At 52.2% G+C, this 116,689-nt stretch overlaps 3 protein-coding genes and 1 long non-coding RNA gene across 19 annotated transcripts; 2 read left to right on the forward strand and 2 right to left on the reverse strand.

Moving 5' to 3' along the window:
• The first annotated feature begins 16,188 nt into the window (after window positions 1–16,188).
• Window positions 16,189–66,994, forward strand: COL16A1 (collagen type XVI alpha 1 chain). 11 transcript variants are annotated; one of them, XM_074376978.1, is made up of 73 exons: window positions 16,194–16,555; window positions 18,140–18,246; window positions 20,166–20,240; window positions 20,346–20,463; window positions 21,286–21,409; window positions 21,740–22,006; window positions 22,592–22,672; window positions 22,839–22,964; window positions 23,753–23,806; window positions 24,105–24,131; window positions 24,686–24,721; window positions 25,717–25,743; window positions 26,273–26,305; window positions 26,770–26,832; window positions 27,112–27,153; window positions 27,278–27,322; window positions 27,425–27,460; window positions 27,838–27,900; window positions 28,261–28,305; window positions 28,389–28,484; window positions 28,661–28,699; window positions 29,284–29,328; window positions 29,468–29,503; window positions 29,986–30,096; window positions 30,501–30,536; window positions 30,762–30,797; window positions 30,873–30,983; window positions 31,339–31,383; window positions 33,245–33,280; window positions 33,529–33,573; window positions 33,858–33,989; window positions 34,720–34,755; window positions 34,953–35,060; window positions 35,371–35,493; window positions 35,599–35,652; window positions 35,869–35,910; window positions 36,231–36,266; window positions 36,352–36,405; window positions 36,588–36,656; window positions 39,340–39,393; window positions 39,485–39,511; window positions 40,223–40,282; window positions 40,460–40,507; window positions 40,636–40,689; window positions 44,178–44,231; window positions 44,447–44,479; window positions 46,522–46,638; window positions 46,724–46,765; window positions 46,856–46,942; window positions 47,718–47,762; window positions 48,629–48,673; window positions 50,412–50,465; window positions 50,962–51,015; window positions 51,553–51,606; window positions 53,189–53,233; window positions 53,344–53,397; window positions 53,703–53,738; window positions 54,060–54,122; window positions 56,509–56,580; window positions 56,749–56,802; window positions 57,435–57,479; window positions 57,656–57,700; window positions 58,017–58,070; window positions 58,510–58,563; window positions 60,595–60,645; window positions 60,965–61,054; window positions 62,518–62,553; window positions 63,134–63,178; window positions 64,114–64,302; window positions 64,670–64,736; window positions 65,468–65,644; window positions 65,823–65,900; window positions 66,651–66,994. In XM_074376978.1, exons 2-73 carry the CDS (start codon window positions 18,174–18,176, stop codon window positions 66,851–66,853), a joined length of 4,911 nt encoding a protein of 1,636 aa, XP_074233079.1. In that variant the 5' UTR covers window positions 16,194–16,555; window positions 18,140–18,173; the 3' UTR covers window positions 66,854–66,994. The 11 variants fall into 11 exon arrangements, 10 of the variants coding, with proteins under 10 accessions (XP_074233087.1, XP_074233085.1, XP_074233082.1 ...); XR_012511358.1 differs by lacking the exon at window positions 64,670–64,736 and having other exon boundaries at window positions 16,190–16,555; window positions 66,651–66,712; XM_074376981.1 differs by lacking the exon at window positions 48,629–48,673 and having other exon boundaries at window positions 16,193–16,555.
• LOC123616066 (uncharacterized) lies at window positions 66,922–73,407 on the reverse strand. Its single transcript, XR_006723920.2, has 2 exons — window positions 73,112–73,407; window positions 66,922–67,833 (listed from the first exon to the last, which is right to left on the reverse strand). It is a non-coding gene; the product is annotated as an uncharacterized LOC123616066 (long non-coding RNA).
• Window positions 73,408–73,464: 57 nt separating this feature from the next.
• Window positions 73,465–90,299, forward strand: PEF1 (penta-EF-hand domain containing 1). The gene is made up of 5 exons (XM_010952185.3): window positions 73,465–73,600; window positions 82,076–82,391; window positions 86,633–86,788; window positions 87,282–87,425; window positions 89,309–90,299. Exons 1-5 carry the CDS (start codon window positions 73,577–73,579, stop codon window positions 89,536–89,538), a joined length of 870 nt encoding a protein of 289 aa, XP_010950487.1. The 5' UTR covers window positions 73,465–73,576; the 3' UTR covers window positions 89,539–90,299.
• Window positions 90,300–91,919: 1,620 nt separating this feature from the next.
• On the reverse strand, window positions 91,920–101,817 carry HCRTR1 (hypocretin receptor 1). Of its 6 annotated transcripts, none has more exons than XM_074376991.1 (9): window positions 100,614–101,562; window positions 100,353–100,412; window positions 99,076–99,413; window positions 98,709–98,887; window positions 97,320–97,563; window positions 96,827–96,942; window positions 95,107–95,333; window positions 93,920–94,041; window positions 91,920–93,253 (listed from the first exon to the last, which is right to left on the reverse strand). In XM_074376991.1, exons 3-9 carry the CDS (start codon window positions 99,380–99,382, stop codon window positions 93,063–93,065), a joined length of 1,386 nt encoding a protein of 461 aa, XP_074233092.1. In that variant the 5' UTR covers window positions 99,383–99,413; window positions 100,353–100,412; window positions 100,614–101,562; the 3' UTR covers window positions 91,920–93,062. The 6 variants fall into 6 exon arrangements, with proteins under 6 accessions (XP_074233092.1, XP_074233093.1, XP_074233094.1 ...); XM_074376992.1 differs by having other exon boundaries at window positions 100,347–100,412; XM_074376993.1 differs by lacking the exons at window positions 100,353–100,412; window positions 100,614–101,562 and adding an exon at window positions 101,571–101,817.
• Between the last annotated feature and the right edge of the window lie 14,872 nt (window positions 101,818–116,689).

Genomic DNA, 116,689 nt, shown 5'->3' on the forward strand with positions numbered 1-116,689 from the left:
GGAGAGGTTCCAATAAGGGTTTTGGCATTTCAGACTAGTGGGGAGCCAAGAAGTGTGTTGGGCAGGGGGTGGTATGATCAGATTTAGCAGGATTGCTCTGGGTGGATGGGAGTGGTTATTGAAGAGTGAGGGATGCAGAGAGATCAGTGAGGAGACCACCCATACAAAGGAAACTTTAATTAGGGGGTTGCTATGTAAGGGGCATGGAATCTACATGTATGCAGCAGTGGAATTGTCAGCCCCTGGTATGGATGGTAAGGGAAGGAGCCAAGGATGACTTTTGGGCTTCCATCTTCTGCACCTGAATGGATGACTATGCCATTGAATCCAAAGGCCATGAAGAGGACCAGCTTTGGAGGGGGACAATCATAACTTTCACCTTGAGCGTGTTAACCTTGCAATACCTTGGAGATAGTCAAGAGGGAATTTCAAGTAGGAAGCAGGGGGTTAGATATATAGGACTAGAAGTCAGGAGAAGGGCTGGGCTAGAGTCCCTGGCATGGCCAGAAGCCGTATTGGAGCAGGTGGTAGAGTGACTGGGAGGTGAGGAAATTCAGACAGGATAGACAGTTCTTGAAGTAGAGCTATGAAAAGAGGGAGAGAAAGCTCAGGGCCCACTATTGGCTCTGAAGGTGAATTAGCTGGAGAGGATGATGGAATGTTTCCAAGAATGGAGAGGCTGTCCTTTCCCCTTCCCCAAGATCCTACATAATGACAGACCAAAAATAACCAGCCCTACCATCCTGGGAGGCAGGGTCCTGAGACCTGGTAATGGATATCATCACAAAGATTGATTCTATTCATTTGTTGGGCTGCAGGCCAGCCACGGTTCCTGAAAGGGGGTGGGGGAGGTTGGGGTGGGCATTCAACAAAACCTTCCCTCCAAGATCTTCTGGGAGGAGGGAAATCTGGACTCCATGGGGAGCTCCCAGGTGCAAGACAAAGAAACAGACCTGGTGTCCTGGGCTTTCTGCAGCCCCTGTCCCTGTTCCTTTTGACCAGGCAGGAGCATGAGTGAGCTCTCCCCACAAGCCTGTGCTCCCCACTGGGCCTGCTCCAGGCTGGTATGTCCCCATCCCCTGCGGTGGCACAGCACAGCCTCAGCCATCAATCCAGGCATCCCTAGAGTCAACTGAGAAAGTCAATATTTAATTTGGGCAACATGTTAATGCCATCGATCGTCGACCCCCCCACTCCACTTCCTCAAGCTCATTTGTCACTTCCCACCCATGGTGGAGTCGGGGGTGGGGCAGTACAGGAACCCAGCAGAGGCAGAGCTCAGCCTGGGGTCAGCTGGAGAAAACTAGCCTGCATGTAGAGGCCTTGCTCTGAGCCACAGAGCTTCCCATTCCCCCTAAGAATCACTGATCTACTTCGTCTGAGTTTCCTGAGCCCTGTCTTCTGCTAGGAAAACAGGAAGGGAGATCCCTATTCCTCCCAGGCAGGGACTGAGTCTAATTCCCTGCAGGGTTCAAACTGGCCTGCAGGTGTGGTTGCGGGTTGAGCAATGGAAGGAAGGACAGAAACTGAAGTAGCCACTGTGGGAGAAAAGTAAGGGCAAGTCCTGAGACGCAGAGGCCCATGGCTGTGCTGGCTCAAGCTTCTAGGACCCTTTCCAGTTGCCCAGCACTGTGCCCATGTGATGCTGTGGAATCCACATGGGGACTTTTGAGATGAGGGTCCATGTCTAGGCCCCAGAGAAGGGCTTGGGGGAGCATTGAACTTAGAGGCCTAGAGCCTAGCTGGGCAGTGAAAGAGGTGGTAGGGAAGGCAGGGCTCACCTCAAGCTCCACCGTTTGTTCTTGTCAGCTCTGTGGATCCAGATATGGGCAGGTAGGCTATGCTCCTTGGCGTTCTTCACCATCCCAGCCCAGCCCACCCACCCTCAGGAAGGGAGTGACGTTTGCTTTAGAGGCCAGCCTTGTGCTCAAACCACAACTCCGTCCTCACCTTGCTGAGCGACCTTGGGCAAGTTAAATAACCTCTCTGAGCCTTAGATTCTCCTTCTGAGAATCTCTCAGGGCCTTGATCACTTTTTATAGTTTCCAGAAGGTCAGGGATGGGTAGGGACAAGCCTTGGTGACCCACGGGAATATTACCAGCACTGAGCAGCTGTCACACCAGGTATAGCCTTGAGAAGCTGCCCACATGCTAATATGGGGCTGCTCATCCTCAGCTAGGCCTGGGCCACTGTAGCAACCTTGGTGTTTCTTGCAATCCTGAGCTCAAGAGCTAAGACCACATCACCAAGGGGACAGTTGGCCAGGCATGCTATCTAGCACTGGGTGACCCAATAGGCAGACAGTCCAGCTTGGGGCACCTGCAAGGTGGCAGCAACCCATGAACACACACATAAATAGGAAGAAATACTGCTTCAATGAACTTAGCCAGAGTTTTGAAATTGAAAAACCCCAAAAGAAGATGTTTTCATTTTAGCAAACATGTAAGTATTATGCTTCATGGGTTGCTATTATGAATTATGTATGGGGAACACTAGAGCATGCAAATGTCTTAGTGTAGCCCAGAGGACTCTCATCCTGAGCTGCCCAGAGATTCCTTAGCGGCCCAAATGACCCAATCAGAGCCACTCAGTCAAGGCTTGAGCCAGGAGAGCTTGACTTGGTCATTTATTCAGTAAACATTATCTGATGCCAACTCATGCCAGGCCCTGACAATGTAAAAATGAGGAAGACATAGTCTCTAAGAAGCATTCCAAGGAGGAGGGAAGCAGGGGGAAGGGACAAATTTTGTTTCCTCTGCCCAAAACCTTCCAGGGGCCTCCCATTGTTCTTAGAATTAAGTTAAGGCTCCTCATTGTGGCCCAAGAGGCGGGGCCTGATCTGGTCCCTGCCCACCACTCTGACTGAGTCTCCTACCCTTCTCCTCATGGAGAGAGCTCTAGCTACATGGCCTCCTTTGTGCTTCTTGAACACATTTCATGGTTTCTCTCACCCCAGGGCCTTTGCATATGCTGTACCTGCCACTTGAAAAGCTCTTCCCTGGTTATCTGCTTTGCTATCTCCTCATCTTTTGATTAAATCTCTAATGCCACCTCCTCAGAAATGCCTTCCTTGCATATGCCTTGCCCTTCTGAACCATTTTTTATCATATCACCCTAATCCTGCCACAGTACTGCTTCTCCCAATGCAAAATTATAGCATGTATTTCCTGTTTATTGTCTGTCTCCCCCACCAGACTGGAAGCCCCTGAAAGCAGAACAGGGTGATACTCACTGATATACATACCACTGCCGGGCACATGATATGAACGTAATGGGTAATGTTGAATGGATGAATGAATGAATGTGGAGTTTAAGGTTCCCATAGGACATTGAGAAGCAAGTATCCAGGAAGCAGTTAAAGCTCTGGCCCTTGGTGCCCCACCACAGGCTGACTGTTTCTGCATCTAGATCTGAGGCTGGAGAGAGGGTGTTGCACAAGCAGGCCTGGGAAGGCGAGACCCCCGGGGGACACCAGCTTCGGGGCATGCATATTGCAGTAGGCTCTTTCCTTGCATATTAACTTGCTGCTGGCCTGGCAGCTCCAGCTGCTGCTGAATTGTTCACTGTCAGGGTCTATGGTTGATTGGGGATGAAGGCCACATCCACTTGTGTATGAGCGTGTCATGTGCAGCTATTTAGGCAGGAGCTTGCTCCCAGGTGGCCCCTGGGTGCTACCATGTGCAGCTGCCTATCCCGGCAGGCTCTGCTCTTAGCTGGCCTGCAGTGCACACAGGTGATTTGTATTTTATATGCCATCATTTCCAAGCTCAACTGAGAGAAGGAAGGGCCCTTAGACACCATGGAGTTCCACTGCCCCCATTGTGCAGAGAGGAAAACTGAGGCCCACAGAGGGAAAATGTTGCTTGAGGTCCCACCAGGAGTCCATTGTGGTGGCGGGTGGTGATCAGGGCTAAAGCTCAGTGAACAGTGAACACTTATGGAGAACCTATCGTGTACGTGGCACTGGGCACTGGACATCACACACAGAAACCCACAGTCCAGAAAATGGGTCTTGGGGAAGAGGGAGCCAGACCTGGACATGAGTAATACGGCCTGGAGCAGGAGGGAATCTCCTCTGTCTTTGTCGGGAGGTGTCAGGGAAGGCTAAAGAAGGCAACACTTGCGCTGAACTTGGAAGACAGATTGAAAGCTCAGCAGGCAGGGAAGGGGGAAAGGGCACCACAGGCGGAGGACACCACGTAAGCAAAGGCACAGAGGCATGGAAAAACCTGGCTCATCTGGAGAACAGCAAAACGTGTGGTTTGGGTGGAGAGGAGAGTGTGAGGAGGATGGGCTGTGGAGCTGGGGCCCGTGAAAGGGGCCAGGTTCTGAGCACGGTTGGCCTTGTGAGACACGGGAGGGATTTGGATTCTGTTTCTAGGGCTGCCTACAAGTCACGGGAGCAGACTTGCGCTTTAGAAAGATTTCCGTAGTTACTGAGGAAAAATGAATTCAACAGATACATTTTGAGTTACTTCCTATATGCCAGGCACCACGCTGGGGCCTGAGGATTCGATTCTGAATGAGGCACACCCAGTCTCAGCTGAGCAGTGGCATACAACAGACAGCTGGAGCAGGTGGGACTCTTGGCACACAAACTCAAGAAATACCCTATTTCTGTATTCTCATTAAATCAGCTCCAGTCTGGCTCTCACTCTAAGCCCTTTCCCACAAGTTGGCAGAAAATTCAATCTCAACCATCCCAGAGGTCCCCTGCCACTTTCTCCATAAGCCTGTGCAAGGACCTGCCATCCCACTTGGGCCTAAGTCTGGAGTCCTGATCCTGAGTACACTGGTTACACAGAATTAGATACCTGTCGTGCTAGTCCACGAGGTCCCCTGAGGTTCAACAACTCAGCTTTTCCTGTGTCACCTGGAGGCACTGAGACTAGTACCCCAGTGCCTGGGCTCCAGCCTCCCTAGGTGTTCCACCCCCCTCCTCCCTACAGCTACCATCATGTGTCAGGGGAGGGGCTACTGGACACTGATCCCCACCATTCACATGACCCCCAATGCTGGCCCTTCTAGCTGCGCTCTCTCCTTTCTCTGCCCACATTGGCTGCCCTCCTCTCCCCATCCCTTGGGAACACCTAGCAAGTCACTTCCAGAAGGTTAGCTTTTTCAAAAGTCAGGATGAGCCATCAGACTTCAAGCAGCTTTTGTGTTCAGCCCCGTACAAGTTCCCTGAGGCTAGAAAAATCAAAGGGCTCAGATTTCAGCTTGGAACTGGGAGGGGAGCAAAATAATTAACATCTTAATAAATTATCCTGTCACAAAAGTGGATAGGTCATGAGAGATCCAGGCACTGGGTCCTGTGGGAATTTAGACAAGGAGCACCCAAGTCATGTCAGAAGGTCAGGAAAAGCCTTCCAAAGAGGGGAAGTTTTTGCCAGAAGGGGTCCTGAAGACAGCAAGGAAAAGTGTCCCAGGAAGAGGAAACAAGAAGTATAAAGTCCTCAAGGTGAGAGCCAACAGGGGTGTGTGAGGAACTGACAATTGCCCTGTGAGAATAGCTAAGACAGAAGGAGGTGGGACTGGGTGGCAAAGAGCCTCCTAAGTCCCAACCCAAAGTATGGAGTTCATCTGGCCACAAGAAGCCACTGAAAGATTTTAATCAAGGAAGTGACCCGAGCAGATTTCTGGTTTAAAAACACTTTATTGGCTAGTAGTAGAAGAATGAAAGGGGATAGGGTAAGATTGGAGGCCAGGAAAGCAGTTGGCAGGAGCTGCAGGGATCCAGGCAAAAGATGGTGGCTGCCTGGATCCCTGGAGGTGGTGATGATGGACAGAAGAGGGCATTACCCATATATAATTATGAGGAAGAAGGGACAGGACTTGGGGAGACAGGACACATCTTCGAATGAATATCTGGGGTGAATCCCTGAGATGGAGCAGAGCAGGATGGTGGCGTGAAGGCCAAGGAAAGGAAGGATTCGGGGTGCAATGGACCCTTCCCCCCACCCCATCTCTGCATCTTGCTATTCCCAAACTTCCCACTAGATGGAGGGCTGGTGCTGGGAGACCGGCTCCGCCTCCCATCCTCTGTCCCTCACCCTCAGTGCGAAGGCCTCCACTTGAGCCTCTCCATACCCGGAGTCCCTGAACTCGCCAAGAAGGCGTATGTATTTGGGGCTATCAGCTGTCCCCACTCCCCTGGACTGTCCCCTCAGTCTTTAGGGCCCAGTAGTAGGGCCATCAGGCCAGAGACCTCTGCCTCAGGTGCCTCTGCACCCAGCTCTGTGCCCGCGTGTACCGGGGTGTTTCCGTGCTCGGGCTGTCTCCACCATTTCAGCCTCCAAGACTGCCGGCTCCCACAGATACGTCTCCCCGTCAATGGCGCCATTGTTTCCCACGACGCTCTCCTTCTCCCCGACCCCCGCTGGGGGAGGAAGCCCCCATCCCTTTCACTTCTGTCCCCGCCCCCAAAGGTAGGCCCAGCTCGAGCCCCAGAATGTTAGAGGCCCGGAGTCCAGGCCTCTCTGGACTTTTGGGACAGGATACAAGATAGTTTCCGGGCGGAGTCAGATAGGAGGCGGGGCCTAGGGCGGAGTCAGGAAAGCCACAGTGGGTGTGGCCCAAGGCCGACTAGGGGCGTGGCCGATGGCGGGGTGTATTCCGGGTCTCCCGAACCTGGAAGCATCTCCTCTCAACCCCAGCACTCTCCCCACCTACCCCGCGCACCAACCACTGTGGTCGCCCGGGAGCCCCGCCCGCTCTGGCCCCAAGTCCAATAGCCAGACGGACGGACCGACCGTCGGGAGGATCCTGGCCCCACTTAACAGAGGTCGTTTTTCGGGAGGCCGCTCCCAGCTGCCTGGAGCTGCCAGGCATCGCGGAGCGGGACGGAGAAGGAAGGACGCATTTTCTGGGCCTGCACCTCCCCCCAGCTTCAAGTGTTTCCATTCTTTTCTAGCTAGACGGCTGGAGGGCCTGGGGCTTAAACCCCGAGCGGGAGAAGTTGTTCAGGCGCCTGCACCCCCACGAGGCCCCCCTCCCCTACCCCTCTGCGCGCAGGCCTGGAGCCTGCTCTAAAAATAGACCAAGACGCGGGAACGTGCCTACCCAGGAGGGGCTCTGGGAGGCCTGAGTCACCCTGCCGGGAGGGCCTTCCCATCTCAGGAGCCCAGGCGGTCTTGACGGTTGGACATTACGCCGGCTGGGCATCACTCCGATTCTGTTGGCCCCATTCTGCGCGCTCTTGGCTGCGCCGTGTCCCCCTCCCAGGCACGGGGAGCGGGCCAGGCTATGGAGGCCCAGGCCGGGTGAGCGGTAGCAGCGCCACAGCCGGGAAGGATTAGGAGTTCCTGGTCCTGATTTATTTAGCTGTTATTGTCGTCTGGCGGCAACCCCCAACCCCCCACCAGCCTGTGGAACAGTCACGTCTACACCTACCCTTCTCTCCCACCCAGGCCCACGGAGATGTTGTAGGTTTCTGGGTGGGGACCTGCACTAAGAACAGCAAAAAGTACCAAGTTGGATCTTAGCGTCTCTAGAATGAGCATCCCCATTCAACAGATGAGAAAACTAAGTCCTAGAGAGAGGAAGGGGCCTATCACACAGCAGGTTGTGCTGTAATAGCCCTAGATTCCACTTCCAGCTCTGACTTTAAGCAAGCCACTTCTTCGAGCCCATTTCCTTACTGTTACAGTGTTTAAGTTGGGGATGACACCCATTCACCTGCAAAATGGGAATGATGATAGATACTTAGGATTGTTCTGATGATTAAAATCATTTTTTAAAAAGCAGCAGTGACATGGTGGGTGTTACACACATGAGGGTTCCATCCCAGCTTAGCAAGTTAGTAATCATCTCTGGCACCTATTTTTCTCCACTTCTGGATGTGCAGGGGAGGATTAATGGCTGTGGTGAGCTCCCTGCCTGGAGGGGCTCAGCCATGGGGGTGGGGGCATGGTCACAGGGGCTCTTAGGTTAATGTGGAACACCTGGGCCAGAGTAGGGGGAGGAGGGGCAGCATCCCGGCTTTGCATGGGTTTGGCTCACCTCAGCCTGTTCCTGGTTCTGAAGAGGGGGCATGTTTGGGTCATTACAGGTTTAAGAATCTCAGACTTGGGGAATGGAAGGGGCTTAGAGTCCCTCAGATCAGCTATTCCTTGTCGCCAGAGGACAGGGGCCCTCCTAGAGCCAAATAGTGCATCAGGGCTGACCCTAGCCCTGGACCCAGGTCCGCAGTCCCAGGCTCTTTAACCCCACCTTCCAATTACCTGTCCTCTTTCCTCCAATCACCAGGATCAAGCCTTTTCTGAATGGTCAAGGCTGACAATACTCCAACTGGTTTTATTTCTTTTCATATTATTTGCTCTTTAGGCCACTTCATGGGAAAAAAAAATGTCTGCTATCTGTTGGAAATATCACTGATCTTACAAAGCTACATGAAATCAGCTATGTAAATAGGGAGGGGGCAGGGGGTACTGTCAGAGATGAGCATGGGTGTAAGGAGTAGGGCAAGAGTCCCTGGTGAATTAGTAGCCTTCCTCAATAACAATAATGCCAACAGTTAACATTTTTCAGCGTTTACTATGGGCTTGGCTTGATTTCGTGTATGATCTCATTTAATGCTCCCAACAATTCCATATGATTAGGCGTTATCATTATCAGCCCATTTTACTGATATGGAAACTAAGGGCTCAGAGAGGTGAAAGAATTTGCCTAGGAGAACAAAGCCAGGAAGTAGCAGAGCCCAGATCAAACCCTTTCTGAGCTTAGAGTGTATTTTCTGCCTTGGTGAAAAAGTTGGGTTTTCACCCTTAATTTTCCCTTACCCTGCCCATTCCCTCCAGCTCCCTTTTTAGCTAGGTTGTCAGGCCTCCCCAGCCCAGCCCTGGGCACTACTGGGAGGAGGTGGGGCTGGGCAGCAGCCAAAGTTTATCTCCACCCAGAGATTCCAGGATTCAAAGAATTTATGGGTCCAACTGTCTGAGGCTCTTGCATGCAAAAACAGAACCTGGGAGTCCCTAGATGCTCCCCTCCCCACACGCCTCACCCAGGAGACTCTTCCACTTGCCCTCCACAGAGGGGAATTTGTCCTTGGAAGGAGCTGAGCCCCCTCTTTCATTCAGACACCAAGTATTTATAAAGTACCTAGTCTCTGTCATAGGCTCTGAGGATAAAATAGCAAAAGCAGCTCTTTCTAAGGCTTATAGTCTAGCAGGGCACAAAGATGCGGAAATAGATCAAAGAGTGTAATTGATTACACCCCTCCCTCTTCAGAGCTTCTGCTCAGATCTACTCTTTCTGGGAGACTGTTCCCAGTTGCCTTCTCCAGCCCCTATTGGGAAGGAAGGTGAAGACGGTCTCAGAGCTAAACATGTGAGGGACCGGAGGAGAGCGAAGGCAGCCAACAGATTGTGTTTGCTTTGATGGTAAGGATACACACTCTCATTGTTTGTACGGAATAGCTGATATCTATTGAGTTCCAGAAACTGTGCTCAGCACTTGAAATGTGTCATCTCAGATAACTTTCCCGGCATCCTTGTGAGCTGTGGACAACTCCATTTTACTGACAAGGAAACTACAGCTGTCTCCAAGAAGTGAAGGGATTTGTCTAAAGTCTCACAGCTAGTAAGTGGTAGAGGTGGGGTTTGAACCCAATTATTCTGGGGCTGGAGCCCCTACCCTTAACCACTATGCTGAGTTCTTGTTTGACTTTTTAGGTGAAGAAACTAAGGCCCAGAGAGGGCTGCAGATTGGCTAAAGGCCACACAGCACAGCAAGACTGTGAGTTGAGTTGGTTGGTAGCCAAAAAGATGCTTGGGTAAGGGTATACAAACTACCCCGCAGGGCCTTGGGAGGCCAACAGTTGCCTCAAAAGGGGTTATCAGGGATGGGGCAGGGCCTAGAGGCTGGGGACCAGGTCTGTCTGGAGGTCTTCAGTGCTTCCCCTGCTCCAGGCCTTGTGCTATGGGGCAAAGGACCCTTGGAATGCTTGGAAGATATGGGCTATATCCCACCATCCCTCCCTCCGTGTGTTTGTTTTGAGATGTCATCTCTGTGCCCTGCTTTGTACATGCCGGGGGAGATGGCTGGCAGACAGGAGAAAAGGCAGGTTTTTAGTCCTTTGCTTAGTCTTTCGCCCTCTAGGAGCTTCCGGCCTGTCTAGGGGAGGAGGGAGTTGCCTATGTTGGGGATCATTATTCTGGCGCTGGCGAGCATATGAGCATATTTACTAGGTGCTGGGACCATAAGAGGGCCCTTCCCTTTGCCATTCTCACCTTTAATCCTTCCGGCAAACCCTAAGTGACACATATTGCTGTATTTCTGCTTTTCTGAGGAAGAGGCTAAGTGATACTACCAAGTTAGAGAGTCAGGATTTGAACCCAAATACCGGTGATCCAATTCCATGCTCTACTGCTCTACTGCTCTCAAATGTGGTCCCCAGGCCCGCAGCACCAGCATCACCTGGGAACTTGTTCGAAAAGCCAACTACTGATTCAGAAACTCTCGGGGTGGGGCCTGACAATGTGTTTTACAAGTCATCCAAGTGTCAGAACTTCTTCTCTCTTGCTTTATAGCACCTGGTGGGGGGCTCGGGGGGAAGGTGATCTGGCTAAGGTCATAGGCCCTGGAGTCAGGCAGAGCTGAGTTCAAATTTCTGCTCCACTGCTTCCCAGCATTATGACCTTGAGGTTAAATCTTGAATCCTTACCTTTCTAGCCTGTGAAGTGGAGGTGATAACGGTGACTTACCTCCTAGAATCGTTGCTGGGTGAAATGACAGAGTCGATCCCACTGAACAGATGAAGAAAAAAATGGCAGCTCAGAGAGGGAAAAGGACTTGCCCAGGCCCCTGCTGTGTGGGCTCCTTTCCAGAGACAACTCTGCCCTGTGGGTCTGTCCCAGAATGACCAGTTCATATCCCGCTCCATCCTTGCCAGCTGTGTAACCTTGAGCTGATTACTCATGCTCTCTCTGCCTGCCTCCTCATGCTTGGAATGGGGATCATAACAGTGCCTGGGCCTCCTGCTGTTGTTCTCAGACTAAAATGATTTTCTCCATGTGTGGTGCCGGCCAGCCCTTCAATAAATGTTAGCTGCCGCTATTAAACACAGAGGCAGGATCCAACTCTGGTATCTTCCAACGGCCCCCACACCTGATCAGAGCGTAATTAAGAGTTTAAAGGAGGTCAGAGAGCGTGGGAATTCTGAGGAGCAATCTTTCCTTTGGGGGAGAGCATTTGGAACCGGATAATTCTGTATTGTGAGGAATAATTCCGTATTGTATTCTGTATCATGCAGCGTATGGTAATTCCGTACTGCACATCTTAGGATGGTTAGCAGCTTCTCCAGACTCTACCCTCTAGATGCTAGAAGGTCCCCTCACCCTAAGTTGTGATAATCAAAAATGTCTCCCGACATTGCCAGATGTCTCCTGGGGAGCAAAGTTGCCCCAGTTCGGAACTACGGAAAGAGAGTAATGGGATAAGGTGATTTTAGATGCTTTAACACACCAGGCGGGTCAACATGGGATCCTCCAGTTTAGCTCATGGTACGGTGGGGAGGCTGGGGCCCAGGGTCACACAGTTGGTAGAGGTAAGACTGGAATCCAGGGCTCTTGTGCATGTCACCTCTGCCCAAGTTCCTCAGAACAGGTGGGCAGAACCCAGGGGACAACCAAGCTGGGGCCCAGGATGCCTGGAGTGTTCCCCCTTCCTCCCCCAGTGTCTACCTGCCTGGCAGCTGCCACATCCACAGCAATGCCTATCAGAGTCTGGGCTTATAGCTCCAGAAGCTCCAGGTTGGCCAAACCAAGCAGGTGCCATGAGCAGTAAGACACCCTGCTTGAGTATCTAGAGATGTTGCCAGAGCCAAAGTTGCCAGGGCTGGGAGCATCAGTGTGGACTTGCCACGGCCCTGCAGGGAAGGCGGGCATCAGCAGAGTGGAGCACTAGCCCGCCTGGAGGGACCATAAAGCTGCCACCAGAGGAGAAAGATGGTTCCCCCTGTCACAGGGATGCAGATATCTGTGAAGACATGGAGATGTGGTGACAGGGCTGGTTGAGGGGAGGGAGGGAGGGAAAACAGGAGACAGGGTTGGAGAGTCAGAGACACAGAGCCAGAAACAGAGACACTGTGGAGAGAGATAGAGACAGGGTGAAGAGATGTGGAGAATACAGAAGCTCTGATAAAGAGAGATAGGAGATGGGGGACAAAAAGATGCAGAAGATGTAAGAAACAGACCAGAGACACAGAGAGAGATGTAGCGTATGAGAAGCAGATCTAAAAATAGAGGGAAACAGGAGGGTTAGAAACAGAGACAAAGATGAGAGAGAGCTGGAGAGGGGGCCGGAGTCACTGAGAGGGAGGGAAGAAAGCTAGAGAACCAGATGCAGAGAAAAGAGGGATTCACTAAGGGAGACAAGCCAGAGTCACAAGGAGACATGACAGAGACAGCCAGAGAAACCCGAGGAGGCAAAGGGAGACCTTGGTCCTCTGACCTCAGTCTCTCCTCTGTGACCTGGAAGCTGCACACGTGTGTGTGTGTGTGTGTGTGTGTCTTTGCACACATGTACATTTGTGTCTGTGCTCGTGTGTCATACCTCCAGTTGGGGCATGTCTGGGTCTGAGTGCTTGGACAGTGCTCCTGGGCATCTGTCCACTAATCCATCACTGGGGGCCTATGAGGCACCAGGCTCTGCTGCAGGACAGTGGGTCCTAGTGGAAAAGGCCCCTCATGGAGATGCTTGCTTATTAGTAGAGAAAGACAGTTCATGAACAAGTATCAGAGCCATGCAGAGATTTAAAACAGAGTCACGTGCTAGACAATAACTTGGGGCTCTGTTAGCTCTGGTGGCCAGGGAAGGCCACTCTGAGGAGGTGACTTATGAGGTGAGACCTGGATGTCAAAGAGCCAGCCCAGCAAAGATCAGGGACAAATCCTTCAAGCCCCAGGGGAAAACCAACTTGGTGAGTTCAGGACTGAGTAAGGAGGCTGGTGGGGCCACAGCTTCTGGGGTGAGGGGACTGGACAGGAAGGCAGAGGCCAGATCATGATGGACTTGGTAAGGCCGAGGGAAAGATTTGGGGTCTTCCTAGGAGAAACGAACACTGGAAGATTGAACAGGAAAGTGAAACCACAGGTTTGGAAAGGTCTTGCTGGCTGCTGAGTAGGAAGGAGAGGATTGGGAGGTTCCTGCAACAGTCCAAGCAAAAGAGGTGGCCTGGGTGAGACTGAGGAGAAGTGGGTGGGTGTGGGCTGTGTTGTGGCCATAGACTCAACAGGATAGTGTGGATGGTGGGGGAAAGGAAGGAGCCAAGGATGACTCCTGTGTTTTTTGCCTGAACATTGGAATGAATTATGGTGGTGTTTACCAGAATGAGGAAGACGGGGAGATACAGCTCAGTGGGGAATAATCAAGAGGTCGGTTTTGGCTGTGTGTGATAGGTGTGTGCGTGTATGTGTGTGCCCCTGTGTGCACATATGCCAGGGCCCAGGTGTGCACTTGTGCATAGGGTTCGGACTGCCTCTGCTTGGCTATATGGGGCTCCTGGGCCTGACCTGGGACCCGGCCCTGTCTTGGCTCTTGGCTTCCCCCAACCCCTGGTGCTGCCCCTGCCAGCTGGGGATTCCCCCATGGCCATCTGGAACAACAGGGTGGGCGGGCCCTTGGCGCCACCGACATCTGGTCCCACAACCCCAGGCCCAGGAGGCCTCGTAGCCCCACCCGGCAGCAGCAGGCAGGCTCCAGGGCAGCTGGTGGCTATTAGCAGCGTTGATTACCTCGTGGAGATGCCATCTGGGGTGAGGGCACTGAGCCCAGCCCCACGGGATACCCTGCTTGCTGGCACGCAGGGCTTTCTGGGGCTGAATGCATGTAAATGTGTCAGCATCGCTGCACGCGTGTGCACGGATATGCATCCGTGTGTGTGTGTGCATCTGAGTGGGGGTTTCTGCAGGAGCCGAGTCTGTGTGGCCGCCTATGACTGTGCACACGTGTGTATGTGCTGTAGGTTTGCAGGTTTCTCTGCATATATGAAAAATTATGCCTGTGGGCATGTGTGTGATTCTATGTGTATGTTTGTGCACACACATCTGCTTGTTCATGTGTCTCTGTGTATTTCCAAGTATATGTGGTGCCATATGTATGTATTCTGAGAATTATGCACCTGTGTTTAAGTATGTCCCGGGATAGATTTCTGTGGCTTCACCTGTGCTCACACGTGTGACTCTGTGTTTATGTGGAGGAGTATCTCGTGTGTACATGTGTCTGTATGAACATAAGTGGGTGCATGTGGAGTCTACACACATGTTGTGAGAGAACATATTTAACTGCACGCTTCTGGATGGGTGCATAAATGTGTCAGGGGAGGGAGGGGCACAGGCACATTTATAGACTGTGTCTGCGAGCATGTATCCAGGCATAGGGTGTACCCTGGGCATGGCTGTTCTTGTGAGCATCCTTGGGGTGCTGTGGGAAAGTATCTGGACTCCCCCTTCTTAGATCCCCCCAGCTCTGGCTGCCCTGGGTCCAGCCATTCCCTCCTGCCTGGGAGGGTCTGGGATATGAATGGGGAAAGGGTAGGAGTTGCCCAGAATGGCACAGTGGTTAAGAGTATGTGCTGAGGGGATGAAGGAGACCTAATTACCTCCCCCAACAAAAAAAATTAAGGATGTATGCTGAGTCCAGGATTAGCTTGTGTGGATCCCTGTCCCACCATTCACCAACCATGTGATCTTGGGCAAGCTGAGTTGTTCTTGTGCTCTAGGTATCCCCATCTGTAGAATGAGGATAAGCACAGAATTCTCCCAGGGCTGTTGTGAGGATGACAGGAGCTAGCCTATGTGAAGTTCTTAGCACAGAGCCTGACCTATGTGTGTTGCCTGTTCATTCCCAAGTGCCCACCACTGGGGCAGTACCCTATGGGCTGGCCAAGCCTGTGCCTGCCCACTCCTGGGCCAAAGCTCCCAGAAAGCCCCACCCCTCCACTTCCCACCTGCTGAGCTCAGCACTTCCCAGGCTCCACCACTGTCGTAGCCACATCTGGGCCGGCTCCACGCAGGGACCACAGTGGCGTGCCTCTGTGGCCAGGGTTGGGGTTTCCGCTGACTCAGCACCTCTGGTTCTCCAGGGGGGAAATCCCAGGTCTGGCCCCGCCCCCTGCTCGGGTTAGATGGGGCCACAGGGGTATGGCTCCACCATGTTGCTTCTCCAGGAAGCCCCACTCCCACCAATCAGCCCTCCAGTTGCTCCCCCCATACCCATCCCTACCACTCATGGGCCTCTTGAACCTACTCTGTAGTTCCTCATTCTTGGGGCCCAGAAATTTCTTTGCTGCCTCCAGGAGGAGCCCCTTGGGAGGGTCACCTTGATCACCCCCTGCCTCTGGACAGAACGGGATACATTACCTACTCCCTTCTCCTCAGAAGTCCAACCTTTCATCCAACCTCAACTCCTCTCACTTCCTTGGATCCTGAGTATCAACTAAATCCCAGCCTCACCTCCTCACCCCGTCCCCACCTCCTGCCCCTGTTCACAAAATAATGATAATAGTGAATATTCATTGAGCTCCTTTTGTGCCAGACCCGTGGTGAGTGCTTTTTACAGATTCTAGCTGGTTTCCTGCTCACAATAACCCTGTGAAGTATACGTGATCCTTATCCCATCTTACAGATGAGAAAGTGGAGTCATAGTTAACTAGTAAGTTCAAAATCACGAAGAGCAGAGAACAGGGATACGAGCCCTTCTAACCTCATGGAATAAGAGGAATAAAGGGACCTGATGGGTTCCACTTGTCTGGGAATGGGGCCAGAGCAAAAGGGGTTAATTTAGCACCCCTCCCTCCACTCCTAGAGTGGGGTTCCCTCCCCCTAGTCAGATGGTCAGAAAACAGACTGGGAATGTTAGGCTGAGAAGCTGGAAAAAGCTGACCAAGAAGGCTTGGGCAGCAGCCACGTCACGGGTCCCGAGGAACTGGGGAGGAGGGTCTCCAGCCCACCCTCCCCGCCAGCCTGCTGGAGGCCCAGCCAGGGAAAGGGAAGAGAGTGGCAGAGGGGAGGCCCTTCAAGCTCCAGGCCTAGCTCTTAAAGGGCCGGACTCCCCGCCCACCCGCCGCCTGCTGCCAAAGCCCCCTTGCAGGGCAGCTCCGGGCACGCAAGGTCCTGCCTCGCTCGCTTCGTTCGCTCGCTCACCTGGCGGGGATGTGGAAGGGGCGGGCCTAGGAGCGCAGCCAGGCCAGGAGAGGGGCTGGGCATCCCGCCGCCTCTGCCACCGCTGGAGCCCCCTCCCGGCCCTCTCTCCCGCCTCCTGCCTGGCGGGCGGGTCCAGCTGTGTTCCATTAGCGGCCCTGGCAAGTCCCCAGCCCCCTGGAACCGCCCCCTCTTCCCCCACCCGGAGTGGCCCGCAGTCCCCGGCAGGCACACGCGCGCGCCGGGTAGCATTCAGCCCCCAAAGCTCGGGACCAGGAAAAGTGGGGACCCGAGGCCGGCTAGAAGTGATCGAGGACCTCCCAGCCGGCTTGAGGAACACAGGCCCTGCTTTCCGTGGTTGGCTGCGCTGGGCTGCCTGGATTACTCAGTGAGGTGGGGGGGATCCCCAGCCACGGTAAGTGGAGGTGGAGGGGGTTGCCTCTGGGCTCTGGACTGCAGGGCTCCTTCTGCCTCTTACTTGCTGTGTGACCTGAGGCAAGTGGCATCCCCTCTCTGGACCTCAGTCCTCTTCTCTCTAGTGGGATGACCTATAAACTCCATCCCAGTTCTGACTCTCCCAGCCCCTAAATCTATGCCTTTGTATTGGGATGGGATCATCTCCTTGGAAGCTGCTCTCCTTCCATGCCTTTAGCTCCCTGCTCTGGCTGGAGCTAGAGGAGTGGAAGCCAGCGGTCTGGAGCAGGAAGGGGACACGAGTGAGCACATCGATGTTCACGCCTCCACATGCATTCACATGCCTCTCACAGTTGGCAGCCCTTCCACTGACTGGCAGGAGGGGGAGGCCAGGATAGGGTCTGAGAGACAGGATGTGCCTACCACCAGGATGGGGGATGAATAGGGTGGGGGAACAGTTCTGCCCCAGGAAGGAGATTGGGGTCCTATCTCCAAATATACTGAGGTGAGGGGTTCTTCCTGCTCTCACCCCCTATCCAGAACTGAGGGAGGGAAAGAGAATTCCATTATAGCTGGAGGGAATGAGGTCAGACTTGCATAAGAACTTCCCAACAAGAGGGCCTACAGAAGGGTTAGTCATAGGCTGGCCGTGTGCACATACATATTTGCAAGCTGGTGTGTCTGGGTGTACTGGTGAGCATGTGTCTCTGCAAGCATGCCTGTGTGCAGGTAGGACTGTATGCACAGGCTAGCACAAATGGGTCTGTGTGTATACGTGTCTGTGTATCTGTGTGTATCATGCTGACACATGCATGACTGTGCTCTTGAACTGCCTGTCTCCGGGGAGGCCAGATGATGTATGGCTCTGCTGGCTGCTTGCTGAGTCCACATTGATTTAACTGGGCCCATCCATCAGGGTTTAATAAAACTAAAAGACGAGCATCCATCAGCAGGGGAGGCTGGCAACAAGGTCCTGAGCCGGGTGACCTGCTCTCCCGCCCACTGCACCCATGGGGGAAGTTTCCTGGGCTCACACACAACCCTGTGATGCCTGCCAGGAGATTTAGCCTAGTCGTCGGCCCCTGACCTTGTCAGCGCCAGACAGGGCTACCTGGCTGACTTGGGTGCAGCTACCCAGATACAAGATTAGCATATACCAATAGTACACAGTTTGATAAAATATTGAAATACTCCAGTGTATTGGCAAATAGCTTCTGCCTCAACCACCTCGCTATCCCAAGTGACCTGGCCCTCTAGGACCCTCTAGATCTCTCCTCAATCCAGCAACTATCTGCTGGCAGAGCCAGATGCTGCCTGGACATGGTTTCAGTGCTCCAGCCAGTATTCAGCTCCGACTGCTCAGTGTCCGTGCCATACCGGTGGTTAAATATTTTGAATATCACCCCAGCCCAAAACCTAGCCCAAGGCCTGTGGTTGGGCATCTGAGAGGGACTGATGCCTGGCCAGACCTCCTGCCACCCTAGTCCCAGTGCCTGGGCCCCCAGGGCTGGCTGCTGCTTGCCCATATGTGGAATTGTGCTCTGTGAGCACAGGAATCCACTTTCCTGGTCTCTATGGTTTTCAGGTGCTGTGGCTGTGGCCGACCTCTCTGGACCGGGATGTGGGCATCGTGGGCTCCTGGCTTGTGGCTGCTCAGTCTCTGGGTCACCTGCAGCCATGGGGCAGACCCAGGTGAGATGACACGTGAGGATCAGAATGCCATAGGCCTGCCACTGGCTCCTTGAAGTGCGGGGTTGTATGCACATATGTGACTGTGGGCCTGGGTCATCTGGGCATTTATAGGATAATCTGGGGGCTGGGCTTGGGGTGGCCTGAGTTGCTTGCCCACATAAGCCTGTGTGAAGTGAGCTAGAGAGTGTGTATTTTTGTCCACCTGTGTGTGTGTCTCTGGGCCTCTCTGTGTTTACATCTCAGAGTTACTCTGTGCATCTGTACATACTCCTGGGTCTCTGTGTGTGAGAAGTACCCCTCTCCCTCATACATAAACCCAACCTGTGCCCCAAGAGCTGGTGGGGACAGCATGGTGGAGCTAGTATGGTGAAGGAGGAGCAGATTGCTTTCCCTGCAGAGGGAAGCTGCATCCCCAGACAGGCCAGGCCTCTCCAGTCCTTTCCATGCTGGAGAATCCATCCTCCAGCCCACGTGCTCCTCCTCCTCCACAGCGATCTTGGATAAAGGGCCCGTCTCAGGGCCCAGACGCTGGATGGAACAAAGGGTGTAGCTTTCCAGGGCCCAAAGCCAGAGGAAGTTGACCGGGCAACTTGCCCTGCCCTGCTGGGTGCCCTCTGGCCGCCTTGCTGAGCAGAAATAGAACTCCTAGAACCCAAATCCAGCCAAAGGAGGCAGAAAACCCAAGATGCAGATGTGAAGGGTACATGTGACTACCTGTGGGTAGTGTGTGCACATATGTGTCTTTATATGTGAGCACATGAGTCTTACTCTCCTCTCCCTCACCGGGTCCCCTTGGGGTTGGGGCAGAAAATTTCAACATCTGTAAGGAATTTGGGCCTATTGCCAAGGGATGAGTCACCCATTGCTGCTGCTGATGCTAAAGACAGTGATGGTTTTCTGGTCAGACCTGGGGGAGGAAGATTCCAGTGGGGTCAGTGGACCGAGAGATCCAGGATTCCTTCTTCCGGCCAGATATCCAGGAGTCCAGTGCTCAGCTTCTAGGAGCTATATTCATTGTCTTGTCCCAGCTGCCCCATCTACATTGATGAAAAGGCCTCTTTGAATCTAGCCTCTATCTCTCCTGTTGTAGCAATCAGCCCTAGAGAAGAGGAAGGCCTGTGGCTGCCTACTTGTCCTTTTGGGGTTTTAGAGACCTGAATTAAGCTATCCCCTTCTCCAGGAGACTTTACCCCCTTAAGATACCCTGTCTGGAGACCCAAGACTCTAATGGTTTCCTCGAGCTTGTGTTCCACTGAGACCCTCAGTCTCTTCTCACTGTTTCATCAGGAGATTATCCAGGTGAAAAGTCAATCTGTTGACTCACACTTGTGTCTGTCTTGCTTGTCTGCTTTGGCTGCGGGAAGTAGAGCCCCACCCATTGCTGACAACACGTGTACCAGCAGCACTTGGCATCCCTGGTGGCACGGGCATCTACAACTGCACATGCACTTGTATATAACACAGTGTGCATGGTCCTGACTTTTCCTTGCCCCTGAAGTGCTCCTCTGTCCCCCACTTGGGTATATGTCATGGAAGGAGCACATGTAAATACATAGTTCCCCACCCCATCTGTAGGGCTGCCCAGAGTTTCTTTCATTCTCTTGCTAGCCTGGTCCCTGACTTGGGGTCTTCGGAGATTTGGGTTCTAGGAGTTCTGATTCCTGCTCTGCTGCAAACTCACTTAGTAGCCTTGGGCCAGGCCTCAGTCTTCCCATGTATGTACTAGGGTGCCTGCCCTCTCCCCATTCCTAGGGTAGCCAGGGTCAGAAGGCAGAGGTGAGAGCAGTCGCAAGGCAGAGCCTAGCTAAAGATGCAGAGTAGGGAACATGAACTTGCTCCATCCCAGGTTCCCCAAGAGCCCGGCTGTGCAGCCCCCTCAGCCTGAGCCCACCAGATGCCCATTGCCAATTCTCTTCCAGGGGAGCAGTGCCTACCTTCACAGCAAGAAGGACTCAAGTTGGAATACAGAAGTGACTTATCGACCAACGTGACAGGTGAGTGTCCATCTCATCCTGTTGTCCCCTCTCCACCATCTTCTTGGGGTGGCCTGAACCCCCCACCTGCCCAGCTGAGCTCTTCATCTGCTGTCTCCCCCGAAGGCTTCAATCTCATCCGCCGACTCAGCCTCATGAAGACATCTGCCATCAAGAAGATTCGAAACCACAGGGGGCCTCTCATCCTGCGGCTGGGCGCGGTCTCAGTCACCCAGCCCACGCGGTAAAGGCCCCAGTGTGACTGCTGGGAATCCAGACTGAGGGCAACCACATTCCCCAGCAGCTCTGGATTTGGGCCCTCAGCCCAGGGGCAGCTGTGGGTCATTTTACCCCACTCCTTGCCAGGAGTCAGCCTGATCTCCACTCTTGGGCCTTGCAGGGTGGGCAGGAGGAGGAGACTGGCAGGCCCACCCTCTGTCCTCTCCTCATCTGGTTAGCAGTGGGGGAGGACAGGTCTGCAATTTATGGGCACCTTGAGGACCCCAGGATTGAGGTGGGAAATTGCAAGGGGCGTGTGTGTGTGCATGTTTGTGCATGTGTGGGTGTGTGTGCACGCGCCCATGTATGTGAAGTCCAAACTCCCACCAGTCCCTGGGTGGTCTGGCCCCTGCTTCCCTCTCCAGCCTCATCTTCCAAAATGTTCCTCTTTCTTTCTTGCTGCTCTAGTCATGCTGAACCCTTTCATCTTTTTTTTCAGTATCTCTTCTCCTAGCCCAAGCCCAGTTATTCCCTCCAAGGCATCCTGGAGTCCTTGGAAGCACTTACCACAATCATAATGAAATAGGGGAACAGTCATTCTGAGGATTCTTTGTTTGTAGTTTTACCTCCCCCCAACCCATTAGACTTGAAGCCTCTACGAGAGGTCCCTTCTTTGTGTTTTCACCACTGACCACCCCCCCATAGCCAGACCCACACTTGGCACATTGTAGGCCCTCAGTAAGTGTCTGTAGAATGTGTGGATGAGTATACGGATGTGTCAGTGTGGAGCTGTGTACCTGTGGTCTCTTACCTAAGCCTCAGGGCACCCTCCCTGCTCTCCCCCCAGACGCGTATTCCCTCAGGGCCTCCCCAGTGAGTTTGCCCTGGTGCTGACGCTATTGCTGAAGAAACACACCCATCAGAACACGTGGTATTTGTTTCAAGTGACGGATGGCGATGGGTACCCACAGGTGAGTCCGACCCCCCATTCCACCCCTCTTGCTCTTGGGGAGTCAAGCAGTCCCAGTTCAGCCCAACTTCTGCCCCTGCTTTTGATTTCTGGGGCCTCCCTACACCATCCCAGTGCCCACCCTTGAGGCCACCCCCACCCCACCAGCACCTATTCCATTTTTTTTTAGGATGTATTGCTCTGTGACCCTAGCCAGCTTTTCCCCCCTTTCTGGGCCTCAGTTTCCCTTCCTGTGAAACGAGCTCGAGGGCCCTTAACTTTGTCATGTTGTGGCTCAGTGGGGGAGGGAGGCTCTGACTCCCTGCCCTGTGCCTTTCCCAATTTCACACAGATTTCTCTGGAAGTCAACAGCCAAGAGCGGAGCCTGGAGCTCCGGGCCCGGGGCCAGGATGGCGACTTTGTGTCCTGCATCTTCTCAGTGCCCCAGCTCTTCGACCTGCATTGGCACAAGCTGATGCTGAGCGTGGCCGGACGTGTGGCATCCGTGCATGTGGACTGCACATCAGCCTCCTCCCGGCCTCTGGGGCCCTGGCGACCTGTGCAGCCTGTGGGCCACGTCTTCATGGGCTTGGATGCTGAGCAGGGCAAACCTGTCTCTGTGAGTGCTAGGTTGGGCATGGACTCCTTCTGGGAGCCTGGGTGAGCTCCCTGGAACCTATCTGTCCAGGTCCTTCCTTTGTTCTCATGGTTTCCCATGGACCTCCTGAACATATTAATGTGGCATTCAAGGCCTTTCATGATCTGGTCCCTATAAATGTCTGCATCACCATCTTCTGCTTCATCTCTCCACGCAGTTTTGCTCTGGTTAATTCCATCCCAGCCATCCACCTCCCCTAATGCTTTCACAGCTCTAGCCTTTGCCTCTGCTGCTACTTGCACCTGGAATACTTTTCCTTGCACACCTACCTGCTAAAAATCTACTGGTCCTCAAGGCCCAGCTTGAATGGTACCTCCTCTTCCCCTCTTCCTCTGGGCCAAGGCGAGCATTCCTCCCTCCTCTCCGTTTTCCTTGCACGTGTAGTTTTGTTTTGCTTTTTGTGACAGCTATATTCTTGATGGTCTCTCAGGCCAGACTGGAAAGCCTCTGAGGGCAAACTCTGGGGTGGAGCCATCTCTGTGCCTCACTGGGGGCCAAGACAGAGCTACTTACTAAAATGAAGTGACCCTTGTGTGTCCCCTACAGTTTGACCTTCAGCAGGCACACATCTACTGTGACCCGGAGCTTGTGCTGGAGGAGGGCTGCTGTGAGATTTTACCAGGAGGGGTGAGTGGCCCAGCCCCAGCACAGCCAGGAGGGTTAGGGCACCGCCCAGGGACACAGTGTGCTGGGAATGGTGAATTAGGAAGCCTAAACTTAGGATGAGTGGGTGAAGGTCAGGGATGGAGTCTGCTTTCTGTACTGACCTCAGCCCTTCCCCTACACTGGTCAGTGTTCCCCAGAGACCTCCAAGGCCCGCCGGGACACCCAGAACAATGAGCTCATCGAGATCAGTCCGCAGACTGAGGGCAAGGTCTACACCCGCTGCTTCTGCCTAGAGGAGCCGCAAAACAGCAAGGTGGGTGGGCAGGATAGACAGACATGGACACAGGTACAAGTGTGATGTGCCTTCCCTGACCTGGCTACCCCCAGGGTCAGTTGGCCGTGTGCCCAGGGGCAGAGAGGGCACTGGAAGCCCTGCCTGTCTGTGTCCCACCCCTATTGGATTCAGGGAGGCAGAGACAGCCCACTGCATGCCCTGTGCCTGCCTGCCTGCTGGCATTGAGAGTTGTGCCTGTCTAGTTCTGGCACTACAGAGACCCTCACTGGTACCATCCCAGACCCTTCTGGTGAGAGAAGGACCAGGCTGTCACCCAAAGACAATTTCTCCAGGACAGGGATACTTGGGGTCAGAGGCCAGGTTACACTGCTTGCTGTGGGGCTCACTCACCTCCAGGGCTCAGCCCCGGCCAATACCAGGCTGGTTCCACACCCAGCACCATGGCCAGCTGCCCTGCCAGCTCCCAGGTTCCTTAGGGGTGGCAGGGAAACCCAGTTCCTCCCTTAGCCCCACCCCCTGGCCAGGCAGCTCCCTGCCCACAGGCATCATGCCCAGCCTTTGGCTGCAGGAACACAGGATCCCATTGATTCGTGATCTTGTTTTCTCCGACATCACGTGGGTGGAAGGAGAAGGAGGGGTGCCTCTGGGGATGCCAGAGTCCTGAGCAGGCTCTTGATGCCCTGGAAGCTGCCAGATATCAGACTGAGGGGTTCCTGGGGTCCATGCCCTGGCCTGGGGGCCCCTTTCTAGTATGGGCCCCAAAACTGCCCCCTCCTCAAGATTTCCCCCTTATTCTGTCTGCTCAGGTGGATGCCCAGCTGACAGGAAGAATCAGCCAGAAGGCAGAAAGGAGAACAAAGGTAGAGACAGTGGGTGGGCAGAGGAGGCCACAGTGTCCTCAGTCTGCCCTCCACGTCCTCTGTAAACCCTTTGAGTAAGAGACTCTCCGCCCACGCTCTTCCCACCTGCCCCCACTCCTGGACAGAGCTTAGGGTATGTAGGTGCCAGTTCCAGGAAGGCAGGATGAATGGCGGCGAGACAGACAGTACCTGGCACTGTCTAGGGCACCCACTCCTGATGGTTCTTGGGTAGGGGTATTGGAAGCACTGCTTTGTCCCCTCTGTTCCCCGCCCATTCTCTTGCCCTCCCTCTTCCCAGGCCCACCAGGAGACAGCAGCCGATGAGGTAAGCCTCCTATCTAGACTGGCAAAAAGAGCTTAGTTGGAAAGGTGCCAGCATGAGCCCTTTGGATAAGGCTTTGGGCACTGGAGCCCGAGCATGGGGGTGTGGGATGACCACACAGCTCCCAGCATTCCTTGGGGGCCTTATGCTGGGCCCTGCCTGCCCACTGCTTCTTCTCAGGAAGGGGGTGTTTAACCTTGGACACTCCTGCTGAGCTGGCAGCAAATGGCTGTGGGTATCCTAGAGTGAGCCTAGGCCTTGGCCATGGACCCCAGATTCTGGGCCTCACTCTGCTCCAACATGCTGTGTGACCCAGGCCCACTGCTATTCCTCTCTGGGCTTCAGTTTTCTCATCTGAGAAATAGCTTGGCTCTGGGTTGGTGGGAGTTGAAGGGCGAGGCCTATTTGATAAGATGTCTACCTTTGTGCTCCCTTGACTCCTCCCAAGACACCTGTGATGTTCTTGTGCTTGGTGTGTGTATGGGGTAGGGAATGGGGTGGAGAGGGCTGCTCCTGGGGTCTCAGACCTGACCTTTCGGCTGATCCTTCCCTTTCAGTGCCCACCCTGTGTCCAGGGTACCCAGGAGAGCAACGTAAGTGCATAGGGGTGTGTTGGGTGGGAGCTGGGCGTGGGCGTTGCCTAGAGGTTGGCTTGGCAGTTTCCTGGTTAAGGACAAGGGGATCTTTGTGCCCTTTTACACTCTCTCCTTGCCCATCACCCCATCCCTGCCAATCCAGGGCCACGTGGAAGGCAGCCTTATGCCCTGCAATCTGGGCAATGTATTGGGATCCAGGGTGGAATGGTGACGGGGTGGTGGCAGCAGAATCGGGGCCTTGATTACACTCCCCACAAGGACTCAGGCCTGCTCTTCTTGGAAGATTTCCTGTGTCATCTTGGAGACAGAGAAGGTGAAGGACTGGCTCAGGGAGACACAGCCCAGTATTGGCTCCCAAAACCACATGTTGGCTCAGGGCCTCCCCTCCAATCCTTCTCTAGCTGGGCCTGACCCATCTTCCCTCTGGGGGGCCAGAAGGACAAGGGAAAGGGGCTCAGTGTGAGCCCAGATGGTATCCACCTGTGTCTTTTCCGTGGGCAGTATGAGTCACCACTTTCCCATAGCCTGACATTCTGAGTTGACACGCCGCATTGATCCAGAGAGGGCACAGCCCCCACTCCCCTCAGCTCTAAGCCCCTGGCCTGGGGGAACATTAGGAAGTACCCTCTTTGCTGCCTGCCCCTCTTTCCTCCACCAAATTCAGTACTCCACCAAATCCGGTAAGGCTGATGGTCCCCAGATGTTCAGGAGTTGCCATGGCAACCGAGCAGCCATATTATCCTAGCAACTAGGGGGTGGAGCTAGCCAAAGTCAGGTTAGAGAAGGTAGGTCAGACCCCTCTGGAAGCCTGACAGCATTAGGGCATAAAATCAGCATGTTTGTTGGCCTGGGAAGCAGAGCAGGAGCTGGGATTCAGGCGGTTGGTCCAGCCACCATGCTGTGTGACCCTGGCTAAATTGCTTGCCCTCTCTGGGCCCCTGGTCTCCTCTCCTTCCTGACATGATTACATCCTCTCTCCTCTGTCCCCTCAGGTCACAATTGGCCCCTCTGGCCCCCAGGTGAGTCCCAGATGGAGAACAGGACACTCCTGCCCTCTTCAGTGGTGCTAGCCCATCTCACAGCATGTGGCCCCTTGGCTGTGTCTTTATATAAGGGCTCCCCAAGCCTGCAAAGGTGTGGGGTGATTAGATGTGCATGTGTGTTGGAGACAGTAGGTGGTTGTGTGTATATAAGGATGTTAAGAACTGCCCTTTTCTGAGGGTCCACTGTGTATCGGGCCCTGGGTCACCCATGTGCACTCTGACCTTCCTGAACCCCCTCAGGCATCTTGTGGGGTGGGTACTACCATTTTACTTCAGGGAAAACCGAGGCCCAGCTGTACGCACATGTGCGACTGGTGTGTCAGTGATTGTGTGTGTGTGAGGCTATGGGCATTTCTGGACATGTTTGTATGTGTGCAACCCACACTGGTGGGGGTGAACCCGTATACCCATGGGTGCAAATGTGAGTGTGCCTGTGAGTATATGACGTAATTCTCGGGGCCACCTTCCTCTGCGTGCTAAGTGGCTCTGAACACTTTACCTGCAGGGTTATATTTCTTCCTCACCACAGTCCCTTGAGGTAGGTGCTAACATGAATCCCATTTTATTGATGAAGACACTGAGGCTCAGAGAGGTCACATGACTGGCCCTGAGTCACATGCTAATAAGCGGTGGAGGTAGGATTTGAATTCAGGCAGTCTGACACTCACCATCACGGGTTTCTGCCACTCCACACGTGTGTGTCCACACACATGTGTCCTGTGCCCCTGGGTGTGCTGCGTGTGAGCTAGCATGCTTGGGTAGGGGTGTGGGGGAAGAGATACCTTGTGCGTGAGACTATAGATTTGCCAAATATAGCCTTTTGGGGTGGGAGGGACACTCAGATGAATGCATATGGAATCCATATGCTGTGTGTGAGGTGGGGGTTGAGGAGGGCTGTGCCCATGTGTGGTGGATGCGTGGAGAGGACCAGACTGGGGAGAGCTTCCTCTAGGCTCTTATGTCCCCTTCTGGTCCCAGCCCTTGTTTTACTCTCATCCACAGGGAGTGAAAGGTGAGCGCGGCCTGCCTGGTCCATCAGGACCCAAGGGAGAGAAGGGAGCCCGGGTAAGTGCCTCGGCCACGGCCACAGCAGGACCTTCCCAGCTGTGCCCTGGGGTTGGGCTGGGCTGTGAGCCATCATCCTATCATCTCAGCTAGAAACCTGCAGCCTGGCCCAAATGGGAGATGAGGGCCAGGGTCTCTCCTGGGGTTACTGTGTAGAAACCTCTATTTTCTAGGGGGACCTGGGACTGTGGGGTTCCTGTGCCCATCCTTCTCAAAACAGGTCTAGGTGACTCCCCTAGGAGGCTGCCCTGATCCCTTGCTCCCTACCCCTACCTCTAGGGCAATGACTGTGTTCGAATCTCCCCGGATGCTCCGCTTCAGGTAAGATCTGGAGGAGGGGGCTACTTTAGGGCCAATATGGAGCCAGCCTCTAGGGAAGGGGCTGTGCCCTCAGAAGCCTGTGGGGTGACCCAGGCCCCTCTCAACACCTTATCTCCCTGCTCAGTGCTCAGAAGGCCCGAAGGGAGAGAAGGGGGAGTCAGGAGCCTTGGTGAGCATGGGATCAGGGACAGGGTGGGGCTGTGGAGTCCTGGCCCAGCCTCCCCCCACCTCCTCTTTCCTCACCTCTCTTTTGTGTCCTTCCTGATCTCAGGGACCCTCAGGACTCCCAGGCTCCACAGGCCAGAAGGTAATGGGCCTGGATTTTGAAGGGTGGGTGCCAGGGAGGTCTGCGAATCCTGCAGACATGAGGAGGGAGGTGTCCAAAGTCAATCTAGAGGATAGTGTCATTGGGCCCAGAGTTGGCAGGGCCCTCCAGACCTCTCAGTCATCTTGCCTTGTCCAAATTCCCACCAGACCTGGAGGGAAAAGCCACAGACTCTCCGAGTGAGTGGCCTGGCTGGTTTGGAAGTTCTTTCTGTTGCCTACCCTACTCTGAAGCCATTCAGTCTCTGGGGAGGCTGAGACCACAGGTCCAGAAAGCAGTCATCCCTCCCCAGATGGAGCTGTCCTGGTTCTTCCAGCCCCTTCCCTTACCCCTAACCACTTTGACTCTTCCTTCTTCAGGGCCAGAAAGGCGAGAAGGGAGATGGAGGCATCAAGGGCTCGCCGGGAAAGCCAGGCCGAGATGTATGGTGCTCAGGACCCTTCCCCATCATAACCCCCACATCCCTCAGCACGTAGTCTTGAAATGCAGAAATATAACCATCAGAATCCTACCCACTACCCTGCTCAGAGAGGAGAACAGAGACCCAAGGAGGGGAGGGCTGTGTCCTAGGAGGGGCCTCCTGATTCCCAGCCTAAGAGATCTGACCTCTAATGCCCCTGAGGTTCACATCTGATGAACCTGGGGGCACTGGGCGGAGTCTGGCTTTGGGGCGGGGCAGTGAGGGCAAGCAACTGGGTATTTACATGGCCCAGCAGGACTTCTGCCCCAGGGAAGTGCCAGGCAGGCCTTGGCCGTCCTTACACCCTGCCCCCCATCCACAGGGCCGGCCAGGAGAAATCTGTGTCATAGGGCCCAAAGGGCAGAAGGTGAGTTGTGGCCGTTTGAGGGGTAGAGTGGGTGGTGGGGCTGAGGCGGCTGCTCTCTCACACCCACTTTATGTTTGTGCCAGGGAGACCCTGGCTTTGTTGGGCCTGAGGGGCTGGCAGGAGAGCCTGGGCCCCCTGGCCTCCCTGGGCCCCCAGGGATAGGACTTCCTGGGACCCCGGTGAGTACCCCAGCCCCTCTGCCATCCTTCCCTCAGAGACCCTTCTCCTGCCTGGCCAGGAGTGGGGAGGTAAGGCTCAGTCCTGGGGGTCCTGGTTGGGGGAAAGGACCAGTATGGATCTCACTGGAATGCAACGGCCCTGGGAAGCCCCTGCCTGACCCTGTTTCTTTCCTCAGGGGAACCCGGGTGGCCCACCAGGCCCCAAGGGAGACAAGGTAAGCACATACAGAAGCAGGGACATGTGCAGGAGCTCCTGCTGGGTGGGAGGAGAGATGAGAATGGGGACAGGGGCGGCTGGGGTGGGGAAGGGACAATGGGGCTGGGCTCCTCGTGGGCAGTGTCCCCATCCCAGTGCTTGCTGACGAGGGAGGCTTGGCCTGGGTTCCAGGCATTGGGATGGGCAGGCCCAAGTCTGGTAATGACCACAGTGATCTTCACTGGAGGGCCTGGCCTAAGCTCATTTTAGGGCCTTGTGCCTTAAAGAGCAGAAAGCCCTAGAAATGTCTGTCCACTGTGGCTTCAGTAGGGTCACCTAGATCACCCCGCAACGTGCTGCATTGGGGAAGGGGCACACAGAGGCCTCATTTTCCCCCTTGCTTTGCAACCAGAAGGACTTGATTTAGGTAGGGAGAAGGACAGGCAACAGGAAGGGAATGTTTGTTGACAAAATAGACCAAGAGGAGATGGGAGGTTTGGCAGGATTGTCCTGCCATCCAGAGAGGGGACTGGATGGGGAAGGGGTGGATGGGCTGAGGTCAAGGCCACAAACCTCCCCCTTAACCCTTTCTTCTGACCACAGGGCAGCTCCGGGGTGCCGGGAAAGGAAGGTCCTGGCGGGAAGCCTGTGAGTGACCCCAGGCCAGTGAGGGAGGGAGGGCACTGCCCACCATGACCAGGTCTGCACTACCAAGGCCACCAGAGGGAGGGCCTCGGTCCTCAGGTCCTCTCTGCCTGGGCAGTAATGCTCACTACTTCTCCAACAGGGGAAGCCAGGGGTGCCGGGGCTGAAGGGAGAGAAGGTGAGTCCCAGACCTGGTTGCCCGAGAGTGGGGTGGGAGCGCGAGCCTCTCTCTGAAGGTGACACTGAGCATCAAGGGTGCTGGGCTCTGGGACACCCTCCTCCACCTTTTTTTTCCTGTGGCATGCGTGTGTGATTACTAAATAAAGAGCCTGGCTTGGGAGTTACACAGCTGAGTTCAGATCCCATCTTGGCCATGCACATGAACGTGGCAAGTAAATGAACTTCTCTCTTGGCTCAAGTTTCACATCTCTAAATGGGGCACAACGATTTGTTATGGCTCGTCATGAGGATGTAGTTTTGTGATGTCCAGGAATCATAAGTTGAATGAATGAGTCTGTTGAACAGAAAGTCCCTCCAGTGTTCCTGCTGTCCACTTTGATGTTGGGAGAAGAGCCCTGGCCCACCCCATGTCTAGAGCTCCTTGTCTGACCCAGGGCCTCAGCCCTAACTTGTCCACTCACAGTCTCTCCCTTCTGCTAGGGTGACCCCTGTGAAGTGTGCCCAACACTGCCTAAAGGGTTCCAGAACTTTGTGGGGCTCCCTGGAAAGCCAGGGCCCAAGGGAGAACCAGGTGATCCTGCACCAGCTAGGGTGAGTGCCCTGGGTGGCCATTCTGGGACTCCACAAAAAACCTGGGGTGTGTAATCATGGAGAGGAGTTGGGCCGAGGTGCTGGGAACTTCTCATGGCCATAGAGACGTTGTGGGCAGAGAGTCTAGGCTCTTAGCTCAGGGGTGTCTGGGACTGAACCATAGAGTTTAGGGTTGGGCTAGAAGGTCACCTCAGGTCTCCATGGCAACCAACCAGGGTCCTTGAGCCAAGGCTTAAGATGCCTTTTGGGCGAGTTGGGGTAGAGCCAATGCTTATAGTGAGTGAGGCTGTGCCCTTCTCCTGGGATTGGGTGTTAGTTGGGGTGGAGGAAAGGAGTAAGCAGGGCTGGATTTGGGTCTTAGCCTGGACTCAGAACCCCACTCCCTCATAGACCATTTCTTTCAGGATGGCCTGGGAACTATTGGACAAAAAGGTGATCGGGTATGTATAGGCATTTTCCGGTGGGGTGTCAGCCTGGCCTCATTTCCTCCATCTGTTATAAGGTTTGATGAGCCGTGGCCCTGGGGTGCTGACCTTGAACCCCCTGGCACCCCTGGGTATTTGAAGGGTTTGTGGTGTGTGACATTGCTGTCCTCATATATGGCTAGGAAGTTTGGGGTGCCCCAACATACTCAGTCTCAGCCTATAAACCTTTTCTTCCTGCAGGGAGACCCCGGCATCCAAGGCCTCAAAGGAGAGAAGGTGAGGGACCCCATCCTCTGGCTGCCCCCGTCTGACTCGTGGGAGCCTTTCTGATCCCTTCTCTTCCTTCCCCAGGGGGAGCCCTGCTTGTCCTGCAGCTCAGCTGTAGCGGCCCAGCATCTTGGGCCTTCTACAGGAGCCAAAGGAGACGTGGGCCCTCCTGGTCTCGGTTTGCCTGGCCTTCCGGTGAGTGACTGCTTCCTCCTAGCCAGGACAGGCCAGGCCAGCCCATCCTTGTCACACTGGTGGCCTCCCTGACTCCCTAAGCCCAGAGTCTCAAAGCAGAGACCAAGAGGGAGGCCTGGAGGCAGGTGTCCCAGGTCTATAGCCTGGTCTCTCCCTCTACCCCTGTGCTAACCCAGGACTCCCTCTTAGAATCTCTGCGTGCCCAGCTGTATAACAGAAGTAACTGTCCAGTGACCTGCAGGCTTGTAGGATTCGTTATTCCGAGCTGGCCTTTCTCGGTGGACACTGGGACCCGTGGAGTCTTGGAGGAATGGGAGTTGGGGGATGCTGTGACTGTGACTTGCTTGTTTTTCAGGGGAAAGTTGGGGCTCCAGGGCCAACAGGGCTGAAAGGAGAGAAGGTGAGACCTGATTAGATGTCAGGGACACAGGGACTTCTTGGCAGGGAGGCAAGGGAGGGGAGCCGCTGGGTGGGGGATAGGGACAATATAGACAAGAGATAAAACTGTAAATCCACAGAGAAGTAAATTCATCAGTGTTTTGCAGACTGGAGTCAAAGAATTTATTTCTGAGGGCCCGCATGTTCTCCAAGAGAGTTCCTTAGTGTTGTACTTTTAATTTACTGATAATCCAAAACAATTATGGACATTCGAGACCACCTTATAATAAAATAATAGCCTTTACACTTCTTTACCACTTACTCTGTGCCAAGAAGCATTCTAAGGGCTTGTACATGTGTTGACTTGTTTCCTCCTCCCAAAACTTTATGGTCTAGGTCCTCCATTACTCCCATTTTATGGAAGAAAAAGAGGTCCAGAAGGCCAAGTAAATTGCCCAAAGTCACACGGGTGTTTGGGTGCAGACCTAGGATTTGAGCCCAGCGAGTCTGATTCCAGAGTCTGTCATCGTCGCTACTCCGATGGGTCACTCAATTTCAGTGCCCGTGTGAACGTTTATATTTGCGTCTGCGTTGGAGACAAATGACAACATCGAACTTATAACACAGTCTTACTCAAATGAGGGGTTCTATGGGTGTACGAGTGTTCAAGTGTGAGAAACACAGGGATGTATGTTCAGACTCAGCTCTACCAGCTCTACACCTGTCATTTCTCAAATGGAGCTTTGCACTCCCACCCATACCTGCTTCCTCTTCCGGTCTTCCCCAGCTGCATAAATGGCATATACCCAGCTCCTCAAACCTCCTCAGACCCGAAACCCAGCAGCATCCTTGATTCCTCCCATCCCCACATCACCCACATCATCTCCTCCATCTGAAAGCTCTGCCACCGCATCTCTCAATTCCCCCCACTTTGCTCACCTCCATGACCGCCATTTCGTCTGGGTCCCCATCATCTTTCACCTGGATGGTGGCAGCAGCTGCCTACCTGGCCACTGCTGCTCTCAGACTTGTCATCCAGTAGCTAATGTGGCTTTGTGTGTGTCGGAGGGGAACTCAGGTTACATTGTTTCCCTGCTCAAAATCCTCCCATGACTCGACTTTGTATGGAAGGCCTGCTGTGCCTCACATGACCCTGAATGCCTGGTCGTGCCTGCCCCTGCAGGTTCATCTGGCCCTCCTCTCCCCTTTCCTGCGCTTCTGATGTGCTGCCCTCCTTCCTTCCCGGAACATGTCAAGAATGTTCCCACCTCTTAGATTTTGTACTTGTGGCTCCCACTGTCTAGAACGTTTTTCCTCTCTACCTCCCCCCAGTCTTTCATTGACTGACTTTAGTCTCGTCTTTCTGATAACTGTGGTTAACCCTTCTCCGACCGTCCTGTCTAAAACAGCCTCCCCTGCCTTCTTTGTCTGATCACCCTGTTTCTTTCTTTCACAGCACTCATTGCTTTTCACAGTTACTATTATTTAAAGGTTCTTGGTGTCCCCACAAGGGTGTAAGCTCCACAGGCATGTTTGTCTGCACTGTTCACCACTACATACCGGCACCTCGCCCAGTGCGCAGCACTTCCGGGGGTCCAGCCAATGGCTGTCGGAGAAATGAACTCCTGATCTTTGTGTGCTGGGCCAGGGCAAAGGGTGGGGCTGGGATTCCGCAAAGTGAGGCTGGGAGCAGAAGCAGGCTGGCTACAGACTCTCCAAGAGACCTTGAGGAAATTCCTTTCCCTCTCTGGGTCTCAGTTTCCCTAGCCAGGAGATGAGGAGGGTAGACAGGGGGTCCCAAGTTGCTATTCTGGTAGTTTGGGAGTGACCTAGCATCTATATGTTTCCCAACTTTGACCCTGTGTTCTCTGCTTTGCTCTCAGGGTAATTTTGGGGAGGCAGGGCCAGCCGGCAGTCCGGTAGGTGTGCTTTGGATGGCAACAGCTCTGGGGAGGAGGACAAGGTGGGAGGTGGGGAGATGATAGGCCTGGGCAGCATGGCCCAGGCAGCTGCTGGGCATCACACATGGCTTCTTTTGGGGGGTGGGTAATTACATATATTGACTTACTTATTTAAATGGGGATTGAACTCAGGACCTCGTGCATGCTAAGCGCCTACTCTACCACTGAGCTATACCTGCCCCCCAACATGGCTTCGTATCACACAGGGGCCTCCAGGACCAGTGGGACCCACAGGCATCAAAGGGGAGAAGGTGAGTCTGAAGACATTCCCCGCACTGCAGCCAGGGCCAGCTTCCTAAACACGCGCTCATCTTCCTCTACTTCAGATCCTCCAAGGCTCCCCACTGCCTGAGGGTAACATCTGATTTCTCAGCAGGAATTTCAAGACCCCTGAGGCCTTGGCCCCCACCTTCCTTTCTTACCAGTTTTCCAACAATCTCTTTTGAGATATCCCTTGCCCAGCAGACGTGCTACATCAGGCCTGGCCACACTCCCCAGCCCGAGTCCCCCAGCCTTGTGTGTCCTTGCTTGGCAGGGGGAGCCTTGTGAGGCATGCCTCACCCTGTCTGAGCGTCAGGATGAGGACAGCCACGTGGTGGCCTTGCCTGGGCCTCCTGGAGAGAAAGGGGAGCCTGGGCCTCCAGGCTTTGGGCTGCCAGGAAAACAGGTGAGTTCTGGGGCCTGTGGAGGAGGGACGTAGGCAGGGCTTGAGAGGGGTGGGCTGCCTGGGTCTCCCAGCTCCCTGCGAAGTGGGGAGTAGGTGGGAGTGTGTGGAGGGGCCGGGGCCTCTGTCCCCAGAGGGCGCTGGCCTGACAGGCCCCTGCCCTTCATCCTGGGACGCAGCGTGCAGAAAGAGCACCACCTGGGACCACACAAACCTGAGCTCAAAGTCCAGCTCTGCCTTTTAGTGGCACTTTGACTTGGGCAAGTCACTTTCCATGTCTGTGCCTCTGTTTCCTGCACACAGTGTTGTTGTAAAGCCTGGGACAAGCATTTAGGAAGTGAGCATCACCACCCTGGTGACTGCTGTTATCACTGCCCGGCTCACAGCAGCGAACACTGACAGAGTGTATACTGTGGCTTACGCACTGCCTCACACACATCAGCTCGTCTCATCTCACAAGAACCCTACTGAGTAGAAGCCTATGCCCTTTTTTATCATCCCCATTTGGCAGATGAGGAAACTGAGGCACAGAGAGGTTAAGTAACTTGCCAGGCTCACTTAGGCAGGGAGTCTGGCTCAAGACTTCTCTTAATTGACCCAGCATTGCTTCACTAGAATGAGAGCAGAGGCTTTGGTCTGTTTGGTATACTGTACAGTCCCAGGTCTCACACAGAGCCAGACACTGGGCAGTGTCTAGTATGAGTGAGTGGGTGCTGGAATGTTTTCTCCTCAGGGCAAGGCTGGAGAGCGTGGACTGAAGGGGCAGAAGGTGAGAGAATTCAGTGGGCACCACCTCCTCGCAGATGCCCTCCCTGCCTCTTATTCCTGATTGCCCAGTGCCCACTCTCTACTCCCTGCCCAGCTCCCAGCCCCAGTGAAGGGCTCTTTGAGGGCCTACAGGTCCCAGGAGGGCACCGTGCTCCCAGCTGGGTCACCTCTGCCCTCCTTGAACCCTACTCCTTACAGGGTGATGCTGGGAATCCTGGAGATCCTGGAACACCAGGCACCATAGGGCAGCCGGGACTGTCGGGAGAGCCTGGGGTTCGCGGCCCTGCAGGGCCAAAAGGAGAAAAGGTCAGGCAAACGGGGTAGGGTGCAGTTTGTTGCATGTGCAAAAAGAGATCAAGCTGAGAGCTAACGAGGGGAAGGACTTTGGGGTCAGGCTGTGAGCCTTCCCCTACGGGATGCCAGAATCCCTGGGTGGAGGAGCGATTCTGGGAGAGCTAGGAGTGTCGGGGGCCTGTTTTGAGATCCCAGGCTGAGGTGGGGGCAGCGGAGGGGCAGAGCTCTCCAAAGGGCACTAGGATCTGCTTTTTGATGTCTCCTCTGGGCCTGGCCACCAGCCCTGGCTCACTAGCTCTTGGCTGTGCCCGGCTCTCACCAGGGTGATGGCTGCACTGCCTGCCCCAGCCTGCAGGGGGCGTTGACCAACATGGCGGGATTGCCTGGGAAGCCAGGCCCGAAAGGAGACCCGGGGCCAGAAGGTGTTGGCCGGCCTGGTAAACCGGTGAGTTCTGGCTACCTGCCCTCTCGTCCTTCCCTCCCTGGGCTTTCCTTCTCTCCCTCCTTCCCCCTTTCCCTGCAGGATCCATGGGTCACCTGTGTCTTTTAGGGCCAGCCTGGTCTACCAGGAGTTCAAGGGCCCCCAGGACTGAAAGGCCTACAGGTATGTGTGGATGTGGGGTCCTGAGCTACAGCTGTGTGGGTGAGTATGTGTAGGGGGAGATACACTGGGGCAGTGGGCCTGGAGTGGAGGAGGATCAGCTGCAGAGTAGGGAGAAGGTAGAGATGGAGGAGGTCAAGGAGGAGGAGCTGGGGCAGAGGCAGGGATGAAGGGTGAGTGGGGCGTCTCAAGCTCAGGCTTGTCTTTCTGCCTCTTCAGGGAGAGCCTGGGCCTCCAGGAGTGGGAGTCCAGGGGCCCCAGGTGAGTCTCCAGCCTTACCTTTGCCTTCTTGCCTCCCAGCACTTCCATAAGCCAGCAGCTCACTCCAGTCTGCCACCAGATGCTCAGGGCACAGCTCTGGGATAAGGAATTGGGCAGCAGCCCTGGCCTGCCGATGCTTCTGTCTGGGACTTTGGTTTTGACCCCCTGCCCCTCTCTGACCCTTAGTGCCTCCTTGTGGAGCTCTCCTGAGTTTGGGCTGGCAGATTCCCCACCCCAGGCCAGGTCTGCCGGTGGGGCAGTTTGGCTTGGGCAGGTTGGCTTGGACAGCTTTGGCCCAGTCTGCCTTTTCTGACTTGCAGGGGGAGCCTGGAGTCCAGGGTCTGCCTGGCATTCAGGTACGTCTGCCCTGGGCCTGGAGGAAATTGGCAGGGGAAGGGACCACTCCAGGACAGAGGTAACTAACTGTGCTTCCATCTGCAGGGGCTTCGGGGACCTCGGGGACCACCTGGCCCTGCTGGAGAGAAGGGTGCCAAGGTGAGCCTCTGCCTCCTTGGGCACTAGGCTTGCCATGCTTCGCAGTGTCCTGGCCGTGGGCACAGGGGATGTGGGAACTGAGTGATGCCTGTCAGGGGGCTGCCCAAGGCCTAGTCTCACTTGCTGGATAGTAGCTAGCTTCAAATTCTGCCCCCACAACCTTTGTACCCTCTCTTCCACAGGGATCTCCAGGGGTGAAAGGAGCCACTGGACCTGTGGGACCTCCTGGCGCCAGTGTCTCTGGGCCTCCGGTAGGCGCCCTCTCTGTGCTCCACACTGGGGACATTGCTGGGACCAAGGACGTTGCCTCTGGGAAGAGGGCATGGGCCTGACCCTGCCAGTCCCAGCAGCATTGGGGATGGGAGGAGAGCAGCCTCAACCTAGCCCAGCCTTGGAGAAGGAAGACCACACTGTTTCGAAGGAGCACCTGAATAATGACAATATTGAACACCACCATTTTTTGAGCAGTGACGGTGCCAAGGCCCTGTGCTAAGCTCCAAACAGAGTCACTTAATCCTCACAATAGCTCTGTAAGGTAACAGCTAGTTTTATACCAATTTTGCAGATGAGGAAACTGAAGGTCAGAGAGTGAGGAGACAGAGCCAGGACTTGAACCCAAGTCCGTCTGACTCAGAGCCCATGAGTTCACTCCCCCAACCCCACCACAAACCTTGGAGTTATTCAGGATCATCCAAAACAGAGCTGCCCAGCAGATCTTTGTGATGATGGCAAATGTTCTATTCTGCCCTGCCTGAGATGTAGCCACCAGCCCCATGCCTCTACTGAGCGCTCAAAATGTAGCTAGTGTGACTGAAGAACTAAAATTTACATCTCATTCAATTTTAATTATTTTATTATTCTTTAATTTAAAAAAACTGGAGGGGGAAGAGGCAATTAGGTTTATTTATTTTTGATGGAGGTACTGGGGATCGAACATAGGACCTCATGCATGCTAAGCACGCACTCTACCACTGAGCTATTATACCCTCCCCCACTCAATTTTGATTATTTTAAATTTAAGTAGCCACACATGGCTATTGGCTACCATACTGGGCAGCACAGATATATCTAGGTCAGCAGTACTTCCTACCTCATTCCCCTCAAGGACCTCCCTTTATTACTGTCTCACCAATCACTCCCATGTTTTGAAAGATGTGTCTGTGGAACAAATTGCATAGATTAAGTAATAATAAATGTGTTGCCTTATTTTTATTCATCAAAGACCTGTATAATAGTCAGCTTCGACTCCACATGAACTCACTAGAATTTTACAAGATTATATAATTCTAGCCTCAACCAAAGAAATGCTACCTTTCAGCCAGCCTGTTCCATGCCAGGTCTTGGGCAAATGTATAATTTTCCTTAGGCTTTTGATGATGTTGAAAATAGCCCAGTGAACCGTATCTTTTCTATCTTTATGGTTCCCTAGAGAAATTCCAATCCCAGTTTGGGGATCACTGATGGATTCCTCCTGAGCGTGTGCGGAAGCCCAGAGGGGCCAGTCTCACCCAGGTGCCTGCAGTCAGTCTGTTTTGCCTAGCAGAACTGGGTAGTCAGGGTCCCCGCCTGTCCCAGGGAGCCCCCGATAAAAGCAGAGGTAAAGATGAAGGTGGCCCTGGTTCTTAAGGAGCTTCGAGTCCCACGTGGGAAGGTGGCATGACCTGCAGGACAACAGCCATCAAAATGCCCTGTGTGGCTGGCTGACCTCTCCAGACTGTCATCCCTCAGGCTGAATCCCATCCAGGAGACTTCCTAGTCCTGAACCCACACTCACTAGTTGTGTGACCCTAAGTGTTGCAGAAAAATGTGTTACAGCTCAGTGGAACAGCTCAGTGTTACAGCTCGGTTGTGACAGCAACTTGGATCCAGGTGAGAGACCAAGCAGCACTTGGAGAGTTGGAGAGCTCAGGTTTATTATGCCAGCAGGCCCAGAGGAGTTAACACTCCAAGATCTAGACTCTGTCTGTAGGTTTACACAGGCTTTTATAGGCTACCAGTTTACACTTTGCAACATCATATGCAATTAAGGTATAACAAAAGTTGAGTAATTAGGAACAAGCTTTGTAGAAATGGACCAATCAGGAGGAATAGAAATAACCAATCAGGAGTGAGGAGAATGGACCAATCAGGAGTGAGAGAAATAACCAATCAGAAGTGAGCTCCACGCAAATGAAGTACTACAAACAGACCAATCAGAAGTTAGGGAAATGGACCAATCAGGAGTGAAGGAAATAACCAATCAGGAGTGAGCTCAGGGAACCAATAGTATTTTAGGGATAAGTTTCACTTTCCCAGAAGTAAGCTGTATCAGAGGCAAAAAGTAAGATAAAGCCTCTGGGCCAGGGAACCCAGGTGCTGGCAGGAGAGTAGTGGCCCTGCCTGGGGGTCCTGCTGGTCTTTTTTATGGGGCTTCCCACCTCATAAGCAAGTGACAGTCTCTCAGTGTCTTCAATTCCTTGTTGACAAATCAGGGCTGAAATTCCCACCCCCTCCTTGAGTTAATGAGAGTACTTTTATGGTGGGGAGACTGTGGATCAAGCACTAAAGGGAGACAGGAGAGAGCAGACCTAGGTGCTGCTGTGCTGTTGGGTCCATAACAAAAATCTCTGTAAGCCTCCACTTCCTCACCTGTGAAATGGGACAATACTGTCCTGCAGGGAGGGCTTGGGGTGGGGATTCCATCCAGTGCTCTCTGACAGGCCATTGGCCCAGGGTCTGACACCCAGAAGGTGCTCAGGAAACGCCAGTCTTCCTCCTCCTTTCTCCCCTTCTTGTCTCTTGTGCCTACAGTCTCCTCCTCTAGAACGTGGGCACAGGGGCGCGGGTTCCAGGGGAACCCGGTGCTGCTCCTGTTTGTCCTCATCCCCTGTAGAGGGGCCAGATGGCTGGCTGATGTCCAGCCTCACCCACTGACCCTGGGATCTCTCCCTTCAGGGCCCTGATGGGCAGCAAGGACAGATGGGACTTCCAGGAGCCAGAGGGATGCCGGTGAGTACCGAGTCTCGGGGCAGCAGGAAGCCATAGCTGCCCCTGCTGCCACACTCCTGTCTACTCACCTCCTGGTGTTTCTTCCCTGCAGGGTGAAAAGGGGTCGCAGGGAGAGAAGGTAAGTCCCAGGGACCTATGACCAATACTCTAAGGAAATTAGCAGCCCCTAGAGCCCCACCTGGGTCCACTCGGTTGTGTCCCTGGGCTGGAGGATGGGTGTTGAGGAGTCATCCTGGTCTCCTTGCCACCCACCAGCTCCCTGGTTCAAGGTTCCAGGAGCCCCAAACACTTCCCACTTCACCTGGTTGCTGGCCCTGCTGGCCCAGGGCTCAACCAGAATCCCAAGATACCCCTGGGGGACAGCTTCATTTTCAGATGGGTGCTGTATCACAGGACAGGGAAAGGACCTGAGTTCGGAAGGATGAGTGAGAGGACAGGGAGGTGAATGACAAGGAGAGAAGGGCACAGCAGTCAGGCTGGGCCAAGGGGAATGGGGCTGAGTTCCCGTGTATCAGCGGACAATGGTGAAGCTAAAAATGCAGTAATAGCAGGAGCTGTTGTTTGCCGAGTCATGCAGCAGGAACTCTGTATACATTCATCCATTCGTCCTCATGACAGTCTTTGCGTTTGGTATTATTTCCATTTTACAGACAAGGAGACTGAGGTTCAGAAAGGTCAAACAGATTGCCCGAGGGCACAGTAATAGAGGCAGATTCTGGATTGAAACCCTGCCCCCTCCATCTCTAGAGCCTGCTCTGCCTCCCAACTGTCGCTTTCCAGAGGGTCCTCCATCCTTGCCCTTTTCTGATAAAGGCCCTTGTCTTTTCAGGGCGAGCCAGGGGAGTGCTCCTGCCCTTCCCGAGGGGACCTTGTCTTCTCTGGCATGCCGGTAAGTGGTGCCAAGAGCCTTCCCCCCACCTGGGGGAAGAGGCCTGGCTTCCTGCCTCGTGCCCAAGGTGCCTGGGCCCCTGCGCCCCGGCCAGCTGCCTCCCCATGCAGCCCTGCGCTTGGTGTGGACGTTGCCTATAACCTCTCCCCTTCTTTTGCGACCCCCACTCCCACCCAGGGTGCTCCGGGACTTTGGATGGGCAGCTCCTCGCAGCCGGGCCCGCAGGTGTGTGTCGCTTGTCTCCTCTGTCTCTCTTGCCTGCCAGCGCCCCATGGCTTGCCCATCCTGACACCAGGCCCCCAGCGATGGGGCAGAGCTCTCTTCTGGGTCTGATGATTTCTTCTCTCCCTCAGGGTCCTCCGGGTGTTCCCGGACCACCAGGCCCCCCTGGGATGCCTGGACTGCAGGTAAAGAGGGAGAAGAGAAAGAGGAGTTTGGGAGGGGGCAGGGCAGCAGGGCGCATGCTCCGAGCTGGATCCCACGTGTGCTGCTCCCCTGTCCCAATGCATACACGTGTCATTTCTCGCTCCTTGTGCTCCTGCTTCCCAGAGTCGTGTGGAGGGCTCACTGGTCCCTGAGGGCAGGCTCTGTGTACTCCCAGCCCTTTTTCAAGGAGTGCCCTGTTGTGTGTAGCCAAGCTCAGGCCTTGGTCATCCGTCAGGAACCCAGAATCTGGGTCAGTTAACAATCCTTGACACGGGTACAGAGCTCACCATTTTGGAGCACATTCAATATTCATTTGTGCAACAAATATTTTTGCATACCCGCTATTTTCTTTCTTTTTTTTTTAAATACCCGCTATTTTCTAAGCACTGTTTTAGGTGCTGTTAAGATGGCAGTGGACAGAAAGAAAAACCCCTAGGAGCTTGCACTCTAGTAGGAGGGACAGAAAATAAACAAGAGAAATAAATAAAATACAGTGTGTTAGAAAGTGATTTGTGCTGCATGAAAGTTAAAGCAGGGAGTGTGGATAGAAAATGGGAAGAGCCCAGGGGAGATATTTGAGAACAAAGCTGAAAAGAAGGGGGCATTTGAATCAAGACTTAAAGGGAAACAAGGAAAAAAAGGGGGAAGAAAAAAGAAAAAGAGAAAGACTTGAAAGAAATGAGGAGTAGGCCTGTGAGGGAGAGGATTCCTGACAGACCATGCAGCATGTGCAAAGGCCCAGAGGTCGGAATGTGCCTGCCATTTCAGGGAATAGGAAGGAGGCCAGGGTGTGTGGTGAGAGCAGTAGGAGTTGAGATCTGAGTGGCATTGTGATTAGAGTGTGCGTTCACAGCCAGGCAGCCTGACTTTGATTCCCAGATCTTCTGTGTGTTAGCTTTGTAATGCTGGGTAAGTTACTTACCCTCTCTGTGTCTCAGTTACTTCATCTGTTAAGTGGAGATAAGTACAGCACCTACCTCATGGGGCTTTTGTGAGTATTAAGCATTAATGCATGCTAAATGTACAGAGCCCTGCCTAGCCCACAGTAAATAAATGCTCAGAAGGCATTAGCCATCATTATGGATGACAACTTCTGTTATGATTTTTACATCCATTCTCTCTCACTCACCTGAGCCTTACATCAGCTCCAACAGAAGGCAGTGTTAGCCTTAAGTCACAGCTGGGCAAACCGAGGCTCTGGGAGGTGAAGTATCTTGTCTGAGGTCATCAACTAGGAATTGGCGGCACTGGACTGGGGCTTCCCGCGCAGAGCATTTTCTAATGCTCTCTGCTGCCATGCAGGGCAGCTCCCCCATGTTTGCATGCCAGGCCACACTTCCCAGAGGCCCTGGGAGGCACAGACAGTGGCTTCTGTGTATCTGGCTCCCAGCTTCTGAAAGAGTGATTTTCACCTGAAGAGGCAGAGCAGAATCACATGGAAGCTTTTTACAAACTACTCCCCACAGCCCCAACAATTTTATATCCACCCCCGACCCAGGCAAAGAATCTGCTCTGGTGGGCCCCCATTGCTGATGGGAGCCTCTGTCGGGATCCCCATTCTCTCCGTATTGTCAGGAGCTCAGAACTAGAGCCAACTCTAGGTCCCCTACCGGCCAGCCACACCTTTACCAAGTGTCTTGGCTTCCGGCTGCAGTGCCAGGAGACGGGAATCAGTCTGCAGGGGGCTTGCCATTTGCTTGGGGAAGCGCGAGGGTCATTTCAAAGTGACCCACTGACAAGCGCATGCTGATGTCCTGTGAACCCTGCCAAGACATGCTGGGGGAACGTGGCAGAAAAGAGTGACTGCCACCGAGCCCGGTCCCAGGCACCAGAGTCCTCATCTGGTGTCAGTGCTGGAGACTAAGCCGAGGCTGCTGCTCGCGGGCACCTGCCCCTCATCTGGCAGTCTCTTTGCAGTCCTTTCAAGAAGGCGAGGGCCCAGCAGCTCCTCTCTGCAGGTGCAGGAACAGGCTCAGGATAGACAGCATCCAGAGCCTCAGAAATATAATCTCAAGTAATCCCCGTCCACTTCTCAGAAGAGCAGCTGAGGCACAGAGGTTTAAGAAATGTGCAGTTCTATAGCTAAGAATAGATGGTGCACAGGCACCGCTTCACTTCTACAGTAGGACAGGTGGGAGAACAGCTCTGGGAGGGCGGGAAAAGAAAATCACAGAGTATCAGGCTTGAACTAACACCCGGGAGCAGGAGAGTGGAGCAGGGGGTGACTGATCATTTAGGGGCATAATTATAATGAACACGGTCAAGGTGTTTTCCTTGTGCCAGGAGCTGTTCTAAGCGCTTTACCTTATTAACTCATTGAGGACGTGGAATGAGCAGGGCTAGGTGATGGCACGTGGGGTGCAGGAGGGGCTGGGGGAAGCTGACTCCAGGTCTGACTCAGGCCTGCTGCAGCCTGGCCTGAAATCAGGTGGGCTGCTGGGGGAGGTGGCATGTTCAGTTGCTGAGAGCTGGGACTTGAAGAGAGGCCAGCTCTTGGATCAGGCCAAGGAAATCCTGTGTGCAGTGAGCAGCGGTGCGTTCACTCAGCGCGCACTTAATGCACACCTCCTCCAGGTTGGGCACTGGGGATTTAAAACCAAGCATATTCCCTGCCTCCACGGAGTATTTAATACACTAATTGGCATTGTGAGTCTGTCCGGGGAATGGAGTCTGGCTGGCAGCATTTAACATGAGCATCCCTCGTGCCAGGCTCTGTACTAAGCACCATACAGCCATGATCTCCTTTAAGCCTTACCATAAACTCTCCCTGTTTCACAGAAAAGGAAACTGAGGCACAGAAATTTTTTCCCCCAAGTAACCTGCCAAAAGCTATACAGGTAGTCAGTCAGGATTTGCCCCTAGATGGGGCTTTCTGGCGTCCACCCTGCTGTGGGCATGAGTGTTCTGGGGACTGTCATTTGAGGAATGCTCCTGAGAGACTGGGTGAGAGAGGGGTTGGAACCAGGTACCACTTCCCTTCTACAGTAGAACGGGTAGGAGTATCTGAATCTCACCTCTGTGCCTTGCTCATTCTGTGACCTTTAGCAAGTTACATACCTCTCTGAGTTCTTCATCTTGTTTTTAAGGTGGAGCTAACAAACACCTCTCCAAGAAAACTGTGATGATTAAATGAGAAGATATATGAGAACGTAGTGAGAAAATATAGGAAAAGTACTTAGCAGAGAAAGAAACAGTCGTTATCTCCTATATAGAAGACCCTCTGCCCCTAACGTGTAGGGGAAGAACTCATTTGGACTGATTTTGGGGGTCACTCCTCTGGGCCTGTTCAGCTCCCTCTACAAACGGTCTGGAGGCTTTTGAGCTAAGAATAGACATCAGCCTTGTGCCAGTCAGGGCTCTCGGCGCTGCAGGATGATGGGGAGAGGCAGTAGGGATGCTGAGAATGAATCAGGGTGACCTGCAGGCCAGAGAGAGGTGTCCACTCACTAGTGTCTTTTCTTGGCTGCAGGGAGTGCCTGGGAACCATGGTTTGCCAGGACAGCCTGGATTAACTGCAGAGCTGGTAGGTATCCGCCAACTCTGTCCGGCACCTCCCGTGCTCTTCCCAGGGCTGACCTTGCCACACCAGCGCCCAGCTGCAGTGGGGCCCCTCTTCCTCTTCTGAGGCGGGGAGAAGCTTGGATGCCATGTGTGTGGCTTCCCAAGGCTCCACCCGGCGCCTTCAGTCTCTGCCCCCCTCCCCTCACCCGTCTGAGCCTTCATGTCTGTGTCTTGCAGGGATCCTTGCCCATTGAACAGCACCTCCTTAAGGTAAGAGAGTAAGAGAGGGGGAGTAGGCATTGGCAGGGGTTTCCCTAAGGGGATGATTGTAGTAAGCACTCAGCTGCGTGGCACCGCGCAGAGAGAGCTGCAGATGGAGCGGCTGGTGGGGGATGTGCGTGCCAGGCATCTGTCTATGAGGGATTAGCGCGGTGCCGGCTCAGAGCAGACCCTCAGTCAGTGTTTGCTGAATGAGTGTTTGAAGGAATCCTGCGAAGGTGCCTACGTGGCCATGGTGCTCTTGGCAATTGTAACCAGGACACCTGCACACAGCAGCAGCCAGTGAGGCCCTGCATCCACCCCCTGCCCCCCATCACCCTGGGGCAGGGCAGGAAGGGTGAAGGTGCACTTGTAGGGTTGTCAAGCAGGGACCTGTGAAGGTTATTACTATGATAAGACTGGATAGGAGCCCGGAAGAAGTCTTCAGCTGTCCTCTGGTCAATCTAGAAAGAATCCAGGGAGGAGATGGGATTTAAGAGGCAATTCTAGCGGTGCAAGAAAGGGGACTTGGGGCCTGGTGGGAGAGTCAGCCTGTGCCAGGGTCTGTGCATAGCATCAAGGCCACACCCGAGGGCTGGCTTGCCTTCCCAAGCTGGGCAACCACGGGTGACACAGCCCTTCCTTGCTCATTCGCCTCTAGAAATGAGACCAGGAACCTTCTCTCCTCCGGCCCAGCATCCTTAGGGGTCCCTCCCACACCTTGGCCCCCAGATACCCCATCCTGGTCACCCCCTTCTAGCACTGGCTGGTCAGTGCCCTGGACCTCCCATGACTGCAGTGGTCCTGGTCAGGACAGAGCATGGGGACTGCCCATCCTGCCCCTGCTCTGAGGTCAGATTAACCTCCTGGCAACAGTTACAGGTTGGATCACAGCTGGGTTGTGGCAACAAATCCCAGCTCTCCCCAGGCTTCTGGCAAGCCAGGGTTCCCCAAGACCTGGCCCTGGAGGGTGATTGTGAGACTCCAAATGCAGGACTGGACGTTCTCTGTGCAACATTTCATCTGATGGCCTCTTAATCAAGTGCTCCATGGGGAGCCCCTCTACAGGAACTGAGTGTGATCTGGAGAAGGGGTCAGATGGTGCCCCAGGGGGTGCTGACCACCCCAGGCACCCACAGCCCAGAGGAAGCTGGGCCTGTGGACAGAGTGCCAGTTCTGCCCTCATACAGACCAAGGCCCAATCCAGGGCCCCACTTACCTTAGACAGGTCATGCTGTCTCTTTGAGCCTCATCTCCAGAATGCTTACAAGATGACCTGCCTCATTGCACTGTCAAGACTGAAGGTGATAATGGACTAAGGCCTGTTACCATGGCTGGCATCATGGGTGCTGAGTAAATGACAACCATTATCACTGGCCTTTGCTTTGAAGAGTGTCTAGGGGCCTGTGGACACCCGGCCAGGCTCCCAGGTCCTCTGAAATTCTAGTCTAGTTTTCGTGAGTAGGTTTCATTTTGCGGGGAAGAGGACTCAGCTTCCATCAAACTCTCAGAGATGTCTGTAGCCCAAAGAGGTTAAAACCTCCAGGAAGATTCAGGCCCGGCAAACTGGGGCGCCTGTGACAGCTGGGATCTGCTGGGGAGTCAGGGGCAAGCCCCGTCCCAGAGGGTGTCCGCGAAGGGCCTGGCTCCTCCTGCAGCTGTTCCCTTTGGTGCCTTGGGCAGAGGAGCTGGTGTCTGGAGCTGGGCTTTTCAGTCTAAATCCTCGTGGCATGTCCTCACAGTGGGTGCAGGTTGCAGGAACAGCCGGGACAGATGGTCCCTCCGTGGGCCCCTCCGCCTCCTCTCACACTCCTGTCTGGGAAGTGGCTTTGGCTTGGCCCTACCAGAGCTTCTTCCTGGAGGAAACTCAAAGCCAGCTTTGGGTCCCCTGAGGATGCAGCAAAGCTGCAGCAGGGATGTGGCTGGGGAGGAAGAGAGCAGGTGGGTGGACAGCCAGCAGGGTGCCCCAGGCTGAGTTCCGAGTGGGGTCCCCCATCCAGCCCATCCTGGCCTTCTCTGCCCCAGGCCCCATTGCCTCCCATTTTTCTCATCAGAGCATCTGTGGGGACTGTGTCCAAAGGCAGAAGGCCCACCCTGTGGCTCTCCGAGAAAGTGGAGAGAAGGGAGACCAGGGCATCCCCGGCGTGCCAGGCCTCGACAGCTGTGCCCGGGTAGGAGGCTGGGCTCAGGGTGGCCTTGGTGGGGGGAGAGCTCCTGGCTGCCCCCGCTGACGGGGCCTCTGGCTGTCCTCCACAGTGCTTCATGGAGCGGGAGCGCCCAAGAGCTGAGGAGGCCCGGGTGAGTGGACCTCCGTCTTCTCTTCAGCTCCTGCCCTGCGACCCTGGGGCTGCTCACACCCTCACGCTGACCATCCCCATCCCGCTCTAGGGGGACAACAGCGAGGGAGACCCGGGCTGTGCAGGGAGCCCTGGCCTGCCTGGCCCTCCGGGACTGCCTGGCCAGAGAGGAGAAGAGGTAAGAGCAGGGCCCTCGCCCCAAGGCACTGGGTCTCCACTCAAGTGGCCCTCAGTTCCTAAGGGCAGTTTCATTCCTGCCAAATGTCCTCTTGGGCCCTCTCGTGGCTCCCTGTCTCTCTTGGGAGTCCTTCAGGGACCTTCAGGGCCTTTAGGTCACCCGGCGCACCTCACTGCTCTGGCTTCATCTGCTCTCCGGGCACACGGGCTTCCTCGCAGCTCTGCTCCCCCGGCCTCTCTTCCTCCCCACGCCTAGCTGCTTCCTCGGCCTGCGGCTCTTCTCCAGGGCCCGCTCCTTCACCCCTTCAGCCCTTTGCTCAAATATCACCTTCTCTGGGAGACACTGCCTGATCACTGTCTCTAAAATGGAACCCCCACACCAATCCTAGAACCCAGTCCCCCTTTCTGCCTCACACTTATCACGCTGAGACATACTGGGAACACGCCACGGATGTCTGCTGACGACGTGCCAGCCCCCGTTCTATTCCTTCTCCATCTCCCTCTCTCGAATGTAAGCACCATGAGGCAGGGAGTTTAATGTTCTGTTTATTGCTGTGTCCTCAGCACCTGGACTAGTGCCCGGTACTTAATAGCTGATTGATAAATATTTGCCGGATGATTGAATGAACCGAATGAAAGGTTTAACGTCAGCGTTGACACCCTGCTCTGACGGCCTGCTGACTCTGGCTGTGGCGGGCTGGGTGGAGAGCTGTGGAGACGCCGGGGCGCTGTGGCATCTGGGCCTCTGCAGTGATTTCCCTTGGCTTCCTTTGCAGGGTCCACCTGGCATGAGGGGCTCCCCGGGTCCTCCAGGCCCTATTGTAAGTATCTGTGGTTTCCTGGCCCACCTGAGAGGCTCTCAAAGGGTTGTAAATCCCAGATACCATTCTGCTGCCTTGTCTCCAGGAAGCTGGGCAGGACAGAAAGAGGGAGCTTCCACTGCCTCTCCTTTCCCTTGTCAGAGCATCTGCAGGGACTGTGGCCTCCTGCCACCCAATCCCCCCCCCCCACCACCAAAACTGCTCCGCCCTGCTCTGCCTGTGGTCCTGCTTCGAGGAGGCCCTGGGGTGCATCCTGGTTTCCCCAGCCCCATCCCTGCTGTGTTTACCACAGTTGCTCACCATCTGGGCAGCCAGGAAAGCGCGCAGTGATCTTCAGACAGGGGCCAGGGGCTGAGATGGAGCTCTGTAGGGCCTTCTCTAGGACAAGCCTCCAAAGCCAGCCTAGGGGCGTCTACCCTGGAGTTCTCTGTGGTGCTGATATGACAGGACCATAGATGTGACTAGGAGAGCCTGGAGGAACTGTAAATGCTTTCTTTGGAGGAAAAACAAAAAAGGCTGGTGGGAGCCATCTTAGAACCAGGGAGCCCCTGACCTGGGGGCCCACGGAGGTCAGGCAGCAGGCATGACGGGCTTCTGCCCCGGCAAGGGGATTCGCTCAGACTCGGGAAGACTTGGGCAGGGCTGCTTGCCGCTGGGGGCTGTTTCCGTCTCTGCTGATGGCGGAGCCACTCTTCTGGAACCGAGGCGAGGAGCAGATGTCTTCTGGGCCAAGACTTGCGATGAGTCTCTTTTCCAGCTGCCTTGAAAATATTCCCATGACCTCCTCTCCCCGTGACCCTCCACTCCAGACTGTGTCCCAGGGTTAATGTGCTTGTGAGATGTGACCTGCCTGTTTCTCCCACCAGGGCCCCCCAGGTTTTCCTGGTGCTGTTGGCTCCCCCGGATTGCCTGTAAGAACTTAGCGCTGCTCGACCTCCCCTTCCCCCGCCAGCCAGGTCTCTGTGGCTTTTGCTTGTCTCCCTTCCTGTCTTGCCCTGGCCTCCCTCCTCCATGTTTGTCCTTGTCCCCCTGCAGGCTGGGTAGCTAACGACACGGGTTCCCTGAGGTCCCAGCAGCTTGGATGGCATCCCAGTCTCTGACTTCTTTCCATTTTCCCTTCTCCCTCTTCTCCTGCTTTCTCTCTCTCATCTTCTCTCTTCTCCCCCCTTCCGTTTCCCTTTTTCTCTCCCACAATCACACATCACTCCCCCTAAATCCTCCGGAGCTATTTTACCTTCTTATTTTAAGCTGGTGCCTCCAGGGGCCTCTCCATCCCTCCCTTCTCACTTCTGCCTCCTGTTTCTCCCACCTTTGGTGTTGACTGAAGATTTGCTGAAAGTAGTTCTTGGGGCCCTGCCAGGCACCTGGCACAGAGCCCGGCAGAGATGCCAAAGCTTTAGGGCTTCACACTGCAGTCTGGCACGGGTTCGCCACCCTGCTGCTTGGCAGGGCTGTCCAGAGGCACCCCAGGGCTTTCAAGGCGGCCATGCTTGCAACCTTTCCCATCATCCTTGAGGAAACTTCCTCCTCTTCCTTTCCTCTTCTTTGGCTCTGGTCCCAATTCTTCTCCAAGGCGGGGCATGTGATGCCAGCCAGTAGGGTTTCTGGGTGTCATGGGGCCCTGCCCCTCGGTGCCCAGTGTCTTGGCCGCCTCCTTCTGCCAGGTGTCGTTAATTGCTCTGCCTTCATCATCATCATAAGTATGTTTAAATCATCCCCATCCTCACTGTTGCTCCCTCCTGGGTCATGGAAACTAACCTCCTGTTTGTCAGATTTCGTGTTGCTGGGGCCTGGCTCCTCTCCTCCCAGGCCTGGTGATGGAGGCTCAGGGAGCAGGGCCCCTCCTTGTCACAGCTCCATCTGTCCCCACGTCCTCATCCTGGCCGGACCTTGTCTGTTTCTGCTTGCTTGGGTGAAGGGGCCATCTGTCCGTCTAGCCATCTGTCTTGTGTTGTGGAAAAGGTTTGGGCGCCGTCTTTTGAGGGTGTGAGGGAAAAGGGGCAGACAAGGCCCCTTAATGGTGTGGTGCATCTACAAAGGCCAGGGTGAGGAGTGAGGGATGGGGGCTCTGGCCCTGATTGGAATGCATATCCCTTCTCACCTAAAAAGTGGCAAGGACTGCTCTGGAGGGAGCCTTCCCATGTCCCTCCCCTGCATCCCTAAAAGAAGGTGATTTTTGGCTGGGGTGGGGGGCTTGGACAGGTAAGTGTTGGGTATCAGGTGATACTTTTTGGTGGGGAGCATCACTCGGGGAACACCTCTCCTGACAGTCGCCCCTCAGGGGAGCACGTGTCACCCTCCTAAAAGGTGCACCCCAGACAGTGACCACAGGGCACACCAATGGCAGTCACCTGAGAGTGAGAGGTACCTTCTGAGAGTCACCCACCTGGGTGGGTATATCTCTGTGATGACCTGTCTTCGGGGATACTCCTGAGAGGCACCCATATATGGGAATTTATTCCTCTGATAGTTTGTTACCCTTCTGGGCACCCCCTCCTACAGTCACTCTGCTGGGGACACTACGGGGCCACCAGCAACCCTCCACCTTTGCCTGGAATGGGAACAGAGGGCTGCAGGGCAGGGGGAAGGCGTCAGGGGCTGGGTGGGTTCTGCCCTCCCCTGCAGTTTCTCATGATTTTTCTCTCCAAGGGTCTTCAAGGAGAGCGAGGCCTCAGGGGCCTGACCGGAGAGAAGGGGGAACCGGTAAGGGAGGCAGCAGGGGATGGAGAGAGATGCAGGGCCCTGGGGAGACAGAGGATGGGCCCCCAGGAAAGCCTGCTGAGTGGAAAATGGGAGGTGGACTCATCCTTTTGAAACTCTTTGCCCTTCAGCCCTGATTCCCTCAGTCTTCACAACCCATCAGGGTCACAGGTGTGCCTCGACTCCCTATAAGGGGCAAACACCCCGATCCTGGGGGCTTTCTCTCTCCCATTCAGCATGCCCCTCCTACTTCGCCCACCCCGGTCCTCATCATCCCCTGCCCTGGTCCTCCTCCTCTGGCTCAGCTCCCAGGGTCCAGGCCTGTAGTGGCAGTCATGACCAAGGGAAGCTGGGCCTGGGGGAAGTGGCCCAAGGTGGTGGCTGTACTGGGGCAGGCGGGCACCTGCTCCAGATGGTCTGGCCTTGGCTGCCCTCATGCCCAGGGAGGGGGACAGAAGTGTTGGGGGGGCTGGTCCATTATGTCTCCCTTTCTCTGCAGGGTCCTCCAGGGCAACCTGGCTACCCAGGTGCCATGGGCCCCCCGGGACTGCCTGTGAGTAAGGGGACCTTGGGTCTGAGGGTACCAGAACCATGGGGGTGGTATCAGCACAGGCTCAGGCTTGGGCATCCTCAATGGGCTCCCTCCTTTGCAAGCATTTCAGCAGGCGTCTCTGCCAGGCTGTCTGTACAGAGTCCCCACCATCATAAGCCCACTTGGTAGTGGAGCCTGGCCTACTTCTCTGCTTTGAGGGGCTCACTGTAGTCACTGTTCATCAAGGGCCAGACTCTCAGAGTACCCTGAGCAGCCCAGACTTGGGAGTAGACTGGGATCTGCCTCCTGGGGGGGCAGAGAAGAGTTGAGGAGACAGTGCAGAGGCGCCTGTTAGGTCGACATGACACCCCCCTTCCACTGAATGGCTTGGAGGCCGATGCCCACCCCTTGGTCCCCCACCCCCAGCTCCCACGGTCGTCCTAGGCGCCATCTGCTTCTAAGCGCCAGTCTGTGTACCAGCTGCAGCCTCCACCCCTCACGTCAGCGCCTTGCCACCTCCCCACAGGGCTAATTCACGCTCTCTTTGCTGCTTGTCAGGGCATCAAGGGGGAGCGCGGCCACTTGGGTTCCCCGGGAGAGAAGGGAGAATCGGTGAGTGCAGCTCCCTCCGCGGGGGCGGGAGGAAGGGCTTCAAATGACTGGTCCCTGCCCACCGCCTCCGCCTCCGCCTCCCTTGGAGAGCTTCCCAGCCGCAAGCGAAGGGGGAGACATGACCCCGACTTCCCGGCCCCCCTGAGCCGCTCCAGCTGCATCTCAAGCAGGCAGTGCTGCTGCCGGCTGGCTGCTGTGGGAGCGGGGCAGAAGGAAGCCGCTGGGAGAATCCTGGAGAAGGCAGAGGGGGGCCAGAGTCACCTGGAGGAGGACACCTCAACCCTCCATGGCTGTAGGCCTGAGTGCCAGACCCAGGACTCTGGACTCTACTGGGCTTCCTGACCCCTGCAGCCCAGAGCCACGCCTCACAAAACAAATGTGCCAGGCCCATGCTGAGCACCGGAGATGGGATGGTCATCAGATGAGGACACTGAGGCTCATGAAGTGACATGGCTCACCCAGGGTCATGCAGCTAGTTAATGAGTTAGGGCAGAGCCTGGACTTGAACCCAAGTTTGTCTGTGACAGACCTCCCAAACCTTTGTTTTACCTTCTCTCTTACACAAGCCAACGAGGCCTCCTGGGAGGGAGCAAGCCAAGCCCTACGGTGCAGTTATTCAGTAATAGCTCTTTCTCATGGGCCTTCTGGGTGCCAGGCTCTGTTCTGACGGTGCCTTGGTGGATAAAACAGGCCGTTGTGCCCCTGACCCTCATGGAGCTCACATTCTAGTGGGACAGGCAGTTAACAGATGAATAAACAGATACGTATAAATTATAAGAGATAGGACCAGCGGAGAAAATCAAGCAGGGTAAGAAACTGGAGCCATGAACAGGATGCATTAGAGAGGGAGGCCTCTGAAGAGGTGGTGTCTGAGCTGAGCCCTGAATGGAATTTCCAGGGTGGGAGTCAGGGGAGGACACATAGTTCTCTGTGCTGGGGAATCCCAGAGGGAGAGGCCGTGGGTGGGGACACCTCAGGAACAGATTCGAACCATCTAATGATTTGGTAAAGTTTCATCAGGCCTAGAAAGGCTGGGGGAATGGTGGACACTCTAGCTAGGGAGGTAGAGGGGACAGTCGTGCAAAGGCCCAGGGGTCTGGATGTATAGAGTTCAGGGAACCGCAGTCTGGCCAAGCAAGACAGAAGATGAGAAAGGGGAGAGGAAAAAAGAAAGAAAGGGGAGAGGGAAGTGAAGCAGGAAAGGGTGGTTCATATCAGATCACAGGATGCCTCAAAACCCAGCATGGGTGGAAAGTGTGTTTCATTCAGCTGACAGTGGGGAGCCATGGAAGATTTTGGAGCAAAAAAGTATTATAATCAGAGCTGTGTTGAAGAAGAGAAGATGGCAGCCAGTTGCTGGCTGGATTGGAGAGTCAAGAGGTGGCAGGACTAGTTAAGAGGCTGGTTCAGTAGCTCAGGCAAGAGAAGGGAAGCCTGAACAGACCAGGGAGAGGAGTCCCAGGGCTCAGAGGGCCTCCCACCACATCCCCTGCCTCTGCTCTGCACCCTGTCCCCTGCCCCATCCCCTGATCTCCCACCTCCCCCAGTCACAGTGACATATTCTGCTCCTTTGTGTCACCAGGGCCCACCTGGTTCTGAAGGCCTCCCAGGGCCCCCAGGCCCAGCGGTGAGTGAGGAAGGGGACAGGGAGATTTGGATGTGGGGATCCCTGGTCCTGCCCTAGGATCTTAGGGCAGGAAGACTGGGTTCCAGATGCATTGCTTTCTGTGGTGACAGGGTCCCCGAGGAGAGCGAGGACCCCAAGGGAACGTTGGTGAGAAAGGCGACCAGGTGAGTGGTGACGGGAACTTGGCTGGGTTTCCTGACCACGGTGGATGGCTGGGGGGAGGCAGGGAAGGGGCTGGGTCCTCTCCCTGTTGGTCACCCTCATATATGGAGGATGACCAGCTCAAGCCTCCCAGCCCCCACCCATCCTTGACTGTAACCTCCCACCTCATGCCCAGAGCCCCACTGCCAGCCATCTTGGGCAGAGTGAAGGACAAGTCCCCATGACTTGAAGCAGCCTCACCTTGTCACTCTTTTCCACCTGGGCAGCCAGGTGGCACAGCAGACTGTCCCTTCCTTTCTTCCCTTAGGGATTTCAAGGCCAGCCAGGCTTTCCAGGCCCACCGGTGAGTGAGTACACGAAGCCAGCTCTGTCCAATGTCATCCCATCTGAGAGGGGCAGGCCTGGCCAGGGCGAGGGTGGGCCTGGGCACGGGAGGAACGGCCTGGGTGGCCAGGCCTGATTCCAGGAGCCAGGACCTGGAGAGCAGGGCCTCCTGGGTGGGCCCCAGCCACGCAGCCCAGCCAGATGAACTGCCCCTGGGTGGTGTTTCTAGGAAGTCAAAATGCATCACATTAACAGCGGTGAAGCACACCCAGGAGAAGGAAGGAAGGGGAGCTCCTTTCCAGCCCCACTTTCATTCCTGCCTGCTCCTTTGTTGACATAGGGTCCCCCTGGATTCCCAGGCAAAGCTGGACCACCTGGCCCACCTGGCCCCCAAGCGGAGAAGGTGAGCAGGACCCCAGTTTGCCACCGTCACAGATCTGAGCCACGGAACTCCTACGCCCCCTGCCCCTTGGCCAGCATCAGTCCCTCCAAAATTCAAGGACCAACTCAGTTACATCAAGGGTGGGAAAAGAGACCTCTAGGATGTGCCCAGCAACTGCTGTAGGGCAGCAGGGCCAGGGTAGACCAGTGGACCCCTCCAGCTGACAGCTGGGCTCAGGATGCCTCCTGGCTTCTGTGCCACCGAGGTCCCCACCTGATGGAGAGGGTGGGTGGGGAGGAAGCAGAGGGGTGTAGTGAGAGGTGGCTGACTAGAATGCCCCAGGTCAGCCCGGGCCAGCTTCACCTCCTCAAGGGGAGGGTGAGGAGTTGAGGGAAGCACATCCGAGACTGGGAAGCCCAGGCCCTACAGCAGGAGGAGCTCTGGGCATTTGCCTTCTGGGTCTGATGACAGCCGGAAAGGGAGGGACCTCCTGGGCGGCCATACTCATGTTGTCCCCAAGGGCCAAAGAGGGCAGGTGTGGCCTGTGACCTGGTGGCCAGGGTGGGAAGAGCAGCAGCCTGGGGAGCCCCCACACCTGGGTTTGGCTTGATAAACTCTGGGGCCTCACTCTTCCTTGGTCTGGGGACATCCTGATCTCAGCCCATCCTCCAGGCTCTCCAGATGCGACTGGTGGGTAGTATAGTGAGGACCCAGATTGACTTCTATACTTGAGGTGCGAGGATCATGGCCCAGAGGGAAGGGCAGGAGGTCTGCAGCCTCATGGGGAGCCGCCTTTCCTCTGAAAGCTGGAAAGGATCTAGCTTTTCACTGTCCAGATGAGGAAATGAGGCCCAGAGAGTCTGGGGGCATCCCAGGGGTGCACAGCAAGACAACGACAGAGCTGAGACTTCCCTCCCAGCTCAGGAGAACCCCCACACCCCTCTTTGCCTCCGCAGAGCCAGTGCCCATCAGTCATGGTTGAGGCAGTGGTGGGTGCCACTTCCCTTTCATTCTCTGTGGGGCACCTGGGTGGTGGCCCCTGCCAGAGCCCTCTGTGCTGGCTCTATACCCCAGTGCTGCCTGCTCTCCTTAGGCTGGTCATTGCAGAGAATCCCAAACCTCTGGCCAGTGGTTCTCCATCCCAACTCCCTGTGGGATTGCCATTTCCTGGACCTGTGCTGACCCCTCCTGGTTGCTGGTGACATTGCAATGCCAACCAGAGCTCTTCCCCCACCCCTACTCTGTGGGATCTCTAGCTGGATTCCCTTCCTCTTGGCAACCCCTACAGCCACTGCTCCAGGACAGCCACCCTCTCTCCCCGCTGGGAGACTGCCGCAGCCTTCCCCCACTAAGCTACCTAGCTCCCCATACCTTTTCTGATGAACATCCTAATTTACGCATTTGCTCTCATCACTCCTCTGCTTTGAACCATCAATAGCTCCCCAGTGCCTATAGTAGTGCTTTCAGACTTTATTTTGTAATCTCCAAATCTGTCACACAAAATCCCATGTGAACTCTCAATCTATAAAACAGATACAGGTAGGGCTGCTCTGGCTAAGACAAGGGTAGGGGTCATCTGGGCTTCCCTTTTGTGGCCCCAGCTCCAGGCACCTCCAGGAACCCCCAGGCCCTGAGAAGTACAGTTTGAAAACCACTGGTCTGTTTAATAAAGTCTAGCTCAGTGTTCAGGGCCCTCCCCATCCAACTCCTCCAGACTCCCCTCGCAGGCCACCCATCATGCGGGCCCCTGAGACAGCTGGGCGAGGCCAGGCATGTGACCCCTTTCACATCTTCATCCTTCTCTGAAGTCCTCTCCGGCATGCCCTTTTCTCCTTCTCCACCTGCCCAGATCCCAGACATCCTTCAGAGTCTAGCACCAGCAGACTCTTCTGTGACACTTTCCCTGACCCCTGCCTGACCAGAGTGAGCTGCTCCCTCTTCTGAAAGCCCATTGCCCCTTATTCACACAGAGCACATGGACTGTTGCATCCCCCTGTGAGCTCCTCAAGAACAGGGCCGCCCTTTCTCTATCTGGGGAATCAGAGGCTCTGTAGTGCTGGGCACCTTGTTGGGATCAATGTGAATTGAACATGTGCCTTCAGTTCAGCCCATGGTACTAAGCCCCTACCATGCCAACCCTGAGGACGATGCTGGACTGAGTAGGCTCTGTCCCTTCTTCATGGAGCTGCACGGAGAGGGGGATGCTTTGCGGATGAAGACAAATCCGCTTGCAGGAGTGGTATGTGGGATATAACCAGTTAGGCCAGAACTGAACTGGGGTTAGAAGCCAGCTGTCCTGACTTCCAGTAGTCACCACTGCCCATGGCCCAGGGTCCTATCTCCTGCTGGTGCGTGTGTAGGGGAGGGGGGCAAGGCCCTACTGACTTTGTTGGGGGCTCATTTCCAGGGCAGTGAAGGGATGCGAGGTCCATCAGGCCTGCCTGGTCCCCCTGGGCCACCAGGATCTCCCGGGATTCAGGTGAGTGTGTGCCCTCTTAGCCTGGCAGGTGTATGGTGTAGTGTGGTGTGTGTGTGTTAAGGGGTGGGAGTTGGGTGAGGGATGGAGAGGGTGGAGGTGCTGGGTCAGGCCACCCACCTCCAAGGGCTCCAGCACAGGCACGCAGAAATGCCTCTATCCCACTTCCAGGGCCCGGCTGGTCTGGATGGTCTGGACGGGAAGGACGGCAAGCCTGGCTTGAGGGTGAGACCATGGGCCCGGGAGGGCACCCCATCATTCTCTAAGAGTCAAAGGGAACCCTGATGAAAAGAATGGAATCTCACCCCCATGCCTCTTTTGAGGGGTGCTCCCACCTTCCCTTGGTCTGCCCCTTGCCACACCCCACTTCTCTGATGGCACCAGGGCCCCTTGGTTTCTCTGTTCTCCTTGTGGCCTTAGGTTGGATGTGCTGGGTCTCACCAAAGGCAGGCACTGAAGGGAAAAAATTTATACCCAGAAAATCAACTAAAGAAGCTAGGCTGGCTGTCAGTGTAGGCTGCAGACCTGGAAGGACTAGAGCAGCCCTGGCTCCTTGGGTCTGGTTTTGCTGGGAAATCTGAAAGGGAGGGGCCATGGCAAAGGGCAAAGCATCAAGGTCAATGCCCTTCTGTACCCCAAAGAAGGAAAACTGAGGTTCAGAAAGGGGCCGGGATGCACTCGGGGTCCACAGCCAGTGAGAGGCTGAGCCTGGCTTGGAGTCTTCCCCGTGCCCCACATGACAGTCCCTCCAGCCTAGGATGGCTGGGGGAGGGGCTGGAGAAAGGGGGAGACAGTGGTGAATGAGTGGGTACAGACTGGACAAAGCTTCTGTCTCAGTGCCCCACCTCTTTCCCTAGGGGGACCCCGGTCCTGCTGGCCCCCCTGGACTCATGGGACCCCCGGTAAGTTGAGCTGCAAGAAGGAGCTGCCGTGCTGGGTGGGGCAGCTCCAGTCCACATCCTCTGTGGAGTGCAGTATGACTTTGGATGGGTTTGATTTATTTAACCTGAGGAAGGAGGAATGGGAAGCAGCCTCTGCTTGAGGCGAGAGACGTGGTACCTCCTGCTTTTTCTTCCAGGGCTTCAAAGGCAAAACCGGACATCCCGGCCTTCCAGGACCGAAGGTAGGGATTTGGTGACTTGTGCTAACCAGGTTTTCTCCGCTCTTCTCAAGGCCTGACCCAGGCGGATGTAGCAGCCTAGCTGGGTCGATGTGCCATCTGACCCTTGGCAGAGATGCCAGCCCAGCATCAGGCATTCTGAGGCCACCGGTGCCTGGCAGACTGGGTCAGGGTTTTGCCGTCCACCAGCCTGAGGGCATCCAGGGGCCACTGGCCAGAGTCGGGCCTCTGATGTGGACCCCTCTGATGTGGGGTCAGCTTGGGGTGGGGGGAGCCAAATGGAGGTCTGGTGGGCCTCAGTTGCCCCTCTGTCCTCCAGGGTGACTGTGGAAAGCCAGGTCCCCCAGGCAGCAGTGGCCGGCCCGGAGCAGAGGTAAGGGACTGGGGTCTATGCGTGCTGCCTTTAGACAGCCGTTGGGTTCTGCTGAGTCTGGGATGCGGCGACTTCCTCGCGGTGGCAAATTGGCTGCCTCCTCTCCTTGGCCTTATGGGGGAGGTTTTGCCCAACACTGCACATCTTGACCTCCCTCCTCTTAAGGCTTGTAACTGGTTCCTCTCCCTGTGGGATACTGGGTCTCTAACCTCAAAGGCAGGGCCTCGCTGCCTTCCCTGGGCTTTGCTTTCTCCCTCCAGCCATGCTCATGGGAGTGCTGGTCTTCCAGCCCCAGAAGTCTTCGGCCTGGGGGTCGGGGCTCAGCGCGGCTCCTCTGACCACTGGAGTCCCACCTGCTCTGCTCAGCCCTCTCCTACCTATCAGTCCGTGTGTGTAAGTCTGTTCCTGTGTTGTTTCTTTCTTTTCCTGGCTGCTGCAGGGTGAGCCTGGTGCCATGGGACCCCAGGGAAGACCCGGCCCTCCTGGCCATGTTGTGAGTCAAACTGTTTTTATCTCTGCCTCTGTGAGAGTTAGGATTGCTTTGGGCTGGGTGGGTGGTGATGGGCAAGCTGACGATGACCCGGCAGAACCCACCATGGGAGCAGCTCCAGCCGTGTGGAGCGATAAGGGGCTCTGGGCTCACCCAGTGCAGCGGTTCCCTGGCTTTTCATCATTTCCTTATTTTCTGGGCACATTCGAGTTTGCTTATCAAACAGAGATCATTCAGTTATTCAACAGATAATTATTGAGCACCTGCTCCCTGCCAGGCAGTGCTCCAAGCCCTGGGCTATAGCAATGAGTGAAGTAGACAAGGTCCCCTGATCCCTGAGCTTCCATACAGGCACAACAAACAAAGAAATGAATGCAGAAGGATCAGGCAGTGGTGTGGTGTCATAGTGAGGGGGTGCAAGGTGACTTTACTGGAGCAGTGGCCTTTGAGCAGAGGCCTGAATGATGAGAAGGAGCTGTGTCGGGCAGTCTAGGGGAAGAGCACCCAGGAAGGGGTGCAGCCGATGCAAGGAGCCTAAGGCAGGGAGGGCTGGGTGTGTTTGTGGCGCTGCAGAGTTAAGGTGGCTGGAGTGGAGTTTGAGGAGGGTGTGAGTGGAAAGGGGAAACTTGAGCTTAGAGAGGACGGGAGGCAGATGGGAGACCTCGGGGGCATGGTCAGGAGGAGAAGGGCACAAGGACAGAGGCAGAGACATCAGTGGAGGGGTGGTGGTGGTGGAGCGAGGTGGCGACGACGAGAGTTCTGGTGAGTGTTTGGAGGCGGAGGACTTGCTAATGACCTGGATGGAGAGGGGGGCTAGGCAGTAGAAGGAGGGGAGTCAAGGATGACTCCTGGTTGGCTTGGGCAGCTGGGTGAGTGGGTGGTGTGTTTACTGAGAAAGGGTGACTTGGAGAGGATATTTATTAAGCAATAATGGCTTTCTCGTCTACTTACTCATCGGTAACACAGATGACTGCCAATGCGCGCTTTTGATCAGTGTGACGGCGCCGAGCTGGTGGGGTTCCAGAGAAAAGGGAATACACTGGTGTGTTATTACAGCTCTATTGAGGCTGGCAGTACACTTCCAGAAAGCTTTTGGAAATGCTAAAAATAGTTCAGGACTGAAAAAGGAACTCTTGAGTCCTCATCACTATTTTTATGGATCTCAAGGTGTCCAGAGACCCTGGCATGGGGACCCCAGGTCTAGACCTGTCCTCCTCCCGTTACAAATGAAAGATGGAGTGACAGACTCTGAATTGTGTCCACACTGGAGACTCGCTAGGGGCCTGGAGGGTGCAGGATTCCTCTTCTCACCTCTGTCCATCCAACCCAGCCCCCTGCTGTGTGCCAGTCCCAGTGCTGGACATTCCTGCCCTAGGAGGCTTGAGATGGGTAGGACAGAGCTGTGCCTCCAGAACTTTCCATCTGGGAGTGTGGAGGAAGTGCTCCGAGAGAGGCCTGTGTGCCCAGGGAGGTGATTTGAGTGGGGATGTGGAGAGATGGGGCAGGCAGGAGCACTCATGTGCGTTTGAGTCTCATTGCCCTCCGGACGTGGGCAAGTGGCAGGAGACCAGGGAGCCTGGAGCTTAGCCTCGTGTGTGGATGTTGGGGTTGGTGCTGAGCCCCTGCCCCTCACCCGCTGCTGCACCAGAGGACAACTCCTGGCCTTTGCCCCTCCCACAGAATAGAAGGAAGGTGGGGGTTGCTCAGAAGACATCCAGGCCCACGTAGCATGTAGTTTACTCCCTCTGCTCTTGGCTCTGGCTCCCAGAGCATCCCCTCAGTGCGGCCCCACTTGTACCACTCGGAGTGCAGCGGGTGTGAGCGTCCTGTGCGGTCCGGGACCCCCAGGCCCCAGCTCTGGCACAGATCTGCTGGCAGAAGCTCAAATGCAAGAGCAGAAGAAAGGAGGGTTCAGGGAAGAGGATGGAGCTGCCATAATAAGTTTAGGGCCTGTTCCTGCAGTGGGGCCCTGGTACCTCCCGGGGCCTTATTACTGGAGCCTCTTTCCATCCCACTGACTTCATCTCTCTTTAGGGGCCGCCGGGGCCTCCAGGCCAGCCAGGCCCAGCTGGGATCTCTGCAGTGGTGAGTGACATGCTGCCCTCATCCCTCCCTCCCAGCAGTTTGGCCCAGCTCTGCTGTGGGCTCCTTGCAGTGTGTCCCTATCCCCCCTTCCTTCCCTGGCATCAGCCTCTCCTGCCTTCAGAGATCTCCCTAACTGGCCTGTGGTGAAGGCTTCTGGAGAGGGCTGGGAGGTCATCCCAGGTTCTTTTCCCAAGTTCAGGCAGCGGCACCTCCCCCTGTGGGGCCTGGGGTTGGGGGACATGGTCCCTGGAACACAATGTCTGCCTGTGGCTGTGTGGGGTTTACCCTTCCCTCTCAGCATTCCCTTCCTTTTCTATAGGGCCTGAAAGGAGACCGGGGAGCCCCTGGAGAGAGGGGCCTTTTAGGTCTTCCAGGCCAGCCTGGCACCCCTGGACACCCTGGCCCTCCGGTAAGACCCCACATCTTATGGCACAGCCCCCGGGGAAAGGGCCAGGGGACTTGGCCAGTTGTGTGCAGCACTGCCTATCTGGGTCTCCGGGGAAGGAGAGGCAGTTAGCATGGAAGATGGCAGCACGGGGCTCATGCCTGAGGATCACATCTTACTTACAAGCTGTGCGGGCCAGTGCCGGGCCAACCTCACACCAGCCACTGCCTTGACTGCACCACTATGCACATCCCTCCAGCAGGTGTTGGACAGGGGGGACCTGCCCCTGTCCCACCGCTGCCCCTTCCCCAGGGGAGCTTGTAGGTGACCAAGAAAACCTGTGAATGTCAGGCACCAGGAACGCAGTGCTACTGCTGGAGTGCTCTCAGCAACTCAGAAAGCACTCCTTGGTCTCAGCTCATGTTTATACTGACAGCTATGATACATTGGTTACTGACAGTGTGCTGAACAGTGAACTACATGCTTGATATTTTGTCATTCAATCTGTACTACAACCCGATTTAATAGGTCTGATTGTCCCCCTTTTACAGATGAGGAAACCAAAGCTCAGCAAGGTTAAGTAGGTTGCCCAGAGTCACATAGCTAGTTTGTAGAAGAACCTGCCTGACTCTAGAACTTGTGTCCATAGCGACAGTGCAATTCTCCACCTTTTCAAAGGTTCTAGACAGGTGGACCACATCAGGTGGAGCTGACTGTCAGTCTCAGGGGTGAAAAATCTGGGGGACTGAGGCAGGGACCCAGGTCTCCTAGCCTCCGGGTCAGGGTGCTTTTCATCAAAGCAGACTTCCTTCTGGGAGCAGTAGCAATGCCTCTGGGGCTGGTGTCCTGGAATGGGGTTGACTCCAGCCTGTGAAGGGGTGATCAGTCTGCCCACCTGCTAAGAGGGCTGAGTCTTGCCTCCTACTCACTCTGATTCCTGCCAGATCCCTCCAAACCTTCATCCCTCCTGCCCAAGGCTCAGGAGCCTCCAGGATCCCCAGGGTAAACCTGTCAGTTGCCTTGCAATCACAGATTTCTCTTCCCCAGCATCCCACCAGAAGTGGGCAGGGCTTGGGAGGCAGACTCTCCTATCTCAAGAAGAGAGCAGGCTTAGGCTGCCCTGGCCTGGACCCTGGGACCTCACTAAGGACAGAGGTTCATGGCTCACACCTTCATTCAGCAAACACTTAACATACTCAGAGCCAGAGAATCTGCAAGATGCCAGGATCCCAAGCAAAGAGCAGGGCAGGCGCAGTCTGCACTTCCCTCACAGAGCTCAGTCAGGGGGCGGCCAGGACCAGGCTGCAATGTGGGGTGTGGTCTATGTGCCCATGGCTTGTGCCCAGAGTGTCCAAGTGGGGTGAGAAAGGAGCATGGCTCCTTGGTGGAACAGGGGCTGGTCATATCTGGTGGGTGCCTCACCAGATATGACGTGACACCAAGCTGGCTTGGCATTAGTCACACCTCCGTTGCTCTCTGCTCCACAGGGTGAACCTGGTGTGGATGGCGCAGCTGGCAAAGAGGTACCGTTGTGCTCGGCTTCTTTTCTCTCGGGGGTGCTTCTTCTTGCACCTTGCTTTGCCCTGACCCCTCTTTGTTCATTCAACAAAAGCTCTTTCTATGCACAGACTACCTCTGGACAGATACATAGGGAGCTGGTACTCTTGTAGTTCTGGGAGGAGGAATTGGGGATTAGGGGAGAAGGATGAGAATGAGGCTTGTTTTTCACACTTTTTTTTTTTTTTACCATATCTTCGTCAAAAATAACCAGAATGATGATGATGATGATGATGATGATAAACTCTAAATAAGCATTTTCTGGGCACTAGCTCTTGCCAGCTGCTCCCTTTCATTCTGACTTCTCACCTCTTTTTGTCTGTGACAAAGGACCAACCAACATGATCATATAAGGCCACACCCTGGGAACACCATTCTTCTTTCCAGATGTCTACCCTCTTGTTGGCAGAGAGGCTGTCATCCTTTCTCACACAGAGCCCAGCCCTAATGCTGTGGAAGGTGATCCTTTCACAGCAGCTGCCTCTGCTGGACAGGGGAGATTAGAAATGCTGCCCAGACTTGACCCTGACTTTTGCTTTTTTCTAGGGACCCCCTGGAAAACAGGGACTCTACGGACCCCCTGGCCCAAAGGTGAGTGGGCACTGGCTGGGTTTGAAAGGAGAAGCTCATGAGTTGATGAAACCCAGCTCCAAGCTATGAGTTTAGCCAAGGAGAGGAGACGCAGGAAGGCCAGTGGGCAGGGGGAAAAGTGGGCAGAACTTGGAGCAACCTCGTCTCTGAAAACTTCCCACATGGGGCTGTTTCAGGGTTCTTAATGAAGGTTGAGAGAATGGAACTCTCCAGTTTATTTACTCATGATTGATTGATTGATTCATTCATTCATTCATTCATTCATTCTGCGAGCATCCACTTGGCCTTGCTTACCTGCCAGGCCCTCTGTCCTAGCCTTGGGTAAATAGAGTCCCTGAACAATAGGTGTCCAGTGAGTCCAGTCACACTTAACACTGGAGCATGGCGGGTTTTACAGAAGATTAGATGTAGCACTGTGGGATCCGAGGGAGGGAGCAATCAACTCAACCTCGGGCATCAGGGAGGCTGTGCAGAGAACAGGAACATTTCAGCTGAGTAGGAGGATTGCACTGGGGAGAGGGGAGGGGAGGCATTCCAGGCAAAGAAGACCAAGACGGCATGGCCACATCAGAATTATAACCAGTAAGGTGTGGCTGCAGGTGCAAGGGAGGGAAACGAGGCTGGAGGAGATGTGATCAGGACGACATCGTGAATGGTCTTGAATGCCTGGCCAAGAAATTAGGCTTTTATCCCAAGAACAGTTGGGAGCCCTCAGAATTTCTAAGCAGGGAGTAACACTGTGAAAACTGTCCTTTAGAAGGACTGCTCTGGGGGCAGTGACCCAGGGAAACGTGTCAGGGTGCTGTGGGCACAGTCCAGAGGGAGATGCTGGGGGCCCAGTAGGGTCCTGGAGACAGGGGCAGATTTGCTGAGACATCATGAGGTAGACTTGATGACACTTGGCAATGCTGGCCTGTGACTTCCTGTCCTTGTAGGGTGATCCAGGACCTTCAGGACAGAAGGGCCAGGCAGGAGAGAAGGGAAGAGCTGGCATGCCTGGCGGGCCTGGCAAGAGTGGCGACATGGGACCTGTTGGGCCACCGGGTCCTGCAGGAGAGAGAGGCCACCCTGGATCTCCGGGGCCTGCAGGGAGCCCCGGGTTGCCCGGGGTGCCTGGCTCCATGGTAAGGGGAAAGCTGGCAGCCACAGACACTGTCCCACAGAGCAGGCATGCGGGGCAGAGCATGGACTGTTTTAGAAGCTCCTGCTGACACCCTACAGGAAAGAGCATTGCCCCTCTGTGGGTGGTTCTTAACTGTGTGGGAGAGTTTGGGAGAGGAGTTGGGGACACTTTCCCCAGAAAAGTCCGCTGATCTATGAAATATGTTGTACCATTTCAGGGGGGTTAGGACCTTGGGTTAAGTATCTGCGGGAGGCTCCTGGGACCTCTGCTCCCCCTCCCCATCCTTTAATTCCATGAAGTCTGTTCCCAGGGAAGATGAGCACCAGGCTTAGAAGTATAATTGAGGCAGGTTTCTTCTCTCTCCTCAGGGAGACATGGTGAATTATGATGAAATCAAGAGGTTCATCAGACAAGAGATCATTAAAATGTTTGATGGTAATTGGCAGCCGGCTGGGTGGCAGTGGGTGCTGCTCGCCCTTCCCAGCTGCTTCTCCACCCCACCCTGGCCTCCTTTCCTTTAAAGCTCAATATCCACCCACCCCATTCACACACACTCCCCCACTTACAGGCATATGTTCAATTAGACTTCAGACCGTCCCTGTCACCTGCTTTGTTCAGAGATAAAACGATTCCCTCGTGCCCTCCCCGAGCACCCCTGGAGCAAAGGAGATGGGCAAGAAAATTGGTATCAAATGAGTCTGCACAGGGTGAGCTCTGAATAGAGGAGCGAGTAGCAACTGTAAGATGGCTGGTGTGGTTTCGTTTTAAGCTTTTTTCCTGTTCATTTGTTCCCCCCACACTGATAGGCTAGGGACTGGAGAAAACATGGAGCCTGTCCTGAAGGGGCTGGGCATCTTGCTTGGGAAGCCGACCTCGAATGCCAAGCAAGGCATCGGGACTCTATTCTGAAGCCAGTGGTGAACTAATGAAGGCCACTGGAGAGGAGAGATGCTGTAATCAGATCTGTGCTTCAGGCAGATCATGTGGAGAACAGTGTGGGGGCGAGGGCGCAGGAGACTACTTAAGAGATCCACCTACACGTTCCTTGCTCTGACATCCCTCTGAAGAAAGGCTGTCTCGGACTCTCTGCTGGCGGCCTCTCTGTATCATCTACAGTCACTGAGTCACTGCAGTGCCCTGTGACCTGTCTCTGTCCTTTCTTACAGAGAGGATGGCTTACTACACTTCCAGGATGCAGTTCCCCATGGAAATGGTGGCAGCTCCGGGACGACCAGGGCCCCCAGGGAAGGATGGTCCCCCGGGCCGTCCAGGCTCTCCGGGATCACCTGGGCTCCCTGGTCAGATTGGCAGAGAAGGACGGCAGGGCTTACCAGGAGTGAGAGGTAGGTCTGCCCTCTGGTTACTGAGGTGCACACCTAGCTCTCCGGGGCAAACACGAGTGCTGCACGAGGTCTGTTGTGAATATGGCATTTGATGTGTGTGTATTTCAAATAATCCCAACTAGGTGTGTCATTTTCCTACTCAGGAATAGGACCTCTTATTTTATTTCTTTTGTTCCAGGATTGCCTGGTACCAAAGGTGAAAAGGGAGACATTGGTTTTGGCATTGCAGGAGAAATTGGTCCCCCTGGGCCCCCAGGTAGGAGAAGCCAGCCTTTGCTCATAAGCAGCTGAGGTCGCCTTTCTTTGTGTTCCTTCTATAACACAGTTGTGTAGAACCTCAAATAACCACAAGCCTATCAACCAACTTGTATAGTAATGCTGTATATGGAATGTGCAAGACACTCCAGTAGGGTGTGTGTGTCTGTGTCTGTGTCTGTGTGTGGTGCGGGGCGGGGGGCGGTGTAGAAGATGCTGGCCTAGTGCCTGCCCTCAAGTCCTGAACTGGGCCAGCATGACGCAGTGGAAGAGATCTGGATGTGGTGGGCCCAGGGAATGCAAGGTCAGGTCCTGCTTGGCATCTTACTGGCTATATGACCTTGATGAGGTCACTTAAGCCAGGTGTTCGCCTGGCTTAAGAAATGATTAAAGCCTGATGGCCTGGCTCTGAGATCCAGCTTCACCACTTACTACGTGTGTGACCTCTCTGAGCCTGTGTCTCCAAAATGAGAGAATACTTCCTTTCTCATGGAATTGTTGTGAAGATTCGATCAATAATGCAGAAAAAAGCACTTGCCTTGTGCCTGGCCCATGGAAACTCTGAATAAAACTCTCCAGTAATATGATGGTGATCATTAAATTCATGTAAGGATCAGATAAGGTCTTCATCAAAACATGTTGTAACTGGAGAAATATTCATCAAGTGTAAGGTGTTATTTCCCACGACCATTATTTCTTTTCTTGTGATTTGGGTCTCCTGACTCTCCTTCTCTGACTCTTTCCTCTCCAGGCCCTCAGGGTCCTCCCGGGTATGGCAAGATGGGAGCCACTGGGCCGATGGGCCAGCAAGGCATTCCTGGCATCCCCGGTCCCCCGGGCCCCATGGGCCAGCCGGGCAAGGCCGGCCACTGTAACCCCTCGGACTGCTTTGGGGCCATGCCAATGGAGCAGCAGTACCCACCCATGAAAAACATGAAGGGGCCTTTTGGCTGAAATCATCATCTCTGTCAGATGAAGGACTCCATTGGGAACAAGTGGCTAAAACTTTTAGGACTCTGTGATGGGTTGTGAATGTTTTGGTTTTTTTTAATTGCTATTAATATTTTTTTATCAATAAACAAACAAACAAAACTACCTGCAATCTCACGTCCAGTGGGGTTTCTCTGGGGCTGCAGCTCATCTCCCTGTCATCCTCCTCTTGTCATTTGGTCCCTGGGTCAAAAGAGGGCATGTCCTTCATTGTCTGTGGTCAACCAGTGGAGCTGGGGGATGCTGCTGTCTATCTCCTCTCAAGATACTTCTGAGTCTCCTTTGGTCCTCTAGACCTTGTGTCTGTTTCTTCATGGCGCACTTCTCAAAGTCAGAGAAGGGGCATTGCTCAGCCTCTCCCCACGAATGAGCCAAAAGTGGGTTTGAAGATTCCACATCCAGCTGTAAAGACCCCTTCCTATTTGCTTCCCTAAAGAAACCAGTGGTTGATACCCAACCCACCCTCTGCCCATCCTCTTCACTTCTTGGGTATGACCTCAAGCCAATCCAGGATGCACCTTAGGAAATGCCACCTGGTGCCGAGGTATGTTCATCTGCCTGGCAGCACCTCCAAGCACGCGGTCTCTTCTTGCTGCTCCAGTAAGTCTGTGATGAGAGAGGCTGTGCAAACAGGAGGACAGGTAGGCTCCAGCCCCTGGCCTAGGCAACCAGGGAATGCTTCTCTGAGAAATCAGGTGGAAACTCCTGCCTGTGCCAACGCATGGCCCTGTCACCAGCTCTCCTGGGCTACACATGGCATCTTTTGTTACTCTCTGTTAATCTGACACGTGTGGTGCTTTTCCTGTACATCTTATCCTTGGCCTTCAGAAACAGGTTGCATCGGTGCAAAGGGGTCATGGGCAAGCAGTGATCTGATCTGAGTTCACGGTCCTCAAAGTCCACTGGTGATCTATCTGCTGCCTCCTTCTCCACATGTAAAAAAGCTAGGAAGAACAAGAAAAAAGACAGCAAGTTGAACATTATAGAAACATTCTATCTCAAACTTCTTCCTTTTCTACTTTTCAGATCTCTTGTCCTGATGCGATGGCTGCCCTGTGAGAAAGCGTCACGGCACATCCAGAGGGACTTCCAAAGAGAGCCTTTTTACTGGCCCCAGCTTTCTGGAAGGTTTATTCAAGTTGGATAAACTTCAAAGGGATCACAGAGCAGGCTGAGAAATGTACCCAGAGTCCAGATGCTTATCCAAACTGCCTGAAGCCTTCAAACTGGCTGTCAAATCCCTTCAGAGCTGGCATTTCCAGCACAGTTTTGAAAATTTCCTTTTCCCATTGAGCCTCAAGTACCAAGAGCTTTTCAGAACCTTTGCCCTATTTTTTCCCTGCCAGAAGCAGAGGTGTGCCAGTGGCCAGGGAATTGACATCAGGCAGACTCTGGGGTGAGCCAAGGATCTCACACGATGTTTTTAGATAAACGAGGAGCCAATTCTCATTTTATCTCTCACTAGCAATTCTCACGTTAACCCCGGCTCCAACATAAAACATTAAAAAGCAAACGCATCCTCTTTGCATTGAATTAGCAGCCTGTTTTGGACAGTGGATGAGGACAGATGTTAAAGTGCTCCCATTAGAAGGCAGCTTCCTTTCTGCCCAGCCTGAGAAGCACTATCTGATGACGGACCTCATGATAAGGAGCACGTTGGCGCAAGTAGAAAGAGAAGCAAGGACCAGCTGTTGAAATAAGGAGGCTGGCTTTGAAGGCCAGAGGGGGGAAAATGCTATGAGGGGACATCAAACTTATCCCCTCTGAGGACCACCAGGGAATCAATCCTTACAGAGTGATGCTTCCTCCACTTTTTTTCCCTGAGTCAAATCCATACTACTCTTAGAGGATTCTGTGACAGGCTAGGTTCAAGCTTTCATGATTTGAGTGCTTGTCTCTCTGAGTTTGAAATCACTGCATTTTCTTGGACCATGAAGAACCAGATGGAAAGCTGAATTTTATAGTCTCTTCTGTTACCGTGGTCAGAAAAAAAAAAAAAAAAAAGAAGAAGAAGAAGACGAAAAGAAAAAAAAAAGAAAGAAAGAAAAAGAAAATCCACAGCTTTTGCTCATAAATTCAGGAGCTGGGTAAGCTGAAGAGAAAGGCGGGAGGGGACACACCTTCTCACATTCCTGCCGTTATTCTTCTGTCTTCATTTCTTAGTGAATTTATTCCGGGCTTTGAAGGCAACACATAGATCACTCAGATTGTCAACGTCTAACTTGATGAGTCCATATCCTCTTTCTACTCTGTGCCAGGAACTATACCAGGCTTTGGGGATTCAGAGGCAAACTAGACAGATACAGCCCCCACCCCCACAGTGTCTCGGGGGAAAGCAGGGAGTTAAACAAGAAATTACAATAAAGTGGGATGATGGGGCCGTAGCAGGCGCCAGCGGAGCATGGAGATGAGAGACCTAACCTTGTCTAGGCAGAGATTGATGTAGGCGGAGAGAGCAGCACATGCCAAGGTCCAGAGATGACTGAGGGTGGTGTGCTGAGTGATGAGAGTCAGTACATGTGTTTGGAATGTGGTGTGTGAGCCCAGGAGACGGTGGGCAGCAAGGGCAGTTTTGGGCAAGGCTACGTTAAGTCAGGTTTGCTGAACAGGAACTTCTTAATTTGAGAAACCCTCTGCTTTGTAAGATGGAGAAAAGACTGCTGCATATTTATTCTGCAGAGAAAAATTCCCCAAGTGTGATGCCTTCTGGAATTTAAATCTTCTTTGTTTGTCGTAATATTTACCCCAGTCATTGGAGTTCTATTTAGACTCTTTCTTCATGTGTGGTCTGTTAACCCCCTACAAGCCTAGATCTTTTTGTCATTGTCCTGAATAGTTTATGGGGATAAAACGTATCAATGTACTCTCCACATGATCCCATAATGGGAGGGGAGTGTGGCCAAATTGCCATGTCTGCTGTCCTCATTTTTCTGTTGGTTCTGTGGAAAGCTGCAAACCACCCTCTGGTCCAAAGCATCCAACTGGAATTTAAATTTTGGAACTGGATCTAGTTCTTCAGAATCAAAGAGAATTAATTCCATAATAATTAAGTGGGTATTAGTATTCCTTCTTAGTAAGCAACACTGGAGCTTGGAGCTAAGCCAGGATGCCTAGAGGGAACACTGTGTCTCCCCGGGAGGTGATATTTTCCAGTGGATGGGTCTTCTTCCATTACCAAGCTCTGCCTCACCTCTAAGGGGTCAACCACAGGGCACCCATGAACTGAGGAAAGTGCTCTGTGCTCTAAAAAGAGCTGGAATCCAAGTTTTCCCCTTTGGCTAAAGCTGAAACAAAAACAGGAACTTCTCCACCCACCTCTGTCTGCCTCAGGTAGCTGAGGTTTTGGAAATGAGTTGATTGTTTTTCAGTCTTTGGAAGATGCTGATCTCCATTGTACCCAGCCCGCTCCAAAATAAACACACCTGGGCCTGCTGCAGGTCCTCGGGGGCACAGCCCTGGACTTGGCTTTGGTGGGGTCCTGACTGCCTAAGAGATGACTTGCATACCCTTGCAAATAGCCTGCAAATAGCACAGACATCCAACAGAACATTCTCCTAAGAGCTCTTTGCTGGGGAGAGGGACCTTGGGTGTGAAATTCTCATAGCTTAATCCTCAGCACCTAGAACAGATCCTGGCAAATGGTGGGAATTCAATGGGTTAATATGTTTGTGAAATAAAATGAGCATGCCTCTCATTACCCCAGTTTTCAGGCCAGACATCACTGTTCTCTTTCTGAGCAAATATCCCGTGACCTTCATCCCAGATGGCAGGAATTCTTCCTTTCTGAGATTTTGCAATTTGATGCCACCTATTTTTTGGACTCTGTGTGTGTGTCGGGGGAGGTGGTTTACAAAGGTAAAGAAGACCTCCTAAATACTGATTAGTTAAAAGACTATGGACCTGGCTTAAATCCTGCCTTCTCCATTTCTTTTTGATAGTAGGGAAGTCACTTAGCCTCTCTCAGCCTCAACTCCTCATTATAAATAGGTAATAATATCTATCTTAAAGGACTGTGGTGAAGATGAAACAAAACATTGTACTGAGCACAATGTCTGGCACCTGGTGAGCATTCAGTACAGGAGACTACTCCCACTCCTGCCACTACTAACTATTAACATTTATTGAACTCATGTGAGACACTATTCCAGGCATTGGGGATCGACGACTGAGTAAGAAAAGGATAATCCTACAATATACACATAAACTTTAAAGAGGACAATTCAAGTTGTGACACGTGTTATGAAAAAAAATGAGACATAGTGATGTCATAGATGACTGGAATGTGTGTTGGGGACAGTGCTATTTTAGATGTGGTGTCAAGGAATGCTCCCCCCCCCCAACAAGGAGGTGATATTTGAACTGACCTGGATGATGAGGAACTAGCCAGTGAAGAGTCAAGGGAAGAGCATTCCAGACAGAGGGAAGAGATAATGCAAAGCCTGAAGGTGGAATTGAGATTGGTATGTTCCAGGGGTGGAGACGGGGCTAGCAGGTTGGAGAGATCTGAGGATCACAGTGGCACAAAGTGATGCTGGAGATGCAGGCAGGGTCTGGGTTATATCAGGCCATGAAGGTCATAAGGATGAATTTAGATTTTTTTATAAGAGTTATTGGGAGCCTCTGGAGGAGTTTAAGCCCAGGAATGACATTATCTGATTTACATTTAAGACAAACACTCCAGCTGCCCTATGAAGAAAAGCATGCAGGGGAAAAAGTAAAAGCAGGGACACTGATCAGGAGGCTACTGTCATGATCCAGGCCACAGAGGATGGTGTCTTAGACTAAGGAGACAGTGCAAACTGTGAGAAAAGAGCAGATGTGGGTTTGATTTTTGAACTAAAGCACATGGAAGCAGGAGAGTGTGTGGAAAAACCCAGGCCATGCAAGAATGATCCTTTGGCCTGAGAAACTGGATGGATTTTCTGAGATGAAGGAGAGGAACGGATTTGGGGGAAAATATCTAAGAGAACACTTACGGAGGGAAGGTATAGCTCAGTGGTAGAGTGCATGTATAGCATGCACGAGGTCCTGGGTTCAATCCCCAGTACCTCCATTAAAAAATAAACCTAATTACCACCCCCACCACTGCCCGTAAATAAAAATAAATAAATAAATAAATAAATAAATAAATAAATAAATAAATAAATAAATAAATGCACTAAAGAGAGAGAGACCTCTTACACAAGGAGGTTAGAATATAGCACAGTGGCAGTACCAAGTGCAAAGGGAGGCAGGTAAGAGAGTGGCTAGTGAGGGTTAGGTGGAGGATGGGGTTGGAACAGAGCTTTGAAGGACTGGAGATGGGAGGGTTGCTGGTCTGGTGAAAGGAGTGGTTTGAGCATAAGTCTGGGCATGAGCAGGTGCCCTAAGCTCATTTTTCAGATCTCTTTATATATTGGTTTCTGACAGTTGAGGAAACAGACTCAGAGAGGTTAAATAACTTGTCAAAGGTCAGAGAGTTAGAAAGTGGTAAAATCAAAATCCCCACTCCAAAGAAAGAGGGCTGAGTGGTGAAAGTGAACATAGGAGTACAGAGCAGCAGACAGACAGGGGCTGTACGAAATAAGATTGAAAAGGTGAGATTGGGCCAAACTGTTAAGAGCCTGGGTGCTATAATGAAGAATCTGGACCTGATTTTGCAGGTGTAGATGAAGAGACACTGTAGGCTGTCCAGTGGACAAGTAGCATGATCAGCTCTGTGATTTTGCAAAGTGCCTCACTAGATGGTTAGATACGTGGGCTGGAATGGACAATAACTCATAACACTATTACTTTATTTTAAAAATACAGGTCCTGGGGATACAAAGACAAGCAAAACCAGACAATCTTTGCTCACATGGAAAAACTAACAAATTCATCAAATAAGCATACAAACAAGTGTAGAGCCTGAATCACCAAGAGGCAAGTACATGGCTATGAGGTCACTTAGTAATCAAGATCTGACCTACTTTGGGGACCAGTCAAGACTTCCAGTGATAAGAATCAGGGCATCCACTAACCCCAGTTCTCGGCTACACTCTGCTCCTAACCCATAGTGAACTAGGGCAAGTCACTGCTTCTCTGGATCTCACTTTCCCCAGTTATTTAGGAAGACGCTCTAGATGATCTAATTTCCCTCCCACGCCGACGGTTTGGGATTTTCCTCTTCAAATACCACTGGTCCCACTCCAAAGCTATTAACTGGCACGTGGTGTCTTGACATTAGAACGAAGTACTTCTTACCATCGCCTCTACCCTTTCTAGGAGGCTTCATTCGGTTCCCCGCTGTCACGGTAACCGCTGGGCGGCTCTCCTTGGGCGGAAACTTGTAGTGACGACAGCAACTACGCCACTATCATGCGTCCCATCTGCCAGGTTAAAACATGGCCACGACTGCAACACCCCACCCAATCTTTTCTCTAAATACCCAGGCCTGACCAGCCCTGGGGCCCACTTAAGGGTAGGAAAGGGAGGGATACCTGCGCCAGTACAGCAAAAGAGATTTCCGAGAACCACCACCCAAATCTTAGCTCCCCCCACCTCTCAGAGAGGAACCCGACCGCCGCCCTATAGCGTCACTCCCGACTACCCATGCTCCCAGGATTGACAGTTACATACACCCAATCATAAGCGGGCCCGCCCCATACCCAGGAGGAGGCGGGTTTGACAGAGGCCCCGCCCCTCGCCGCGTGTGACGTCAGAATCGCCATGGCCAGCTATCCGTACGGGCAGGTGAGTTTGTGAGGGGCGGGCGAATCCAAGTAGGGGCCTCGCCAAGTCCAGGCCCAGGACCTCCGGCTTCGCTTTCTCCCCACCTCTCGCCTTTCCCACGCTGAGGTTGCCTTCAGCGAGGTCTCGCGCAGGAGAGAAGGGAAAAGGGATGGTCGGTCGCTCCTGTCTCACGTCACTCAGGACTGCACGTCTGGGAGGTCGCGTCGCGCCCCCTTTGACGTCGCGCACGCGAAGATTTGGGGTCCTTGGACCCCAGAGAGTCAGGCTGGGCTTGGCTTGGGGTCCACACCTTCCCAGGGTTCCCGCTGGGGCCCCGGGCGGGGTCATCAACGCCAATAGAACGTTTAGAGCCCTGGTTCTTCGGTATCCTTTGGGGCGTCGGATAAAAATACACCCCTGACATACTGCATCTGAATAATTAGGAGAATCTGTGGTTTTAGCAGGCGCACAAAGGAGCTTGTTTGAGAACTTAGTCCAACACCTGCATTTCACACACAGGAAAAATAAAACCCAGAAAAGACATGGAACTAATCTGAAGTCATGGAACCTAACTGAAGGCAGTTAGGTAGCAGAACCCAGAGCTGTCAATAGATGCCTCTTCCCCACTTGCTAGCCTATCTAGATCCAGCCAAGAACACCACAGCAAGGTATTTATGTGGCCAGAGTCCGTTGTTGGATGACAATGGTAGAGTGATGAAGTGCGGTTTAGAATCAGAGGAAGGTTCTCACCCTGGCTCCATTACTTAGTTTTGAGCCCTTGAGCAAGGCACTTTGCCTTTCTGAGCTGAAGTTTCCTCCTCTGTAAAATAGGGCCAAATAAGAGGGTCTACTTTATAGAGCTGTTATGAAGCGTAACGAAGTGATGCTAGTAAAGCATTTGGTACTACTAAGTGCAACAGTTTCACCTTTTAGTATTTTGATTTTTCCTAGATTCCTAGAAAGTCAGAGCTGGGAGGGCCCTAAGAAGAGTTCTTTAATTTTAAAAGGTGGAAACTAAAGCCCAGAGAGGGCTCCTGAGTTGCCCAAGATCCCACTATCTTAGGAGATAAAACCCATGCAGGAAAAATTGGAAAACCAGGTCACATGGGATATTACTGTGTTGGACTGAGTATAATCACATACCAAAAGATGCTACAAGAGCCCTCTGAGGCAGTGCAGCCCTGTACAGTTTTTGCACATGGTATTTGGACCTCCGTTATCTCAATCATGAAGGCCCTATAAACAGATCAGCAGAGATTATTCCCCCAACTTATAGCTGAGGAACAAGCCCAAAGAGCTTAAGTGGCTTGCTCAAGGTCATGCAGCAAATGAGGAGGCAAGGCTCATGCTAGAACTTAGACCTCATTTCACTGCATACTTAGCAGAGGTAGGGAAGAGAGATGCCAGCATGAGCTAGGGTTAGGAGGAAGTATAACCTAGCAGTGTTTCCCAAGGTCGGTTCCATTTGCTGAGGCTTATGAGGTGTTAAGTATTTCTGATAGAGGAGTATTCTGTGGTTAGATAAGTTTGGGAAATACTCTGTTAAATACAGCTTAATAAGTTCATTCACCATGGGGCATCTCAGAATTCTTAATTTGTGAATATACATTGTAAATCTGCCAGAGAGGAATAGAATATGTAGTGTTTCTTAAACTCACTTAACCATATGCCCTCCCTCCCTCTCCCCCCTACTTTTTTTGAGTCTGATCATTTCTTGATGTCACTGGTACTCCTGAGGAACATAATTTGGGAAAACATTGCTATGGTGCATTGTTTCTCGGTGGATGGTCTGCATCAGAGTCACCTGGCAGCTTGTTTAAAAAGCACATTTTCGGGTTCCACACCTCAGACCTGTTCTGTGCTTAGAAAGGGCCCAAGCATCTACATTTTAATAAGCTTTTGAAGGCAATTTGTGTGCATCCTAGAAGCAGTGACATAGAAATTAAGAGCCTGAAATTCCAGGTTAGATAGAACTGGGCTAGAACCCTAATTCTCCTCTTTGATAGTTACATGCCCTTGGACAGATCATCTAAGGACTCTGAGTCTCAGTTTCCTCACTTGTAAAAAGGGAGGAACAATACTTCATAGGGCTGAAAAGAGGATGAAATGTGATAAAGCCTGTAGGGAGCTTGGCGCATTGCTATCACGTAGTGCTGCTGGTGCGTGGTGGCATAGCTCTTGCTGCGATCGCTGCCATCGTGCCATACCACCTGGGCTTATGCCCAGTGAAGTACTGAAATGGAGCCCAGAGAGAAATGTGTCTCTAGTAGAGGAAGAAATGCTTTTCCCCATCATACCTTTGTCCTCCTATCTAGCTCCTGGTCCATGGTGTTCCAAGAAAGGAAGTGGGTTGTTCGAAAGCACCCAAAGGCTTAGTGAGCACCACGTCCCCTCCACCCAGGACATAGCCCTGGAGGATTCCAGCCTATTGTTAGAGGAGTCAAACTCCTGTAATTTTCTCCTGCCTCCTGCCGCAGGGTCCTCATGCTTGGACTAGGTGTTGGAGGGATAAAACCAAATAAGTTTTGGTCCTGTTGGGGAGCCAGCCTGATGGATTTCAGTGCTCAAGAACGTGGTCTTTATGGCCAGAGAGATTTGGCTTCAAATCCCTGCTCTGACATTTCCTTGTAGAAATTTCTTGCAAAAGTCTGAGGCTTGGGTTTGGTAAATTAAATTTAGTAAAGCAAATATTCCAAGTGGAAGAGCAATACAAATATATAAATTGTGAAATCAGTGTGATAAGTATTAAATAGGAGTGTCAGGCTAGCACTCGAGCAATACCTCAGTCTTGAGGGTAGGAAGACTTCTTAAAAGAGGTGACATTTAAGCTAAAAACTGAATCTGCAGTAGGATTCAGTCCTGCAGTGGGCGTTAGCTGGGTGCAAAAAGGCATGGTTCTTCAGTAGAGGGGATAGTATTTACAAAGGCTGGGAAACAAGTAAGAGAGCCCTGTATTTTGGAAGAATTTAAGGAGATCAGTTGAGTTGTAGGGAAGAGGGGGCAAAAGGTAAGAAATGAGAGCAGAAAGGTAAGCAATGACCAGACCCTAAAGGGCCTTGTCTGCCTTTTTGAGGAGTATGGACTTCATCCTAAGAGTTGTGAGGGAGTCGCTGAAGAGTTTTCTCTAATCCATGCTTTGGAGCTGTTAGCATGGGGCCCCGGGAGGTTGGGCTGAAGCAAGGAGACTGGAGGCAGAGAGACCAGTTTCAAAGCTTTTGAAGTAACCTAGGTGAGAGAGAGCGGTGACCTGGTGAACATGGAGTTGGGAGGTGAAACTGAGGCAACTTGGTGCCTAATTGAGGTGACGGAAGGGAGGAAAGAGGAGGTGTCCAGGAGGCCACCAGCGTTTCCCTTCACTGAGATGGGGACACAGAAGGAGGAATAGATTCGGGGGGGAAGCTCCAGAAGGTTGTTGAATAGGTGGGTCTGCAGCTCAGAAGAGATGAAGCTGGCGAGAGGGATTTTGGAGTGTCAGCAGAGAGGTAGTAATTGAAGTCATGAGACGGTTCTTGGCTCACTGTTTATTGGCTGCAGGTTTCTGGCCTTTAAATATTTTAGGAGGCTCTGCTGGTGAATGCACAAACCCCTCCTGTTGTCTTGTGAATGTTTAACCCCTTAGAATGGGCTCTAGCCTCCTCTCATGGGCACTTGCACGGTAGCTTCAGAGCACAGGCTTGTCTTTGCAACGCAGCCTACTCTTCTCTGTGAGGACTCAGTGTGGACCAACCTTTGACATCTCTGTGTCTTGAGGGTAGAAGAATGAGCCCTCAGAGCCAAAAGAAAATGTGGGACTTTCTGAGTGGGTTACTTGGGAGGGTGTGAGCTCCCCACCACTTACAGGAATGCAAACAGAGATTCCAGATAGTGCTTCAGAGCTTCCCTCATTGACTGAGAGGTCCTACTGGGAGGTCTTTGGGATCTCTTACAATACTGTGGCTCTCAAATTGGGTCTAGGTGCTGGGGTGAAAAAAAGGTTAAAATTCTTCTTCTAAGTCTCCTGATACCGGGCTTCAAGCCTCTAAAAGATCACCTGATCCCACTCTTCCCACTTCAGCCCTGCCCAGGGTAGAAATCCATCATATTTGACAGATATATTTAGGATGGTCCCTGGCACTGGCACGTGGTGGATGCTCACTCATTTATTGAGTGAACACCCAGAAGAGGGTAGAGTAGTAGTCATGCAGACCCTGTTTTGAATCACCAGTTCTAGCTGTGTCATCACAGACATGTGATTAAACTCTGTGCACCTTAATTTTCTCATCTGTAAAATGGGGATCATAGCACTTACCTGATAGGACTGAGGATCAGCGAGAGCCTCAATAAAATGTTGATTGCCCCCTCCCCCCATTCAAATGTATCAAATGTTGGTTCTATGCAATCAGTAAAGATGTAGGGTTAGTTTTCTGTGATGTTTTGGAAACCACGGTTACTGAACTCTTCCTGTCTTTTTTTTCTTTTACAATCTTGTATTTATCAGCATGAAATACTCTTGGAAAAACTTAAAAGGGTTGGCAGCATGGCATGGAGTAGTATGAGAACATGGAGTCAGGCACTCTGGTTTTCATTCCTGATTCAGATACTACTAACAACTCCGTGACCCTTCTCCAGCCTGGATTCTGATGGTTTCACTTTCTTCATCTTCTGGTGCAAGCTAGAAACCTGAGTCATTCTAAACACTTCTCTTTCCTCACTCCCCCCTCTGTCGCTTCCCTAACCTAATTAGTTGCCAAGTCATGTCTGGTCTATCTCTGAAATAGCTTCAGATTCCATCCCGTTCTCTCTGAGTCTGCTGTCTGGTTCCAGCCCTGCGTGTCCAGCACCTAGGCTGCTGCCTCCCCCGCTAGCTCATCCTCCACACTGCTGCTGACACTGCCGCTGGTTAGTTTGCAAAACAAGGCTCTGATCACGTTTCTTCCCTGTTGGAAACCCTTCTATGGCGCTCTGTTTCCTCCGGCATAAAGCCCCAGATCTTTAAAGTGGTATTTGTTTGTTCACATTTTTATGGAGGCTTGCCCATTCCAGGCACTCTGCTGGACCCTGGGGTACCACAATGAATGAGGCCCAGTGTCTGCCCCTGGGGATCTCACTGTTGCGTGACAGAGAGAAACTGCTTGAAGACACAGTTACCCACCAGTTGACTGAAATGCAGCAGGAGAGGTGATTGGACAAGGAGTGTGTAAAGAGACTGCCTTTTGGAGCTCACCGTTGCATTCTTGCCTCTGCCCCCTGCTTTATAGCCCACACCCTGACCCCTCCATGCTCGCTCATAGGTCTGTGCCTTTGTCTTTCTTCTCCCTTCTGTCTGGAATGTCCTTTGCTGCTTGCCTTTTGGGGAATGTCTGTGCATCCTTCAATACCAGCTCCAATATTACTCCTGCCTCCTCCAGGAAGCCTTCCTTAACCCACTGCCTGCATTTGTTCATTTGATTGCTCATTTAATCTTTAACAGACAGAACCAATTCCTCTGGCCATGCTTCCTTGATAGCATTTAAGTAGATTTTTCTGATGATACTGATCAGATTGCATCATAGTTATCTGGGGCTCCTCAAGGCCAGCCCTGTTTAGTTTTGTGCCCCCAAGCCTAGCAGAGAGCCTAGCACAATATATTGCTCTGTAAATGCTTGCCAAATGAATGAAGTCTTTTAACAGTTGTGCACCTCAGTTTCTTCATCTGAAAGTAGACCTACTAATTATATCTTCTTTTTTTCTGTTAGAGGATTGTTGGCAGGATTTGGCCAGTAGCATTTGTGTGTATGTGAAAGTGCTTTGTAAACTGTACATGTGAGGGCTTTATTTATATATTTATTTATTAAACACCTTTATTGTGGTATGGTTCCTATACAGTAAACTACACGTGAGGGCTTTAATGCAGGGCAGAAAGAAAAGGGTTCAGTTGCTGCCAGGCTGCACCAGACACCTGGATTGTGATTGCGCCAAAGCCGGAAGACCTGCCTGGCAGCACCAGCTTGCTTGGTGTGGGGGCATTTCCCAGGGGGAAGGGCTGTTCAGATGCCCTAAGCCAGGTCCGTGAATGGCTTTGCTCACAGGGCTTCTTGTGGACTGGCTACTTCCTGGCTTGGTGTCCAGCCTGTTCTTTTGGGTGTGCCTAGACTCTGCAGAGTCCCCACCCCTTTTCTAGCCTACTCTGCTTTGGAAAGTGCCCCATTGCTTAAGGAAAGAGCACTGTAGCAGGAGGGAGTGGGAGTCACTGCGCTCAGATGTGCATGGGGAGTGATCTAACTCCACCTCTGCCTCCCACTCACAGCGGTTCTTGAGCAAGTCCCTTCCCCTCAGTTGGCCTTAGTTTCCCCATCTGTAAACCAAAGGGGTTAGGTTGAAGAGGTCTGCTGGGCACCTCTCCCATTGCCCTCTCCAGCGGAATCTTTTTTATTCTTTAAGTCCTAATCCAAATGCTGCTTTCCCACGGAAACCCTCCCCAGTTTCACCCTCCTTTGTGGTCCCATGGTGCATGGCTTATGTCTTCATTTTAAAGACCTATTTCCTTATGTTGTTTTGTTACATGTTATAGAGAATGTTTCCATGCCTCTCATATCAACTGTGAGCTCCTTCGAACATTTGACTTTCCTTTATACACCCCGGCCCCCAGAGTTTACCTGGCTCAGGGCTTTGATGATAATAATAATCATAATTAATATAATAACAATAGCAGCTATGAATTATGCCAGACACTGTTGTAAGAACTATTTTTCTTATATTAATGGTTTTCAAACTGACTTCTGAACCACTGTGAGGGTTCCGCAGGGCTCCCTCACACGCTGGCAAATGAGGGGCCTGCATGGTTGGGGCTCTTAAGTCCCCGCTTTCAACCAGAGCAGCTTTCTTTTATCAGTTTTTAAATTTCTATTTATCAGAAGGTTCTTTAGCTAAAAATGATACTGACAAAATTCTGCCATATTCATTTCTTGTAATCTGCAGAATAATGAGGAAGGGGTTATTTTATTTTACTTGAGAAGAAATAGGCTTAGAGAGATGAAGCCACTGGCCCATGGTCATGAACTCAGCTGACGAGAACAGAGTTTTGAGTTGGGATTGGCCTGTGGCTTCATCCTCAGTGAGGGAGTCTTGCCACTAGCTATGGCAGCTTCCAGGGCAGAAGAGCTCCCACGATGCTGAGTGGGGAAGGTGGAGGGCCTGCTTCCCCCCGTCTCTCAAGAAACCTCTCTTCCTTGAGCAAGCAGACCCTCTTTAGGTGAAGTATGAGTCTGGCCTTAGCCTGGAGGCTAGCTGTCCAGGAAGCTAGCAAACACAACTACGAGAGAAAGTCTGGGCTCTCGCTAGCTAGGCCACTGGTGTGCCTTTACAGGTTGAGCTGGACCATGTCTAGATGATACCGTCCTCACCATCCTCAGAGCTGGGCCCAGCTGCTCTCTGCCCTTGAGCCAGCCTGTCTGCAGATATGTTGGGGCTGTGTTCCCCTAGGCCTTTTGCTGGCCATTTAGGGAGATGGAGCCGAACACTCTGAGCTTCAGGGATCCCTGGCTAGTGGCATGGGGACATGGACAAGAGAGGGAGTGCTCCCATGTATGCTCTAATGGACACATGATCTGGGCTTAGCAGTAGGAGACCTGGATTCTGGCCCCAGACCCTTGACACAGTTCTTGTGTGATTTTTCTGGACTCGAGTTTCCTCCACCATAGCAAAGTGCTACTATTGATAGTGTGCACTGAGTGCTTACTTTGTGCTAGGGCCTGTTTCAGAGCCCCTTACATGACTGGCCCTATTTCATTCATATACTAACCTGAGAGGGAGGCAGGCACTATTAGCACAAAGGATAGTGAGGCTTAGAGAGGGTAAGTCGTTAGACCATTCAGTAAGTGGCAGACCCCAAACTTGAACTGGTCTTTTTCACTCTTAACCATTGTCTTATATTGCCTTAGGAATAAAGTCTTGCCTGTTTGTCTCACAGAACTGTGACTGAGGCTAGGGAAGTGTTTTTGCATCATGAGCTAGAGTGGGGTGAGGAAGGAATGCTATGGATGAATCTTTGCTGTGGATACATCATTTGTGACTGAAGAGGGTCAGGGGCATGTGGTGGAGATCACATTTGCACTGTGAATTCTGCGACTAGAGATGGGGTACCACAGGGTGAGGATTTGGAATTCAGTTTGATTCTTCTGCCTGCTCACTCATACAGTAAATATTTACTGAGCATCCATTCTGCCCTGAGGGCTGGGGATAAAGTGGCAAACCAGACATGATCCCAGCCCTTATGGAGCCCCTTGATGTGCAGGGAAGGGCAGCCAGGAGGGCAGGGTTCCAGCCCTACCTATGCAGGTCATTGGCAACATGACTTTGGGTAAACTGTATCTCCTAGAAGCCTCAGGTTCCCCATCTGAGCAATGGGATCATAACTCCAGTCCAGCCTATAGGATCAGTTGAAAGAATGGCAGTGGCAGTACTTTATGACTGTAAAGTGCCAGACTGTGGCTAGCTTCTGATCCTATCGTTCTGACTGATGTCTTGCTCTTCTTGCAGGGCTGCCCAGGAGCTGGAGGACAAGCGCCCGGCGCCCCCCCTGGTAGCTACTACCCCGGAGCCCCCCATAGTGGAGGGCAGTATGGTAGTGGGGTACCCCCTGGTGGTGGATATGGGGGAGGTCCTGCCCCTGGAGGGCCTTATGGACCACCAGCTGGTGGAGGACCCTATGGACACCCCAGCCCTGGGGGGCTCCCATCCGGAACTCCAGGAGGACCATATGGCGGTGGAGCCCCCGGGGGCCCCTATGGTCAGCCATCTCCAAATTCCTATGGTGCCCAGCATCCTGGGCCTTACGGACAGGGACCTCCTCCAGGTAAGTAGCGATCTTGGACTCCAGGTGCCCCCGGCCTTGCTGTGAGTTACCCAGCACCCTTCCTTGCCCTTCCTGTGGATGTGCAGGCAGCCTGGTCTCTGATGCCTTAGCATCTTGCCTCCAGCTTCAGCTTTCATTAGCAGAGTGAGAACTCTGTTAGTTAGCTTTGCTGTGGTAACAGCAACTCCAAAATCTTTGTGGCTTACAACGACAAACATTTATTTCTGTTGCTCATTCACACTTATTTACTCTTGCGTACATGTTGGCAGCTGCAGGCTTGGCTGCTGAGGTTCTGCTCCACGTGTCTTTTCTTTCCAGGATCCAGGCTGGAGGGGCGGCATATCCCCTATTTGGGTTATGCTGTTCTCATGGCAAACAAAAAGAGCAGGAGAGTGAGCACGACGCCTCCTAAAGCTTCTGCTTTGAAGTTCTTTATATATCTTCTACTCAAGTTTATTGGCCAAACCACGTCCTCTGGTCAAGCCTGACATCAGATGGATAGGAGTGGATACTCCTATCATTGGAGGGGCTCTGCTAACCACCAGGCAGGGAGAGGATGCACAGTGCTCTTTCAGGGAAACCGGGGAGGGGTGGCTTAGCAAATAACTGGAGATAATACTGCAGTCTCAGGGGGAGGAACCCCATTTATGTGTAAGAGAGACTGACCATTATATGTAGAAAGGCAAGGTAGCATAGTTGTTGAAAGCTTGGGCTTTTGAGATCAGACCACTTACTGACTGATCAAGTTACTTCATCCCTTTAAGCCTCAGTGTCCACATCTATAAAATGGGTAAATGTTACTAGCTCACCAGATTGTTTTTTGTTTTTTTTAATTGAAGTATAGTCGATTTACAATGGTGTGTTAATTTCTGGCATACAGCAAGATTGTTACTAAAGATTAAGTGAGAAGGTGCAGGTAAACACTGGGCACAGTGTCTGGCACATGGCAGGGGCTTAGTAAGCAATGTTCTGTGAGAAGACTTGTTCTGGGGTTTTCTCAGCAAAGAGGCATTCAGCATCTAATGTGATGGCAGATGTGCCAAAGGCCGTACCACCAAAAGATGCTGAGGCGGGCAGGAGAGTGATAGAGTGAGATGGGGAAGGATAAAGAGCAAGAGACAGTAAAGGCGCGGTACTGGACAAGATGGGGGAAGGGATTTGGCAACTCATGGAGGCAGAGAATTTTAGGTGGGGGCTTCAGGCTCAGTGAAGATTTCTGAGTAGTTTCTGAAAGAGGGTGAGGGTCAGTGAGTGTCCATACCCCTGCGTCCTCCCAGACTCAGTCAGCCTCTTCATAGCACGCTGGTTCCCAGGAGGCCACACCAGCAGTGAGGCAACTCTGGTGCACTTGCAGAGCCTCCGGGGAAGGGTACTGCCAGGGAGCTCAGCATCTTAGCATACATACCCGGCAGGTGGCCAAGGGAGAGTCTCGCCCTTGAGGGTTCTAAACACTGTGAGCCAGTGGCATTTATCTCAGCAGAGCTGGAGCTGCAGGCCGTTTGCTTTTAGCTCAGCAGCTTGCTGGTGGATTTCCTCCTCGGTTTAAAATCTTGTCCCTGAGCCTACATGAGGTCACTGCAGGGAAAGGAACCTGGCTGTGAGGCTTATCTCTCCAGGGCTGCAGAGGAGCGGAGAGACGTGCTTCAGACTCTTAGCTGCTCACCCTCAGCCCACCTTCCTCTCACCCAGCCATCATTACCTCCTCTCCAGTGCCTCCAGTGAGCTCCCAGAGCAGTGCTTTTTAAAGCATAATCCACACACCTGCCTTGGAGTCACCTTAGGCCCACTGACTCCAGGTCTAAAGGTTGAGCACCTGCTCTTCGGGAGAGATGTGACTATTAAAGGTGCCCCACTGCCCACAGGAAAGATCCTCAGGGCCCTTGACTCCCAAAAGGCCTTTCCAGCTCCTCACCTGCCATTGCTCCTCCCTCTGGTCAACCCAAGACCCCTGGAAGTACTCCAGACACACTCTGTGCCTTTCCAACATGCTTTTTCTTCTTCTCAGCCTGGTTTAAATAGCCCTTCCTCTGTGAAAATGTGACTGCACATTCCAGGCCTTCTGTGAACACTTGATTTTACTGTTGTCTCGTTTAACCATCACAACAACCCTGGGAAATAGGTGCATTATAGAAATGGGGATCAGTACACAAACAATGAAACAGTGTATCTAAAGTCATGCAAGCTAGTAAGGATTAGAGCTCTTTGCTTCAGAGCCTGAGCTCCTCTGTGCTAACTGCACAGACCACACGTCACAGAGACTCCTGCTGGCGCCTGTGGCCTCCTCTCCCCCACGGCACAGCGGCCGTTTTAGGTAAAAGGGTGGGACCTGCCTGGATTTCCCAGCTGAGGCAGTCAGACTAGTCCCACAGTCAGCAAACCCTTTTCCTTTGGGACTGGGTGGTGATTTCTGTGCTGTGTCTCATACTGCGTTGTGTGAAGGAGCCCTTTTTGTGTCCTGTCAGCTCCCTAGGTTTCCCAATACTGTGTAACTGGCTTTATCCCAAAAGGTCTGGTCTTCTGTGCTTCTCCACTTTATCTGCCACCCTTTCCTCTCACCCCCAGCTCACCCTGCGTGTCTTTCCAAATGAATGACCCTTTCTTCCATCTTCCCACATACACAAAAAGCTCCCAGACACACAAAGCTGTTTGAAGCACGACAACAACATGAATAATCAGCAGTTATGTAGTGCTTCGATGGTGCCAGGTGCTGATTTAATGGTTTTTATGTATTAATTATATCTGCACAATAACCGTATGAAGTTGATGCTGTTGTGTCCTCATTCCACAGATAAGAAAACTGAAACACAGAGAACTTAAATAACTTAACCAAGGCTGCTCATGGGAGAGCTGGGGCTTGAACCATGAAGCCAACTCTAGCATGAATCGAGCACCTCCCCTTTCCGTGTCCGGCTCTGTGCTAACTCCTGGGGATTCAGAAATGAGCTGGGCTGAGGTCTTGCCCACAAGTTGCTCCAAGTCTAACCTGGAAGAAGTAGGGAGAAACATGTACACAGTGGAGTGATTATAGAGAGAGGTGTATGAAGGAGAGAGGAAGGAGGCCTGTCCAGGGCTGGAAGAAGAAGGAATGCTTTATGGAAGGAACAGGATTTTATTTGGATTTTGAAGGATGGATGGGAAACGAATGCAAAGAGATGAGGGAGAAGGGGGTACGAGGTGGAGAGAACCCAGTGAGTAAAGGCTTCCTGGGGTTGGGGCTGTGCAGGTCTGGGTGACAGCAAGTGTATTAGGCATCGAGGCTGGAACAGGTGGACGGGGGACAGAGTAGGGATAGAGTGACAGGTAGATGGGGGTAAACCACATTGTGGAGGAATTAGAATGCTGTTTTAGGGATGCTGGACTTTATTTTGTTGGCAGTGGGGAGCCTTTGAAGAATTTTGAGTTGAGGTGGGGGGAAATTGGTGAAAACAGAAATTTTATAGAGATTACTCGGTAGGAAGTGCTGGGTGGCGGAGAGTCATTGTAAAGATGACTTGGTTAGGATTTTTCCTGGTCCAGGTAAAGGGTGTCTGAGTCAGGGCAGGTGCAGTAGGAACAGGGAGGAGATGATGCCTGTGTGTGGAACAGCCAGCATTGGGCAGCTATTTGGATGTGTCGAGTGAGGAGGTGTCAGAGATATCTGCAGGGAGGTCTGGAGATGGGGATGCACATGGCACATTGGAGGTGATGGGGAGTAACGAGAGGTGGAGCTTCGTGACCACCCACACTCTGGTAGCTGCAGATGTGCCCGCTCTTGCTGTGCCGGGGCAGTCAGGGATGGGTCGGACCTGGTGTCCCCCCCGGGGAGCTCCCTACTGCTACGACTCTCAAAGTGCTTGTCTCCGGGCTGTGCGTGTTAGGTACTTAGCAAACTTTTTTGGGGTCCTCAGTCTGTGGGGAAGAGATAATCCCCCTTTTCAGAGAATTCTTAATCTTCCAGACAAGTCTGTGTTCCTTAGAAACTTAAACAGAGAAGTGACTGGAGCACCAGAGGAAAAGCGCAAAGGATTTACAGAGTAGAAATCAACTGCAAATACTTCTGAGTTTACACAGAAGGTCCTTTTCCACCAGAGTAAGGATGATGGCTTGATGGAAGACAGGGACGGGGTAGGTGGATTTATGAGGCTTTTAGGATGGGGAAAACCTGTAGGCAGGGAGGCACTAAGGCTGGCCCTTCCCAGCATTTCTGCGGATTGGTCTTGAGACCTATGTCTGATTCCCCTGGTTGGCACCCCTTCCTGCAGGTGGCGCTCCTCCCAATGTGGACCCTGAGGCTTACTCCTGGTTCCAGTCAGTGGACTCTGATCACAGTGGCTACATCTCCATCAAGGAGCTGAAGCAGGCCCTGGTCAACTCCAACTGGTCCTCATTCAACGATGAGACATGCCTCATGATGATAAGTGAGTCCTGGCCCTTCCCTGTGGGCTCGAGCTGAGGCCGAGCCACCTCCTGCCTGATGATAGGTAGGTGGGAGGCCATTCTGAGGAGAAATATTTTGGACAGGGAGGAATTTCAGGCAGGAAACTGGGTTCAAGGCAAGATCCCTTAGACAGGGAGCTCTTTTCCTTAGATTGATTCTCAAGTTCTAGACCTTACTGAGTCTTAGGCTGACTCAGTTTCTCATTCTGCACAAATGAGACTCCCTGTCCTGGTAGGAGATGGCAGGGGGTGGTCAGCTCCCAAAGCTGCAGAAAAAAATGCAGTTCTGGCAGGGGTGGGGCTGAAGGTGACCGGGGGTGGCACTGGTACAATACTTGATGTGGGTATGTCTTGGGGACATCTGGGCCTCAGGCCTCGTTTCTATGGCGCCTCCTACTCCGGCCTAGGGAGAAAGGCTGCCTCACTGGTCTCTGAGAACCTTAGTCTTGAAGCTTTCTTTCCCTTCCCTCCAAGACATGTTTGACAAGACCAAGTCAGGACGCATTGACGTCTATGGTTTCTCGGCCCTGTGGAAATTCATCCAGCAGTGGAAGAACCTCTTCCAGCAGTATGACCGGGACCGCTCGGGCTCCATTAGCTACACAGAGCTGCAGCAAGGTGAGGGCCTGCCCGGGACTCAGTGCACAGGTGGAGCTGGATCTTTCTCTTTCTCCCGAAGACAGAGCATGGGGTTCCCTCTAGCCTCTGACCACCAAATGTCCCACTGCACTCACTATAAGACGCTGCCCTCAGCACAGGCCCACTCCCCACCCTTTCTGTGACCTGGCTGGGCAGTAAGCTGAAATCCAGGGCAAGGAAACGCCTGGCTGCTGGATCAGGGGTGGACTCTGGCGATGGGATCTCTGGCAGCACTAGGAGAGACAGGACCAGCCGGCAGGGAGCCTTGGGGATGGAAACTCAGCAGCCTGGGGCACTTTGAGACCAGGACGTGTGGCTTGGGTGGCTCCTTCCTCTCTAGTTTCCAGCATGCAGAATGGAAAGTGTCCTGTAGAGGGGCTTAGAAAGATGGCTTCTGTTGCTAGTTCTGCTAGAAGACAGTTTCTTTCCAGCTCTGGGACCTAGACCACTCTAAAAATTGCAGTTGGGTAAGATGACCCAGCTTAGCCACAGCTCCAGGTCTGGTTCCACTTCTTACTCTAGAGGATGGGTAGTTAGTGCGGTGTTGAGAACCAGACAGGGAGCTTTGCCACCTGAGAGGGAGAGAGGACTCCCCAGAGAACCCAGCCGCTTGCCCTGGACACAGATTTCAGTCATACTGAGGAGCTCTGTGGGTGGGGCAGGCGGTTGGGGCAGCCCCCTGGTGGAAGGGAAAGGAGGCAACCTGGACTGAGCACCTAAACTCTGTTGCCAGATCCAGTGATGGACATTGGTGAGGGTGATATTATCACAAGAAAGCTAATATTTATTGAATGCTTGCTATGGGCCAGGCACTGTAATAAGCATTTTTCATATGTTACATCATTTTTTTCTATTTTTATAACATTTTATATAACTCATAAAACAGTGCTTGTACAAAAATTCACACAAAGTTGCTAGAGAGCATACAATTTCCAAATATGTCCTGGGTTTTTGTCACATTTAGTTTTCTAAGGATGCACTCAAAATGTTACATCATTCTTTCTCCCATGCGATAGCTGCTTTTTCTTATTCCCCACCCTTAGATGAAGGATCCCTTATTATTACCCCTTTTACAGAAAAGAAAACTGAGGCATAGTCTAGATAACTTACCCAAGGGCCACATAGCAAAAACAGAACTGAGATTTTAGCCTGAGCTGGTAGATTATACAGAGAAGAAGGAAGCATCCCAGGTAGAGGGATTGGGGAGCAGCATGGAGGCTGTGACCTTGGAACTGCCCCACAGCCTCGCCTGGGGGGATGATGATGACTTTATTAGTTTTAACAAATAACACTGAGTGCTTATTATGTGCCAGGCACTATGCCCACAGGCACTATGCCAAGTGCTTTGCTTGATCACTTCCTCTAATCCTTATTAGAACCTACAAGGTAAGTATTATCCCCATTTTAGAGATGGTAAGACAGGCTTAGCAAGGTTAATAAGCATCTTGTTGGGGGGCTGTCTTGACTCCAGAGCAGGCTCTCATAGCCTCTGTGCTGAGCTGTCTGAGACATCTGCCCTGAGCAGGGTGGCCCAAGGGGGCTTAGGCTTCTGTCTGTAATGCAGAGGTCAGAGATGAGCACAGACAGACTGGTGTCACTCTGGGACCCTACAGACCCCTAAATAAACAGATGGCAATGGAAATTTGGAGAAAGAGGGATGGGGGCCTTCCATCTAAGAAAAGCATCCAGACACAGCCTCTGGCGTGCCTCTGCCATCTTGGACACCCCTCAGGATGTCTGTCCTGTTTCTGCTTTGGTTCCAATCCCCTTGGAGTTGCTGAACTGCTGTGCTCCATAGAGCTGGTCAATGGCAGTGCTTACAGCAAGTTTTTGTGTCTGCTCTGTGTGCCCCACTTCTCCAGCTCTGTCCCAGATGGGCTACAACCTGAGCCCCCAGTTCACCCAGCTCCTGGTCTCCCGCTACTGCCCGCGCTCCACCAATCCCTCCATGCAGCTCGATCGCTTCATCCAGGTATGCACCCAGCTGCAGGTGCTGACCGAGGCCTTCCGGGAGAAGGACACAGCTGTGCAGGGCAACATTCGTCTCAGCTTCGAGGACTTCGTCACCATGACAGCCTCTCGGATGCTATGACCAGCCCATCTATAGAGTGGGGAGTGCACCAGGGGACCTTTCTTGGCTCCTAGGGTGGGAGAAGCATGTGGGCTTCTCTTCTTTTCCTGCCCCTCCTAAAAAAAGAATTCTCCCTTGCCTGATGCAGCACTGTTCCCAAAGAGGGCTGGGAGTTCTATGTCATAGCCACCAAATAGTGGGGACCTGGGCTGAGGCCACATAGATAGGGGCCTGACCTCGGAAAAGCCTGGAAGTTGAATTACAACCCTGAGCATTTACAAGGCACAGCCTTGCACCAGGTGCAAGAGATGCCGGTCACTGCAAGGAGTTAGTGTCTAATCGGCTGGCTCCAGCCTCTAGCTTTCCTTAGGTGCCCTGACGCCAGTGGTAAGTGTTCATCAGCCTCTTACCTGTGTTCCGTCACGCGTGCTGTCTTGTCAGATGGACCCAGTTTCTCCAAAGTGCAGTCTGACCAAGGGTGAGAGATTTGCCCGCATGACCAGTGGCTTGAATTCCACCCCACAAGTCCGTGTGTGTTGACTTCTAGTTGCCTGTGGCTGTCCCTGCTCAGGAAGCTTGGACAGTCTGCTCCCTGGGCATCTTTGGCCAGGCTACCCCTCTGCAGCTTGGGCCCCTCACTTGCCCCTCTGCTTGGCTTCAGTCCCCATGGGACGGGTTGCCACCTCCCACTGCCAATGCTTTTTTTTTTATTTGCAGTTTTTTCATTCGGGGCCAAAAGTTCAATGAAACTGTAAGCTTCAATAAAAGGATAAAACTCTGGAGTTCCACATTTTCCACCACACCTTCCCAACTACAAGTTCATCCATTCAGTCACTCATTTATTTTTCCATTCAAGGAATATTTAAGTACATAGTATAAACCATGCCATGCAGAAAGAAGCCGCTCAGGGGGATATGGCCTCCATGGGGCTGCTCTCACTTACCAGGGTGAAATTAAGTGTAGCGACCTGCCAGGTTGAGTTCTAGAAGCCTACTGTGTATTTTATAATGATTTTAGGGCTGGTATTCTGGGCTAGAAGCAGCCACTCCAAACTTTTCACAGCATGGCCTTTTTATTATCTCAAGCCCTAGTTCTGTCTTCAAGACAAATTGCATTTATGAAGTCATAACTTTCCCCCCACTTTTACCAAGCACAGACATCTGTACTTGCCAGCTGGATCTTTAAATCAGCCTGGTAACCAGCCTACACTGAATGTCTATAGTATCTGCAAAGTTGCAGTCTGAAGCCAAGACACCAGCCATTTTGGTTTGCTTGGGGGATCTTACACTGGGTAATGGTGAGCTAATCTTTTTCCTTCTGGGTTGGAGAAGCAGCTCAGTGAGGCCCAGCAGCCATGTCAGGCTCAGCCAGTTCAGCCCCATTCTCCTCTGGGCTGCAGTTGTGCTAGAATCCTAGAATTAGGTGGAATCCAATTCCCAGAGGTCAGCCCCACCTGGAACTAGAACCCTCTCCATTACCCCACTGTGAGTCTGACCTCTGCTTGCCAACCTCCAGTGTCAAATAAGTCAGTGCCTTTCCAGGCAGCCCATTTCCTCCTTGACTAGTGGGAACTTCTTCCTAACGTGGACTCCAGATCCTGCCACATTGAAAACACCACCCACTGGTATGGTTTTCTCTCTCGGGCCACCCAGAACATATTTCACCCCTTTCTGCTTGCCAGCCCTCTAGACATCTGGAACCTGCCACCACATCCCCTAGTCCCCACTCCCTTTGGCATCCTGGTCACCTCCTCTGAATTTTCCCCAGCTCATTTGAGTCCCCCAAAATGGCCCACTGTGGTGCTGGGTTCAACCAGCAGAGAACAGTGTAGAACTGCAGCCATTCGGGGAGCGGCTGTTGTTTCTTTGCTTCCGCTGAGCCAAGTGTCTCCCGAAGCCCCCATCTAGAATGGTGCCGGTCACACACTCACCCTTGTGCTCAGCTGGGGTGAGGAACCCAGGACCTGGGTTCATCCTCGTGTGCATGGTCGGTTCTGAGCTTGGGGGCCAGCCCTCATACCTTATTCCGCACGCCGCCCCTCCAGCCTGGCTACAAACTTTACACAGCTTTGGATCCTGAGGCCAGCGGGAGAGGGGAGTGGGCAGGACAGCCCACCCTGCCTGGCAGCAACGGCACGTCTATGGAAACGTTCACACGAGCTGGGCTGGTGAGTCATCTGGAGAGCAGGATGACGTGCTCAGACCACTCCCTCCACCTGCTCTGCCTAAGAGGAGGGGAGCTAATGCATTCCTGGGCTGGGCCCCTGGCAGGAGCTTGGTTTTGCCCCACTTCTTGACGGGTGAGGTCAGAGGGAGCCCGCAGCACCATTAATCAAGTTAAGCAGACCCGGCGGTGTGCACGGCTGAGCTGGCCTTTGCCAGCTGCCTCCTGCTCCTCTCAGCGGAGAGTACTTCAGACTGCATTCCACCCCCTGCTCTGGCAACAAGGATCAGGGCCTCTGGCAGCCCTCTAATCATCTTGGTGGCAGACGGAGCACGTCTAGCCAAGTCTCTGGCTTTCTCTTTTTATCCTGTGAGTTCAGAGAAAATAAACGCGAGCCCTGATTTCCAAGAAGGTGAAGATAAGAGTAAATCAGTCTGTTAACTCTGCTCTCTGCCTACCCAACCCCCCCTTACCTGCCATAGGCCTCTGGGCCATAGGCAGACAGATGTGGCCAGGATCGAGGACCTGGCATCAGAGGATCAATGAGGGGGCAGCAACCTGTGCGCTCTGAGGCCTGGCTTGGAGCCCACCTGTATCAAGGATGAGAGATGGGAGCGGTCAGCAGATAATTGCATTCCAGCACTGCCTTGTCTTCTCCCCTCCCCCAGCCTCCCCACCTTCTCACTCCTAACCTAAGAAGCACAGATTTTGTTTAATGACAAGGAAAGGGAACGTTCAGTGTCAGGCTTTTAATTACAGTTGCCTCAGACTGCTGGCCTCCATGCCAAACAGCCACATGGAGAGTGTTCGATCACACCACACAACCAACGGGGTCCAGTCTACGGTGTCTGCCCTCGGCACCTGGTGACTGTGGGGCTGTGTTCCCACTCGGGTAGGGCTGGGCTCAGATTAGTTCACACAGGCCTCAAGGAGCAGCTGGCCAAGTGCAGCCTGGGCTTCAGGGAGCTCCTGGGCCATATGGAAATGCTGATTGGGGACCCCCCCCCTCCGCCAGGGAGGGCCTGTAATTGAGGAGAGGGATCTTTGGGAGGAAGGCCAAGCTCTGGAAGGATGAGGATGGATGGTACTGTGGGGTGTGGCCAAGTGAGCTGATAATCTTGTCCATAACACTACAGTTTACAAAGAGCTTTCCACTTTCTTGAGCATGCTGAATCCTCACATTAGTCCCACTTAGGGGACACAGCTCAGAGAAGGGAAGTAACTTGCCCAGAGTTAAACAGGCAGAAAACCAGGAGTGGAGCCCCTGGCTTCGCACTGCATCCAGCAGTCTTTCTACAAGGAGTGGGGGCGGGTCTCAGGGAGCAGCCCAGGCAGGGAACAGGTTACACTCCCTGGTGCCACCAGGACAGCCCTGCCCTCGCTCAGGGCAGCACCGTGGTGACGCTGGTGAGCACCACGGGCTCCGAGACTTTGGAGACAGAGCACCGGCTCTGCAGGGACAAGGACTTGTGGCTGGCAGAGGAGCGAGGGCTGGGGGCCTTCAGAGAGCCGCAGGGACCCAGGCCGGGCAGGCAGCAGGAAAAGGCGGCCTTAAACTGCTCCCGGAATTTGCCTTGGTGGGGAGACAGAAGACACAGCCGTAAGGAGACGGTTGGAGCAGGAAGGGGCCTTGGGCTCAGGGACACCCACGCAGCTCCAGCAAAGCTGCCTGTGAGGGGGCGGGAGAGAAGGGTAGAGCTGGGATGGAGAGAGCCCCAAGGCGACCTCGTCACTGCCAGGGAGAGTGAGGACAGAGGCCCCAGTGCAGGTTCCCAAGGAGAAATGCAATTTTCATCTGATTCCTTGACTGTGCTCTGGCTCTGAGCCTGGCTCGAAACGTGGTGTCTGGCTCGAGGACCTCAGGTCACCTCTGCCCTCACTGGCATGTAGACGGAGGGTCTCGGGGCTCAGCGTCTGTGGCTAGGCATTCCCCACCTCTGCCCCACAGTGATGAACATGACAGCAGCAGCAGCCCTCGCACAAGGCACTGCCTGAGCTTGTGTCCTTGCTCATCCCAGCATCCTGAGAGGCTGGAGTCCTTCATCCTCACTCCACACGTGAGACAAACAGAGGTGCAGTAGCTTACCCACCATCACCTAGCCAGAAGTTGGACCCCATTTTAATTCCAGAGCCCTTCACTTAAAGGGGAGGACAGTGGGGAACGAGGGAGATGGGGAGACTGTTGTCCTGGGGACTGTTGCCACCCACCCTCAGTCCCTCTGCCTCCCAGCCCACTCACCACTGAGAAAGTTATAGATGATGGGGTTGGCAGCGCTGTTGGCGTACACCAGCCAGTGGGAGAAGGTGAAGCAGGCATAGACGGCCTCTCGGTCGCTGGCTTGGCGGAACATTCCGAACACCCTAGGACCAGCACGGGGGTGGAGGAGGGGGTGCAGAATGCTCAGAAATGGGGTAGATATGTGTGTATGTGTTTATGTGGGGCAGGAGTCACTGTTCTCATCTAACAGACAGGAAAAACCAAGGCTCAGTACAGGAAGCTGAGTTGATGACACAGCTCATGAAGGGCTCTAAAGTGCAAGAGTCCCTCTGCCCCTCCTGTCCACCAGGTGGCCTTCCCTGGACCTCTGGGTCTGGGGTCCTGACCACAGTTTGGGGTTCTTGAGCACAGAGAGTATGACCAAAGTGCACTTAGGGACAGGTACCAGGGCCCATCTGCTCAGTCACCAGCTGTCTGGTTCCCTGGGGCTTCCCCTCCACTTTCTCATCCATCCTCACAGCAAAATGATGAGTCATAAACACCATCCATTTTTCAAATAAGGAAACTGATGTTCAGAGAAGTATAGCGCTATTCCCAGGATCACACAGCCACAGATTCACACTAAGGCTGTCCTGTGTCAAATGGCCCATGTACTTGCCCCGCACCTCATGGCCTCTCACTTGCCCTGTGTTCCCTCCTCTAAGAGTGCTGTTCTTCCAGACACCTGTAGGCTCGGCCCCTCTCTTCAAGTCCCTGCCAAATGTCACTTTCTCAGAGAGGCCCCCTTTTTCTTCTTAACCATTACATCTAAAAAAAACATTGTTAAAAACCCCACCAACCTGTCACTGTCACTCTCTACCTCTTTCCCTATTTTATTTTTCTTCATTGCACTGGCTGGTATTATTTGTCCATTCTCTCTCCTACTAGATGTTGCCTCCATGAAGGCATCGTCCCCTGCACTAGTTCACTTTGTTCCCAGCCCCTACAATCTGATGATTGAGTGAAAGGATGAAAGAATTTTCCCAATAGTTCTAAGAGGCAGGACAATTATTATTCACATTTTACAGATAAGGAGACTGAAGCTCAGAGAAGAGAAATGAGTGCCCCTAAGGTCACACAGTGGATGCTCGGTAGGGCCAAAGCAGAGAGCTCCTTCCTCTGACCCCACCAGCCCTACCCACCCACATCCACTCCCCACATGCTCTCACCTCTTGAGGACATTGAGGACACTGATGGGCAGGTAGCAGAGGGCAAAGACCAGCAGCACAACCATCAGCATCTTGGCTGTCTTCCTCCGAGCTCGCATCTGCTTCACCTCGGCCAGGAAGGCACGGGCCTGAGGTGGAGGCTCTGCACCCAGGCCCTGCCCTTGGTCCTCCAACTGGTCTGAGGGCCGCTTCCAGTTCCTCACCAGGGCTGACGTGGTACCAGGGATCTGTTTAGCACACACACAGACAGCAGCGGTGGGGACAGCTCCTTGGGAGGGTTGTTCTGCTCTGCTGGGCCTGCTCCGGGCTGGACCCTGGGGCAGGGCGGAGGTGGGCAAGGAAACAAACCCTTGCAGTAGGAAGGGACCTCATATTCATGATAAAGACCAAGGCTCTGGACTTCAGTGTACTTCCATTTTCCACTCGCTCATTGTGAGACCACCCACAATATGCCCCTGGGGAAGGTATTATTGATCCTTACAGATGAGGAAGGGGACCCTTGACAAGTCCCCAGGTCACAGCCTGGGGCCTGAACATCCTCCCAGCTGCCCATCTATCTTCCTTAAATCACCACCTCCATCTGTGGGGAGAGGGGTGGGCGATGAGTTGTGTCTCCCCTGACCCATGCCTGATTGGGGGGGAGGCTTGAGCCAGGGGTGAGCAGGTGGGCAGTGTGGAATGGCCTGGGCCTGAGAGCACAGATCCCAGCCTAGGTTGGTGCCTCTCAGCCTATGATGGTTCCAGGCTCCTGGAACAACCACAGATGTCCTCACAGCCTCTCCCACACTGGACACCTGAATCACCCCACAACAGAGGGACATGGGGCTAGAGTTCAGGAAACATGGGGTCTAGAGCCAGCTCAGCCATTCATGAGCTATGAGACCTTGGTCAACTCATTTTTCTGAGCCTTAGTTTTCCTGTTAGATAAGGATAGCGACTCCTGCCACCTTGACCAGGGGATGGAGGAGCAGATGTCGAAGTGTCAATGGACAGCAGGGCTGCTCAGGTTCTGGCCTGCATCCTGCCCCCGCCCAGGCACTGATCCAGGACTCAGTCCCACTAATGCCAAGGGCGTCTAAGCACCCCTTCCCCCCACCGGCAAAAAAGCCCACAAAACCTGCTGTTGGTCAGTTTGCAATAGAGGAAAGAAGGAAGGCCCTGGAACCAGAGAGGCTTGGCCACTCGTTGGCTCGGGCAAGTCAGTTCCCTTACTCAGCATTTGTGAAGTGGGTAATATTGCTTCTTTGGTTACGTAGTTGTGAAGCCATTGCAAACAAAGCGCTTAATTTAGAAAGCAACACAGAGGTGCTGTTCTTCCTGTGGCACTGAACTGAGCACTGGAGCCCCACAGGCCTGGGTTTTAGTCCCCGATCTTTCACTCACTGGTGAGGGATTTGGGAAAAGTGGCTTTGCCTCTCTGGGTCTCAGTTTCCTCTTATACTAAGTTGGGGATAATCTGTGGTGGTGAAGGTGAGGCAAGACTAGCCGGGAGTGTGTGGTCCGATAACCGGAAATGACTGATACTGAAACCGTGTTAGTTACCATTCGGTTCCAGGGCTGCCACTAGCACTTTGGGCCTCGAGTTTGACGTGTCCTTGGGTTTTGTCTCTCTTTGGTTGTAGCCAGGATGCATGTTCTGAAGGCAAAGGATTGTCTGCTCCCTTAGACCAGCCCCCCTGTCCCCTCACAACCCAGACAGTGACACCGGAGTGGGCCTCACCTGGCGGCCCCAGAGCTTGCGGAAGATCTGGAAATAAGCCATAGCCATGAGGCCCAGGGGGGCCAGGTAGGTGACAATGAAGAAGCAACTGTGGTAGATCTTGGGATAGAGATCGTCTGCAGGGGCCAAGAGATGTAAGGGTTGGGCCCAGTCTGGGAGCCCCCAACCTGCCCTGCTTAGCATTGCCACCCTGCCCCGACTACAGCCAAAGCAAGCCACTGCAGCTGGGCCCCATACAGGCACCATGGCAGACAGACCCTGGAGTTGCCCAACCCGGGGGTGCCCATCCTGGAGGGACCCCTGGTGAATGTCCACACTAGAGCAAGTACCGACCCTGGAGGTATCCCTCGTAGACACCTGCTCTAGGATGTCCTCCCAGGAGATACCCACTCTGGGGCTGCCCACCCCAAAAGTGCCCTGATTGTCTGCCCTGGGGGTATATGCCCCAGAGGCGCCCACTTCAGGGATGCCCACCCAAGGCTCCCGCCATTACCTGCCCAGTGTTCATCACAGACAGAGAAGAGCCGGGTGCGGTTGGCTAGTTCCGGCAGCACACTGCTACACTCCATGACAGCAGCCTGGGGCACCATGACAGCCAGTGACACCGCCCAGATGCCCAGGATGGAGCCACGGGCACGCCGGGCAGTACTCTTGAACAACAGCGGGTGGCAGATGGCGTACCAGCGGTCCAGGGCGATGAAGCTGAGAGTCAGCACGGCCACTGACACAGAGACAGCCTGCGCCATGGGGATGCAATGTCAGTCCTTTCAGGGGCCACCCAGAGCTATGGGATGAGCAATGGAGCCTACAGCCTAGAAATACCTGGCAGCCAGGTGCAGGGCAAATCCTGACTCCACTACTCACTGGCTATGTAGATTTGGGCAAATCTCTCACCCTCTCTGAGCTTCAGCTGCAGAATGGGGATATATCAGCCACCTGGCAGGATTCTTGTGAGAATAAATGAAAGTATGGATGGATAATGTCCAGCTTGAGACCTGGCACATAGAAGGTGCTCCTACCATGAATAATAACTTACATTTTTGGAAATAACTACATGCCAGACATTGTCCTCCTTATCCTCACAACAACCCCAAGAGGTGGGTACTCTTACCCTCATGGTACAGATGAGGAAACTAAGACAGAAAGGTTAGATAACTTGCCTAAGGTGAATTTCCTCATCTGCTTGTTTTATCCTCAGAGTTGCCAGAGCTAATCGGGTGAGTGGAAAACCTCAAAATAATGGGAATCCAAGAGGCATTTCTCTCTGCCCTGAGATTCCATCCCTTCCCGAGGCTGATAGGAAGAAAAGTCCTCATTCTGGGAGGCAGGGATGAACCTAGGCCAGAGATGTAAGTGGGCATTGCCTCCAGGAGTGCCTTCTGCCCTCTGGGGCCTTTGGCCAGTCCTCCTTCCACCCCACCAACCTCATATGGACATCCTGATTCCCACTACTGGGGGATGGAAGGCCCTGCCCAGGGTGGAAGGGGAGGAGAGGAGACTCTTTCCAGTAGGCCCCCTCAAATCTGCCCCTCTTGGGATCAGGGAGCAGACCCAGCTGTCTGTCATGGTGGCCTGTGCCTCTCTCCTCCACTGAGTGCCCATGTGCCTGGAGGTGATTGCACATGTGTGCACACATGGCTGTGGGTATGTTGTGGGTTGACCTGGAAGGAGGGGGTCTCTGAGTACATGGGGCTGTGTCTGCATCCTTGAGTGTCGGGCCTGGCAGCTGCCCTTACTAACAATAAAGCATGACACTGCCAAAGTACTGAGCCACCACGTCCCATCTGAAAGGCAAGTCTGAGGGTCACAGAGACCTATGCAAGGCCACAGTTTTTGTACTTGGTGTGATGAGGGGTCATAAGGGTGCCCAGGCAGAGCTCACCTGTAGATAGGGGATGACCTTGCAGAGGGCATGGCCGAAGAGCCAGGATTCAGTGATGTCTACCAGCAGGCTGGCTGGCAGGCAGATGGCTGTCACTAGCACATCAGCCAGGGACAGGTTGACGATGAAGTAGTTGGTGACTGTCCTCATGTGGTGGTTCCGCCACACAGCCAGGCAGACTGCAGGGTGGGGCCAGGATGCATCGAAGCCAACAGCTGAGCCATGCCCAGTCTAGCTGAGTCCCATCAGCAAGACCCTTCCCCCACATTATCTAGTAGAGACTATGGGATGGGGAGAAAAGCAAGGCCCAGGACCCCTCCCAGTCCCCAGGGGAAGCCCCCGGCACCACAGGGACCTAGAGACCTACCCAGTGTGTTGCCGACCAGGGCCACAAGGAACACAGCCACGTAGGCCACAATGAGGACCCACTCGTACTGCTTCGGGTACAGATAATCGCGCCACAGATAGCGGAGAAACTCGTCTTCGTAGTCTGGGGGCACCGGGGATGGCTCCCTGCTGCCAGCAGGGACTCCCGTCTGGGGCCCTGGGCTAGCGGAGGGCTCCATGAGCTCAGGAGCCGCTGCAGCTGAGAGGCATCCTGGGCTCTGCTGAGGGAGGGGGGCACCCGGGCCAGGCCTCAGCCCACTTCCCTCAGGGGGCCCAGGGCCTTGCATTCAGGTCTTTGGGGTCCCAGCCCCAAACCTTCTGAAGGAAGGAAGAAGGAAGAAAGGGAATATTAGGGAGTGTGCCAGGCAATTTGAAGATAAGCTCCCTCTTTATTTTCACAGTCACATGGGTTATGGGGAGCCTGGAATCGATACAGAAAGACAGATCTGCCTTGCATCCCAGTTTCATACCAGTTGGGTAACTTACCTCGTCCCTCTCAGCCTTGGTTTCCTCATCTATCCCATTGAGTAATAACTGAACCTGCCTCATTGGGCCTCGGTGAGGAGTAAGGAGCTCTAATGAGTGCAGAGTGCTTTACCCAGAAACTGGCACCGGAAGCCAGCTTCACGGCCATTGCTAAGAGCCCTGCTTTGCAGAAGAGGAGATAGAAGCTCAGAGAGGTTGAGCCCCTTGCTCAGGGTCACAAAGCTACTATTCCAGGTCTGTCTGAATCCACCAAACACCACATATTTGGGAGGGGAAGCCATCCCGATTGCAAATGTTCTCTCCTGGATCAGTTAAAAGGCTTGAAATTTTAGTTGAAAGAAACGGTCAAGGGAGGATTTTAGAGACCCAGGCCCCACCCACAAAACCTGACAGAACCTCCCCGGTGGACACACACAAACACGCGCACGCACACCCAGTGTGAGGAGAGGTGCAGGGAGGAACTGACAACCTCCCTGGAAGCAAGGGAAGAGCCCTAAGCGCAGCAGCTGGGTCCACCAGCACCCCCATCCCCTCTGGTCCCCCTCTTGAATACCAGCCGCGATGCGCCCCGGCGGCCGCCAGGGGTCGCTGGGCCGGCGCGCAGGCCGCCCTCTCCATTCATAAATCCGGCCTCGCACCCCGCCCCTCCTCGCTTGCTCAGACCCCTCCTTCCCCTGGCTGGGCAGGGGCGACCCCAGACGTGTGTGTAGGAGGGTTGCGGGTCACTGGAGACCGCTGAGGGAGGATGAGGGGGCTCCTTCTTACCCTTACCGGGAGCCAGCGGACCCACTCCCACAGCAGGACCTCCGCGCACCTCGGTGGCTGTGGGGGCTGCGGTGGGGGGAGCGAGGGCGCGAGGGGCTCTTTAGGATCTTGCCTTAAGCTTGCGGTGGGGGGTGTGGGTGGAGGGAGGGCAGAGCCTGCTGGGGAGCCAGCCTCCCAGCACCCAGGTTACCTCCCGAGACTCTTAGCTCCCGCCGAGGGTCCTCTGGAACCCCCACCCCGGGCCTGGGGGTCCCCCAAGCCCCGCACCTGTTGGCTCCGGGACCCCGGCGTCCTCGGCTGCTGGTCCCCCCACCTTGCACCGGGACTTCGCCTCCCTGCCCCGAAGGCCAGTCTCCGGGGGCCAGGACGCGGGGAGGGGGCCGGGACAGCCCCTTCCCAAGGCTGCGCTGCCTCGGCTCGCTCGGCTGGGCGCGAGTGCCGGCTCCAACGCGGGCTGTGGCTCGGCGCGGGCTCCGCCGGGCTGCGCGCCGCGGGGCGGGGGGGGGGAGGGCGGGCGGGAGGGGCCGGGCGAGGAGGGAGCCCCCGGCCGGTCTCGGCTGCAGGTCTCCCAGCCCCCTGACCCTGAGGGCGGAGGGAGATGCTCATTCCCCCTCGCCCCCGACCTCACGCGTGCATCCCGCCTCCATTCATGTGTTCATCCATACTATTCATTCCATTCGCATTCATTCAACATTTATGCCTCCGGCTACTTAGCGTTCAGAGCGCACCTACTGTGTGCAGGCGACCCCGGGCAGCTTCGGAGAGCCACAGAGCAGAGGTGAATCCCAGCTCCCCCCCTCGCCCTGCTGCCTCACCTAGCTGAGGAGGATGATGGCACAGGTGGGTCACTGGGATGAGAGATGTCGCTTGCATCGCCTCCAACCAAGCTCCGGCTGTTGCTGGAGCAGCCAGCTCCCAGCGATGCCAGAAGGCCCTGCTCGCCCATCTCCCAGCCTCTGATTCTATCTGCCCCCTATTGTTTTATGTTCATACCTACTTTCCCCTCTTCCAAGACAGGGACAGTAGGTAGGGGCTGGAATGGTGGACCAGAGGGGCTGATGAATTCAACATACATTTTCTAAGCTGTGTGCCAGGCAATGAGCAACAATAATGCAGCTGCCATTTGTACAGTCCCCATCATGCATAATGTCATTTAATCTTCACATCAACCCAGTGAGACAGTTGTTACCATCCCCATTTCACAGATAAGGACCCTGGACTCACATGGTTCAGTGACTTGCCCAAGGTCATACAGCAGAGGTTGAGCTGGGATTCAAACCTGTGCTCTTCTCCCGGTCTGCCCTCCTCCTTCACCAGACAGAGGCGCCCAGGCTCACAGATGGACAAGTCCTCCACTGTGTGAGGAGGGCTGTGGGGGTGCCCAGGAGCTGCAGGGCACAGAAGGACAGGCTGATTCAGCCAGGGTGTCAGGACAGGCTTCCTAGAGCAGGAACACAGAGATCTGAAGGATGAGAAGGAAGCCCTGCAGAGGTGATTCAAGGCAGAGGAAACGACAGGGGCCAAGTTGTGGAGGTGGGGCCATCCGGGAGTCACAGGCCGGTGAGGGGTGACCCCTGGCATCAGGCCATCACCTTGGCCATCCTCAGTCTCAGAACCAGACCTTCTTCATCCATTGGATCCACCCTCCTCTCTCACCCTCAGAGATTCGCACTCCTTCTCTCCTAGGAGATGAATCCTGAGATGTAACCTCCATCTTCCCTGTTGCAGCCAAAGCCTTTTCTCAAGGAGCTGGAGATGCACCATTAGGCATAGTGCGTGGGAGGGAAGCTGGGGCAGCACAGGAAATGGGTCAGTGGCCTTCTTCACCTGTTCAGAGCAGGAGGGAGGACTGAAGCTAACCCTAGGGCAGAACTTGGTCCCTGGGCAGGCATCTGAGCAGTCAGTGACCGGTCGGTCAGAGTATCCATGTGGTTCCAGTGCTCTTTCCTGCCTGCCCCAGGGGGTGGTAGAGGTAGGAAAACAGATGAGAGGATGCGTGTATGTGCATGTGTTTGAGTATCTGTAATTAGAAGTAAGGGCTGTGAGTGTGTGTCTGGGGAATCCAATGTGTGGCTGTGTGTGTGTTTGTGTCTCTGAGCATGCATCTGGGTAGGGGACAAGCTCTGGGTTGATGACTGGGGGTCACTCTGGGTGGGATGTGTCTGTATGGGTCTTGATTTATCTCTGTGTGTATTGGTGTTTGTCTGTGAGGGTTGTGCGTGTGTGTGTACACTCAGGGATGTCTGTCTCTCTGTGTGTCTGAATGTGCGACCATGGCTTTGACTAGCGCTGGCCTCCCAGTGCGTTCCCCTGTGAGTGTGGGAATGTGCGTGTGGTGTGCCTTTGTGTCCGTGGCTCTGCGAGTGTGCGTACATGGAACTTGGTACATCTGCCTCCACAGCAATGACTCATCTAATCCCCCACATGAACCGCCCCATCTAGAGCTGTGACTGTTGGCTAGGTAGGGGCTGGGGAGGGGGCTGCAGCACATGCGCATGACAGATCATGCAGGGACACTCAAATGACAGCTGCCTCAAATAAGGTACAGCCGGTGATGCAAAAGGTACAGACCCTTCTGTGCCTGTGTAGGTGGTGGGCTCCAGCTGAGCCCGCACAGCCCAGGCTTAGAACCCAGCCCAGAGCTTAGAACACCACAATTCAGGGCCCCCCAGACACCCTGGGTTAGAGTGAGCAAGGGGCCTCTCAGGTCCCCCCAAATCATTATAACAGGAGTGCATGTGTCTGTGCGGGGAAGGAGTCAGGCTGAGAATCCACCCCCATATCCACAATATCCCATTTCATGAAGCCAGTCCCATTTCCCCCTAAGAGGGATCCCAATTGCCCAACTTCCTCTTCACCCCTTGGTGCCCCAGAGGTGGCCGCTTGCTCCCCAGGACAAGGGATCTGGAGTGATTCCTTCTACCCTGAAGCAACAGATCTTTTTTCCTGCCCTATCAGACCCTGGTCAGGCAGGAGGCTCTGGGTCCCCAGATCCCTCTGGTCCTGAGTCTGGCTCCATTAGCCACAGCTTGAGGATTGGAGAGGCCAATTATTTGGCATATGTGGGCATGGGGTAGCGACCCTGGAGTGTATGCTCAGAGAAAATCCTGGGGTCCCAAGGAGGCCAGTGATGCTCTAGGAGACCCACCAGGCACTTCAGCGGTTTGGTCCTTGGGCTCCACAGCACTGGCCTCTGGGAGCTTCTGGCAAAGCACCTGTGCTCAGGGGAGGGACCCAGGGACCTCATATCCTCCATCTCCAGGCTGGGCGCTCAGTCTGGCATCTCTCCTCCCGGGGGGACCAGCCTGAAGCCTTTGTTTTGGCCGAGCTGTCAGTCAACCGTGGCCACATGACCTCTTTCCTGGAACCAGCCAGTCCCAGCCTTGTTGATCTAATCCTGAGCCTCCGAGGCACAGGTCCCTGTCACATCCATCTTCAAGTGTCAGCCTGGGCACTGGCCCCAGGTGCTACCTTTCCCTCCTTCCCAATTCCAGTGTGACTTACAGTAACCTCTGTCTGGCTAGGACTAGAGTAATTGAAATGTAATTGCTTTTTTAACTTGCTAATGCTGCCACAGGCCTAGGATGGGAGGGGGTCACCCTGGGCAGGGCAAAAGTGCTTCTTAGAAGAACAGAGATCAAAAAACAAGAGGAGGTGTGGGGTGCAGTGAGGGGGCACCAGCAGTGACTGGGCTGTGGGCCCAGAAAGGGGGATTCTGAGGGCTGAGTCCAGGCAGGCCACTGAGGCAGCTGGGGCGTTTTGGTTCTTAGACCCAACAGTACTGGCCTCTGGAAATTCTGGACAAAGTGCCATGCCCATGGGAGGGACCGAGGGACCTCATGTCCTCCATCTCCAGGCCAGAGGCTCAGCTTTTGTGCCTCTTCTCTTTGGGGAAGGCTGGCCCTTTTTCAGGGTTTAAGTGGCTGGAAGGGAACCAAAATCCACTGAGAGAACAGGGGCCCAGGGCCTGAAGTCAGGCATCCTTGGTGGTCATAAGCTAGGGAGCATCTTCAGGCGGGGGGCAGGAGCTCAATGGGAAGGGGCTGGAGGCAGCCCCTTCTGTCTGCTCACTCGCCCATATACGCACTCAACAGACACTGACGGCAGGTAAGCTGCAGAGCTGGGGACCCTCCTGGTTAGGCTGGGGAGACCCCCATGTAAATATGGGTGGGGATGAGTATCAAATGCATTAGGGTGGGAGCCTGTGGAATCAGGGGTGGGGGTAGGATGCGGCTGGGACCAATAAAGATAGTGTATGTGAACCCAAAGGAAAAGCAAGCAATCCCCACCGCCCCCAAACCTGTTAGGTCTAGTGTTGAAAGGAGGTCAGGAGCACAGGCTCTGGGGTCAGAAAGGCCTGGGTTAGACTCCTGGCGCTGTTGCTTACTACCACGTGCTCTTGGACTAGTCACTTCACCTCTCTGGTGGGCTGAGTCATAGCCCTCGAAGATGTCCATGTCCTAAACCCCAGAATCTGTAAATAAGTCACAAGGCAGAAGAAACTTTGCAGATGGGACTACGTTAAAGATCTTGAGATTGGGAGATAACCTGGGTTAACCAGCTGGGCTCAATGTAATCACAAGGTCCTTGGAAGAAGGAGGCAGGAGAGTCAGAAAGAAAGAGAAGATGTGATGATGGAAGCAGAGGTTGGATGATGCCAATCCTGGAAAGGGCCATGAGCCAAGGAATGATGGCAGCCTCTTGCAGCTGGAAAAGGTAAGGGATGGATTCTTACCTAGAGCCTCCAGAGGGAATGCAGCCCTGCCAATTCCTTGATGTTAGCCTCATAAGACTTATTCTGGACTTCTGAGCTCCAGAAGTATGAGAGAAAAAATTTTGTGTTGTTTTCAGCCACTGAGTTTGTGATAACCTGTTACAGCAGCCAGAGGAAATAATGCAACTTCTCTGTGCCTCATTTCACTGCCTGAAACCAACAGGAGCCTTTGCCAAGCCGAGTTGTGTAGGGATTCACTGCAAACAGGCAGGTGTGCAGAGTAACAAGTGCTGGACACCAGCAAGACAGGCACATTTGTTCACATGATACTTTAAAAATAATTGAATGTTTAAAAAAATCAGAGTGGTCTTCTTAGGAAGGGCTTTGTCAGACATCCTTTACTTGTCATTTGGTATTATTTTTATTTTGAGTCATGTATTGGTGCTGGAGTCTGGAGTAACAGTAGTAATAAACAATGATCATAGGATACGTGTGCTGGTGTGGTTACTTCGACACAGGAACATACAAGGGGAAGGAGAGGCCTGATCTTCCTGGGAGGGGTGTATGTGTGTATGTAGACTAGGGGTGAGAGGTATAGACTATGGGTGAGAAGTGGGTAACTATGACCTGGATCACCAGACATTGGAGGAAAATCTTTAACAGGAGAAAAACTAAGATAAACAAAAATGTTCCAGAGGCAACAAGGGCTGGGTCTTGAAGGATGAATAGGAGTTCAAGGTGGGCTTTGAGTGAGATTTGCTGGGCAGGAATGGGAGAGGAAGAAGGGGCAGATTCCAGACAGAGGGGACAGCATGAGGGGTGGCCATGGCCAAAGGTCTGTTCTGGGGCCACAGTAAATGCTAGTTTGGCCTGAAGGTGCTTCCATGAAGAGAAGCAACAAGAAATAAAAAGATGAGTGAAGGGCTGGCCCTGAATCTAGGCTGAGGAGCTTGGACTCCATCACAGAAGCAGTGCAGTCCCTGGAGGGTGTTAACAGAGGGTGCAATGTGGACTGATTGACAACTGTGCCCGCCAACTGAAACCCATTGAAATGAATAGAGTGTATTTTCCTTGTAAAAGATTCAAACCACTCAGAATAAAGTAAAATCTTTATTTTTAATTATGTAGAGTAGCTATTGGTCCCTGTATTAGAATATAGCTAATGTACCACAAAGACTCCCCCGATGACAGGCTTAGGAAGATGGAAGTTTATTTTTCTCTGCAGGCCATCCAGGGCTGGCAAGGTGGCGCTACAATTCTGCCAGGATAGAAGAGTATTGCAGTGTTTGTTTGTTTGTTTGTTTTGGGTGGGAGGTAATTAGCTTTATTTATTTATTTTTAGAGGAGGTACTGGGGATTGAATCCAGGACCTCATGCATGCTAAGCATGCACTCTACCGCTTGAGCTATACCCTCCCCCAAGAGTATCACAGTTTTGAGCACAGGTTCTGGTGCCAGGCTGTCCAGGGTTAAATCATGGGTCTGCCACTTACAAGCTGTGTGACCCTAGACATGCTACTTAACAACTCTGTGCCTGAATTGCATTACCTGTTAAATGGGGATAATATAGTTCCAGTCTGAGGTAAGGAGAATACTGATCCTCCAAAGATGCCTGCGTACTAATCTGTAGAAACTGTGAATGTTAACTTATAAGGCAATAAAAGACTTTGCAAAAGTGATTATGTTAAGAATCTTGAGATGAGGATATTATCCTGGGCTGCCCGGGTCAGCCCAATGGAATCACAAGGGTCCTTGTAAGAGGGAGGCAGGAAATCAAAGTAGTAATAGGAGACGTAATGATGGAAGCAAGAGACGGTAGTGATAGAAGGGAGGAATCACAAGACAAGAAATGCACGTAGCCTCTCAGAGCTGAAAAAGGCAAGGAAATGGAGTCTCCAGAAGGAAGCAGCCCCGTCGACCCATTGTTTTTAGACTTCTGATCTTCAGAACTGTAAGAGAATATACCTGTTCTGTTTCAAATCACTGCTGTAGTTGTTTACAGCAGCAATAGGAAATACACATTCTCATCAGGTTAAATAGGTTAATATACGCGAAGCCCTTAGAAAAGCCTGACACGTGGCCTACGTCTAAGTGTTAGTATCATTAATGGCAAAAACTCTTGGTCCGGGCCAGAGATGGCCAGTCCCCTCCATATGCTAGTTAGTGGAGAGGCACATCACTTCTGTTACATCCAGTGGCCTGAATTTGGTCACCTGGTCACATGTAGCTGCGAGGGCAGCTGAGGGATGTAATTTTTTTCTGAGTAGCCATGTGCTCAGCTGAAATAAGCTTTCTGGGTCTAAAGGAAGAGGGGAAGGTGGCTATTGAGGAACTAATAGAGTCTCACTGTGGAAGATGTGCGGTTTTGCAAAGGTACCTTCCCCCCAGAGTCTGGTTAGATACGTATTTTCCATTCCATCTTTCCTGCACCATTACTTTTATGCAATATCTCTTGACTCTTGCCTTGGTAAGACAAGACATCCTTTATCACTCTTGGCGCCCCCTCTTCTTGCTAAACCATTACATTTGCATCTGGTTCTGTACCCATAATTAAAATGTATAACACAGGGAACTATATTCAATATCTTATAGTAACCCATGATGAAAATGAAAAAGAATACGAAAAGGAATATATGTATGTATATGTATGACTGAAACATTATGCTGTACACCAGAAACGGACACAACATTGTAAACTGACCATACTTCAACTGAAAAAAATAAATAACTCTGGAAAAATAAGAGTTCTGGTTTTGTGTGTTGTCTATGTCCGAACTTGAAAAATGGAAAAATGTGGTTTTTTAGAAAATAAAGTTAAAAAAGTTATGACTATGTGAACATTATTCTCTGCAGAGCTAACTAGCATCCTGGGACCCATAGAGAAGGAACTATGATCTTATGGTTTAAATGCTGCTTGAAGGGGAAATGCTCCAGGCTCCAAGGTCAAATGTATTTTCCTACGTTCCTTCAGACACTCAAAGTCATGTTACATTTTAATTTGCTTCATATTTGGGCCATGACTTTCTTACACCACTTTTTGTTCTCCTGGAGTTTCTAATTGCTCTTCTCTTCTTGAGAAAAGAAACATATGCCTTTTTAATCAGGTCATTAAAATCTTCCAGCTTCTTAATTACGTTATTTGTTGAATGAAGCCCATTTTCTTCTTAAAGGCGCTCTTCTCCAAACCCTCTGACTTCCTGTTCTAATTTTGACTGATGGCTTTATGGACTTCTGGTATTTCTATTCATAACTCCTGGGTTAATTCCACTCTTTCGTGAATATGTTCTCTCTCTTTCTGGGGTTTTGTCTCTGTTTTGCTGGGGTATATCTTCAAATAACATTTTTTTAAAGGGGTGCACAGGAGAAAAGCTTTCTGAATCTTTGTGTGCCCGAAAATGTCTTTAATTTGTCCTTATGCTTACTAAATGGGCATTAAACCAGCAGGCTTCAATTTAGGGCATGTGGGCAGGAGTTGGGGCAAATAGGCATTCAGACACTTAGGTTCCCACCTGGGCCAAATAAGAAGGGATTTACTCTAGACTTCAGAATTCTGAGTAGGAATTGTGGTCCTTATGAGAAAGAACACTCAATTTTTAAGAAAGTACTTCTCTCTCATTTTTTTCTGAAAAATTTATTTTTTAGTTTTTAAAATTGAGATATAGTTGATGTATGACATTATAAGTTACAGGTGTACATCATAGTGATTCACAATTTTTAAAGGTTATATTCCATTTATAGTTATATAAAATTTTGGCTATATTCCCTGTGTTGTACAATATATCCTTGTAGCTTATTTATTTTATACATAATAGTTTGTATCTTTTAATCCCTTACCCCTATCCTACCTCCCCTCCCCACTGGTAACCACTAGTTTGTTCTCTGTATCTGTGAGTCCTTTTTGTTATATTCACTAGTCTGTTTTATTTTTTAGATTTCACATATAAGTGATATCAAACATTATTTGTCTTTCTCTGACTTAGTTTACTAAGCATAATACCCTCCAAGTCCATCCATTTGTTGCAAATGGCAAAAATCTCATCCTTTTTAATGGCTGAGTAGTATTTCATTGTGTGTATATATCACATGTTCTTTATCCACTCATCTGTTGATGGACATTTAGATTGCTTCCATACTTTGGCAATTGTAAATAATGCTGCTATGAACATGAGGGTGCATGTATCTTTTCAAATTAATGTTTTGGTTTTTTTCAGATACATACTCGGGAGTGGAATTGCTGGGTCATATTGTAGTTCTGTTTTTAGTTTTTTGAGAAACTGCTGTAGTGTTTTTCACAGTGGCTGCACCAATTTACATTCTTACCAACAGTATATGAGGGTTCCCTTTTCTCCACATCCTTGCCAACATTTGTTATTTGAAGTCTACCTGATGATAGCCATTCTGACATGTGTGAGGTGGTATCTCATTGTGGTTTTAATTTGCATTTCTCTGATGATTAACAATGTTGAACACCTTTTCATGTGCCTGTTGGCCCTCTGTATGTCTTCTTTCCCTCCCATTTTTTAATATATCCCTCTCCCTGTATGTTCCTGATGTGTGTGTTTGCAGGGGAGAGTTGGTGGCTGATGTTGGCTTGTTATTCACTAGACAAGCCTTTACTTGAATGTTTTCCAAACTATATTCATTTGCATACCACCATCCCATTTTCTGCCATATCTTCTTCTTACCTATAGTATTATTTACTTACAGTCGTATTTTTCTTTAAATTGACTGTCCTAGTTCTCACTCTGCCTGTAAAATTGCATGTTTGATGTTATAGTTATATCTCTCATTGTTTGTAATTATACAGTTATATCATTTAATCTAAATGAAAATAAACACATAACTCTTAAGATATTAGAGGTTTATTTATTTACTGCTAAATACCATCCACAGCAGTGCTACGTGTACCATACTTTGGAATATTTCTTTAATTGATTACCATGTTGATTACCTTCTGATTAATTGCCTGAGCCTTTTCTGTGTATCTACCAGTTTGGGCCTCCAAGGGGGTCTCCTTTAAAGAGTCTCTCTCTCTGGCAGTCGGGGAGTGGGGGCATGCATGGTAATATCTCAGTGGTAGAGCACATACTTAGCATACATGAGGTCCTAGGTTCTATCTCCAGTACTTCCATCCAAAAAAAATTTTTTTTTAAATATTCGCTCTCCTCCTTGGCTTGATTCTGACACAGTGGGAAATAAAGTAAAAGAGTAACTATGGGAGACAAAATATCGCTTTTTTGTTGATGATGGATGTAAAGTGGGAGGCCTTTGTTTAGGGCAAGAGTTGGGGAATCTGCTAACTGAACCTCCATCACAGCCATCCCTGCCTGGTGGAGTAGATGGTTTGACCCGATGTCACATGCAGTGGGCTCACAGCCTCAGTTCTGCCTCTGGCATTCACTCTTAGTGGCACATGGCTGTGACAGTCAAGGATCTGGGCTCAGGTACATATTCAGAGAGCAGACAGTCCATATCTTATACCAATTGCTTCAAAAAAATTTTTAAAAAGAAGGAAAACAATCCATTACATTTTATGTGGCTAGTAGAACTTTCAACCCAGGCAAGGACAGTTTAGACAGAAGATCTTGGGTCAGTTTCATGACAGGTACAGCTCCAAATACTCTAAATACAATATTATCAAACTAGATACAGCAATATATTAAAAAATACATAATGACCAAGTTGGGTTTACTCCAGGAATGCAAGAATATTTTAACATTTGAAAATTGTCATTTTAAGTCATAGCATTAACAGATTAAAAGACAAAAAAATCCTATGATCATATAAAACAGATGGAGAAAAAATATTTGATAAAATTAAGCAATTTATTAAAATTCTTGGCAAACTAGGAATAGGAGAGAATTTCCTTAATCTGATTCATAATAAAGGATCTTTCTAAAACCTACAGTAAACGTACCACTTAATGACAGAAACTTAAAAAGCATTCCCTTCAAAGTCAGAAACCTAAAAAGAACCCCTTAAAAGGATCACTATCCGTCTTTCTGTTCAAAGCTGTACTGGATTTCCTAGCTTATGCGATAAGAAAAGTGAATAAATAAATAAATAAATGGTACAAGCCATTAAAAAGGAAGAAACAGAATGGTCATTATAATATTTGTAGATCATGTGATTGTCTACCCAGAAAATCTAAGAGATCCTACACACAAATTCTTAAAAACTATTGAGGGGATTCATATTGAGAGGCAATTTTCCATGGATCTGTTGCATTCCTGGATGACTAGCAAACAGAGGCAACAACTGAACTGCCCTTTTGTTTGGACTTTTTTTTTTTAACTATCCCTTCAAGGATGTTTGTATGTCAACCATCTTTGGAATGCAGAGTACATGTCTCCCTCCAGAGCAGAAGGCAGATTTGCTTACTGTCTGGTATAATGAAGATAATGTCTCCCTCTGCAGTAAACATCAGTTCAGGCATTTGGGTCCCCTAAACTCTGGGTTCCTCAGTAATTATGCAAACTTACTCACGGCATGTGCAGCATCCCTGTGGGACATAGGGGGCAAGTGGAACTGCTGACTCAAACATGAAGTTCATGTTGCTTGCTGAGCCACGAGTAACAAAGTCCTTTGTCTCTGACCCAGGAGTCTCATGTCTTCTGCCAGCATCCATGACACTGTGGTAGCTAAGGGTCTGAGTAGGGCAAATCCCTAGGCCCTTCCCATTCTTGGGACATCTTCCATCTCATATCTAAATACTAGCAACACTTAGAAAAATCTAAATACTAGCAACAAAAAAAAAAAATACTAGCTATTTATAAAAGGTACCATTTACAAAAGCGCGTAGAACTCTTAAGTGCCTAGGAATAAATCTAGGAGATGTGCAAGATTTTTATGGAAAAAATTAGAAACGTTGATTGATGGTCATTCAAGAGACAGATAAATAGAGAGTATAACTTGCTTATAGAAGGAAAGACTCAATTGTAAACATGTTAGTACTTCTCAAATTAATATAGAAATTTATTTCAGTTTCAAAGGGTTAAATAAAGAGGTTTTTTTAAATTAATGTCTTCAGAAACAGGTCAAGCCTATCCTAAAGTCATATGAAAGAACAGTCGAGAGTAGCCAAGGCAACTTTGAAGAAAATGAAGACGATGAGGAGAGTGACCCTCCAGATAACAAGACTCATTACACAACCAAAGTAGTTAAGACAAGGAGATATTGGCAGATATTGGCAAATACATAAACGGGGCAGAATGGAGAGCCCTGAGACAGAGCCGTGCAGACTAGAAGTTCAACATATGTCAGAGGTGGCATTTAAACCAATTCCTTCCAAAAAGCGGTGGGAAATTTGGTTTACTATGTGGAAAAAAGAGAATTGCACCTCTGTATCACTCTGATCACCAAAGTCAATGCAGAGGGATACTAACTATGAAAAAAAAAACCTTAAGTGGGGCAGGTGGGTATAGTTTAGTGGTAGAATGTGTGCTTAGCATGCATGAAGTCCTGGGTTCAACCTCCAGTACCTCCATTAAAAAAAAAAAAACTTAAAACTTTTAAATTAAAATCTTTTCCAGACCTCACAATGTAAAGATTTCTTAAACAAGCTATGAGAAGCATAAACAATAAAGAAAATACAGATAGATTTGGCTACATTAAAAATTCCAAAGTATTGTATAGCAAAAATATAAACAAAATTAAAAGCCAAGTCACATGGCTGAGAGAAGATATATATATACACACATGTATATATGATGCACACAATAGACAAAGCATTAGTATCCAGGCCACATAAAGAACTACAGATCAATACAAGAATTATAAAGAAGTCAAGAGAAAATTAAGTAAAAAATATAAAGAGGCAAACCACACAAATATATAGAAAATGATGTTTAACCTTACTTGAAAATGATTGGAATACAAATTAAAATAACAATGAGATGTAATCTTATACTTCAAATTGATGACCCAAAGATCAGCGACATTTTCAGTCCATGTGACTGAACGGAGACTGAAACATTTGACTCTGTGAAGTGTTGGTGAGTGTCTGGAACAATGGGCATTCCTGTTAGTGCTAATGAGGGTTTAAATTATAACCACTTTGAAAAACAATATGATAAAATCTAGTCAAGTCCAGCAGGTGCATTCTCTTGAGCCTAGCCAGTCACTTCTAGAAATCCTAACTCTTGACAAATACAAGAATGCTCACTCCACCACTGAGTGCAGTGAAAAATTAAAAACAATAGAATAATATGTAAATAAGTCATGTTAGAGCTAAAAAGTAAATAAAGATGAATGCACTGAAGATATATATGTATTTATTGACATGCACTGAAGATATATACACACACACACACACACACACACACACACACACACACACACACACACACACACATATATATATACAGGTCTGCCCCTAACATTTATGAGGCCCATGGCAAGAGTAATCTGGAGGCTCAGGGCCCATGCCTCTTCTCTTCCCACTCTGGCTCTATCCCACACAGTGATGGACCTCACACATCAGCCTACTTATCTAAACTCTGTCCACCAACTCCATGCTCTCAAACAGCCACCTTTGGACGCCCCTGTTAACTAGGGTGTACATGGCCACAGAGTCAACCACTGAAAAAAAAAAAACAAAAAAACCCAGCACGGAAATGACTGCTCTGGCCTCGGAAATAGTCTCTGGGCCCGTAGGGCAGGGGAGTTCCAGCATCCTAGGTACCCAGGCATGGTTTAGAAGACAAAGGGAAGGGTTCTGGGTGGTCCTTGACACTTTAAATCATGGAGAAGGGCCTGAGTCTAAGGGATGTGCTAGTGTTAACACGGATAAATCTCACAAGTAATACTGAGCATAAAAGGCAGAACTATATGTACCATATGATAACTTTACGTGAAGTTCAAAAACAGGCAAAATGATACTATCAACTACTCAAGGATACAAAGAAGAAGAGCAAAAGTATAAAAACTTGAATGGAAAGGACATTCACTTCTAGTGGACTAGGTGCTCTGAAAAGTTTTCCCACTCCCAAAGAACCAGATCCTGAAAAAACAAAAATAAAAACACAAAACAACTCTTTATTTTATTACTGATTTCTGAGGAAGTGAACTCTCTAAGGAGACGAAACAAATCAAAATTGTGAGCTGAACACAAACCTCTATGAGAGGTAATCACTTAGGTGTAAAGGTGAAGGCTTATTCAGCACAACAGTCAGGAGCAGGGTCAGGCCAGTAGCAAGTGGGGGGACCTGAGTCTGAGATTCCAGCTTAAAGAGACACCCCGGAAGTGTGTTAAAGTGATTTCAGGTCAGCGGCTCTCCCTAGCTCCCAGATACAATTTTCTCAAAAGAAACATTAAAAAAAGAAAAATCACCACCAACAGACCTACTTAAGAATTTCTAAGTATGTACTTTATTATGATGAAAAATGATGGAAGAAGATAAATCTGAGATGCAAGAAGGATTGTTGAGAAAAGAAAATGATAAACATGTAGACAAATCTAAACAAACGTTGTATAATACAATAATCATGATGGCAAACCTGTGGACTTAGGGAAAAAAAGCACAGACTGAAATGAAATTTGATTGCAAGGTGGAAGGGGACAGCCATTGGCGTTAAAGTGTTCCAATATTCTTGTATTGTTTGGAAAGAGGGCTGGGATTCAGGCTTTGTTAAATGCAAAATGTAGAATTTTAAAGGTAGCCGCTCTAAGAATAGGAATAGAGTCAACATTTTCATAAGAATAGAGTTAATTTTCAAACCAGTAGACAGAAAAAGTGGAGTAAGGAGACAAAGTCAGGGTGTGGCTAAGATGGAACTCACCTCTTCCCACGGGCACACCAAAACTATAACTATGTACAGAGCAACCATCGATGAAAACAACCTGAAAACTAGCAGGAAAGATTTTCCACAACTAAAGATAGAAGAAGAAACCACAGGGAGACCAGTAGGAGGGGTGGGCAAGCAGTACAGTCAAGACCCACACCCTCTGGTTAGGCAACCCACAAAGGGGAAGTTAATCACAATTGTAGCGGTTTTCCCCAAGGAGCAAGGGGTCCAAGCTACATCGAGTCACCCCGCTCAGGGGTCCCCCCAGGAAGACGAGCCCACTGAACATCAGGCTTTGAAGGCCAGCTGGGCTTGTATACAAGAGAGCCAAGGGCTATAGGAAACAGAGACTCCACTGTTAAAATGTGTGGGCAAAATCTTACATGCTCAAGACCCAACACAGAGGCAGCAATTTGAAAGGAACCTGGATCAAACCAGCTTGCTGATTTTGGAGCACCTCCCGAAGAGACAGGAAGCAACTGGTACTCCCCCTGGGAACATAGAGGCTGGCAGCAGCCATTTTTGGGAGCTTGTTCTACCACAAGGACACCGGTGCTGCCAAGCATCATTTTAGAATCCTCCCTCTAGCTTATCAGTGCCAGGAGCCAGCCCCATCGCCTAGTGGGCCAGCAGCTTCCACACAAGGCAGGGTGTGACAGCCAACCAGGCTGGGGGCCAACCTCACCTACCAGTGTGCCCACAGCAGTCGGCCCCACCACAACAGAGGAGCCCTTAGCCCACATAGAGGGCACCCCTAGAGCACACAGCTTGAGTGAACAGAGGGGAATGTGCTGCTGGGCCCCCTAGGATGTTTCCTATATAAAGCCATTTCTCTAAGATCAGGAAGTGTAACTGACTTAACTAATACATAGAAATAAAAATAGAGAATTAGGCAAAATGAGGCAAATGAAGGAACAAGATAAAACCCCAGGAGAAGAGCTAAGCAAAGTGGAGATAAGCAATTTACCTGATAAAGAGTTCAAGGTAATGATCACAAAGATGCTCAATGAACTCGGGAGAAGAATGGATGAACATAGTGATAAGTTTAACAAACAGCTAGAAAATATAGAGAAAAATCAACAGAGCAGAAGAATAAAATAACTGAAATGAAAAATACATTAGAAGGAATCAACAGATTAGATGATACAGAGGAAAAGATCAGCAAACTGGAAAAGAGAGTAGAGCAAATCACCCAAGCTGAATGGCAAAAAGAATTTCTAAAAATGAGGTTAGTTTAAGAGAACTCTTGGACAACATCAAGCATACTAACATTTGCATTATAGGGGTCCCAGAAGGAGAAGAGAAAGGGGCAGAGAACTTAGCTGAAATCTTCCCTAACCTAGGAATGGAAACAGACATCTAAGTTCAGAAAGCACAGAGAGTCACAAACAGGATGAATCCAAAGAGATCTACACTAAGAGACATTATAATTAAAATGGCAAAAAATTAAAGATAAAGAGAGAATCTTAAAAACAGCAAGGGGAAAGCAATGAGTTATGTATAAGGGAACCCTAAGACTATCAGCTGACTTTTTTGCAGGCCAGAGGAAGAGGCATGATATATTTAAAGTGAAGAAAAGGAAAAACCTATAAGCAAGAATATTCTACCCAGCAAGACTTTCATTCAGATTTGAAAGAGAGTTAAAGAGTTTTATAGACAAGCAAAAGCAAAAAGAATTCAGCACCACGAAACTGGCTTTACAAGAAATGTTAAAGGAACTTCTCTAAGCAGAAAAGACAAGACCAAAGCTAGAAATATGACAATTACAAAAGGAAAAATCTCGTTGGAAAAGACACATGTACAGTAAAGGTAGTTGATCAGCCACTTTTAAACCTAGTAGGAAG

The sequence above is a fragment of the Camelus bactrianus genome, chromosome 13 (assembly GCF_048773025.1).
Source record: "Camelus bactrianus isolate YW-2024 breed Bactrian camel chromosome 13, ASM4877302v1, whole genome shotgun sequence".
NCBI classification, from domain to species: Eukaryota; Metazoa; Chordata; class Mammalia; order Artiodactyla; family Camelidae; genus Camelus; species Camelus bactrianus.

Excerpts from the sequence above, each read along its gene's own strand:
- HCRTR1 (XM_074376993.1), bottom strand. The coding sequence starts at position 99,382 with ATGCAAGGCCCTGGGCCCCCTGAGGGAAGTGGGCTGAGGCCTGGCCCG. Across the intron at positions 95,334-96,826 it reads GCAAGCTCTGGGGCCGCCAG|ATCCCTGGTACCACGTCAGC; the intron begins GTGAGGCCCACT and ends TGTGCTAAACAG. Across the intron at positions 94,042-95,106 it reads GTCCTCAATGTCCTCAAGAG|GGTGTTCGGAATGTTCCGCC; the intron begins GTGAGAGCATGT and ends TGCTGGTCCTAG.
- COL16A1 (XM_074376978.1), top strand. The coding sequence starts at position 18,174 with ATGTGGGCATCGTGGGCTCCTGGCTTGTGGCTGCTCAGTCTCTGGGTC. Across the intron at positions 22,965-23,752 it reads AGGAGCCGCAAAACAGCAAG|GTGGATGCCCAGCTGACAGG; the intron begins GTGGGTGGGCAG and ends CTGTCTGCTCAG. Across the intron at positions 26,833-27,111 it reads AGGGAGAGAAGGGAGCCCGG|GGCAATGACTGTGTTCGAAT; the intron begins GTAAGTGCCTCG and ends CCCTACCTCTAG.
- PEF1 (XM_010952185.3), top strand. The coding sequence starts at position 73,577 with ATGGCCAGCTATCCGTACGGGCAG. Across the intron at positions 82,392-86,632 it reads CGGACAGGGACCTCCTCCAG|GTGGCGCTCCTCCCAATGTG; the intron begins GTAAGTAGCGAT and ends CCCTTCCTGCAG. Across the intron at positions 86,789-87,281 it reads GACATGCCTCATGATGATAA|ACATGTTTGACAAGACCAAG; the intron begins GTGAGTCCTGGC and ends CTTCCCTCCAAG.